The sequence below is a fragment of the Sorex fumeus genome, unplaced genomic scaffold (genome assembly GCF_029834395.1).
Source record: "Sorex fumeus unplaced genomic scaffold, SorFum_2.1 ptg000007l, whole genome shotgun sequence".
NCBI classification, from domain to species: domain Eukaryota; kingdom Metazoa; phylum Chordata; class Mammalia; order Eulipotyphla; family Soricidae; genus Sorex; species Sorex fumeus.
In genome coordinates, this window is record NW_026606064.1 from 53,989,051 (window position 1) to 54,133,229 (window position 144,179).

Here is a 144,179-nt window from a genome sequence, read left to right on the forward strand (position 1 = left end):
CGTTTCTCCCAACCCTTCCCTTGATTGATGCTACTGTGCAGTTGCTGTGTGAGGGGCTGCCCCCCTGGCTGTGTGTGTGGACCTTGCGTGTTACAGGTTATCTGTTTTGTTGCTCCAAAGGGGTTGCACATCTACTAGAGTGCTTGCTGGAGTGAGGGGCGTGTCACACTAATGAGTTGTGGTGTTGCCACCCATACTCATATTTCCTGGATGTGGCAGGAGTGCATATGATTGTGGTGCTTCCTGGGGTTGAAAGGGCCAGACCCTTTCATTGCAGTGCTCACACTTACCTGGCTGTGGTGTGCTTGGAACTCAGTTAGTGATGCTGAGGTCACAAAGAGTGGTGTGCTGGCTCCATACTCTCAGACACAGTGATCTGCTCAGGGTTTATTCCTGGAGGTCCACAGGGGACCGTGCGGATTGCCGGGGATTGAACCCTGGTCTTCTATGTGCAAGGCAAGTGCCCTACCCACTGTACTATTGCTCCAGCAAACCCTCCTAGAGAAAGTTTTAATGGGCCACAGTGCTTAATCCAGAGCAGGACCCTAAAACTCTGCTCAGTTAACAAGGCCAGTGAGTACAGAAGCTGTGAAGGAAAGCTTGAAGCAAGCAAAAGTTGAATCTTAAAGTTTAGGGAAAGAAACCCTCTCTATAGTATTGGGATGGTTGGAAACTGTATCACATTATTCAGAAGATGTAGCTAAAGGATGCAAGTGGTTACACTAAACCACAGATGTTCCCTGAAGACAAACAGAATTAGATAGTAAGAAGATGCCAGCTAGGACTTTCATAAGAAAGAGGAGACAGTGCCTGCTTGCAAGCTTTAAGGGACAAGCTGATTTTCCTAGGAGCTAGTTCTGCTATTAACTTTTTTTTTTCTTTTGAGTCACACCCGGCAATGCACAGGGGTTACTCCGGCTCTGCACTCAGGAATTGCTCCTGGGGCTACTCAGGGGACCATATGGGAGGCTGGATATTGAACCCGGGTCAGCCGTGTGCAAGGCAAACCTGGCAGTGCTCAGGGGTTACTCCTGCCTCTGTTCTCAGGAATTAATCCTGGTGGTTCTGGGGGACCATCGGAGATGCTGGGGGATTGAACCCTGGTCAGCTGTGTACAAGGCAACTGCCCTGTCCTCTGTGGGTGGCCTCTATGTGGAGTGTACCATGTTTTCCCGTCTTTATAGTATCCATTTTCTGTTGGGAATTGTGGACTCTCCTTGAATAACAAGAGCAGCAGTGGTTCAGAGTGACAGAACAGGGGTTCTCAAACTCTTTAGTTTCTGGATCACTTCACACTGTTTCTTTTTTAGGGAGTGTTGGACTTTGAGGGAGGCGGCGATACCCAGATGTGCACAGGGGTTAATCCTGGCTCTGTGGTCCAGGGTTGCTCCCAGTGGTGTCAGGGATCGAACCTAGACCTCCCACCTGCAAAGTATGAATTCAGTTCTTTGTGCTATTTCTCTGGCGCTCATAGCACACTCCTCAACATTTCTTTCTTTTTTCCTCAACATTTCTTTCTTTTTTTTAATGTAGGAGTACTGCTATATTCAACCACTGATTGAATTGGGCATGAATTCCACCTTACTTTTTTTTTTCATAATTTTATTTATTTATTTATTTATTTATTTATTCTTCTTGTATTTATTTATTGAATCACTGTGGGAAAAGTTACTAAGCTTTCAGGTTTAAGTCTTGGTCATGTAATGATCAAACACCTCTCCCTTCACCAGTACTCATTTTTCACCATTAAGAACCCCAATATACCCCCCTCCCACCCTTCCCAATGCCTGTGAGGCAGATGATTTCCACTTAACTCTTCTCTACATTGATTACATTCATTATTTCGATAAAAGATGCACCATTATTGTTTAGAATTTCCCCAACCCCCAACAATCAGAATTGCTAAAAAGGCATTGTGAAATACTTTGTTTTCTATAGCTGGTTATGAGAATCATACAATCTCGCATGGCTGCAATAGCCTTGCGATTTTGGATTTCTGCAAAGAGCCAGATAATTATGAGATTGGTTTCTGTGCATCTGGTGTTATAGCTGTGCCAGAGAGCCGCTCGTGGGGGGCAACTCATGACCTCGGTAGGGCGCGAAGGACGAGCGGTACTGCCCCCCTTCCCATGAGACTGCAGTTGCCCTGTCACCACCAGCTTATACCTGGCTTTCCAAGAAGCTCTGAGGCGGCGGACAACTTGTATGTGTTCCAGATGCATTTCTGCCAAAAGCCGCTGAGTTTGAGATTTGTTTGAGTCTCTGGGATCATGGCCGTTAATTAGCTTGATCAGGAACCAGAGAGGCTGTTTGTAGGTGGTTACTTGGGGTTTTGCTGGGATGGGGAAGAAAGGGCCGGTTCCACCCCCATCTGGTGAGGCTCCGTGTGTCTCGTCACTGCAAGCTCAAACCTGACTGTCCAGTGGCCTCTGAAGGTTGGTGGTCACCGGGCTGCCAGGGGGAACAGGCCAAGGCACGAAACCCATTCCCACCTGGAGTGGCCCAGCGCCAATAACCTACTGCAGGAACAGGATGCATTTCTGCCAAAAGCCTTTGGGTTCTGAGATTCGTTTCTGAGTCTCTGGGATCATGACTGTTAAGCAGTTTGATCAGGAACCAGAGAGGCCATGTCTCCAATTATATAGCTAAGCTGGAGGTGGTTTGTGGGCGTGTCTCCCACATACCTAACTTTTGGTTGTTTACTTTTTTGGCAAACTTTGCCCCAAGTTTTTGGGGTCTGGCCAAAGGCACAGCAGCATTTTGGGGTATCTGAAAGTCTGACGGTGCCATCAGGCTGCTGATGAACTAGCCTCACAGGTACAGATTGACCTGCTGGTGGCACTACACCCTCAACATTTCTTTTTTAATGTAGGAGTACTGCTATTTATTCAGCTATTGATTAAACTGCTTGAATTGTGCATGAACTCCACGTTACTTTTTATTTTTTTAATTGCATTAACCATGAGATACAGTTACAAAGCTTTCATGTTCAAGATTCAGTCGTATAATGGTCGAACACCCATCCTTCCACCAGTGCAAACTTTTCACCACTAGTGTCCCCAGTATATCCTCCACCCACCCACCCAATCCCAGTCCTCACCCTGCCTCCATGGCAGGCAATTTCCCCAATACTCTCTCTACTTTTGGGCATTATGTTTTGTTTGAATTTTCCCAACACCATTCAAGCAGGCCTGCCAGGGGCAGAGGCAGATGCTAGATTATTTATAGTCGATTGTTCATTTTGAATATCATGGGTGCCTCAGCCTTGCGCTTCTGGAATCCTAGATTGTACATGGTTGGGTTCCAGAGACATTTCTGTAGGGCACTAATCCATTTTGGGATTCAATTGGGCATCTCTGGACCAGAGCTGTTGATGCACTAAGATTATGCCCGGAGGCACTTTGTGGGTGTGACAGCCAGGCTGATGAACGGGTGGGAGCCAGGGAGGGCCAGCCCAGTGCCTCTGCTGCCATGTGGCATGGAAATTTAGTCTGGAACCTGCATACCTGGGCCTTACTTGTGGAAGCTCTTGGTTGCCGGGATTCCATCTAGAGTAGGCGGGAGAGTGTACCTGCTCTATCTAGGGTGCCCCGGTGAAATTGGCTTGGTATGACATCTGGAGAGATCTCTGGCTCTGTGGTGTCTTCTGGGACTTGATGCTGTGTCTCTGGCTTTGAATCTCTTTTAAATTTATTTATGGGTCTCTGAAGCAAGGTCAGTAATAGAGTTTACAGGGTGGTGCTGAAGTTGGTTCGTGGTGGTTACTGCCAGTGCTTCCACGTGTATTGGGAAATGGGGGGAGGTAGTCCACTCCATGAAAACCTGGAGATTTAAGTCACAAAATCAGCATACCTGAATTTTCAGCAGATTATATCTTTGTGAGGTCCATCCTTAGACGGTGGAGTCCGGCCAGGGGAATAGCTGTAATTTTGGATTGTGGAAGCAAGCGTCTGCTGGGGTCCTGCTTGGGCAGGTACAGACCTTCCTGCCCCCTCTGATTTACCCAAGTCTGTTCATCCATGTGTGAGTCCAAGATTAACCATGCCTTTTGATCTCTTTCGAGATTTATCTATGGGTCTCTGATATAAGGCCAATAAATGAGCTTATATAGCTGAGCAGGAGGTGGTTTGTGGACATGGCTCCCACATACTTAACTTTTGGCTCTTTAATTTCTTGGCAAACTTGGTCCCAAGTAGTTGGGGTCCACCAATTTGCTCAAGCAGCAATTTTGGGGTGTCAGGAAGCCTGAAAGCATCATCAGGCTGCTGATGCACTCACCCCACAGGTACAGTTTGACTTTTTGAGAAACTTTTTTTTTACTTTTTTTTTGTTTGTTTTTTTGGGTCATACCCATCAATGCTCAGGGATTACTCCTGGCTCTGCACTCAGGAATTACTCCTGGCAGTGCTCAGGGGACCATATAGGATGCCAGGGATCGAGACGGGGTCAACTGTGTGCAAGGCAAATGCCCTTCCCACTGTACTATCACCTTGAGAAATTTTTTATGTGTGTTATTCCTACCAATAATTAATCATATAAGGATCAGAGATATACAAAATCATTATTTTTACCTTAAAAAGTAATAAACCCAAAATACATTTTAAGATTGCATTATTTTATGCAAAATAATTTTTTTATTATTTGTTTTTTGGGCCATATCTCATGATGTTCAGGGGTTACTCCTGGCTCTGCATAGGAATTACTTACTTGGTGGGGCTCAGCCTACCTGCTCTACTAACTCTCCACCTCCCCAACTAATCTTATTTTCCCAAATAAAAGTAATTAAGCAAGAAGAATGGCATTGTTTTATATTTTTGTTTATCTCTTTAATATCTGGATTACTAGAAGACAGCAAGGTTTTCTGTGGTTGAAGTATATGACAGCACTGTAGCACTGTCCTCCCGTTGTTCATCAATTTGCTCAAGCGGGCACCAGTAATGTCTCATTATGAGACTTGTTGTTACTATTTTTGGCATATTGAATACGCAACAGGTAGCTTGCCAGGCTCTGCCATATAGGCGGGATACACTCGGTAGCATGCTGGGCTCTCTGAGATGGACAGAGAAATCAAACCTGGGTCTGCCATGTGCAAGGCAAACGCCCTACCCGCTGTGCTATCACTCCAGCCCATATGAAATAAATAGGAGGAGAAATTTATTCTGTAGACAATTATGGATATTCTATGATAATTTAGAAAAGCTGAGAAAGTGTCACATTAGAACTGAGTTGTTTCAGGTATGTGGGTTTTGTGACCAAAATATCCAGGCTTTCACTGAATCGGGGATGGGTAACCTCCCCCCATCTCCCTGTTCTTGGAGGAGCCTGATAGTCACACCCACGAACTGCATCTGGTGCCGTATAAGCTCATTAATAGCCATGATCCAGAGATTCATAAATAAATTGTGGAAGAGATCAACAAGTTGCAGAGATGCTTCTGAACCCCAAACTCACCAACTAATTAAAAATTTAATTCCAGCTGTATCACCCTATTAAAAATTTTAGACTTCTCAGAGTGCATGGCTGCAAATGCTCTATACCACTGTAGAGTAGCACACCACATTGGATGGGGTGTAAAGTAGAAGGCAAACAGATCTTGATTAAAAGAAAAAAAATTAGCACACAAGGCTCAATCTATAACAACATGGTAGTAATCTCTTATACAAGGGCTTAATGGTTCCAGGGTGAGATACAACAATCTTCACATACATGCTTCTAAGAAAACGTTTTGGGATAATTTTTAGTGGATTATTCATTAGCAATACAAAATAAATTATTTATGTCCTACTATTGGGGCAGATTTGTGTGGTGTTGGGAAAATTGGAAATAATGGTTTTGGAATTGGTGTTGAAATATTGAATCTAATAAATTATTGTGAACTACTTTATACATACATATATATATATATATATATATATATGAACCGAGTTCTAAAAAGAAATATGAAACGATACCAAGAAAGTTGTTTTCTCATGGGAAGGGGGGCGTTCCGGCCCCTCCTTCATGCCCTACCGAGGTCACCAGTTGCCCCCCACGAGCGACTCTCTGGCACGGCCACGGCCCCAGAAGCATAAGGACTTAATGCAGAAAACCAGCAGCTTGGAGCAGAAAAGCAAACGGACTATGTGTTATTCCACACCATCATGCCTGCCCAGAGAGGAAAGGGTGTTGCTCCCTTCGCCCTCTCCTCTCTGGAAAGAAAGATGGCAGCCGCACGGGAGCCTTGTGGACAGCAGGTATGAGCCGGGGGCCTGGGGGCGACGAAAACCTCATGGGAAGGGGGGCGTTCCGGCCCGTCCTTCACACCCTACCGAGGTCACCAGTTGCCCCCCACGAGCGGCTCTCCGGCACTGCCACGACTCCAGAGCACAGAAACCAATCTCTTAATTATCTGACTTTTAGTAGAAATACTTCCAGGGTTAATAACTAAAATAGCAGAAATCCAAAACTGCTCGGCTGTGACAACATTTAATTCTTGAACCCAGCTGTAGAAAGCAAATCATTTCACAACGCTTTTTCAGCATGCCTGATTTGGGGGGGGGGTAAACTCTAAATAATAATGGTGCATCTTTTATCGAAACAATGAATCTAGTCAAAGTAGATAGAGTGTTAACTAGAACTCATCTGCCTCACAGGAATTGGGAGGGGTGGGAGGTGGGGTTTTATTGGGGTTCGTGGTAAAAAATAAGTATTGGTAAAGGGAAATGTGTTTGATATTTGCATGACTGAGACCTAAACCTAAAAGCTTTGTAACTTTTCCCATAGTGATTCAATAAATAAATAAATTATAAAATTAAAAAAAAACCCTTTATCTTTTTTTTAAAAAAAGAAAGTTGTTTCTCCCCCCCCTCTCTCTCACACACACACACACACACACACATACACAACATCTCTATCCAATCATCTGTCTTGTGCTTTGAATGTATCTTTTACCCACACATGATTTCATAATGTTCTGTTTGCATTGATCATTTGAAAAGCATTGTGTCATGTAGATCTTGCATATGTTGACATATCTCATCACACAATATCAAAGGGTCATGTTCACTAATAGCATTACAGTCATTTATTGTTTGTTTTAAATTATAAAAAAACTTTAAAAATTTAGACATGATTTAAAAAGTTGTTTACAATCAAGTTTGGGGCATAAAATTGCCCATCTCCATTCTCATAATGTTCCCACCTCCATTCCCACCACCCTGCAGTACTACAGTTTTTTTTTCTTTCTTTCTGGGTCACACTGGTGATGCTCAGGGTTTACTCCTGGCAGTGCTTTGGGGACCATATGGGATGCCAGGGATCAAAGCTGAGTTGTCCCCATTCAAGGACACCCTAACCACTGTACTATTGCTCCGGCCCCGGTACTATGATGTCATCAGGGAAAAAAAGAATCTTTAAGCTTCCAGGCTCAGGGTGGTGAAAATGTTTTAAAATTTCAAATTTCACTTGAAAACAAAATTTTATCATTGGCAACAAAAACTGTCAGATTTTTTTCCTTTTGCTTGAAGTGTTAGACTCCCTTCATTTTGAAGAAATATTTATCAATTCTCAAAGCAGAACAGCATAAGTTTGTCTGTCAATTGATTTTTCAAGAAAAAGAGAAGTGTTTCAGGGACAAAAACAGTTAGATTAGCTTAGAATTCAGCCCTGATATGTTGCTCTTCAAGACAAGCCCTCGACTTTGGAATATCGCAGAACTTCTAGATTCTTTAGACAGAATGTCAGGGAGAAGAGCTCAATTTTCTAAAAGATAACACTTGCTCTGTTTCATCAAGGATGATCCTAAATCAAAACACAAACAACTACAGTGTGTGGCAGTACTTCGAGGTGTTCACTACTAGGAATATTGTGTCACTCTCTGAATTCTTAAGACCGGATGTCAACAGTGTTACTGTTGCTTTGCATCATCACTGCCATTGAGAGTCCAAAACACAAGGCAGAGGGACTGGGAAGGAAGTGGCGCCGAGTTAGATCCTCCAGAGCGCTGCATAGTTCTTAGAGCCTGCTGTGTGACCCTGGGGACCAACCCAAAGCAGTGCTGTGCCCAAGTAGCATTTGGGTCCCTGAGCATTGAGCTCCGAACTCGACTGTCAGGATTGGCACAAGAACCACTGTGCAGTGTGCCCTTACCACTTGACTTCAAAGAGCATGTTGTATTGCAGTAACAAGTATTCTGTTTTCATTTTTTAGGTCACATCCAGCAGCGCTCAGGGGCAATTCCTAGCTCTGTGCTCAGGGGACCTGGTGGTGCCAGGGATTTGAACTGGGATCACCCATACATTAGGCAAGTGCCTTAACCCCTGTACTTTCTCTCTAGCATATCCTGTTGTTCTCAAATTTGGTCTTGAAGCCACGTTTTGAGAATTGCTGAACTAGAAGAGGAAAAAAGTGAGAAAAATGTCACATAATGGAAAAAAAAACCTGTTGAATCAAGTCCCTGATAGTTCTATTAAATAAAGAGTACCCATCCAGAGATAGTACAGTATCTGGGCACATGTCTAGTATGCACCCAGTCCAACTTCTATTCTTGAGACTACAAGTTCCCCAGAGCATCTCTAGACTCAGCCCCGGAGGCCCCTAGGACTGCTGGGTGTGTCCCTGGAGAACCCCATTGCTCCTGGGTACGGTCTGGGGATGCCCAGATTTTGGCAGCACTGTATCCTAGACCCTTGCACTAATCTGCCAACCTGGGTGACCCAGCACAATTTGGGTGTCTCGTGCACCCCACTCCCCACCAAACAGAAAAACCTAAACTTTAAGCCCATTTCTTAGGCCTTATTGCACATTTACATGCTTTGGAGATTGAGTCTAAAAATTAAAGCAGTGTGACAGGTCCAGTGGCACTAATGATGAGGCTGAAGCAGAAGCACTACATAATTGTTATTAGAAGCAAATTAGAGGAGGGGAAAGACTGTAGGGATTATCAGACCAGAAGACAGGATTTTAATGGTCCTTGAAAAATGGGTACAGTTTGTCGAGGGTGGAAGCAAAGGCTTCCTCAAAACGCACCACCGAGGAGCAAGCCTGAGCTGAGAGCTTGTGGCTATGACTGGCAAAAAACGGAGTAAAGCCCGGCTTTTGTTCCATTGTCGTCCCTTGTTTACGAAGAGGCGAGGGGGACATCTGTTTGGGTCAAGCTTGTCGTTTCAAACCCTAAGAGAGGAAAACCGTTTAGACTGATGGTGGCAAGGAGCTGGGGAGTCAGTGTAGACAGAGAGTTCCTTTATCGAACATGCACATAATATCTCAGAATTTGTCTTCAGACGAAATCAACCAACCAACCGGCTCGCCAGGGGAGTGGGCTGGGGGTGTGGGATGACAGAGGGAAAGGAGTTCTGCTAATCCAACCTCCACGACGACTGAAATAATAGCCCGTGGGGGGCAAGGAGATCGCCGTCTCGGTCTGTGCATCCAGGTCCGAAACAACACCAGGGCTGGGGTGGGAGGAAAAAAGCGCTTCCGCTGAAAACGCCGCTTCGCACATTGTTCTGACGAGTCCACCCCGCCCCAGCGTGTCCACTGGCACTGCGACCGGGGAGCTCAGCGCCTCGCGACCGCCTCTGGACACCCGCCTCCGGCCCCTTCGCCCCCCTCCGCCCCGCCCCGCCCCGAGCGCGCCGGGGCTCCGAGGCGCTTCGGAAGTGGATTTCCGCGGCCTTTCGCGAGCGCAGCAAGTCGGGCTCCCCGCGCTTGCCGTACGGCGGACCGTACCACCGCGGGCGGACGGGGGCGCCGGGCAGCAGCGGAAGCGGGAGCGCGGAGGGTGTGTGTCAGGGAAAGCCGGGCACGGAGGAGGACGCCGGGTCGACGGTGCCCGCCGCCAGTCCGTCCCTCTCCCCAGCCCGCGCTGCCCCCGCGTCCCCGCCGCGTCCGGGCTCCGCGGCCGCCGGGAGCCGGGCCGCATCTCCGCGCCGTGGCAGGTGAGCGCCGGCGCGCGCGGGCTCCCCGGGCTCGCTCCCCACCCCCCGCGGGCCCGGGGCCGGTGGCGGCGGCCGGCCGGGGAGGCGGCCTCGGCGCTCAGTAATGGCAGCGCGGTGAGCCGGGGAACGCGAGCTGACAGCCGCCGCCGTCGCCGCCGCCCACCCGTCTCGCCGGGGGGCTCCGGCCTTCGCGCCTGGGGGGCTGCCTGTCCCCGTCCCTTTGTCCCCCCCTCCCGCCCCTTGTCCCGCTTCTGCCGCAGGTAACCCCGCCGGGGAGGTGGGGGCGGGGGGGCTCGGGGCTGCAGGCGCCGGGGCAACTTCCCTCCCCGGCTCCCGGGGGTCGGGCGGGGAGTTAGGGGCCGCCGCGCGGGGGAAGGGGCGAGGGATGGGAAGGGGCGGCGGGGGCTGAGGGTGCCTTCGACGGGCACCCGCTTCCCCGCCGGGCCGACCCCCGAGTCCTGCCACCTCTCGGTGCTGGATCCCGGGCCTCCCTTCCCCAGCCCGGCCTGGGCCGCCCCTCCCTCGGCCCCCGTTTTCCTCCAGCCGAGGGAAGGTGAGCCAGGCGGAGGACTCACTTCTCTGCTCGTTTACGGACACCCGGGGACCCTCAACTCTCTGTGGTTGGGGGCTTTTGTGTGTGTGTGTGTGCGTGTGTGTGTGTGTGTGTGTGTGTGCGTGTGCGTGGGGCGGGGGGGGGCGCATACAGATCTTGCATCCTTGCAGCAAGTATTTTCACTTTTGTTTCAGCAGGCAGCGAAGATCGGTAGCTCTGGGGTGGGGAGTAGCCTTGTGAGCATGCTAGCCCCTTTCTAGACACTTCGGGGCTGGTGAAATGGGATCCCTACACTCCTTAGAGCATTGACTTACACACCAGGGAGTCTGGACCTGCTCCCTGCCACCCCACAAATAGGGGCATGTAAATAAGACATCGGTGACTTGCAGACTCGGTTCTGTGGTTAAATCCTCTCTCCCTCCCTATTACCAGTTGGAAGGGGAGGACCCTCTCCCCACCCCCTCCCCCCCCACCCCAGCATAAAATTGAAGGTAATGAGATTATAAACTGATCGCATTCCCGCCACAGCATTGACCTCTCCGTACCGAAAGCTTTGCGCCGGACCTGCCCCAAGCCAGCCTTCAAACGGGCGATACTCATTTTTGTTCTGATTGCTCCCCACTCCCTAACAGTTACAGACATTCAAATGACTGTCTCGCCCTTTGGAATTTGGCATTACTTTCCAGGAGCAAAATGCTTTCCCTTCCTTTTGCAGTGTTTGGAAAGACCTTCAAAAGAGTCACAGGTGAAATGACATGTCTGGCGTTGAGAGTTACTACCCCCGCTTGGTAATGGTCCCGCAAGTTGGGCAGAGTTTCTTCAGTGAGCTACCCAGAGTGTGTGGAAAAATGCTTTTTCTGTGTATTTGAATGTTCATGAGCATCAGACGCACTTTTGCTTCATTCCTCCGCCTCTCTGGGGGGTGATAAGCTGAAGCTGGTTCATCCATGTCTTTTATCTTCACCAGTCTGTCATATGTTAGCAGTCTGTTAAATGTTGTGGACCTTGCTTAAAGTCAGTTTTGCATTTTCCCTAAGTGAAGTATGTGTTAAGCTCTCGGTTCCCATGTCAGGCATTATTGCAGGCATTGGGAGTGCACCAGACACATGACATTTCTGCCCTCTTGGACCTTTGGTTCTGGTGGGGAAGGGAAAGAGACACAATAAAAAAAAAAAAGAAAACAGCATTCAGAGTGAGTATGCCAAGAAGGAAAACAAGCTTTGGAGTTGTGGGGCTGACTGGGGCATCAGTTCAGATGCTGTGGTCAGGAATAACTTGGTCCTGAAGTGACCTTTGAACTTGATATCTGAAGAGGGAGAAGAATTTACCCTTTGGAAGTCTGAGGGAAGTGTGTGCCTGATGGAGGAAACAGCCAATGGCCATGCAGTGGTTTCTGAGAACTGGAAGGAGCTTGGTAAAGGTGGAGTCAGACAATTGAGAGATACATTGTCTGACCCCGGAGTGGCCAGGGTTGGTGAGGTCCTGATCTCTAAAGGGATTTGGCTTTTATTCTTGAAGTGTGTTGAATAGGGCTGGCAGTGTGACTGCATCGTTGAGCACCTGTGCTGCTGAGTTTGTGTGAGTTTGATTCTTAGCATGGGGAAAAAATTGTGTTTGCAAGTTTTGCAAAAGAGATGGCTAGGGTCTGATTTCTCTCTGCCTGTGGGGAAGATTGCATAATAGAAGAAAATCAGCAGGGAAACCTGTGAGAGGACCAAGGTGTATTTGAGTGGAGTGGTAGCTGCTGACTGAGAGATAAGTGAATAACTGTTGGGAAGTTAAGGATGTTTACTGAACTTGCGGTGTTCAGGCTGTGAGTGCAGTTGGATTGGGCTGGGATGACATAGGGGTTGAGTTTCTGGAGGACAGTAAAGATGTTTTGTGTTAGAGGTGGGGAAGAGGTGCGGGGCGCTGTTTCTTCTGTGGGAAATAAGGTTGAACTGGACCTGTTAAGTAAGACCAATGAAATGTGCAATGGGCAGTTGGATATGCAGCTCTGGAATTTGTGGTGCGTCAGTCAGCAAGTAACTTCCAAGCATCAGCTGTGGGCCAGGCAATGGGAATAGTAGTGGTGAAAAATTGCTGTCTTTTAAGTTAACTCTAGCCAGAGACGGGAATCATCAGCATTTACATGCTGGTTTATCATATTTCTGTTCCAAATAAAAGTCATGTGATTGAAAATTTTAAGTGTGTGATATGGTATAGAACGGAAAGCTCTCTTATTTCCTGTACCCACCATCATTTAGTTTTGAGTGGAGCCCAACAATGTTAGTGGGCTTCTTACCCTTCCAAAGATACATTTTGTACAGAAGTAAGTAAACATGTCATACAGTCCTCACTTTGCAAAAGTGATGACATGTGTTTTGCCTGGAGGTACTCAGGGCATCCAGTCAGGTGCTTGAGATGGAACTGAGGTGGGTGGCATGGAAGGCCTTGACACCTAGGCAGGTGGTCCCCTGCCTGTTTGTTTATCCCCCCCCCCCACACACTTTTTCTTTAAGGACTGTTTATTTTAATTTGATTTTTGTGGTTATTTTGTTAATACCTCTCACTCTTTCCTCCTGAGATTAAAATAAGTAGCTAGTTTTTGTTGGGTAACATCTTTGATAGAAAATATTTAATAATGCTTTACTAATTATAACATAGAAGACTCCAGATCATGGGTGGGAAGCAAGCTCAAGCTCAATATGTTTTGCAGACAGGCAGCCCAGGTTTGATCTGTGACCCCATATCTGGTCCCCGGAGCATCACCAGAAGCAGAACCCCAAGGACAGAGGCAGGAGTAACCCCTGAGAACCACTGGGTGTGGCCCGTCCCCTCCCCCCCAAAAATAAATGAGACTGCAAATCATTAAGTGATACAGCTGAAGCTAATATGTTATATTGCACTTAATAAGAATGAAAGATAACATGCCCCACTTTGATTCAGTGTAGCATTTTATCTATAAATGTGCACTTTTTAATGTACTGTTTGAAAATTTTAGTTAACCAAAGGATTATCATTTGTGCTTTAATATTATACATGATGTTGCTGCTATTATTTAAGGTAGGATTATTTGGGGCTGGAGAGATAATATAGTGGGCAGGGTGCTTGTCTTGAACGTGGTTGACTTGGGTTCGATCCCTGATTCCCCATATGATTCCCTGAGCACCACCAGGACTGATTCCTGAATGCGAGCCAGGAGAAGTCCTGAGCATTGCCAGGTGTGCCCTCCCCCCCCCCCCCCCCCCCCCCCAAGGATTATTGCTTGATTGTTTGTGTATGTCAGGATGTTTCATCAATCAGGTAAATAGTTCAGCGTTTTTTACTTTTTGAACTCAACACCCCTGGCCCTTGGTAGGGATCTGGAATTTAGTAAATACTTAATAAGTATCCATTAACTAGGTCTTCTTATTTTTGGATTTATTTTGTATAAATATTTTTTGTTTTTTTTTTTTGGGGGGGGGCCTCACCCGGCTGCACTAAGGCTTTACCTCTGGCTCTGGACTCAGGGATCGCTCATGGTGGGGTCCCAGGAGAATATATTCTGTGCTGGGGAGTGAACCCTGGTTCACCTTGTGCATAGTAAGCACTTTAACCCCTGTAGTAGCGCCTCAGCCTGGTATTTCCTCAGTATCTGAACTTTGTTGTAATTCAGTTGAAGGAAAGTACAGGATACTTTTTTTTTTTAACTTGGAAATAATTTTAAACTTACAGTGAAGTTGCAAAAGGGCCGAGAGAATCCAGATGTACCATCCAGCTTTTGTTCATTTTAATGGCAAGCGGAGCATGATGACCAGAACCAGGAAATTAGCATGTGGTCCGGTACATTCTGCAAAACTGTAATTCGGTCCAGTACTTTCTGCAAGGGGCTGGAGCAATAGCACAGCGGTAGGGCATTTGCCTTACAAGCGGCCAACATGGCCGACCCGAGTTCGATTCCTCCGCCCTTCTCGGAGAGCCCGGCAAGCTACCGAGAGTATTCGATATGCCAGACACAGTAACAACAAAGTCTCCAATGGAGACGTTACTGGGCCCGCTCGAGCAAATCGACGATCAACGGGAGGGCCTTTACCTTTACCTTACTTTCTGCAAAACTGTAGAGCATTTGCATCTCACCAGTTTTCCTCCCTGATGCCCTTTTTCTGGTTTAAGAGTTTGTCCAGAGGCTGGAGAGATAGTAGAGGGCACTTGCCTTGCATGTGGCCCGCCGGGGTTCAGCTCCTAGAACCCCATATGTTTCTCCAAGCACTGCCACAATAATTTTGAGCACAGAGCCAGGAGTAATTCCTGAGCATGGTGGGTGGGGTGTGGCCCCCAAACAAAAAGAGTCTAACCAGATCAGACCTAGTTGTTGTGTACCCTAATCTCTTCTGATCCCTGGAAGTCTTTTTTTTTTCTTCCCCCTTCTTTCATCTTTTATGATCTGCATGTTTGTGATTGTGATGAATGGGATGATGATGAATGTTACTTTGTTTGGTAACAAATTTGGTGCTCAGAGCTAATTGCTGGCCCTGCACTCAGGGATCACTTGATCACTCACAAGTGTTCTTGGGAGACCATCTGGGGTGCTTGGGCTTGAGTTTGGGCTGACTGCACTGCGAGCTCCTTACCTGCTGTACTGTCTCTCCTGAGCCCAGGTTGTTTTTTGTTTGGTAGAATGGCTGCAGTTTGGGTTTGTATGATTTTGTTGTTGTTGTTTTGGACCACACCCTGCAATGCCACTCCTGACCCCTCCCTGTGGATGTCTCTGTTCTTGCTCTGGGGACTGTGCTATGCCAGAGATCAACCCAGGGCTCCAGTAGGCAAAGCATGTGCTTCAGCCTTTTGAACTACCTCTCTCAGCTGGCCTGTGATATTTTCTCATGATTCGATTGAGATCATATTGGGTTTGGCACAAATATTACAGAAGTGATGGCAGATTCTATTTAGTGCCATTTGTCACAGGCTAAAGGCTATCTATAATTCCTGTAAGAGAAGGTAGTGACTTTTACTTGGGTAATGTTCTGTCCGTCAGAGTTTCCAGTCGTAAAGTTACAGTTTTTCTCTTTGTAATGACTCTATTTTCTTGGGGAGATTCTTCAGACTCTGCAGATGAGTCTCTTTTAAAACTTTGTCCCATTCTGTCCTGCTTTCTCTGGTAAATTTTGCCTGTTAATTTCTATAGTGGTGCTTGCCTGGTGATTTAACAAATATGTATGTATACATATTTGTTGGGCTGGAGGAATAGCACAGCGGGTAGGGCGTTTGCCTTGCACACGGCTGACCCTGGTTCTATTCCTCTGTCCCTCTCAGAGAGCCCCGCAAGCTACCAAGAGTATCTTACGGCACGACAGAGCCTGGCAAGCTCCACGTGGCGTATTTGATATGCCAAAAAAACAGTAACAAGTCTCACAATGGAGATGTTACTGGTGCCCACTCAAGCAAATCCATGAACAATAGAAAGACAGTGCTACAGTGCTACATATTTGTTTCTTTTGGGGGAACACCCTGCCACACTGGGCTAGAGGGACTAATTCTGGTGGAAGACAGTGCTACAGTGCTACATATTTGTTTCTTTTGGGGGAACACCCTGCCACACTGGGCTAGGGGGACTAATTCTGGCATAGCACAGTCCTCAGAGCTCATGAATTGAACCTGGGGCTCCTGCATGCTAAGTATGCATTCCAGCTCATTGAAGTATTTCCCTATCTTCAACTGATGCTGATTTCCATGTTTCTCATATCGTTTTCCTTTTTTGTTGTTGTTGTTGTTGTTAGTGGGTGGGAGTGGGCAACTCAGGGGTTGCCTGGACCATTTGTGATGCTGGGATTTGAACCAGAGTAATGGTTATGGCTATAGGCAAGTATCTTAACTTGTGTTCACAGAGTACTCTGTGTTTTCATTTCTCTTTTCAGTAATTCTTTTGAGTAGTTCCATAAGGAAGAATGGTTCCTTCTCCCTCTTTATTCATTCAGTAATTTTTCCTACTGGTATTGAGTCATATATATTTGCTTCTACTCTGTTCTAATTCTGCATTTACTTTGTTGCTCTGCTAGCTCTGGCTTTCCGGTTGGCTCTTTGTCTTTTCAGTGTATCCCCAAATTCTTTTCTTTAGGGAAGCACTTCCTGTTTTTCTGACACCATAAGATGTTTCAGGCTCATCTTGCATTTTCTAGAGCCAGTTACTTGTCCAAAGAACTCTGCTTCCTTAATAGGGTTTGATACCAAGATTTTTTAGTGCTGTGTATACTATTAGTGGGGTGCCGTTGCTTTCAGATCCTCTCGGTAGACAGATCTACTGATATATAGTATTAACAGTATTTATTAATACTGATCTATGAGTACTTCAAACATCTATTTACTTATCTTTTTCTGTGCGTCTTAAAAACCACAAGTTGATGCTGCTAACTCTGGTTTTAGTCAAGCACTATAGAGTATATACTAACCTTCTATTTTTTTTTTTTTTAAATGAAACAAGTTCATTCGGGAGAGAGTGATAGAGGTGCTCAGGAGAACGTGGAGGGATGGAGAGACAATACAGTGCGTAGAGAGCTTGCCCTGCACGTGGCCCACTGGGTTCAGAATCTGGCACCCCATATGGTCCCTTGGTGTTCTTCGAGGAGTGATCCTGGAGTGCAGAGACAGGAGGAAGCCCTGAGCACTGTTGGGTGTGACCCAGCCTCCTCTCTCTGCAATAAAGACTGATTTTCAGCCCTTGAGAAGAAAAAAAAAAACAACCCTTTCAAATAATTTCTTTTTAAAAGTCTGCCTGAATCAAAAAGAACAATGACATTTTGTCCTCATTTTGATTAGTAAGTATAAATTTAAGAGAGTACTTTGCATTTCGATTTAGATACTTTAGCACTGGAGACTACTAAGTACGGTCTTATTACGTATCTCTGTATACTTCTATTATTGAGGGAAATTCACATAAAAATTTACCATTTAAGCTCCCCTGAGGGGAATAATTTTGGTTAGTTTAATTATCTATATTTTTGTTTTTGTTTTTGGGCCATACCTAGTGATGTTCAGGGTTACTCCTGGCTCTGCACTCAGGAATTACTCCTGGTGGTGCTTGCGGGATCATATGGGATGCTGGGGATTGTAACCTGGTTGGGCGTGTGCAAGGTAAACCCCTGCCCTGCTGTACTGTCACTCCAGCCAGCAAGGTAGTCTTATTTTTCTTTTCCTTTCCCATCCGTTTGTTCTGATCATGGGGGTTGCAGACTTGGCCATGGCGGGGAATCACACAGTTTGTTCTGATGCTCATATATTTGGTTGGGTGATTTGTAGTCACTGAATTTTGTTGTGGCACCAAGTAGCCCAAAGCGGGGGTAGAAGTGGGGATGTTAAGGGTGGGGTTGCCGGGATCACCCCCAGGCACCTGGGGTGGTGATGGGGACTAAATGTTCATCCTGATCTTTTTTTTATTTTGGTTGTTTTGGACCACACGTAAAAGTGCTGGAGAGTTATTCCCAGCTCTGCTGCAGGTGTGGTGGGTTGCTTGGGAAGGGTAGTTCTCAAGCGTTCTGGGGCCTCCCTGTGCCAGGATAGGGAATCCCTCTGGGCTGTCTGTGTGCACTCAGCCTGCTGCTCAAACTCTCTGACCCCTAGGCCCTAATTTAACTATTTTTCATGTACAGTTTTTTGATACAGCTTACACTCAGGTTTTATTCTCAGCTATCACTATTTCTAGTTTTTTTTTCCCCTTTAAATAGAAATAGTGATCATTAAACAGCAACTCCCTATTCCTTTTCCTGCCAATTCCTGGTGACTTCCTGATCTATTTTGTGTTTGTGTGATCTGACCTGTTCTCAGGACCTCCTATAAGAAGGAGCACACAGGGCCAGAGGGGTAGCACTCAAGGTAAGGCATGTGTATCAGCCTCGATCCCGGTTCAGATCTGTAGCCAGTGGGTCTGTAAAGGGGCACATGAGAGAGTGTTCCCACCTTTCTGCTTGACCCACCTTGGCTGCCAGTGCTAGGAGAAGTGCTTGGTGTAGGTCCTAACCTCAGCTCAGACATTTGGGATCCATTGCCTTTCCATCACACAAAAGAATTTCAGGAGATAAAATGGTGAAGCAAGAACATTTTTATTGAAACTTACTTAGAAAGATGTGAGAGGACAGAGAGGGAAAAGTACGTGTTGGAGAGAGAACATGGGTTTTTCCAGAGTGAAAATAAGCAAGCAGAGAAACAGACGAACAAGTGAGATACACTTGTTCAGGGGAGAACAGGGCTTGGAGAGAAAGCCCCAAATGGCTTTTGGAAGGAGCTTTTTATTTTTTTATTTTATTTTATTTATTTTAGAATTTATTTATTTTTTTTTTGCTTTTTGGGTCACACCCAGCGATGCACAGGGGTTATTCCTGGCTCTGCACTCCGGAATCACTTCTGGTGTTGCTAGGGGGACCATATGGGATGCTGGGAATTGAACCTGGGTCGGGCGCATTGCAAGGCAAACGCCTACCTGTTGTGCTGTTGCTCCAGCCCCTGGGAGGAGCTTTTTAATCTCTTCTTCCAAATGGACTTTTCTGGAGTTTTGCATAGATGCAAGTCAGCCTGGCCATCGTGACAGGACAGTTTTGTACTTTTGGTGGTCTCCTTATAATCTTCCGGATTCTTCTGTAACTTCTCCTTTCCTGAGGTGTCCAATCTTCTCTAGAAGTGCTTTGGTTTCTTTTCTCAGAGCTCAGGATTTGTATGTGTCAAAGGTCTTCTTGCCTTTTGGGCTACTTCAGAGATAGGGAATCTCAATTGTTAAGTTTCATTATTTCCCAAAAGTACATTGCCAGGGCTGGAGTGATAGCATAGTGGGTAGGGCGTTTGCCTTGCATGTGACTGACCTGGGTTCGATTCCTCCGTCCCTTTTGGAGAGCCCGGCAAGCTATCTGAGAGTATCCTGCCCGCATGGCAGAGCCTGGCAAGCTCCCTGTGGCATATTTGATATGTCAAAAACAGTAACAACAAGCCTTACAATGGAGATGTTACTGGTGTCCGCTTGAGTAAATCGATGAACAACGGGAGGACAGTGTTACAGTGCTACATTGCCAGGGTTCCCTTACCCATCTACCTACGATAGATCCACAGCATGGGTTATAGTCCCAACCCCCTCACCTGCCAGCACTGCTAGGGTTCTCTGAGCACAGAGCCAAGAATTGCCCTTCAATACCACCAAGTATGGCACCCCTCCCTTGCCCCCCCCCCAAAGGAACATAGTATTTTTTCCTTTTCTTTGACTTATTTGACTCAATGTCTTCAAGGTTCACCTGTGTTATAATATCTACACAGCTTTATTCCCTTTGTGTGTATAATATCACATATTGTTGATCTATTTTCTGTTTTAATTATTTTGGACCACAGCAGAAGGTGCTTGGGAATTATTCCCAGCTTGATGCTCCAGGTGGAGTGTGTTGGAGGGGTTGCTCCCCAGAGTTTTGGGAGCACATTTGTACTATTGCACACCACACTTTGTTTATCTGTTCTGTTACTGGTTGCTGAGTCCTGTCCACCTATTGAATATTTTGAATAATACTGCTGTGAACATAGGGGCACAGTGTGTCTTTCAGTTTCTGCCTTCGTTATCTCTGCTATTCCTATTTTTACCTCTTCTTCCTCCTATTCCTCCTCTTCTTCCTTCCTCTTCTTCCTTTTCTTCATTCCTTCTTCTTTCCACTTGGCAGTACTGGGGAACCACGTGATACCAGGGATCAAACTCTGACTTCCTGTGTACAAAACATTCACACAGCCCATTGAGCTATCTCTTTGGCCCTCAATATTTACCCTTTTGAGTACCTGTTATACTTTTATTTAGTTTTATTTTTTTGTGTGGGAGGGGTGTTTGGCATGCTTCTGGTGGTCCTCAGTGGTTACTCCTACATCTTCACTCAGGACTTACTCCTGGCGATTCTTGGGGGGCCATATGGGATGCTGGGGATCAAAACCCAGTCTGCCATGTGCAAGTCAAACACCCTACCACTGTACTTTCTCTTTGGCCTGAGTACCTGTTAAATTTTTTCAATCATGGTTGCACCATCTTACATTCTTAGCATTGCATATTTCTTCGCATCCTTGCCAAAATTTGTTGTTTTCTATTTTGTTTGTTTGTATTAAAAAGTAGCTTATTGGGTGTGAGGTATTCTGTTATTTGGGTTGGATTTATTTTTCCCAAAAGCCTGTGATGTTGAGCATATTTTCATGTTTGCTGTAGAACTTTGTATGGCCATTTGATGGCTTTGAAGAAACTTCTAATGCAAGTCTTTTGTTATTTTAAAATTGAGTTTTGTTGGTGAAGTATATAGTTCTTTGTATATTATAGTTATGAATCTTTTGACTTTTTTGGAGGGGGTAACTGAGGATCGAACCTAGGACCTTATACATTTAGGGTACTCTTTCTCCTGAACCACATCACTGATCCTGAAAATATGTGTTAGTCTCTTAAAAGATAAGGGATTCTCTTCATTCTTTTAATAGTGAACATTCAGGGCTGGAGAGAGAATACAAGAAGAAAAGTTCTTGCCATTTTTTGTTTTGTTTTGGGGCCTCACTTGGCTGTATTCAGGGGTTATTCTTGACTCTTTGCTCAGAGATCACTCCTAGCTGGGTTTGGGGAACCATATTGGGTGCCTGGGTTGGCCACGTGCAAGGCAAATACCTTACACACTGTACTATCAGTTTGGCCTGAAGGTTTTTGCCTTGCCAACCCCATTTCAATCCCTGGTACTGCACAGGTAGGAATGACCCCTGAGCACAAAGTCAGAAAGGAGTAAGTAAGGCCTGAATAACTGCTGAAAGTGACTCCAAGCTCCACTTCCTCAGAACGTCAACTTTGATGCATGAACGATTTAAAATTTTTTGAAGACAAATTTGTTTTCTTTGTTGACTGTGCTCTTGGCGTCATATCCAATAAACCATTGTTAAGTCCAGTGGCATAGGGCTTTACCCCCATAATGTTTTTCCCCAAGAATTTTATAGTTTTAGTCCTGAAGTTTGGGTCATCCATTATAAGTTAATGTTTATATAACTTAAGCCATCTACGTAAGCTTATGTAGATGGCTTACGTTGGAACATATAACAGAAACATCTAACTTTGACCTGCTTGAATTTTAATTTTTAGGGTGCTAAAAAAGCAGTTAATGAGGAAGGGATGGCATTTTTTTCCTGCTTGAGAAGCTAAGAATGAAATGAAATGATGAAAAAAGAAAATATTTCCTTAGAAGAAAGTTAGTGAAGATTGTTGTATATCACCATAGAGCCATTATTTCTTGTATGAGAGATTACTAATTTGTTGTTACAGGTTGTGGTTTCTATGTTTGTATTTTGTTAATCGAGATTGGTTACATTCTACAATACGTCCCATGCAATCTAGTTACATTCTACAATACATCCCATACAATCTGGTGTGCTACTCCTGGTTCATCAGTGTTGGAGAGTTTGGGATGTTGTGCATGTGCATTTGTGGCTGTGCACTCCAGGATTCAAAATTTTGACAGGTGATAAAACTGGAGTTATATTTTTAACTGAGAGGTATTTTGGGGGCAGTGTGTAACTGGGCATCTTTTGAAGTACAGGAGATGGGGGGAGGTAGCTCATCCCAGACTCCATGGAAGCCTGGAGATTTTAGTCACAAGACTCAGAATTTTTTTTATAACTGAAAGTTTTGTACCTTTTGAACATTTTCACCTTTTCCTCATACCTCCAACCCTAGCTTCTGACCAATACCAATCTGTTCTCTGTGTCTGTGAGTTTGGTGTTTTATTTATGATTTTGCTTTCTGCATGTAAATGACATTGTAGGGAATTTCTCTTGTCTTTGACTTACTTTAATTAGCATAACATCCTTTACTGTTACTCCATGTTGTCACAAACGGCATATTTCTCTTACATGTTTTTATATTCTTTTTGTTTTTTTGGGGGAGTGGTGGTGGGTGGGGTGGGCCACACCTGAGGGGTGCTCAGCAGCAGGGACTACTCCCGGCTGTGCTTGAGGGTCACTCCTGGCCGTGCTCAGGGGACTGGAAGTTGTCTGGGATTGCACCTGTGTATGCAAAAGCATGCACTGCACGCTTGGAGCCATTTCTCTGGTTCATTTCTCCCTGTTTTGGGTCTTAATTACTTACATGCTCCGTGTTATACATAAAATAAAACATTAAGATTGTGTGTAACACATTTTCTTATCCATCAGTGGACACCTAGGTAGTTCCCATATAGTGGGGGTCTGTTGTAAATGATGCGACAATAAATAGGGGTGTGCACATACCTTTTTGAGTTGTTTTCTTTTTCTTTGGCTAAATACCAAGAAGCAGAATTGCTGGATCACATGGTAGTTCTAATTTTTTGAGCCATCACCATATATTTTCCAGTTACTGCATCGGTTTTCATTCCCACCTACGGTCTATCCTTTTCTCCAGACTTCACACCTTCACTTATTTCTTGTGTCCCCCCCCCCCCCCCCCAGTCATTTTTTACAGGTGTGAGTTGTTACATTTTTTAAAACTTCCTTTCCCTCCCTCCCTTCCTTGGAATTTGGATCATACTTAGTGGTGCTTAGGGTTTACTCCTGGCTCTGCACTCAGGGATCGCTCCTGACAGGCCTAGGGGACCCTATGAGGTATCAGGGATCAAACTCAGGTTGGCTGTGTGCGACGCAAGTGCCCAACCCGCTATACTATTGCTTTACTCCCTCATTGTGGTTTTGATTTTCATTTCTCTGATGACTAGCAATGTTAGTGCCTTTTGGGGTAGCTGTTGGGAAAATGTTTTCAAATCTTCTGTCCATTTAATCATTGGGTTGCTGTTTTGTCATTGTTACTGAGTTGTGTGTGCTCTTGAAGAGACTCAGTGGTAGCCCACTTGCCTTGCGTGTGTGAGACACTGGATTTCTTGTCTCTGGTTGGTACTGCAAAAAGACAAAATGGAAAAACAGAACTCTATGCACATCCTTTACTTATACCCCTTCTTAAATATGAGGCTTGGCAAATATTTTCTTCCATTCTGTTGGTTGCCATTTCATTTTCTTGATTGTGTGCTGTGCAGAAACATTTTTGCTTGATGTCATCCCACTTGTTTGTTCTTGCTGTTTTCTTTAAAAGGGGCCACACCCAGCAGTGCTGAGGGGCCTGGAGCCACTCCTGGTGATGCTTGACCCATGTGTGGGCCTGAGGATTTGGTGCTTGGGGGTGATCCAACTGCTTTGCCTATGCTAAGCATGTACTCCACCATTACAGTACCTTTTGGCCCCTGCTCTTTTTGCTTTTAGTGGTAAAACTAAAAAAAAAACTATCACCAAGATCTATGTTAAAAAGTTACTGTCTTTTTCTTTGTGGGGGATGCGGGGTTGGGTCATACCCAGTGGTGCTCAGTGGTAACTCCTGGCTCTGAACTTATGAATTATTCCTGGTGGTGCTCTGGAAACCATATAGGATGCTGGACATCAAATCAGGATTGGCCATGTGCAAGGCAAATGCCTACCTACACACTGTACTTTTGCTCTGTACCCTGTTTTGTTTTGTTTGTGGTTACAACTGGTGGTGCACAGGACATATTCCTAGCCTTGCATTCAGGGTTCACTCCTGGTGGGGCAGGGGTTGGGAGGTATATGGGATGCTGGGTATCGAACCCAGATCAGCCATGTGCAAGACAAGTGCCTTACCTGCTGGGCTATCACTCTGGCCCCAACTGCCTTGTTCTTCTAGGAGTTTTGTGGTTTCAGGTCATAGGTTCAAGGTTTTAATCTATCTTCAGTCCACTTTTGTGTATGGTCAATGATAGTGATCTAGTTTAATTCTTTTCACGTGGCTGTCCAGTTTCCCCAGCGTCATTTAAGTGACTGTGTACCCTCCCCCCGTTTGTATATTCATGACCATTTTATCTTAAATTTATTGACAGTGTGTGTGGGGGTTTTTTTTTTAGATTTTGATCAGGTTGACTAAGCTATGTGTCCTTTTTATGCCAACACCATCGTCTTTGGGAATTATTGTAACTTTGAACTACAGTTTGAAATCAGAGAGTATCATGATACCTTCAGCTTTGTTCTTTCTCAGCGTTGCTTTGGCCATTTGGGGTCTTTGTAACTCCATATACATTTCAGTACTGTTTGTCCTATTTCTGTGACATGTATTATTGGAATTTTCATGGGGGTTGTGTTGAATTTGTTGGTTGCTTTGACTAATATGAACATTTTGGCAATATTCTACTCTGAGCATGGAATATCTTTCCACTTATTTCTGTTTTCTGCTGTTTCTTTCATTAATGTGTTGTGGTTTGCAGTTTACAATCTTTCACCTTCCTAGTCAAATTTACTCCTTTAATTTTTTGTGGGGGTAATGAAGTTATAAATAGGATTGTTTTGTTTCTCATAAGTCAAAATAGGATTTCTCAAATAGAATTGATTTCTCTTTTGATAGTTCATTATGTGCATAGAAACAACTAATTTTTTGGTATAAAATTTTAAATTCTATTTTATATGGGCTGGAGCGATAGCACAGCGGCACAGCATTTGCCTTGCGTGCAGCCAGCCCGGCCGAGCTGGATTCGATTCCTCCGCCCCTCTCGGAGAGCCTGGCAAACTGCCGAGAGTATCTCGCCCGCACGGCAAAGCCTGGCAAGCTACCCGTGACATATTCAATATGCCAAACACAGTAACAAGTCTCAAAATGGTGACGTTACTGGGCCTGCTCGAGCAAATCGATGGAGGACAGTGCTACAGTGCTACATACATATTTATTCTGACAGTATTTGGAGGAGAATTTAAAGGGTTTTCTAAATGCACAATATGCCAGCTACACATAGTGATGGTTTGATGTCTTCCTTTCCAGTTTGCATGCCTTTATTGCTTAATTGTTCTGTTTAGGGCTTTCAATTTTTTTTGTGGAATAAAAATGGCAAGACTAGAACATCCTTGAACCCTTGTCTTGTTCCTGATCTTATAGGATGTGCATTTTTGTTTCGTTTTTGGACCACACCCTGATGTGCTCAGGGCTTACTCCTGGCTCAGGTTCTCAGGGGACTTTAGGAAGTGCTGAGGTTCAAATGTAGGTCATCCGCATGCAAGGCAAACTTCCTACCTGCTCGGCTCCTATAGGAAGTGCTTTAATGTTTCACTGTAGGATAAGGTGCTAACATTGGACTGCCATATGTGGTCATTATTGTGTCGTGGTGCATTCTCTCTATACCCGTTATATCCTCAGTAATTCTTTCCTTTTGTAATCAGTGGATGTACAATTTCAATTAATGTTTTTTCTAGTTAATTATTTTCTAACTTTCTTAGAATCTATTGTAATGATCATGCAATTTTTATCCTTTGTTTTTATTAGTGTGGTGTTTCACATTGATTCATAGGTATTAAACCAATTCTATATCCCTACTGCCACCTGATTGTAGAGTTGAATGATCCTTCTGTGTATCTCTTCTGTTTTCTTTTTGCAGTGCCCAGGATTGAACCTGTGGCCTGACCCATGCAAGGCAGGTGCTCTATTCCTGAGCCACTTCCTTGGCTTGCAATTTAATCCTTTTAATTTTGGATTTGTTTGGGGTACACCTAGTGATGCTTGGAGACTTCACTTGGCATATTTCTCAGGGGTTGCTTCTGGCAGTGCTCCTGGGAGTACGTGGACCGTGTGTGCAATTAACAAATATGGAACTGAAAAAAAAAGATGTAAAGTATAACATCAGAAAGATTCTGGGTGGGGCTGGAGTGTTAGTACAGTGGGTAGGGTGCTTGCCTTTCACGCAGCTGTCCCAGGTTTGATTTCTGGCACCCCATAAGGTCCCCCTGAGCATCACCAGGAGTCATTCTTGAATCTCAGAGTCAGGAGTAAGCCCTGACCACTGCCACATGTGGCCCAAAAACAAAAAGCAAAAGATTCTGGGTAGAAAAGTTAAAATGATAAGCTTTTGAGTGGAATAAAACTTAAGCTGTTGTCAACTTAAAATAGCTTTTCTATAGATCTAAGTTGTTAAATGTAAAACTCGAGATAACCAAACCCAGGGGCCAAAGAGATGGCATAGCTGGAAGGACATTTGCCTTGCATGTGGCCAACTTGGCCTCGACCTCCAGCACCCCCCCCCCATTTTTCCCCAAGCCCTTTCACAAGTGTCATCCCCGAGCACAGAACTAGGAGTAAGTCCCAAGAACTTCTGGGTGTTCCTCTCTCTCTGCTCCCCCCTCCCCTACCAATTAAAAAACCTACAGTAAAGGTGAAGAGAAAACTACACTGCCAAAGGCAAATGATCCCACATCTCCTGTGCACAGTGCGGTGGCCTCTATAGAAAAAAGAGAAAGAGGAAGAAATATAAATATCCCACTGAAAAAATTCGTCAAGCCAGGAAGTATGTGAGAGCAAGAGAAGACAACAGTAGGAACTACCAAAAAGCCAGAAAACAGTTAATAAAATGGCTGTAAGCTTGTACCTACATTATATTTTAAATGTGAATGATTAAATTCTCCAGCGTAAAAATGTAGTGCTTTGAGACTTAGACCCGAAAGCTTTGTAACTGTTCTCACGGTGATTCAATAAATAAAGTTATAAAAAATGAAAAAAAAAAAGTAGTGCTTAAATATGTGCCAAAATGGTCCATTAGACCAAGTGGACTTAATAGATATAAATGTACCATTTTATCCAAAGACATAAGAATGATTTTTTTTTGAGGTGCACATAGAAACTTACACCCAGGATAGATCATATGTGTTTGACCTCAAATACATATTTAATAATTTGTAATACATTAAAATCCTCCCCCCTCACCCCTTTTGTTTTTGTACCACACCCAGAGGTACTAAGGGCTTACTCCTGGCTCTGTGCACAGGAATTACTCCTGGCAAACTTGGGGGACCATATGGAGTATGAACCTGGGTTAGCTGCATGCAAAAGCAAAGCACTCTGTCTGTTGTACTATTACTCCTGCCCCTGAAATCCTTTCAAGTGTCTTTTCTGAACCTAATAAAAAATTGAAACAATTACATAAGAACTAGAAAATCTGCTAGTTGTGGTGATCAAAAGACAATGCTACTGAACAACCAGTGGGTCAAAGAAGACGTGTAAGAAAACAAAAGTATACCTTGAAACAAAAATGGAAAGAAAGCAAAATATGGATTTCAGCAAAAGCACTTTATTTTTAATTTTTGTTTTATTTTTTTTTTTTTAGCTTTTTGGATCATGCACGGCAATGCTCAGGGGTTACTCCTGGCTCTGTACTCAGGAATTCCTCCTGGTGGTGCTCTGGAGACCATATGGGATGCTGGGAATCGAACCCCGGTCGGCTGCTTGCAAGGCAAATGCTCTACCCGCTGTGCTATCGCTCCAGCTGCCGCAAAAGTGCTTTAGAGGGAAGTTCATAGCAATAAAGACCTATGTCAAGAAACTAGGAAAAGATGAATAAAGGCCAAAATTAGTAGGAAAAAATAGCAATGATTAGGGCAGTAAATGAAATGAAGACAAGGACTAGAAAAGATCAGTAAAGCTAGATTTCATTGTTTTATTTTTTTTTATCTTATTATTTATTTATTCTTTGCTTTTTGGGTAACACCAGCCATGCTCAGGAGTTACTCCTGACTTTGCATTCAGGAATTATTCCCTGCAGTGCTTGGGGGATGGTATGGGATGCTGGGAATTGAACCTGAGTTGACCCCGTGCAAGGAAAATGCCCTACCCGCTTTACTATCATTCGGACCCCTTCATTGTTGTTTTAAAAGTTTTAACAAGGAGCTGGAGAGATGACTGAAAGCATCAGTGTTTGTTATTTTGCATGCAGAAGACTCAGATTTTATCCCCCAAACTACATAGTCCCTTGAATACCACTGGGAGTTGCCCCAATACCATAAGATATTCCCCACCCCTCCCCCAAAGTAAAATGAAACGAACCAAACTGGCCAAAGTAGCTTAATCAATACAGTAATTCAGAAATGAAAAAAATGTTACAACTGATTCCACAGATGCACAAGTCCCTGTGAACACTTAAAAGACAGACTGGAGAGATTGCTTAATGGTCTGAGTGAGTGCTTGCTTTGCATACAGGAGGTCTGGTTTGTTTTGTATATTTTTTTCATTGAACCACTATATAATACAAAGTTACAAGGTTATTCATGATTGAGTTCTAGTTCTACAGTGTTCTACAACCAATTCTATCACCAGTGTTCCCTTTCCTCTACCAATGTCCCCAATTTCCATCCTGTCCTTCCAGCGCCCACCAACCTGTCTCTATGGCAGGCACTTATTTTTCTGCCTTTTTTTCTTTTTTTGGCTTTTTTCTTTAAGCACTGTGCGGTTTACAGAACAGTTGCTGATAGGGTATCGTGCATATCGCTTTACCTCCTTTGAGCTTCCAGTTCTCCTCTCGGCCGACCATTTCCCTCCTCCATGTAGTAGTGTTTCCTTTCCTGGCTGAGCCCCCCACCCAGGGGGCAAACTTCTTACTGAGGACCAGTTCTCATGAGGAGGCCTGGGTTTGATCCCTGACACTGTGTCATACCTCAAGCACTGCTTACAGTGACCCCTGAGCACTGAGCCGCCAGGAGGAGTGCCTGAGCACTGCCATGTGTCACAAAAAAAAAACAAACCCCTAAACAAAAACAAACCAGAAAAACAAAACATTTAAAAACTTGGTAACCCAGAATAGCGAAGTTCCTAGAAACATACCAGTCTACCAAGAGTGAATAGTGCCAAAATCATAATGAAATGAAAAGCTGAATAGATTGATTAGGGGTAAGAAGATTGAAATAGTAATCAAAATCCTCACAACAAAATTCAAGATCAGATGGCTTTCCTAATGAACTCTACCCAACATTCAAAGGAAGATTAGTTTCTGTCCTTTACAAATTCTTCCAAAACATTGAGGAGGATGGAATTCTTCCAAACTTATTTTACAAAGCCATTTTTACCCTGATATAAAATTAAGAAATTATAAAAGTCATTTTCACTCACTATTTTTAGTCACTTCACTAGCTTCATAGCTTCATTTCACTAGCCCATACTTTTACTATATATTTATCTTTCAGTAAAAATTTAGTAGTTATTTTTCTTTACTAATTAACACCCTTTATTTTCAGCATGAAAATAATCCTTCTACCATTTCATGTAACGCCAGTTTAGTGGAAATAAACTCATTAGCTTTTTCTTGTCTAGAAAGCAATCCCTCCATTAACAGTCCCTCTGAGATAACAGCTGGGTAAAGTATTTCTGGTTGGTTTTTTTTTTTCCTTAAAGCAGTTTGAATATATTATGCCATTTCTTTCTGGACTGAAAGTTTTAACTGAAAATCTGTTGTTAGTATCATGGAATTTCCCATGTATGTAACAGGTTGTTTTTCTCTTATGTTCTTATATATCCTTCTTTTTGGGGGGAGAGGAGGTTGGGCCACACCCAGCAGTACTTAGGGACTAGTCCTGGCTCTGTGCTCAGGAGTGACCCCTGGCCATGCTCAGGGAATCTTATGCAATGACGGAGATTTAAACCCAGCATGCTGCAGCCATAGCCGCATGTGAGGCAAGCTCCTTACCTCCCCAACTGTCTCTGCAGCCCCTAAGTGGCTTTCTTCTTAAAAATAACTATTGTGCCAGAGAAACAATACACTTGACTTGCATGTGGCTGACCTGGAATTCGATCCCCAGCACCTCATATGTATGGTTTCCTGAGCATTACCAGGAGTGATCTCTGAGCAGAAATACGATTAAACCGAGTACAGCCAGGTGTGGCCCCCAAACCAACAAACAAACCAATCAGCCACAAACCAAAAACCTATAGTATTGTACTAAGCACTTTCATTAGTTTCATTTTAGTGTGAGAGTGTGTGTGCGGTGCTGGGAACTGAAAGCATGGTCTCATATGTGCAAAACATACATCATACATGCAAATCATGTTCTCCGTTTCTAAGATCGATATCCAGCCCTGTTTTTCCTTTTCCTTTTGACATTTTAATCCCGATATTCCTTGTAGTTTTGGGGTCAGACCTGGCAGTGTTCCGGGGCTGCTGTGGTTCTGTGCTGGGAGGTTGTCCCTGCTAGTGCTGTGGGTTGGTTGAATGGGGCTTGGTGGCATGTTAAACAAATATAACTCCTGTACTATCTCTCCAGCCCTAGACATTTTAATTATAATTTTTTGGTATGGATCTCTTTGGGTTTCTCTTAATGTGCACTCTCAATGCGTACTCAATCTGGATATTTGTTTCCTTCCCCAGGTTAGGGAAGTTATCAGACATTATTTCTTCAATGATTTATGCCCCTTTGTCTCTTTTCCTTTGGGATTTCTACAACATGAATGTAAGTTCATTTGATGTTGTTTCATAAGTTCTTTATGCTGTCTTCAATTCTTTTTATTCTGTTTTCTGTTTCCTTCTCCGGTTGACGTGTCCTCCGTCTGGTCTTCAAGGTGATGGATTCTTCTGCTTCACTTAGTTTCCTTTTTTAAGTTTTCTAGTTTTCTCTTAACTGCTCCCCCCTCATGAAAGTACTAATGTTGATGATTTTTAAAACCCCCCTTTTAAAGTTGCAATTATACACAAGAGAAGATTAGTATATTAAAACATTATGTGTCTTTAACATTCATGTAGTCTCAGATATAATCAGTTCATTGAAAATTACTTTTTAAAGCACATTTCAAGTAGTGATACACTGTATCTAAAAGTGTTTTAAAATGTGTGTCTCAAATAAAAACCTGTACTTAAAAACAATTTAAAATCTCATTTTAATATTGTATATTGATATAAAGCTTATTATAAAATAACAGTTACCCCTTATCAGATTTTTGGAAGTGTCATAACTATATTTTTAAGATATTCTTGTTGATCAGGACTGTAGCTCAGTTTCTCAGATAGAGCACTTCCCTTGCGTGTGGTATTCTATGGGTTCAATCCTCAGAGCCAAAACGTGTGTTAGCTGAGGATGTGACTTGTTGGCATTGCCTGTGCAATGGGTTTGATCCTTGCACTCGCATGGTGACCCGCCACTCTGGCCAGGCTATAGCACATGCTTTGCGTTTACTGGGATTTATCCCCTGTTACCCCCGCCCCCCTATTATCCCTCACACAAGCATGCCTATGTGGAAAGACACTTTAATTTATAAGTCCAATTAAATTCAAATTGATGGATAAATAAGCCATTTTAAAGTATTTTAGTTCAATTTTACTTCCGTGTATCACTCTCCCTCATTTTGATATGCTCCTGTGTTTTTGTCATTTATTTATAACTTATTACTATAAAAATCTTGTTATCCAGAAGTTTTCTATATTTGGGAATTTGCTGACTTCACGATTAAGTGGCTGTAGCTCTAATAATAAAGATGCATTTTTAATAAGTGGTATTTTAACAAGTGGTAACTAAAGATAACACTGCAATTTATTTCCCTTACTAATAAGTATATTAATTTTAACTTAAGCTGTGTTAGTAAAGCCTGTAGAAGAAAATCTTTTAAATATTCATAATTTACTGTTTAAAATAGAATTTTCAGTTTTAATTTTAAAACTACTGATAATTTAATTTCAGTTAATTAAGTTTTAAAATTACTGATAATAAATTAGACTTTTTAATTGTGGAGGACTCATTAGAAGGTATCAAATATATAAGAATGGATTCACATACAAAGAATGGATTACTATTCCAAATTAAGGAATATTTTTTTTCCAAGTGTAGTTACATAGTTTGTACTGTTACGTGATTAGCACAACACTTATGAAAATAGGTGTATAAGGCCAAATCTCTAATGTTTAAAATATCGTTAAAATCATTAAAATATGCTTAGGGTTGTTCATATTTCTTCAAATAATGGGAGCTGTTAACTAGAACACAGGAGTGAGAATGGTACTTAGATTTCAGAATTTGTAACTTTGTAAGAAACTCCCTTCCCCATTATATGAATCTAAATTTTTGATAGCATTTTTATAACTGCCCTTTTAATGTTTAAGTTTTATTTATATACCTCATGCTATTCATTATGTGTGTCCATTTGGTGTGTGTAGCTTAGTGAATTTTAGAACACTTAGGAAATTGTACAGTCTTCATGTGCATATGAATGCAGTGTAGTTCAGGTGAACTTAATGTCATCCCGTTGGCTGACAAGCTAAACTGGTGGGATGCTAGAGCCCAGCCATGTGGGTGCTTGAGGCCCACTTTCCCAGTCCTCCCAGGCGTTTCTCTCGAGACTGAAGTGGGCGAATAGGAATGCGCCCACCTCTCTCCCCACTTTACATAAGTCACCCACATCACTTAGCAAAATGGTGTTTAAGCAAAGTTGAGCCAGAATGTAACACCAAAACAGAGTCAGTAATCCATTCACTTTGTTTTTTTAAATGATAATCCACTATATTGCATTTAAAAAATCTGTTAACTGCTTGGTAAACATTTGAGTTAACATCACCTTTTGGCTTTTATGATTAATCAGTGCTGCTATAAACATTTGTGTATCAGCATTCTGGTTATTAATATATATTTTTTATTTTGGGACCACACCTGGCAGTGCTTAGGACTGACTGCTCACTTTATGCTCAAAGATCACTCCTGAGGGGTGTAGGAGACCATAAAGAGAGCTGGGAATCAAACATGGGTTAGCCTTAGAGAAGGCAAGTGCTCTGTCCTCTGTACTATCACTCCAGTCCCATGTATGAGCATTTTTATGGACATTTCTTCTTGGATATCTATCTAGGTTTGAAGTTACTTGGCCATCGTTTATATAACTTAACTTTTGTAATGTAAATTACTTAATGTACTGTAATCATGGTATGTAGAAAAATAAAATATGGTAGGTGCTCTGAGAAACTCCTGCAATTTGTTACAAATATAATGCAAAATTTGCCAATGTTACAATATTAATGTAATGTATGTTAACCTTCAATTTTATTTCTCAGTTTTTAGTTGAGTAAGATTCGTTGTTAGGGCCCATAATGCTGTTGACCTTAGGTGTCAAACGTATGTACCCCCATATCATTGTGGAATTCATAAGCGAGATGGTGGAAATGCAGATGAACTTTGATGACCCCAGTAGGAATTGACATAAACAGTGGGAGTAGAAGAGGCCGGGCTCAGGGCCATGTTGTCGGATCGCGATACCATCCCAGGAAGGCACTGGAGTAAAGGCTCTGTCTTTGTAGTTTAATGAATGTCTGAGAGCTTGGGAGGGAATGGTCTGTCTGTTTTTTTGACCAGAGTATCCTCTGGACTTAGAGAGGCCCCTGGTATTAATTACTTATGTATTTCCTAAAAAAGTTAGGGCAGTGTATTTGCACGGACAGGAGTCCAGGGGAGGTTTGATCATGGGACTGGAACTTCCTGAGGATGTCATTAAATGGCACCCTGATCTTCAAGAGAACAGCAGGACCTGCATAATCAGATTTTTGTAAGAATTAATTGAGTGGATATGCAACACTTGGAATAGTGCTCGACGCATGACAAGTAAAATATATCATTGCTAGAGTAAACTATTAGTATAAACTAGGGCTGCTAAGGACCTCCAGAGTAAATATAGTGTTGCACAGGAATGATGGACACAGTTGGATAGGATTTAGAGAATAAGGGTGGAAAGAGGTTAAGGATAACTCCTGATGTAAAAGGTGGGCCGGGAGGGAGGGTGGCGCAGAGCAACAGTACAGCCATATGGTACTTGCCTTGTACTAGGCCAACCTGGGTTCAATCCTGGCATATCATATGAGCATTGCCAAGAGTAATTCCTGAGTACATAGGCAGGAGTAACCCCTCAGTGTGCCCCCTCATCCCTCCCCAGGCTAGAACCGAGAGGGCCAGAGAGATAGTATAGCTTGTAGGGCACTTGCCTTTTACGAGGCCAACGTGGATTGGATCCCGGCATCCCATATGTTCCTCTGAACATTGTCAGGAATAATTCCTGAGTACATAGCTGGGAGTAACCCCTGAGCCTTGTCAGGTGTGCCCCCCTCCACTTTACTTCTGCCCCCAGTTTAGGACCTGGGGGCCAGAGATAAGAGTACAGTGGGTAGAGCACTGGCTTGCTCATGTCTGGCTCTGGTTTGATCCCTGGCACCTCAGAGTGTTCCTGAACCTGCAGGAGTGATTCCTGATCCCCGCCAGGAGTAAGCCCAGACACAGCTGCTGTGCCCGCCCTGCCCTCAACAAACAACAACAACAAAAAAACCAAAAACAAAAGCTGGAACTTGAGTTCTCTAGCTGCTCTTTCTCCTTTCTCCAGGGCTTACCCAGACGCTAAGTCACTGCTAATCCTTTCAAGTCAGTACAGGAAACTTAAGGCCTGGAGGGGAAGCCTTGGTACACTTTGAACTCAGTGTGCCACACCCTCCTGCATTTATACTTGGCCTTTCTGATTTCTCTCCTTTGTCTTCGTAGAAGTCTGCCTAGGGTGCTTCTTGAGCTCTTTCTTGGTGGGGCCGAAAGGTAAGAGTGGTGGAAGGCCACCTCTGCTCTGTGGGCTGGGAGAAGGGAGCAGTGTTCTCCCAGGTGTCTGCTTCCTGTCTGTCAGCATCTCCTCGCTCCCGGTGTTTCCCTGCCGCCTTCCCCCGACCAGAGGAAGGAGCTTTCCTCCATAGCTACACAGACCAGAGTGCTGCTCCACTCGCCCAGTAATAAGGGAGGACATTTGGGTCGTTGCTAAAAACGTACGCTTGACAGCCTTCCCCTGGACTCTCCTGTTAAGTGGTGATATTGAACCGTAAATATGTTCTCTTCATTCTGTTCTTACATGGCCCTGGGAAGTCTGGAATTTAGCTCTAAGCACATTTCTGTAACTCTGGGACTCTTGCTCCAGAAACCAGTGAACTTGTAGACTCTACCAAGATCTGGTAGGCGGAGGAGTGCAGATTCACTGCCTGGGAGCCAGGCTAGCGCAAGCCCGGTGTTGCTCCCTGGAGGAATGGCCAGGACACGCGGGAATCTAAGACCCCCTGCGCGTGGCTGCACCTTTCCCACATTTCTTTGAAGTCTTTTTACACTTTTAATCTTGAAGTCACATGAGGTTGGCATTCTCATATGTAGTTCATATGTACTTCACCATTATACATGTAAATTTTCTTTCCAAAGTGTTAGTTATAGGATCCAGGATGATAAGCCTTTTGAATGATTTTGTGCCTTCTTGTTTCCCTGCATGCTGTCTCATTCCTTCATGGAAGTAGTGCAGAACCACGAGGATTTGTGGCCAAACCTTCTGTTCTGGCCTACTCCTAGAGTTCGTGCTGGTGGTGCCCCGGATCACACCTCTGTTCTCGTACGCAGAGCTTGCCCCCCCCCCCCCCCCCGCCCCCAACCCAGCTCAGGAGTGAGTTAAATCCCAGGCTTTTTGTTTTGAGTTTTGAAACGCCTTTGCTTTGGGTCTGTTCTGTTTCGTTTTTGTGCTCAGAGATCATCCTGGTCAGTTTGGTGGGCACATATGGGATGCTGGGGATGGAACCTGGGTCAACTGTGTGCAAGGCAAAAGCCCTACCCACTGTTCTATGACTCCGCCTTCTACTTGACTTTGTGTTCAGGGAACCATATGTGATGCCCAGGATTGAAACCAGTGTTACAGCCAACCAGCCATGCAAGGCACATGCCGTGTCTCTCCTGCGTTGGGGCCAACATTTCTAATTGCTTGTCTCTTGCATATTTCTCATTTTAGGAGTTGACTTTTTTGGCCAACAGGATTCCGTCTTGTTTCCCTCAGTACATTAAATGACACTTGAAGAGCTTTGGAATAATGACTTTGATTATAAATAATTTGTACTACAACTTTTTATTTCCTAGTATTTTTAATGAATGCAAATATTTATGGAAATTTTTGTCTGCATAGTTATGAAAAGATAGTAACAAGTGTTTATCGTGTTCTTATTATGTGCCAGGCTCTGGTCCCTTGATCCCATTATGCTATTTGGTTTTACAGTATACTTTTGAATAAAACCTATCTTGAAGAATTTGGGTTAACACTGCTATTGTTTTTAATTAACAGATTTCAACACTAAACTTGCACAATGTCTTTGAAACCAAGAGTAGTAGATTTTGATGAAACATGGAACAAACTTTTAACGACAATCAAAGCTGTTGTCATGTTGGAATACGTCGAAAGAGCAACGTGGAACGATCGCTTCTCGTATCCTTTGGGTATTGCTGAGAAGTGTTCTTGGGTTGGTGTGGATGAATATTTTGATGAATGTGAGGAACAAAGAGTGGGGGCACGTCCTGCAAAAATGCAGGGCAAGGGCAACGTGGGCTGTGTTTGAGCAAGTTCTGTGAAGGAGATAGAAGGTTTCAAAATTGGATTGTCATGATTTGTGAATCATGAATTTTATGTGACAGTGAAAATTTGTGCTCTCCCTCAGGTAACTTGAGTGTCCTGCCTTGCTTTTTGTTTGTTTTTTGCTTTTTGTTTTGGTCACTCCCAGCAGTGCTCAGGGCTTACTCCTGCTTCAGTGCTTCGGGCTTATTCCTGGCGAGCCTGGGGAGTCCCTGGGATTTGAACCTGGGCAAGTATCCACAGTGACTCTCTGGCCCTGCAGTGTCCCACCTTTGACATGACCTGATGCCACGTCTGTCAGTTTGCTAGAGTGAGTTAGAGGTTGACTGCCTGCCATCATTTTGTGGTGCATCTGTACTTTAGGAAAGCTTGGGTTTCTGAAGATTCAGTTTGTTCTCTTTCACTTGTTAATATTAAGCTAAATGTTGATACCAAAACTTTCAGATCAGAGGTTCCCAAATTTATTTGAAAGTAAGTTATTTGAAAAGTACTCCCTTTTCAGGAAAAACAAACACTTAACCATGTCTCTCAGCCATCTGTCTTCTCTGACCAGCAGAAAGCACAACAATTGCACCCGAGGCTGTTATCACCCTACCCCCTCCATTATTCTAGTGCCCCTTGGGGGATACTGGAACCTGTTCTAGACCAGTGATTTTCAACTACCAGATCTCAGCCAGTCAACAGAAATTTTCTGCTTTGGATTGCACTTAATACAGTGTTGTTGTTGTTGTTGTTGTTGGTTTTTTCCTGTGAAGGAGAACAGATTTATTGAAAAATTGAAAGAAGTGAGGGGAGACCAAGAGGGGGAGAGAGATAAGTGTTTAAGAGAGAATATGGGCTTCTTCAGAGGGAAAAAGAGCTTCAAATGGCATTTAGGAAAGGTCATTGACAGGTTCTTCAAACTGTGTTGGCCTGGAATTCTTTGCACACAAATTAATCCAGGCATTGTGATAGGGAAAGTCTTGGACTCTCCATGGTCTTTATATATATACACACATATATATATATTTATATATGTTTTGGGGCCACAACTGGTGATGAATTACTCCTGACTCTTTACTCAGGAATCACTCCTGGCTGTGCCTAGGGGACCATATGCAATGCTGGGGATTGGCTGCTTGCATAGCAAATGCCCTACCTGCTGTACTGGCTGGAGTGATAGCACAGTGGTAGGGCGTTCGCCTTACACGCGGCCAACATGGCCGACCCGAGTTTGATTCCTCCGCCCCTCTCGGAGAGCTCGGCAAGCTACCGAGAGTATCTCGCCCGCACGGCAGAGCCTGGCAAGCTTCCCGTGACGTATTCGATTTGCCAAACACAGTAACAACAGAAGTCTCCAATGGAGACGTTACTGGGCCCGCTCGAGCAAATCGACGATCAACGGGAGGGCCTTTACCTTACCTTATCCTTTCACAGTTTTATCAAAACTTTTATAGTCTTCTGTTGCTTCACTTTTCTGAAGGGGGGGAGCAACAGGGATTTTCAAATATTAATCAAATGTTAAAAGAGATAGCAGGTATAAAAATGGCGAAAATGGCTTGACACTAAAGATATGTAAAATGATGTTTTGGGAAGACTATTAAATTAAAAAATATTACCGGCAAATTTGAAGATATATCTGGTGGGCTTTGTCAAACCATTTGTGATCTCACTCAACCAGTGTCATCCCATCCAGTAAGTAGACAAAAGAAAAGTGCTTGATGCTAGCCACCTTCCTGTAGGGGATGTAGGGTATTCTCTGCAGGTTACCACTCTAGGGAGCTCCAGATCGATTAAAAATTTCACTTTGGAGGAGACTAACTGCAATTAGTTAGGTATTAGTCCTGGTGGGGTTGACATAATTTTATTTGAGGTCCTGTTTAACAGGTGCCTACAAAGATCTCCTAACTTTTCGTTTCCTTTGGTACATTAAGCATGCCTGTAGATTAATGTGGCAGATGCAATTCTTGGTGGGGGAGCACATTGCTCTGCATGTACAAGGTTCTGGATTCAATCATGGCATCAGACACACACACACACACACACACACACACACACACACACTCACATGAAAAATATAGGAACTTTCCCAGGACTATTCAGGTAGAGTATGGAACACAGATTTGATTTGATTTGTTTTTGGGACACTCCCAGCAGTGCTCAGGGCTTATTTCTGTCTTTGTGGCACTTAGGAATCCCTCTAGGCCCCATGTATGGTTCGTGGGACTTAACCCAGACCTCCTTCCTCATAGGGCTCAGGGACCTGAACAATGGGGTGGGGAGGGGGTGCGGGCATTGAATTCAGGTTGTCTGCATGCTAGCGCCCTACCCACTTTACTATTTCTTCAGTCTCCAAAATGCTTACTTTTGTTTATCTCAGAATTTTCTGTGGAATCTCATGACTTATTTTTTTGAGGAGGAAAAAAATAAAGACAAAAAATAGTTAAAGATACTGGACTAGGCAAGTACATAGTTGGTTTTAAGGCTATTATTTTAAGAAATAAATACAAAAATCAGAAGACCAGGTTATAAGAGAGGGGAAATGAGCATGAGGTTAAGAGTGATGGTATTCTTCAATAAGAGGTGTGTGTGTGTGTGTGTGTGCGTGTGTGTGTACACTTTTTTTTTGCTTTTTTTTTTGTTTGTTTGTTTTTGGGTCACCTCCAGCAATGCTCAGGGGTAACTCCTGGCTTTGTACTCAGGAATTACTCATGGAAGTGATCAAGGAGACCATATGGGATGCCAGGGATTGAACCTGTATTAGCTATGTGCAAGACAAGTGCCCTTCCCTCTATACTCCATCCCCAACCCTGTTAAGAGAGTTTATTAAATTAATTGGCTGGGTATAAATGGTTTTGAAAGAGCTGACTTCTCTGGAAAATGCCCCTTCTGTTATTACTGTTCAGTTATTTGTTTGATTCACCTAAGATATGAGTCTTCTTTATCTTCCTCCTCTTTTTTGGTGTTGGAGGCCCCACACTTGGTCCCGTTACTTACGTGTACTTTGTTGATAAATGCCAGGGGTCACATAGAATCTCATCCCCCTCATTTGGGGTTTGAACTTTGGCATCATGCATGAAAGGTTCCCAGTTCCCAGGCTCAGCCCCCCTATTCTCAATCTGATCATGAATTTTCCCTTCCCCTAAAGAAAAAATTTCTCTGAAGACAGTAAACTTAAGAATGAAATCTCTCACTGCAAATTTTATTTGGGAAGATAAAGGGCCCTGTTAATACTAGTATTTAGAATAGAATTTCCTCCTTTGTACTATTCACATACCCCGCCGAGAACTACTAATCCTAAAATAGTTTTGGTAGACATATTCAAGGCCATAAAACACTACTTTGAAAGTGAAAAAAAGGAACAGTTACTCTCCAAAGTGTGTATCGCTGTATGTGTTAGTACATTTATTTTATTTTTGAGCCATATGTGGCAGTGCTCAGAGATCACTCCTGCTGTCGGAGCTCGGGGGACCATATCAGGTGCCAAGGATTGAACCCAGGTCAGTTGTGTGCAAGGCAGTTGCCCACCCTGGGTAATGTTGCTCCAGCCCCAGTACATTATTTTTTCTTTTTGGGGTGCTAGGGGTGCGATAAACCCATTGGCTCATATATGTGATGCATGTAGTCTCATGGAACTACATCTTTGGTCCCCAACACTTGATTTTTGTTGTTGTTTGTTTTGGGGCCACACCCGGCAATGCTCAGGGCTGCTACTGGCTTTACACTCAAGGATCACTCTTGGTGGGCTCAGGGGACCGTATGTGGTGCTGGGGGTTGAGCCCAGATTTACTATGCAAGGCAGCACACTACACACTGTCCTATTGTTCTGGCCCTCCACAACTTATTTTTATAACTTTTTCCTTTTTTTTTCTTTTTGGGTCACACCCAGTGATGCACAGGGGTTACTCCTGGCTCATGCACCCAGAAACTACTGACAGTGCTGAGGGGATGCTGGGAATTGAACCTGGGTCTGCCGCGTGCAAGGCAAGCACCCTACCCGCTGTGCTATCACTCCAGCCCTCACAGATAGCATCATTTAAAAAATAATAATATGGGGCTGGAGCGATAGCACAGTGGGTAGGGTGTTTGCCTTACATGAGCCCCACGCGGCCGACCTGAGTTCAATTCCTCCGCCCCTCTTGGAGAGGCCAGCAAGCTATCGAGAGTATTTTGCCCGCACGGCAAAGCCTGGCAAGCTACCCTTGATGTATTCGATACGACAAACACAGTAACAAGTCTCACGATGGAGATGTTACTGGGCCCGCTCAAGAAAATCGATGAACAAGGGGAGGACAGTGCCACAGTGCTACAGTGCTATCTGTGAAATATACATATCTGGAAAAGTTTTTAATTTATATGTATATTTATAAAATATTTACAGAACATTGAACAGACTTGTTTATTTTTCATGTGTGCTTTGGGCCTGGCAGTGCCTGGAGCTCTGTGCTTAGGAATTACTCCTGGCGAGTCTTGAGTTGCTGCTGAAAATCTTACCTGGGCTGACCATGTGAATGGAAGGACCCTTATTTGCTGTACACATTGACTTTGCTCTGGTGCAGAACTGTAACTGTCACTGCCCTCCCGTTGTTCATTGATTTGCTCGAGCGGGCCCAGTAACATTGTGAGACTTGTTACTGTATTTGGCATATCGAATACATCACAGGAAGCTTGCCAGGCTTTGCCGTGTGGGCGAGATACTCTAGGTAGCTTGCCAGGCTCTCTGAGAGGGGCAGAGGAATCGAACTTGGGTCGGCCATGTTGGCTGCGTGCAAGACAAACGCCCCACCCGCTGTGCTATCGCTCAAATAATTTTAAATCAAACACATGTATGGCCACCAGACAAGTTAAGAAATAGAACCCTGGGCCAGAGAGATTAGTCATCTGGCTGAGCACATGATTTGCCCAAAAGGCCCAGGTTCAGTCCTCCAGCTCTTGCATGATTCCCTGACCACAAACTGGTGTGGCCCCAAAACTTAGAGCAAAAAGAGGCTGGAGTGGTAATACAGCTGTTTGCCTTGCATGTGACCGAGCCGGGTTCAATTCCCGGTACCACATATGGTCCCCTGAGCCCCCGGAAAGTGATTCCTGAGCATTGAGTGTGCAAAGCAAGCACCCTACTTGAATATCTTGCAAGCCAGGAGAGGCAGGTGCTTGGCCAGAGTCAGAGGTGCTTAGCTTTCTGGCCAGGGCCTAGGATTTCCCTTCAGCAGGCAGCTGGGGTACGGGTGGGAGAGAGGGGGGGCGAGGGGGTTGAGGAGTGTTGAGATCTGTTTTGGAGGGCTTAATCAGTTAGGTACGGCCCCCCAGGAAGTTCATGAAGTGTCACCTCTAATTTTGAGTAGACTGAGTAGTAATCTTAATCGTTGCCACTGAGTGTCTTTGACATGGAATGTTAACACATTTGTGAATCTGATCGAGCTGACATTTTAACAGCCCCAGCTTGAGCTGAGAGATCTTGAGGCCATTTTTAGAATTCTAACAAAAATGATGATGCTTTTTCATCCCCAAAGCAGTTGAAGGTGCTTTGGAATTTACCCTTAATTATGTTTCTCAAGGACTTTCCTGTGATGAGATATAAGAGTCTAGGTAGATATGCATTTAAATGTTCCTCTGGCCTGAGTATTTTGGTTTTTGTAGGTTACTTCAGTTTACTACGCTTTTTGGTAGCTGTTAGAGTTCCCAACTCCCCTTCTGTAGTGTTACAGAAAGTCTCCTACTTCAGGACTCGATTGTGAAACACTTTGATAAGACTAAAAGGATTAAAGGGTAAAAGATTGAAGATTACCTTCCCTGCATCTGTCACTGTCACTGTCCTGTTGTTCATCGATTTGCTCGAGCAGGCCCAGTAACATCTCCATTTTGAGACTTGTTACTGTGTTTGGCATATTGAATACTTCACCAGTTGCTTGCCAGGCTTTGCTGTGGGGGGCGAGATACTCTCAGTAGCTTGCCCGGCTCTCCGAGAGGGGCGGAGGAATTGAACTCGGGTCAGCCGTGTTGGCTGCGTGCAAGGCAAACGCCCTACCGCTGTGCTATCGCTCCAGCCCTATTTTAGGGAAATCAGACCTTAAAACCCAGATTCACTGATGTCCACATTTCTCATACATTCTGCCATCTTTTTGAAATATACCAGTTTTCAATATATTAAAAAATATTGACGCAGGTAATTTCTGTCCTTGCTAGTCTTTACCAGTGTTAGAAGTACCTAATTGACATCTACAGTCAGTGTTCTAGATTGAGTGGAATGGAAATGTTTTTCTGTCGTAGTTGACTGATCATAAGCAAAAATTTCCTCTATTCTAAATTAAATCAGACTAATAGATGTTGTTGCTGATTCTTTAGTCATATCCTTAAAATGTTTATTTAGGGATCAGAGCAATAGTACAGTGGGTAAGGCGCTTGCCTTGTACGTGGTCGACCTGGGTTCTATCCTGGCATCCCTGAGCATCGTCAGGAGTAACCTCTGAGCTATATCAAGTGTTGGACCCCCCCCCCAAAGCAAACAAAAATTAAAAGATTTATTTAAATTTTCATCTAATCAACCATTTTTTTTTAATTCTTGCATACCGTTTATTTCATAGATACTGAATTTTTTACATTTGGCATTTTCATTCTTGGTCTTCAGAAACATCAAAATCTTTTGTTACAAGATCCGTTTTAAAAAATATATTTTGGTGATTTTCTTGCCATTTTCAGTTTTAAAATAATATTTTTATTTCTATTGCAAACCTGTTTTTGGCCCACAATAAAAGTAATTTTAAAAATCAAAATTAATCCCAGTCCAGAAAGAAAGAACTTTTTTTTTTTTTTCTTTTTGGGTCACACCTGGCAATGCACAGGGGTTACTCCTGGCTCTGCACTCAGGAGTTACTCCTGGCGGTGCTCAGGGGACCATATGGGATGCTGGGAATCGAACTCGGGTCGGCCGTATGCAGAGCAAGCATCCTACCCGCTATGCTATCTCTCCAGCCCCCAGAAAGAAAGAACTTTTAAATTTTAAAAATTTAAAATGTTTTTTATTTAAGAAAGCACCTTAATTTAAAAAGAATTTTTTTTTGTTTTTTTGTTTTTGCTTTTTTTGGGTCACACCTGGCAATGCACAGGGGTTACTCCTGGCTCTTCACTCAGGAATTACCCCTGGAGGTGCTCAGGGTACCATATGAGATGTTGGGAATCAACCCTGGGTTGGCCGTGTGCAAGGCAAATGCCCTACCCGCTGTGCTATTGCTCCAGCCTCTAAAAAATATTTAAAAAATTTTTTCCCCTCATTTCTTTTTAGAAAGTACCTTTCAATAGTGAAAGCAAGCTATTTGGTGGAGGTTAGCACTATTCTTTTGTGAGAAGTCAAAAGTTTTACTCTGGGAAAGAGAAATTCTTGTTTCTGTGATAATTTGTAATTGGAAAGTTATAAGGGAATTCTGTATTTTCTGACTCAAGAGTAATTATAAGAATTTTTTTAAGTAAAAGTTGACATTCTACAGAGCTTTAAAAAAAAGTGTCTTATCATTAAGCCATCCCCACAGAAGGCTGAAAACTTCTTAATTCTTTTTTCTAAGATCTAAGCATTTCCAGAGTGCTTGACTGTTTGAACAGGTTAGAGATATTAAAAATACAAAATAAGAAAACAGCCCTACTTAGAAGTCTTTCTTGCCCAGTTTTTCCAGAAGTATTTCCTACCTAATTGTACTTTCAGTCTCTCCCAAAATTCTAATCTTAAAAAAAAAAAACGATCCTGAGGTTTCCTGACCTAGTGGCATAATCTGCATGATCAGAATTGCCCAGGCCTCTCTTTGAAGGTGGTTTTGCCTGAAGCCATCTCTTTGCTAATAATCTTGTCACCATTTTTTGTGATGATACAAATCTTCCCATATTGTGTCAGCCTCTTGGAAAAGTAATTCTCTGAGCCCTGGAGCCCCCCAGTTCATGACTAGCTATTTAATAAAGCCAAGTGGAAAAATTTGATGCATTTTTGTATTAACCGAAAAATAATATTTGATAATATCTTTTCAAGCAATAAAGAAAAATTATATAGTGGTTATCTGTGATTGGTTAGTTAAAGTATTTGTGATAAAAAATGAAGTATGAGACTAATACCCACGGACAGTAGGATTGGTTCACAGCCTACTTCAAGTGCTATGGGAGAAGGCAGTTGGGATAGGGAAGGAACTATTATGGCAGTGACAGTTGGAAATGATCACTCTGGATAGGAACTGTCTGCTGAAAATAGGTAAAGAAACAAACATGATAACCTCTCAGTATCTGTATTGCAAACTAATGCCCAAAAGGGGGGAGGGAGAGCGAGAGAAGGAGGAGGGGAGGGAGGACAAGTGCCATAGAGGCAGGCATGGCAGGAGAGAAACAGGGGTCATTGGTGGTAGTGGAAAATGTATACTGGTGGAGGGATGGGTATTGGACCATTATATGACTGAAAGCTGATTATGAACGGCTTTGTAAATGTATCTCATGGTGACTCAATTTAAAAAAAAATTGTGAGTATGATCTCACTGAGGAAGAGACAGACTAGTGCCCCAGCCCGTGCATGAACTGGAATGGCAGCGTATTTCACGAACCTTTCCCCCATGTAGAGAACAGAAGGTGAACCCTTCTAGCCAGTGCTGTTTGTATACACTCTGTAGTTCTTGTGATACCTCGCAGAGTATTCAGATGTTCAGAGACACCTTTGAATTTCTTTTGATACTTTAATATATAGGGCTGGAGTGATAGCACAGTGGTAGGTTGTTTGCCTTGCACACAGCCAACATGGCCGACCCGAGTTTGATTCCTCTGCCCCTCTCGGAGAGCCCGGCAAGCTATCGAGAGTATCTCGCCCGCATGGCAGAGCCTGGCAAGCTACCCGTGATGTATTCAATATGCCAAACACAGTAACAACAAAGTCTCCAATGGAGACCTTACTGGGCCTGCTCAAGCAAATTGATGAACAAAGGGAGGACAGTGACAGTGACAGTGACTATAATATACAGGGGCTGGAGTGATAGTACAGTTGGTAGGGCGTTTGCCTTGCATCAGCCTTTCCGGGTTCTATTCCCAGCATCCCATATGGTCCCCCTAGCACCTCCAGGATTAATTCCTGAGTGCATGAGCCAGGAGTAACCCTTGTGCACCGCCAGGTGTGACCCAAAAACAAAACAAAACAAAAAATACAGTAAGTCTGAAAGTGGTAGGTTGTGTAATAGTCTGATGAATACTTTGTATCTGTTGAGTAAGTTTTGTTGCTTTTGTTTCTTAGAATCGATGAAACATATTTGCCACTTTGGATACTCCCTAACCCTTTCTTGATAGGATGCATATGTCCATTCTGTCCTAACTTGTATTTTGTAGTTTTCAGAAACTTAGATTTCCTAGACTTTCCCCTTGAATTTTAACCTGAGAGGATAATTTTCATATTTATTGAGTGAATAAAGGAAAAATTCAGTGCTTTTAAAAATAGTAATGGCTGTGTTGTTAACACTTTCTCTATCTTAATGTAACCTGGATTCTAGGAATTCACTTTTTAAGTGCCAAGCAAATTATACCTTATTTGTTCTAAAGTGGTATCTCCAATGACTATGAAAACCTTAACAATTTAACTAGAGATATCTATGCTTTATGTGTGGCCTATCCTGAACCCCTGGGAGAAAGACTTTATGCAGAAACTAAGATTTTTTTGGAAAATCACGTACGGCATTTGCACAAGGTAAGAACTGATGGGTACATGATAAAGTTATGCTTATAGCTGCATAATTATTTGACTAAGTCACTTTTTCAGTATATTTCAGTTATTAAGATTTTCTTTCCTAAATAACACTTAAATATATATTTAAGATCTGTAAGTAAAGTGCTATGTTTTTGGGTTCCCCAATGTAAATCTATTTAAATTGTTTTGATCATGTATCTAGTAAGTGAAAGATAGAATTTTAATCAGTTTGTTCTACTTTAAAATAATGCTATGTCTTGGGTAATGTTTATAGAACTCAATTTCCTCTTACTATTGTGCTCACATTTTGGCAAATTTTTATCATTATTACATATTATAACTTTTTAAGCTACTTTTTCTAAGATATACTAGATAAAGTCTTAAAAAAACTAAAAAAAGAAACTTAAATCATCATAGAGCATGTATTAATAGATACATAAGCTAAAGAAAATATTAAACCTTTATGATGTATAGGTGTGAGAGAATTGTTAATCTTAACCTATAAAGGAAAATGGTAAGCTAAAAAACACGGTCAGTTATTTTGGTTAATATGCCATTGATTTTATTTATTTATTTATTTATTTATTTTTTTGTGGGGATGGGGGCATGTTTTGGGCCCTCTCAGTGGTACTTGGGCTGGACCTGTGCTCAGGTATCATTCCTTGTGGGCCTGGGGGTATGGTATATGGGGTTATGGGGATTTAATCTTGGCTGGACACACGCAGAGCAAGCCCCTTACCTACTGTACTCTGACTCTGGCCCCTTGTATGCCATTTATAGGATCAGCAACTTGATCTGTCTGTGTATGCGTGAATGAGTGAATACTGCAGTGATTTGCTTTAAAAAGTAAAGTAATTTGCTATACGCTTATTTGGGTCTAATCAGAGACCGATTGAAATTACTTACTGTTTGGACTAAAAGAACCCATCCTCCTTTTATATCTGTGTGACCGTGGGCAGCTCACTTAACTTACCTGCCTCATGCATTTGTTCTTTAGGTTTTTTCACAAAATTCATAAAAAAACAAGTCTTTATGTTTGTGTAAGCTGCTTATGGCAAGGAGCAAATACTTTTTTAAATGGTCCTAACCTGTAAGTAGAGCAGTTGATCACTGCCATTTCTCTTATAGCACTTGAAGGCAATGCTCTACTTATATATAGTGCACACGTTTGTTAATTTATTTTGTTTATGTTGTCTTTGGACTATACCCAGCAGCACCCAACAGAGGCTATGCCCACCTCTGCTTGTGGGTGGCTACTCTTGGTATTTGGGAAGCCCTGAGGTACTGGGAATCAAACCAGGGCCTCCTGAATGCAAAACTTATGCTCAGCTCAGCCCATTGACCTAGTTTTTTGGCTTCAAAAAATTCTATTATTATTATTGTTATTATGTCTCTCCCATGGTGGTGCTTAAGGGATACTTCTGGCTTTATTATTATTATGATGGTGATGATGATGATGGTGTCTCTCTCTTGGTGGTGCTTAAGAGATACTCCTGGCTTCATTGTTCAGGTCTCACTCCCAGTGGTTCTTTGGGGACCAGGGGCTACTGGATTGCACATTTTTACCTAGTTTCTTCTCCACCTCCCCCATTTTTATTGAGGCACTGTGATTTACAGTACTATGAATGATAGTTCATGCAGATGTTCTAACACAACACCCTCCACCAGAGAGCCTGCTTCCCTCCAGTAATGTCCCAAGGATCCCTCCCATCCATCCCTGTCCCCAGTTCTATAGACGAGTTCTCAGGTCTGTTGCCTTTGGCCACCTGTATCTTACTATGTTTCTTTATACCCTGCTTAAAAGTGCAGTCCCTTTGTACCTGTTCCTCTCCTGACTGACTTCATGCATACTGTTGCCTGTTAGTCCCTTCACATAATGCCAGATTGCATGTGTCTCTGTTTTCTTGTAGTGAGTAGTATTTCATTGTGTCTATACCACAGTTTCTTTATCCAGTCATCTATTATTGGGCATTTGTTATCCAGTTTCTCGATATTAACCTCTTGTATATTAATAGGTGATGCAACAATTAAGTCTTGGAAATTAACATTGGTAAAATTCTGTGATTTAAAATGATAGTGTGTTGGGGTCCAGAGCAATAGAACAGCAGGTAGGGTGATTGCCTTGCATGTGGCCAACCCGGGTTCGATCCCCAGCATTCCATATGATCTACTGAGCAACACCAGGAGTAATTCCTGAGTGCAGAGCCAGAAGTAACCCTAAGCAAAGATTGTGAAGTCATCTCACAAATCTTTGAATACTTAAATTATCATATACGTTTTCTACCTACAAGTTGGCTAATATGTAGATAAAAAATTTTGTTAGCATCACTAACAGATTTGAAGTATATTCATCTATGGGAAGAAAATCTATGGGAGGAAAGTTACTAAATTACTGAAGTGTTACATTACCATTACATAAATTAGGACATATAGGACAAGGAAAGAGAAGAAAATAATTATCAGTCATAAAATAACTCTGGAGTTAAGGACTTGATTTTTTTTAAAATTTTTATTTAGTGAAACGCCATGAGGTAAGGACTTGGTATTTAAATGTATCTATACTTTTCTATCAATTTTGGCTTATATAGTAATTTGATGTTTATCTTCTGCATATTTTATGCAGTTTGAATTTTATTAGAATTAAATGATTATGAAATTTATATACTTTGTAATCTGGGTTTTTAAATCTTTTCATTATTAAAATTCAGTGACGTGTGTAAATATTCTTGTTGCTGGACATTTATGATTTTTAATTCATATAATTTGTTTCTATAAACACTTACATGAACAGTCTTGTAGCTAAATTACTTTTGTTAACATGATTTTGTTTCCTGGACCCAACCTGGCTGTACTCAAGACTTACGTCTAGCTCTGCGCTCAGGGATCACATGTGGCTGGGCTTGGGGGACCATATCGGGTACAAGGGATTGAACCGCACAGAAGGCAAATGCCTACCCACTCTACTATTGCTCCAGCCTTGAGTATTACCAAGTTTTTTATAGACTAAATTTCCTAGCTATGGAATTATTTGATCATAGGTCACACATGTATTTTATTGTTTTATGGCATAGTTTATTGTTCTCTACATTTATATTCTATCCAACCAAGTATTGGATTTAGCTAGCAGTTTCTAAGAGTGTCCTGTTCTCCATGTTACACATAGTGACAATCGCTGTTTTTAATTTGCTTGTCAGTGACATGAAGAAACATGGGCATACAGCAATAGAATTACATTTTCTTTTAACCTGTTCATAATACTCTGACTAAAAAGTGACATCAAACTGTCCCATTTTGTCTGTTAGTTCCAGATTTACTCGCCAGTATAAATACTTCACTTTCATATCTAAAAATCACATTTCCAGCACATCTTCATCTTTTGAAGCTAATTAAATTAGAAAATAACTTGAAAATTTGTGAATTGTGTGAACTATTTTAGGGTACAATTGTAAATAAATTTTATGTTTATAATTGAAAATGACTAGTGCTATCTAAGTAAAAGTATTTTTCTTCTTTGTTTAGAGAGTTCTGGAGTCTGAAGAGCAAGTACTTGTTATGTATCATAGGTATTGGGAAGAATATAGCAAGGGTGCAGACTACATGGACTGCTTGTATCGGTAAGCATGGCTTTAAATTCTTGAGAATCTTAAAACAAAATTGCTTGTATTCATTACTGACATTTGAAAGAAATGATCTGTTACTCGTTTAAATGCACAGAACGAAAGCATACCCAGCTATATGGATCTCTCTGTGGGCATAGTGGGCACTTGGCAATAGTCAATTTTGTGGAAAATTGTGCAGTGTCTGGGACTTTAGGACCTGTGTTAATTCTGCAGTGACCCAGCAGAGTAAATCTAAACCCATTGTCTCTCTCTCTCTCTAGTAGGATATTATTGGAGCCTCGGTGTTATATTTTACGTTTTACGAAAACACCACTGTTCCTCAAAATACCTCAGCCTCGTGGCCTCATGTTTTCCTGCCTGTCTTTCTGCTGTACTCTCCAAAATGTTTCTTTCTCCAAATGACGGATTTGTTCTCTACTTCCACACCACCCTCTCCGTCTCTCATCAGTCTCCCACATTCCCTTCCCACCCCCATTTTTCAGGCTCTTTCTTATGTCTCTTAACACCTGGCATTAGCATGGCACATTTTATCCTTGGCTGAAGGATGTCTTATTTTGTGAGGGTGGTGAGGGAGGCCTGTGAGGGACACAGTCATAATTTTGTTTGTTGTTAGTTTGTTGTGAGATGAGCCACGGGATGACCCAGCTAAGTTTCTTGTTGGGAAGACATTGAGAAGTGGATGTGTGTCATTTTGAATGTCACCAGAGTACCACATTGGGGCCAGACCTTGGTTTTGTTGGTTTATTTGTCCTCTCTTGCTTTCCTGGTTCTGATTCACTTAATGGTTTTATAGCAATCCTGGAGATTATTCACTACAACTTGCGTATGTTAGAAACTGGAGCTTCTAAGTGGTCAGTACCATACATCTCTTGAGAAGCATAAAATACAGTAAAACCAGGAAATTATAATTGTTGGCAAGCACAAGGTTGAGACTCTCTTTAACTCATACAAAACACTGTTTGTTGTAGATTAACAGTTGTCTGGCATGGTTAATTTGGAAAACTGACTTTGAGGGATTAAAGGATATTGCTGAAGGGTGCTCAACTAAAATATTCCAAGGGCAGAATTTAAACCCAGATCAGTCTCATTAAACCTGTATAACTTAAGCACTTAGATGGATTTGTATGCCCATCCCCTTTCTTTTTTGGTGTCATACCTGGCAATGCACAGGGATTACTCTTAGCTCTGCATTCAGGAATTACTCCTGGCAGTACTCAGGGACCATATGGGATGCTGGGAAACGAACCTGGGTCAGCTGCATGCAAGGCAAACGCTCTACCTGCTGTACTATCTGTACATCCCCTTCTTACACCATTTTCTTTCTGGGTTATCTTAGTTCCAGCCGCCAAAGCATGTGGCTTTTCTATATTGTCTAGATTTAAGAGTATTGTTATGCAGCTGCCTGTACCTCCAGGATGTTCCATCAGTTCACTGTGTGATTATAGATATTCTGAACTTGCTTTTTATATTCATATTTGTCTTCAGTATTTTGATAATACAGTGCTGCACAGCCAGAATTATAGATGTTTCAGTTATCCTTCTAGGATTATCTTCTTTATCTAACCCTCTTCAGGTTCCTCTTAAATTCATCATCTTCGCACTATTACAGTTGAAGCTTGTTTTCTCTCTCGCTCTCTCTGGCTCTCTCTGGCTCTCTCTCACTCTATCTGGCTCTCTCTGGCTCTCTCTCACTCTCTTTGGTTTTAGGCCACACTCAGCTATGCTCAGGGTTTATTTCTGGCTCTGCACTCAGGAATTACTCCTGGTGGTGCTTGTGCACCATATGGGATGCCAGGAATCGAACCTGAGTTGACCACCTGCAAAGCAGCTACCCTATCTGCTGCATTATCCAGGCCCTAGGATTCTAATTTCAAAGAAAAATAGTACCACTCCTGCCTCACTTCACCTGTACTCTTACCTGTTCAGACCCCACTGGACCTTGAAGTGGAGTACTTAACAATTTTAGCGTTTGAACAAACAACTCTTGAAATCCAGTACATAGTAAGCATGATAACCATTCTTGTAATGGAATTTTGGATGAGTGCAGTGTCTGATTTCTTCAGCTTCAGAGTTAACTTAAGTTGTTTCTTGTACTTCTTTACTAATCACTTGATCACTTAACATTCCGTTACTCATCAACCCGCTCGAGCGGGTGCCAGTAACGTCTCATTCGTCCCTGTCACGTGCTAATGTAGAGCAAAGGCATCTGCTCGTTCTAGGAACATGAACATTCTCAAACCAATTGTTCAGGGTCTTGACGAAAAGTCTGACCATCTCATAGGTGGGCAGCCACGCTATCTTTTGATGTCCCGTGGAATCCAGCCGGTAATGACTCTAGTCCAGCAGTCGTCTCCAAATCTCATTACATATTCAGCCCATCTGATTTTCGATGCCTTGACAAACGAGACAGCGTCCCTGATTCTTGACCGTCGACGGAGGTCGGATCTCCAGATTCTTTCTCTCATTTGAGTGAAGCATGATACGCCAAGCATAGCTCTTTCGATTCCTCTTTGGGAGACCCAAATAGTGTTCTCATCCTGTGTTTGTAGGGCCCAGGTCTCTGAGGCATATGTTAATGCAGGAAGAACAGTGGAATCGAAGAGATGTGCTCTGAGCCAGAGGTATTTCATCCTTTTAGCTATTTCTTCAATGCTCTTGTAGGCGTTCCAAGCTGCTCTCTTCCTCTTGAGCAACTCAGGTGCCAGGTCATTCGTCATGTTGACTTCTCGACCTAGGTACACATAATTATTGCATTCAGAGATGGTCATCCCGCTGAGAGTGAATGGAACGTCAGGAATGAGACTGTTTCTCATAAACTTTGTCTTCGTGAGATTTAGCTATAGTTCGACCTTTCCACACTCACGGTCGAAGTCGGCCAGCATTTGTGCCGATGTTTGGTGTTATAAGAACAATGTCCTCAGCGAAGCGGAGGTTGTGTAGTTGCCGACCGTCTATCTTCACTCTCATTCCTTCCCATTCCAGTTGTTGCATGACGTTCTCGAGGGTGGCACTGAAGAGTTTTGGTGAAATGGTATCACCCTGCTGAACCCCTCTCTTGTTGTCGATGATCACTTCCTTGTAGAATGGTGAGATCCTGGTAGTGAATCCGTAATACAGCTCACGGAGGATCCTGATGTATTGAGTTTGAATGCCCTGTTTGGCTAGGGCTTCGATGACCTCTTCAGTCTCAACAGGATCAAAGGCCTCCTTTAAATCAATGAACGTTAGACAGAGCGGCATCTTGAACTCCCGAGAAACCGCAGTGAGCTTGGTTATCGTGTGGATATGGTCAATCGTGCTGAATCCTTTTTGAAAACTGGCTTGCTTGCATGGTTGTCCTTCATCTAGTGTTCTGCTAATCCTATTCAAGATGACTCGAGTGAACAGCTTGTAGATGACAGACAATAGGAAGATCAGCCGATAGTTGCCAATGTCGTGGATGTCTCCCTTCTTGTATAGTAATACAGTCCTGCTGGTTTTCCATTGGGACGGAACCTTGCATTCAGACAGGTAGCGTGTGAAGAGCCGAGCCAGTGTATTGATGAGTACTGACGGCAGGTTCTTCAGGTGTTCAGGTCTGACCTTGTCTGGGCCAGGTGCTGTTCGCTTCTTTACCGATGAAATGGTGTGTTGGATTTCAGAAGGGAGAACTTTGGGAATGACATATTCATCCTGCAGAATTTGGCATGTGGGCAGGTTGATGTGGCTATCAAAGAGATCCGAGTAGAAGTCATGGATGATCTTCTCCATTGCCCTTCTGGAAGATGTGATAGATCCATCAGGGTGTTGAATGGCAGTCATCTTGGTCTTATAGTTGGCAAGGGACAGGCCGGCGTTGCGAATGCTTATCCCGGCTTCTGCCACATCTGCCAGCACTGCTGCTCTTCTCTCTTTGACCTCGGACTCCAGGGTCAACAGACCCGGGAACAGAGATCCTCTGCCTGCTCCCAGCAGCCCTGCAGACCTTCATTACTTCTACCACCTCCACTACCCAGCCACAGACACACTCCAGGACGCTTTCCGGACACATCATAAAACACTTAATACAAGATTACCCCACCATATTTGATTGCGTTGAAATATGGTTTGAACCATGGGAACACCATCTTTACTAATATGTATCGATATTCCAGATAAAAAGAGGATACTTACACTAACTGCTTTGTAAACAGAATGAATGTTAAGAAGAGACACTACTGCACTATACTTGAGCAGGACAATATCAAGTACTGCCTGTGTGGCAGAGTATAATGTTTTGTTTATTTTGGAGGGGGAACGTTTGGGCCATCCCTGGCAAGTACTTAAGGGCTATTCCTGACTCTGTGCCTGAGAGTGACCCTTGGAGGTGTTTAGGGATCTAATGAACCAAGCTCTTCCTGTGCTCTCTCCCATCCAGGAGTGTGAAGTATTTTGGTGGCTATTCAGGCTCTTGCTCAAATGTAGCTGACCCTGCTCTGATCCCCAGCACTGTTTATGGCCCATGAGCATCACCAGGAGGTAACACCTGAGCCCTGAGCCAGAAAGACCCCTGTGTATTGCTGGGTATGGCCCAAACCACAACCTCATGCACCCCAGAAAAGAAATGATTGGAAGCTGCTCATTTTTTTTTTTTTTTAATGATTTCCTAGAAGATCTGTATTAGTTCAAAACCCATGTATGGCTACCACTTTGATTGCAAAGCACTTTGGTGACTTAGAAACTAAAAATGGTGTCCATCAAAACTTATTTATTTTGCTTTTTGGGTCACACCCAGCGATGCTCAGGGGTTACTCCTGGCTCTGTGTGTTCAGAAATTACTCCTGGCGGTGCTTGGAGGACCATATGGGATGCCAGGGATCTAACCTGAGTTGGCCGCATGCAAGGCAAATGCACTACCCACTGAACTATTGCTCTGACCCTGTTGAAACTTAATTTTAAATGACATCTTTCAATCTTTAAAAAAATTGTATACTGAGAATAGAAATCTAAAATTAGATACAGTTGGTGAAGAAGAGCGTACAGTAAATTTTGAGACAGTATCATATTGTCAGATATAAATCACGTAAAGACCAGCAATTCATTGAACAAGTATTTTAAAAGATTTTGTGTTAGCCTGCTGTTGGTTTTGTATGCTGGCTAGATCTTAACTTTTAAGTAAGCCTTAAAGAGAGAAAAGAGAAGAGAGTTGTCTAAAAGAAGCAGACAGGCATATGTACTATAGTAGCAAATACTGTAAAAAAAAAAAAAAAGGGCACAGATCACAGAATAATTTCTGCATTGCAAATGGGAAGTTAAGATTAAGTGATGCTTTAAGATAATGTTTGAGCTTACATCTGAATGATACATTTCTGACTCTAGCTCAGGTAGTCTGTCTTTCTAGTTTGTCCTTTTTCTTCAGCTGGACATCAATGGTTGAAAACTCAGTATAAAATTGTGAGGAGTAGAATGAGCATGGAAGGTAAGGTTAAAAACATTTTATAGGGAGTTCATTACCAAAGGCATACAAGACAAAATGTCTCATGGAGCACCATGTTTATAAACTTTGGAGTCTTGAAGTTAGTGAAGCTGGGAGTGGAATTTGTGTAGTAAATGATTATGGACATACTGCCACCTTGAGTTAATTTCAGGAATTACATCTTTCATTGTTTGCTGAGAATGTCCATAGTTGCACAGTTTAATTTGTCATTGACTTTGCTTTCAGTTTTGATTCATATTGTGAGAAACATTCTGAAAGTATGTGTCAATATAGAAATTTTGTGGATGTTTCCTGAATGCTTGAATTATCAATAACTGTACAATTGACAGAAACTTTCAGATTGTTTTGGTTGGTGAATAATAAAGGCATTTTAGTGAAATCTGGGATGGTAAAAATGGGTATTTGAACATCAGAAATTACCTCTGTGTATGTAAGAGTCTCACACTGTATTTATCACAATTATTGGAATATGTGAAAACATTTTTTTTAATTCTTTCATTTTTGGAGTGGTTACCTCCCTGATGGTGTTGGTGGGATCTGGCTGTTGGGGCTTGCACTCAGAATCTCGTGCATCCCAGACACACACTCCTGCCCTTCCTGCTGTCTCTCCACCCCTGGCTTCTTTGTAAAGCTTTATCCTTGATGTGCAAAGTACACACGTTTTATTGCCTTTATAGTGTACTCTTGTCTCTGCCTCTAATTATGATCTTTGTTCTTTAAAAATAGTTAAAATAGAGGCTTGATTTGCTATAGTGTCTTCTTCATTTTCTGTTTACTTCTTCACAGTGTGAATGTGTGGTGCACAGTTCAACAGTATGGTTCTTAGGCTTGAGATTTTTCTTTGGGGGGGGGGGGTTCAGAGGTTTAACCACAGCTGCCTGTGTACAGGGCTCTTCTGGCTCTGTGCTCAGGGGATTACGTGGATGCTGGGATTGAAGGCAGATTGCCCATGTACAAGGCCATCACCTTACTTGCATACCAGCCTGTTTTCAGCTGACTCTGTGCTCAGGGAACTATATGGGATGCTGGGGATTGAACTAAGCCGGCTGTGTGGAGGCAAGCACCTTAACACTGTACTGGCTCTCCAGCCCAAATTTGAGTTTTTTAAAGTGAAACTAGAGTAGTAAGGGTGAGTTGTGCTATTGTAAGAGGTTTTAATCCTTGTCTCAAACAACCTTGAAGAGAGAGTTGAGCTGGTAATTAAATTGTATTTCTTATTTCTACATCAGTTTTTCATATTTATTTTGACATATTGCCCAGTAATGCATTTGTTTTTCAGGTATCTCAATACCCAGTTTATTAAGAAGAATAAATTGACAGAAGCTGATCTTCAGTATGGCTATGGTGGTGTAGACATGAATGAACCACTCATGGAAATAGGAGAGGTAGGAACATCCGTAAACAACTGGTAAACCTGAGACTATATATTGAGATTATTGGATTCATTTTTTTTTAATTGTCAAGATTTAAAATATCCTAAATATCCCAAACCTTGCAGGTACCCAACCCAGGCTCAATTCCAAACACTCCATATGGTCCCCTAATTCCACCAGGAGTGATCCTTGAGCTCAGAGCCAGGAGAGACCACCAAGCACTGCTGGGTGTGGCCCAGGCCCTCCTCTACCACCCCTCAAAGAAAAGAAATCAGACATTTACTGTTAATGAATCAAAGACATTTCCAGATTCCTCCATTCAGCTACATCGAAGTTGCGGCCCAAAGTTTGAGCAGCGAGGCTTAGGGTATGGCGGTGTTCACAGGGAAGTAGTACCAAATGTTGAAAGAACTAATGTCAGTTCTAAGGGTGTTAATGATGGAAATAAACAGCGAAGATACAGCATTAGTAGGAATGTAAAGGGAAAGTACTTTTAGAAAGAAACTTACAGAGCCAGAGCATGTGACTGACCTGGATTTCATCCACAGAATTCCATGTGGTCCCCCGAGCACTGCCAGGAGTAATTCCTGAGTGCAGAGACAGAAGTAACTCCTGTGCATCGCCAGGTGTGACCTAAGAAAGTAAAATGAGACTTAGACTTTACAGTATTAATTTCTGTTGACCAATTTACTGTGAAAATAATAAAATCAAATATAAGTCATACTAAATAACTAAATATTAGTAGAGAAATCAATGAATAATCAAATAATTAAGATGGAAACAAAAAGTGTAAATGTTTAAAAATTTTGAAATCAATGCTAAATAAAGGTGACAAAATAAAGGTTTTTATTGGCATAGGAGAATATGATTTTTTAAAATAAATGTAGGTAAATAAAATAATAGAAAATGGTGCATGAAAACTTTAATAAAGGTGACAATGGTTTGTAAAAATATCTTTTTATAGGAGGTTTTTTTTTTTTTTTTTTTGCGTGGGGGGAACCAAGGGGAGGTAGAGTTACTTTTAGCTGGTCACTTTGGAGGTGCCAGCAACCAAACTCAGATCTTCAGCATGCAGGGCACGCATCCATTATGAAACTCTTTGGGCACATGTGTTTTAATAGGAATGAAACAGCAGGGAAAGCATCTACAACTTTTCTCGCACAAGGAGGTCTTTTCACTTAAAGATTTTTTGACAGGCACTTAAAAATAATATACTAAGAATTTTTGTTCATTATGTATAGAATTTTTTTTTTTTTTCAGTTTTTCTGTTACACACTGCAATGAATACATGTAGTGTTTTTTACTTTTCTGCCAAGCACTGTTCTGTATTCTGGGAGTACAATACTAAACAAAGTAGACAAAAAATTTGCACTTATGAAATTACTTTTGTGTGTACATCTCTGTCCCTGAACAGAAAGTTTTATAGACATGGATGACTGAAAGTGGGTTTGTGGATCTTGGTATAAACTGAATTTTAGTGACCGCATACTTTTCTTTCAAAAGGCTTGATTATTTTACCCTCATAGCTATAAGATCTTGTTCTTTTACACATTACCCTTTCCCAAGCTCTCCGTCTGTGCTATTCAAAAGAGAACGAAAAGAAGGTAAAACTGGAAGGGTGTTCCCTGTGGGGTGATAGATGCTTTTATTTGAAATGGAACTGCCAGTGTGTCAAATAAAGTTGCCCCAGAGAAATGGCATAGAGTAGAGGCTCTTTTCATTTGGAGAGACTTAGACCTGTATAAATGTTCTATTGTAAAAAGAGGAACAATCAGTTTTGGTACTAGAATAATCTTTATGGAAAATGTAGTTGAGTTGAAAGCTAACCGTAAAAGACAAAATATTGAAAACTTTTGGAAAGCATTATAAAAATATACATCTCTAGCGTTAGGTAAGGAAGAGAGTTCTTGAAAGACAGGGGCTGGAGAAATAGCTGCAGAGAAATCCAGCCCTTGCTCAGGTTTCTAAGCACTATGCCAGGCATCTTCCCTGAGCACTGAAGGGTTTGGCTCAAAAACCAAACAAAAAAGATGAAAAGATTGGTAAATTTTAATAAAAATTTAATTTTTAATTATTAAAAATTAATTATTAAAATTAATTTTTGGGCTGGAGCAATAGCACAGCGGGTAGGGCATGTAGCCAACATGGCCGACCCTGGTTCGATTCCCAGCATCCCATATGGTCCCCCGAGCACCGCCAGGAGTAATTCCTGAGTGCATGAGCCAGGAGTAATCCCTGAGCATCGCTGGGTGTGACCCCAAAAGCAAACAAAAAAATTAATAATTTTTAATAATTAAAAATCAGAGAAGCTCATCACAAGTCACAAATTGCAACAAACCTCAATATGTTTGGATGTCAAGGTATGTGTAGAACCATAGATGCAGCTTACATTATCAACAAGACAGATGGACATTACTTAGCGTAAAACATGAGATACAAAACAAGTATAAAAAGGATGTCTGCTTCATCTGTTTGAAATGGAATTAGCAGTGCACCAAATGAAAAATCTCATCAGGGTTTTCATCAAAGCCAACATATCATGGCTTTATGAAAATGCTGGTTAAAACTCCTAGGAGATCCAGTTCTACACCTGACAGACAACCAAATTGTGGAGGGCCAGCTGTCTCCAAGGATGTTGACTAATGGTAACTCACACATTGCTTGTGTGAGCATTGCTTTGTAAAGCTGCGTTGTAGGCCTAACCCTATAGAGCATCTTCACTTGTAGCTGTGTGTATTTCAGGGACCTTTTTGTTTTGTGTCTTAGAAGGCATATGCAAGAAAATCATTTTCCTCAGTTCTAAAAACACTGTCATCACAAACACATTATCATTAATAGAATGGGAAAATAAATCAAGAAGGTTAATTCGTATATTCAGATGAAGGAGGATACCGTATAGCAATGTCACTGCTTTGTTGTTGCATTTGGATTTTAATAACATCTAAAAGTTAAAACATGTGAGTGTACAATGTGATTTTGTCAACTTCAAAAATATTTACACGGGGACACTTACATAGCTGGTAGAGTAGTAAGCCATAGAATTCAGTGTAGTAATGATCTCTAGGGTAAAAATATTGATCATTTGGGCATTGTGATGGTGAAGTTATCTCTTGAGCTGGCTGGTGAATGCACAGATGGTTTATTACTCTTTTTTTTTTGCTTTTTGGGTCGCACCCGGCAATGCACAGGGGTTACTCCTGGCTCTTCACTCAGGAGTTACTCCTGGCGTGCTCAGGGGACCATCTGGGATGCTGGGAATCGAACCCGGGTTGGCCACATGCAAGGCAAACACCCTACCTGCCGTGCTATCTCTCCAGCCCCTATTACTCTTTAAATTGGCTTAGCTTTTATATTGATAGATTTCTAATTCAAGAAAAGTCAGTTGAATTACTAGAACTTACCAACATTTTTGTTTATTTTTCTTTTTTGCTTTTGGGGTCACACCTGGCGATACTCAGGGGCTACTCCTCCTCCTGCACTCAGGAATTACTTCCGGTGGTGCTTGGAAATCATATGGGATGCCGGGGATTGAACCCGGGTCAGCCCTGTGCAAGGCAAACACCCTACCCGCTCTACTATTACTCCGGCCCCACCAACACTTTCTTCTGTTACAGTCTTGGGTGATAGTTGCCCCTTCCTACTAATAGAGATTTAACAATAAAGTTAGGTTTTATAAAAATGAAATTCTTTGAGGTTTTCTTTCAGTTAATGATAAAACCTTAGCTTTGTGCTAGTACAAGTCTAAAATAATGGTCTTTGTCGTTTTAAATGGGAAACTCATATTCCATATGTGTCTTCAAATTTTATTTGAAATGTTTGTTATGTACCACCCTTTTTTTTTGTTTTGTTCTGGGGCCATACCCAGTTGTGTTCAGGCTCAACTCCTGGCTCTGTGTTCAGGGATCACACCTGGTGGTGTTTAGGGGACCAGCTGGGGCGTTGGGGATGGAAGCAGCTGCGTTATACAAGCGCCTTGCCCGCTCTTCTCTGTCTGTGGCTCTCTTGAATACCACTTAGGATAGGTGTTTTCACTTTAAGTCTTAAACATTCTAATTCAGTCTTGATGGTTTTTTTTTTTTCCTTTGTTTTTTTCCTGGCAGCTAGCATTGGATATGTGGAGGAAGTTGATGGTTGAGCCACTTCAGAACATTCTTATCCGAATGCTGCTTCGGGAAATAAAAAAGTGAGTACAGACTTTTCTCTCAATTCCGGTTTGCTGTCTGAAATGGCTTAAAATCAAGTACAGTTTCATAATTGGTAACTAGACCAGGCCTCATTTCATCTCAATGGAGCCGCTTATTTCTTGTTAGTTGTGTGCTTCCTCAGTGGTCCAGGGGGCTGCCAGGCAGAGCTCAGGAGGCCAGGTGGTGCTGGGGATTAGGCCCTGTGCAAACCCTTACAGCTAGCTCCTGCGGCCCGAGTCAGCTATATTTACTTGTATTTTATAGCTTAATGCCAGTATTTTATTTAATTTTTTATTTTGTATCTTATTTATTTCAGATTTTTCTTTCTTTATTTTGCTTTTTGGGTCACACCCGGCGATGCTCAGGGATTTCTCCTGGCTCTGCACTCACGAATCCCTCCTGGCGGTGCTCAGGGGACCATATGGGATGCTGGGGGTCGAACCCGGGTCGGTTGCATGCAAGGCAAACGCCCTACCCTCTGTGCTATTGCTCCAGCCCCTTATTTCAGCTTTTTAAAATTGAATCACCGTGAATTAACAAAGTCATAACGTTATTCATGATTGAGTTTCAGGCATGAAGTGTTCCAACACTAATCCCTTCACCAGTGTCCACTTCCCTCCCCCAGTGTCTCCAGTTTCCCTCCTGCCCTCCAGCCTGCCTCTGTGGCAGGCACTTTTTATCTTTTTCTTTTTCCATTCTCCCTCCCTCCCTCCCTTTCTTCCTTCCTATTGAACTACCATGACAAACACAGTTACAAAGTTGTTCCTGATTGGGTTCCATTCATACAATGTTCCAACACCCATCCCTGCACCTGTGTACATTTCCCACCACCAATATCCCCAGTTTCCCTCCTGCCCCCCCATTTCCTCCCCTACCTGCCTCTGCTACAGAAACGTTTCTGTCCTTTCCTCTATTGTTCTCTTTCGCTCTCTCTTTCCTTTGGTTTACCCTCCTCCCCGGCAGCGTGGTTCACAGTAATGTTACTGATAGAATATTGCGCATATTGCTTTCCCTCCTTTCAACATCCTGTCTCTGTCCAGACTGACCACTTCCTTCTATCATTGTCATAGTGGTCCCTTCTCTGACATCCCTCTGCCTCTCCCCGCATCCCAGGACAAGCTTCCTGTTTCTACTAAGGATCAATTCTCTTGCTCTTTGTTTCTCTGTTTGCCTTTTAATATCAATATCTTAATATTTTAGAATTGTTTTTTTTAAAGCATCGGTTTGATCTCTGTAACCTAATGTGTTTAGTGAATAGAGTCCGTGAAGGAAGTAACTTTTTCAGTCCATAGACCACTTGAACCATCTAGGCAGTTCTGAGTTGTTGGAGAGGGTCCTCAGCTTCCTGCTGGAGAGGACCTGTTTAAGAAAATGGACTCTTCTAGTTAGCCGGTTACCTCTTAGCCCTAGTGTTAAATCAATACTTGCCTATTATGTGAAGTAACTCCTGCTAATAGTCTGGAATGGCTGACTCTTTAACTGATTTGTGAATTGAATTTGGGACAAAGCCATTTTCCTGTCAGTTCCTGAGTAACAGCTTTGGGTGAACTCTTGTCTAAAAGATTTATACTAGACATCAGTACTGGAGAATGAAAACCACCAAAAGTCAGTCACACTGATGCAATTAATTGATTTCAGGTTATTAGAACTGATATAAACATTATCTAGAGCGGAGAATTGGAGTGTGATCATAGCTACTTCCCCTGAATCTGATTTGTCTATTTTAAAGACCTAAATACAGTCTTTTAAAGGAGTGAAACAGCAAAAAATTATACTGTGACTCCTTGTAGGAAGTAAGGGATAGAGAGGTGGGAGAAACTGCAAAATAGAATACTTTTGGTTTTGGGCCACACCTGGTGTTGCTCAGATGAGACTCTTGGCTCTGTGCTTGGGGCCACACCTGGATGTCATGTGGTAAATGACCTTGTGCCATGTGGTAAATCTGGAGCCCCTCTTCACACACACACCCCATCCCGCTGCATGCCAAGCATGCGCTCTGCCCGAAGAGCTTTATCTTGTGCTCCTTATTCATTCTAATATCAAATAAAAAGTTGATGGTACAATGGATAATTTGGTTCTTATAAAAAATTGGTTATAAGGGGAAGGGAAATTACTGTACAATTGGCCTTTAAATTACTCATTTCAAAAGAACATAGAAACAAAACAAAAAGGTATAATAACAAGAAACATTTTTTTCCTTGTTTCTTTGTATGATTAAATGGAAGACTACTTTTTGGGTCCAGGGAACATAGACTAGGGGGATCTAGGAAGTATTAACATTTTTCTTGATTTGGATCAGTTAGTTATTTTCTCTTAGCTAAAAATTTTATATAATTTTCTAATTCTGCTTTTTTTGAGATGTCTGTTAATGTGATTTGGTTTTAACCCAGTACATTTTTCTTCATGTGATTATTAGCTTGCTAAAAGTTAATTTGATGATGAATCAAGATCTGACTGTAAGGAAAATTATGTACCTAGAGTCTCTGTCTCCCTCTCTCTTTCTCTCTCTCTCTCTCTCTCTCTCTCTCTCTATATATATATATATATATATATATAAAATACACACGTATATGTTTGGGATTTTTTTTCTAGAAAATATAGAGACTGATCAGAAATATTAGGTCAACTTGTTTGAGTTGTTTTTAGAATCCATTAAAGTATTATTTGTCATGATTTACTGATAGTTAATTTTTACGTCTATTAGGTATTTTCCCACATTTTACAGTAAAGGAGTGAAGATTTAATATAAACATTAAACAAGAAAACGATTTGCCATACATTATTTTGAAAAACTTTGTGTATATTGCTGTTTAATTCTTTTTACACTTAGGAGATTGGTACTATTTATTATTTTTCAAATGGAGATGTCAGTAGTGGTGTTTTAGTAAAAAAATTTGACCTAATAACTTTAATAATAGTAATAATCATGATAGTATAACAATAACTCTACCTTCCTAATTTTGTATCATTATAAAGTTTAAATCTGGGATTTTTTAATTCTAATCCACATGTCATTATTTTAATCCACAGGATAATTTTTCTGTTCCTACTGTCAATACATTTCACATATAATCAGTGTACTTTTTACAGTACTGGGGCTCACACCCAGGTCCTTTCACACTCACAGTGCCAGCACATAAGGTGATGAACAGTTTCCCATTGTCTATGCCTTCTTCCATTTGGGTTTTTTTTTTTCCTTTGCATTGCTTTAACATGTCTGATGTGACCAGATATTATATAACTTGCATTACTTGGTTGAGTAACTGTGGTAGGTTCTTCCCATTTGTAATATTATCTGATTCTTATAATGAAATACAGTTGAATAAAAATACAGGATCATTTTACAAATGGGGAAAATGAGGCTTCCGAGAGGGATCTACTTACATCAGATGGCTAGTATATGGTAGAGTGAGAATTGATACTTAGAAGATTTTTTGATTATTAAGTCTATGTTCATATATATATATATCATATAGTCTTAAAAATATTTTGCTCAAGCCAGAGATGTGGCTCAGGCATTGAATACTTGCCTTGCATGCATGAAGCTCTGAGTTAGATCCCCAGCACTTCAAGAAAAAAAAATCTTTAGTTGAGGGCCTGGAGCAATAGCACAGTGGGTAGGGCATTTTCCTTGCACGTGGCCAACCTGGGTTTGATTCCCAGCATTCCATATGGTCCCCTGAGCATCGCCAGGGGTGATTCCTGAGTGCAGAACCAGGAGTAACCCCTGTGTATCACCAGGTGTGACCCAAAAAGCCCCCCCCCCCCCAAATCTTTAGTTGAGACACACCACGCTTGTGCTTAAATAAATATTTTATTGTGTGAATATATACAGCATCTTTGTCAACGATCAGAATAGGGGCTGGAATGATATTATAGTGGGCATGGCACTTGCCTTGCACACAGCTGACCCAGGTTTGATCCCCGCCATCCAATATGGTCACCCGAGCTTTCCAGGTGTAATTTCTGAGTGCAGAGCCAGGAGTTACCTCAGAGCACTGCTGGAGGTGGCCAACAAACAAAAATCAGTCCCAGCATGTTGCAGATTTTACTTCCTGTCGCTTATTTGTAGTTCTCTTTCCCCATAGACTTCCCTGGGTTCTTAGCTAGTCTCTGAAAGCTTCTAAAGAGCAGTACTAGTGGTTTCTCAAATCTGGCCATTCATTTCAGGCTTACACAACTAATGTTTGGAAGCATTGCTTTTCAAATAAAGAAAAATTATAATGGTAATATATGACAGTTGGAGAAAAGTTTAAATGTACATAAAGTTAAAAAGAGATAAAAGGCCTTTTGTTATTTCTTTAATACCTTTTGCCTTTGTTCGTTAGAGAAAGTTTCTGTGCATTTAAGATCATATGTACACAAAAACATGCAAAAATATACATACATTTATGTGGATCTGTTTTATGCACACCTACATTACACACACACATTACATGTAAAATTATTACATGTCAGCATACGTTTGTGGAGCTTTTTGAAGCCATAACTTGCTGAATTCCCATCTTTTATCCACTGAAGCATATTCAAGAGAGAATAGGAAATTCTGTTTTTATAAATTTTTCTGGGTGGCATTTATACTGCTAGTTCAGACTATCACTGTTAAAATACTGTTCTCTATTAGGTAATTTCCTCACCACCTTGTGTATACATCTTTTACTTTTTGCTTTCCTATGTTGCATAAAAATAAGGAAACAAAATTATTTTTATGTTAGACCGTATGAGTGGTTGGTATGTGTGTCTGTCTTGATCAGTTTTATTAGATGTTTGTGCTTTTTGTTGGGTTCCCCCCACCCCCCAGCCAAAGCTTAACTTGAATTTTTTGCATTCTCTATTACAGCTTTTATTTATTATTTAACAGGAACATTTTTTTAGAGTGGGTTAGAATGTGTATAGAATCCTGGGAGAGGTTGTTTTAAAACTCCTGTAATATTTTGTTGTTGTTTTTGGGCCACAGTCCCCAGGACTCAGGGTTACTCCTGACTCTGTGCTTGGGTACTGCTCCTGGAGGCGCACAGGGGTCCAGAAGGTGCTGGGGGCCTCCTGCTTGGAAAGTATACTCTCAGCCCTTTGAGCTTCCCCTTGGCCCCAAACTTGTTATTTTTTAATTCTAAATTTAAACAAATTATTTTTATTTTGATCTAACATTTATTTGCAGAATTGACATTTATTTGCATAGTGAGAAGTTTTAGGCATTATTTCTCAGTGTGAGACCGTGCCTTTTACAATGGATAGAATTCCTGATGTTGAGAAATTGCTTTTTGTTTTGTCCTTAAAATTCTTGGTTCTTTCAGTTAAAGGAAATATGTTAATAATTTTCCTGGCTTCTTCTTGAGCCATGTTAGAGCTCTAACAACAACAGAAAAATAAGAAAGCATTAGTTGAATAGTTCTGTCTATATTTCCCACATTGTAAAGTTGATCGGATAATTTTGGAAGGTGGTATCAGTTGAATAGCTTCCAAATGCTGCAGGGGCCTGTTCCTGGTGGTGTTGGAGGGCTGAATGTGAGGGCTGGATGTGGTGTTGTGAACCCTGTGGAGCCAGGGACCCTGAGGACTACACAGGGGCTCTGCAGGGCTGGGGCTTGAACCAGGGCTGGCCACGTGGAAAGCATGTGTTCCAACCCCATGCAGTCTTCCTGGCCATCATGACTTTCTGGGCTGTAGAGGCCTCATACCAGGAAGGCACCACAAAGCTCTGCAGATGAGGCCATAAGAGCTAGACCTGGTGGTGCTGGAGGTGTGGGGGCAGTTGGTGTTGGGATCAAACTCAGAGTCTCCTGCATGCCAGGAGATCCTTCATGGTGACCTATCTCCTCAGCCCTTGGAATGGCATTTCCCCCTCATTTTTTAATAATTTTATTTATTGAATCACTGTGAGAGCAGTTACTAAGCTTTCGGGTTTAAGTCTCAGTCATACAGTGAAACACCCGTACCTTCACCAGTGCCCGTTCTCCACCTCCTAAAACCCCAGTATACCCCCATTCCACACCTTCCCCCTACCTGTGGGGCAGATGATTTCCACATTACTCTCTACTTTGATCACATTCAATATTTTGGTACTGGACCCACCATTATTATTTGGGATTTTACCCCAACACTCAGATCTGCTGAAAAGGCAACAGTAGACAATTTGTTTTCTATTGCTGATTATGAGTAACGTATGATGTTGTGCAGCCACGGGTGCGCGATTTTGGAATTCCAAAATCTGGAGGGATTTCTGCCAAAACCTGCTGGGTTCTGAGATTTGTTCCTGAGTCTCTGGGATCACGGCTGTTAAGCAGCTTGATCAGGAGCCAGGGAGGCCGTTTGTGGGCAGTGACTCGGGGGTCCTGTTGGGGAAGGGAGGAAAGGGCCGCTCCACCCCCATCCCGTGAGGCCCCGCATGTCTCATCACTGTGGGCCCAATCCTGACTGTCCAATGACCTCTAGAGTATGTTGGCCACTAAGCCGCCAAGGGGGAGCAGGCGGAGGGACAGCACCCTTTCCCTCCTGGGGTGGCCCAGCGACAGTAACCTACTGCGTGGTCTGGATGCATTTCTGCCAAAAGTCGCTGGGTTCTGAGATTTGTTTCTGAGTCTCTGGGATCATTGCCATTAAGCAGCTTGATCAGGTGCCAGAGAGGCCGTTTGTGGGCGGCGACTCGGGGTCTTGTTGGGATGGGGAGGAAATGGCCGGCTCCACCCACATCCCCTGAGGCCCTACGTGTCTCATCACTGCGGGTCCAAACCTGACCGTCCAGTGGCCTTTGGAGGATGGTGGCAACTGAGCCATCAAGGGGAAAAGGCCAAGGCACGAAACTGATTCTCACCTTGGGTGGCCCAGCACCTGTAACCTATTGTGGGAACTGGACACATTTCTGCCAAAACCTGCTGGGTTCCAAGATTTGTTTCTGAGTCTCTGGGATCATGGCCGTTATGCAGCTTGATCAGGAACCAGAGAGGCTGTTCACGGGCGGCGACTAGAGGTCTAGTTGGGGCGGGGAGGTCCAGCTCCACTCCCATCCCGTGAGGCCACGTGTCTCGTCACTTTGGGCCCAAACCTGACTGTCCAATGGCCTCTGGAAGATGGTGGCCACTGAGTCGGGGGAGCAGGCGGAGGGACAACATCCTTTCCCCCCTGGGGTGGTCCAACACCACTAACCCATTGCACGGACTGGACGCATCTCTGCCAAAAGCCTCTGGCTTCCGAAATTTGTCTCTGAGTCTCTGGGATCATGGCTCTTGAGCAGTTCGATCAGGAACCAGAGAGGCCTTGCCTCCAGTTATATAGCTGAGCTGGAGGTGGTTTGTGGGTTTGTCTCCCACATACCTAACTTTTGGCTGTCTATTTTCTTGTTAGACTTTGCCCAAGTTTTTAGGGTCTGGCCAAAGGCACAGCAGCAATTTTGGGGTATCTGAATGTCTGAAGGCGCCATCAGGCTGCTGATGCCCTCGTTGCACAGGTACAGATTGACCTGCTGACGGCACCATACCCCCCGGAATGGCATTTTTAATGAGCAGTTTGAAGTAAGGAGTAATATGAAGTTAAGATTGATAGAAAATTTACAGGTTTTTTTCAATTAAGGTGTAATTTGTTTTTCTGAGATTGCCTACTTAAATCTCAGCATACATCTGTGATTTGGTTGTCAATTTTTTGATGCCAAAAGCCTTTTTCAAACAGATTTTGTTCTTATAAGTGAAAGTTGGTTATGAATAGTTAGCTAGCTTACATTATTCATATGAAATGAATTGCTCTTACAAGGCTATTAGTGATAAATAACTGTCCCAAAATGAAATACAGTGAGTAAAAGTGCTCAAAGCATTTGGTGGCATTAGCTGTATCCAAGTGGAAAATTTCCACAACTTTGTAGAGCAGTTCAACTTGTGTGGGTATTATTTTATAACAGATTCTTATATAAAACTTGCCAACCCAACCTAATACTTGCTATTGGTGAGGTTCGCTCTTGTTGACTATTCTTCAAATCTGCCATGTGTTGTTTAAATCTGCTTTTCTGTGAGGGTTGTTTTTTTGTTTTGTTTTGTATTGTTTGTTTTCTTTAACCCTAGAGGCTATGTTATTTGGTTGGACCATTGACACCAACAGTATTCAGTTGATCTGTTCAGAAATTTTCAGTTTCAGAAGCTTTCTTTACTCTTCTTGATTCCTGACTAACGACTCTTTAAAAATAACAAGCAGTTTTTTAAAAATTATTTGTATGAATGACAGAGTGGAAGTTAGAGGATTCTAATCCTTTAACACATTTCGTTTTCTGAGCAAATTACTTCTTTGGATTTTTAGCTGTGAACTAAGAAAAAGTTGGATTGTTGAGCTCTGACGTTTTATTTTATAGTATATGATAGATGAGTGCTAAAGAAGCCTGCATAAAAGGAAAGATATAAATGAGGCTGAAGACAAAAGCATGGTATTATATATATGTGTATATATACACATATATATATACATTTTGTAAGTTGTATAAGGTACTAGGAAGAGTAGATTGAAAGAGGTGGGAGGAGGAAGACTTTGGCAGTGTTGGCATGCCTCCCCTCCCACACTCTCTCTGGCCCTCCAGTTCTTTGTTCTTTATGGTTGGCCCTTGACTACTCTCGCACAGCTTGGATTATGTAGACCCACTTGTACCCACCTTATTGTTGCTGTTGATTTGCCTGGCAAGCTTTTGGGAGCCCTGTGTGGTATAGGGGATTGAATCCGGGTTGGCTTCCTGCAAGGCAAGTGTGCCCTGCCCACTGTGCGGTCTTTCTGGCCCAGGTTCTGAGTTTTTCCCACCTGTGGATCCCACATTTATGAATTATGCCATCCATAGCTGTTGTCTGGCTGACTCCACCACAGATGTGCTCACATCAACTGAGTGTGCATTTCTAAATATAGGAAAAAATACCAGTGTCTCCCATGGTGGGCAGGGGCACCAATGCTCTCTGAAGGAGCGGGAGGCCTCTGGAACAATGGTGGGGGGGCGATAGTATCCTTGTGTGCAGTTTTGTTTTACTTAGATTTTTAGGGGTGCTCAGCATTTTCTGAAATGAAAGTTGCAGGCTAAGTCTGGGAGCACAGGTAATTTGCGAGTTGTTTCCCACCCCACCCTTTACTTTTGGGACCACACCCGGTGGTATCTTGACTTTACTCCTGGCTCTGAGCTCAGGGATCATTCCTGACAGGCTTAGGGGACCATATAGGTGCTGGGGATGGAACCCCAGTTGGCTATATGCAAGGCAATAGGGCCTATCCCTCTGGCCCCAATTTGTTAACCTTCTTTGAAGATTCAGAAAATTGAGTGCCATCTTAATTCCCCCCCCCCCCCCACTGATCTCTAAGGAAATGGGGAGGGGGGCTCATACTTATTTATTTTTTTTAGCAGTTCTTGGGGGTTTGAGTGGCAGAAATACTTATTCTTCCACCTGTCATACTTGGCATTGTCAGAAGTTATCAGTATGAGTTGAAAACATTTTCTTGCCTTTCGTTTGCCTTTGGGTTTTTGTTTGTATTTTTGTTTTGCCATACCAGCTCTGCTCAGGGATCACTGCTGGTGGGCTCAGGGTGATGGGGATTGAACTCAGATCTGTGTGTGTGTGGTTAGCACCCTACCTGCTGTACTCTCTAGGCCTTCCTGTGCTTTTTGAGATGGCCATGGGCCACTGAGGACTAAGTACAGCACCAGTTTTCTTAGTATTTCCTTCTCACCTTCTCTGTATATATTCTGTGTATTTTCTGCTATAATAGAACTTTTCTGGGTTATCTGCCTTTCAGAATTTCTCCAGGTCTAGACTTAACTATCAAAGCATCCTTCTATTGTTCATAGGTGAGTGCCTGTGGAGGTCTGAGGAAGTTTGGCTGAACTTCCACCTGGTGCAGGTGCTGAGGTCCTGTCAGTCCCACCGAACAGCTGTCAAGCTGCCCGAGTTCCACTTCATCATCTTGGGAGCTAATCCCCGCCACCTGGTTTCAGGGATCTGTAGTCCTCAGGCTGGGGCAAGGTTATACTATTTGCAGGAATAAGGAAATAGCTCCATACTCTACTCTGAGTCCAGGTCTTTACCTTCATTACAGAAAAGAATTTAAAGAGAAGACCTATTTAGAAAAGTGAGGCGAAGTGTTGTGAAAGATTTAGTACAGACAAGGGAGATGTCGGGCACTGGCAGAGACAGGGAGCCTGGGGGTGAGGGGGCTTTTAAAGTGCTGCTCTCTGCAGGCTGGAGAGGCCTGAGGAAGAAGAAAACTGACCGCGTGGGAGGAGTTTTCCCGACCTTGGGACCACCCCTTCCCCAATTTGGTACGGTGTATGGTATTTTCAGAAACTGCATAGCATGGAGTGCTCTAGGGAAGGGAAGGGTTCGCTTTGGTGCCATCGCAGTGCTATTACAGGGGAGCGGTGGGCAAGCTTTCCACCACCATGAGTTGGTTCCAGATCCAGCTAATATATCCGTGACTTTGCCAGTTCCGGATATAGAGAGTTGTGTTGGAGAGTTGTGTTCCTGGAATGGTTATTGAATGCAGGTGGACGTGTTCTAACCTGGAGAGAAGGCTGCATTTACTTTCGTTGACTGTACCGGGTTTTTATTTTAAACAAGGGTTTCTCTAGGAGGATTTGCCAGCTGTCACAAAGCAGTATTAAGAGTCCCAGCCTCACTCTTGTGATTTATTTTTTGGTTCTTGGGCCAAACCCAGTGATGCTCAGGGGTTACATCTGGCTCTGCACTCGACAATTATTTCTGGCAGTACACGGGGGAGCATGTGGGATGCCGGGGATTGAACCTGGGTTGGCTGTGTGCAGGGCAAGCGTCCTACTCGCTGTACTAGCACTCTGGCTTCAACCAGCCTCAAATATGATCGTGACAAACCTGGTTTGCTGAGTGAGCGCCAGCCCAAGTAATCGCCGCCCCTCACCAACAGATCTGTTCCTGCTTGGTGCCCTCCCCCCCACCCAAACCGTGACCCCAAAAGCCAGCCTTCACCAGGACCTCAGCCAGGGGCACCTGTCTTGACTTCCGCAGCAAGCGCCAGCCCAACTAGTCGCCACCCCTCACCAATAGCATCTGGACTGACTGGGGGCGTGGCCACCACTGTAGTGGCGTGGCCTCCTCAAAGTGGGCGTGGCCTCAAAGTGGGTGTGGCCTTCTTTGGGACAGACCCGCCGCTGACGCGGCTGCAGTTATATTCCCCACTCCCAGCATTCTGGACTTTCATCACAGCCTTTATCACCTAATTCTGTGGAAAAATTCCTGGCCTCCTGAACTACAACAATTATCCACTGCCTACTCCAATTCTAGCAAAAGACCAGTATGTAAGAAGCTAAGCCCAATATTAAAAGAGTACCTCCTACAACACTTCACTAGATGTCCATCATAAGCCAAAGAATAATGTCTGAGAGGAAGGTCAGACTCTAGAAAGGGAAAAGCATGACCACCATCGACCTACCCTATCCAGAATCCTTTCCCACGATAGGAGGGAACTGTGATAGCGAATTCCAGTGTTTCACTACTAGACAACCAAAACAACATGAAAACAACAAAAACAGCGAAGTTCTCCACTACAAGGAGAGGACGAAGAAAAGAGTTCCGAATCCTCAACCAGGGTTATCCACAAATATGCTCTCTTCGATAAAGAATTCCAAGATGAGATGCAGAGGATGGTCAAGGAGCTACTCAAAGAATCAATGGAGGAGATATCCAGAAAACTAAAGGAAGAAATGAAAGAAACAATAGAATGAATAGTTTAGAAAATACAGGAAGAAATGAGAGCAGAAATAAAAAAACTGCAAAAAGAAGTGTCACAAATAAAGGATTCGGTGGACGAAACTAAAAACTCAGTAGGTGCCCTCTGCAGCAGGATGAATACAGCTGAAGACAGGATCAGTGAACTTGAAGATGAGCAACAGAAATCGCATAGGGAACAACATACAATGGGAAAAGACCTCAAAATAGCTCTAAAGAGAATCAGAGACCTAGGGAATGATGCCAAGAGGAACAGCATTAGAATCATTGGAGTGCCAGAAGGACAGGGAGGCAACCTCAATAAAAAAAAAAGCCACAGTCAAATCATTGCTGAAAAGTTCCCAGAGTTAATGCAGATATACAGATCCAAGGAGCCAGAAGGGTGCCAGCTAAAAGAGACCCAAATAAAAACACTTCAAGGCATATCATAGAATGATGGATGCTGTGGACAGAGACACAATACTGCACGCAGCAAGGTCAAAGAAGGAAATTGCATACAAAGGAGCACCCCTTAGATTCACAGCCGACCTATCAGAAGAAACCCTCCAAGCCCGAAGACAATTGTGGGATATAGTGAAAAAACTCAATGAATGCCTCACCAAGAATACTTTATCCAGCTAAACTCTCACTTAAACTTGATGGAACTATACACCATTTTGTAGATAAACAACAGCTCAGGAACTTCATAGACTCAAAACCAAATCTAAAAGAAGGATTAAAGGGGCTCCTGTAAGATAAGAAGGAAAACACTTAGAAACATAACCAACCCCTACAGAAAGATGGCACAAAACCCCATGACAGTAATCTCTTTCAATGTCAATGGTTTAACTGCACCAATCAAGAGACACAGAGTGGCAAAATGGATCCAGAAACTGAAACCAACATTCTGCTGTCTACAAGAAACTCATCTGAACAATCAGAGCAAACACACTCAAAGTTAAAGGATGGAAAACAATCCTGTAAGCAAACAGCTCCCTCAAAAAAGCTGGGGTGGCCATACTAGTATCTGACAACATTAACTTCAGGTTGAAAAAGATTAGAAGGGACAGTGAAGGCTATTTTCTCTTCATCAAGGGATACGTACAACAGGAAGAAATCACACTCTTAAATGTATATGCACCTAATGAGGGACCAGCTAAGTACCTAAAACAACTGCTAACAGATCTTAAGGAGGACATTGCTAGCAACACAATAGTAGTTGGTGACTTCAACACCACCTTATCACCTCTGGATAGATCAACAAGAACAAAACTCAACAAAGAAACATTGGCTTTGAAGGAAGAACTAGGAGAGGGCTAATAGAACTATACAGGGCTGTATACCCCAAAAAGAAAGAATACACATTTTCCAGTGCACACGGAACATTCTCCAAAATAGACCACGTGCTAGGCCACAAAACATACCTCAATAGAATCAGGAAGATAGAAGTAGTATCAACAATCTTTTCAGACCACGATGTGCTCAAGATAGAAGTAAATCACACAAAGACATTGAGAAACAAACACCTGGAAATTAAACAACTAAATGTTGTACAATGAGTGGGTCAGGAAGGAAGTCAAAGACAAAATCAAAAGATACCTGGAAACAAACAAGAATAAGGACACGAGCTACCAGAATCTATGAGACGCAGCTAAAGCTGTGCCAAGAGGAAAATTTATAGCGTTGCAAGCATTCCTAAGGAAGGAAGAAAGGGCCTACATACATAACCTAACCACACAGCTCAAGATTTTAGAAAAAGACCAACAAAAGGAACCCAAAATTAGCCGAAGGAAAGAAATAATAAAACTTAGACCAGAAATTAACGACATGGAAACTAAAACAATCTGAAACGTCAATGAAATCAAGAGCTGGTTCTTTGAGAAAATAAGATTGATAAGCCACTAGCAACACTCACTAAGAAAGATAGAGCGAGAACCCTAATAAACCAAATCAGAAATGAAAAAGGGGAAATCACAACAGAAATCAATGAAATTTGAAAGATCATCAGAGACTACCTTGAGAGTCTGTATGCCACAAAACAAGAGAAACTAGAAGAAATGGATAAATTCTTGGATTCCTATAATCTCCCAAGATTGAACCAGGAAGACTTGGGATACCTGAATAGACCCATTCATATCAAGAAAATTGGAGTGGTAATCAAAGTCTTCCCAAAAACAAGAGCCCAGGACCAGACGGATTCACTAGTGAATTTTTCCAAACATTTAATGAAGACTTTTTGCCAATTCTCCTTAAGCTTTTCCAGGAAATTGAAAAAACAGGCACTCTCCCAAATAGCTTCTATGAGGCACATATCTCCCTAATAGCAACAGCAAACAAAGACAGCACCAACAAAAAAAACTTTAGACCAATATCCCAGATGAACACGGATGTGAAGATCCTCAACAAAATATTAGCAAATAGAATCAAACAACTCATCAAAAAGATCATACACCACGAGCAAGTGGGATTCATTCCGGGGATGCAAGGATGGTTTAAAATTCGGAAATCAATCAACATAATCCATTATATCACGATCACGATCATCCTGTTGTTCGTTGATTGCCTTGACAGGAACCAGTAACATCTCCTTCGTCCTAGCCCCGAGACATTCTAAAATAATGCCACATTCAAGGCTCTTTCAGGGTTAGGAGAATGAGAACCATCATTGTTACTGGTATTTGGCATATTGGGTACACCAGACTCTGCCGTGTGGGCAGGTTACATTTGGAAGCCTGCCAGGTTGTTCAAAGCAAGAATGAGATAATAAGATGTTGCGCAGCCACACGCTTCTGGGAGCTGGGTTTTATAGTCTCTAGGTCTTGGCCGTTGATGGGATTACACAGTGCTGGGAGGCAGTTGGTGGGTGTGACAGCTCTCACACTCGATGAGCAGGCCCCGATCCAAGCAGGCTTGGAGATCTCAGCCCCGGGACCCGCATGCCTTTGTTCCTCTGCCGGTACCTTCATGCGTATGGAGAGTGGTCTCAGCATGGTTGTGGTTGTTTCTGAAGGTCTTTGGCTGCTGGGGCTTTGCTCGTGGCGGGGAGGGAAACTCAACCCGTCCCCCTCCAAGGGGCCCCAGCAAGGACAGCCAGGCGCAGAGGCAGGAGACTCTCCATTATATCAACAAAAGTAAAGATAAAAACCATATGATCATATCAGTCACATCACATATCACATATCATCCTGTTATTCGTCGATTGCCTCGAGCAGGCCCCAGTAACGTCTCCTTCATCCTAGCCCTGAGATTATATTCAAGGCTCTTTAGGAGAATGAGACCCATCATTGTTACTGGTATTTGGCATATTGGGTGCGCCACGGGGAGTTTGCCAGACTCTGCCGTGTGGGCAGGCTACATTCGGTAGCCTGCCAGTTTGTCAAAGTAGGAATGAGATGTCATAGTAAGATGTCGCGTATCGATTCCAATCTGAGTAGGCTTGGAGATCTCGGCCCCGGAACCCACGTGGCTTTGTCCCTCTGCCGGTACCTTCAGGTGTGCGGAGAGTGGTCTCAGCATGGTGGTGGCTGGTCCTGGAGGTCTTCGGCTGCTGGGGCCCTGGTCAGGGCGGGGAGGAAAGCTCAACCCGCTCCCCTCCAAGGGTCATATCAGTAGACACAGAGAAAGCCTTTGACAAGATTCAGCACCCGTTTATGATGAAAACTCTCACCAAAATGGGTTTTGAAGGAACCTTCCTCAAGATAGTCAAAGCCATCTATGACAAACTCATGGCAAGCATTATCCTCAATGGGAAAAAACTAAGGGCATTTCCTCTAAGATCAGGGTCAAGACAAGGATGCCCACTATCACCACTTCTGTTTAACAGAGTGCTGGAAGTACTTGCAATAGCGATTAGGCAAGAAAAAGACATTAAAGGCATCCAGATAGGAAAGGAAGAAATCAAGCTCTCACTATTTGTAGATGATATGGTACTATATCTCGAGAATCCTAAATCCTCTACCAAGAAACTCCTAGAAACAATGGACATGTACTGGAAAGTCACAGGTTATAAAATCAGTTCCCAAAAATCCATGGCCTTCCTATATGCAAATAATGAGAGAGAGGAAAGTGACATGAAAAAAATAATCCTGTTCACAGTTGTGCCCCAGAAAATCAAATACCTTGGAATTAGCCTAACTAAAGAGGTAAAGGACCTTTATAATGAAAACTGCAAAACGCTACTCCCTGAAATAAAAGAGGACACAAGGAAATGGAAACATATCTCCTGCTCATGGATAGAAATGGCAGTACTCCCAAAAGCATTATACAGATTCAACGTGATCCCTGCCTGTAAGGATACCCATGAAATTCTTAAAAGAAATAGATCATGCACTCCTGAAATTCATATGGAGCAACAAACGCCACGAATAGCTAAAGCAATTCTTGGGAAAAAGACGTGGGGAGGCATCACCCTCCCCAACCTCAAACTCTACTACAAAGCGGTAATAATTAAAACAGCATGGTGCTAGAACAAAGGTAGGGCCGCAGACCAGTGGAACAGAGTGGAATATCCGTACACACAACCCCAAATTTATGAATATCTAATCTTTGATAAGGGAGCAAGAAATGTGAAATGTAGCAAGGAAAGCCTCTTTAACAAATGGTGCTGGCATAACTGGACAACCACATGCAAAAAAATGGGCTTAGACCTCGACTTGACACCATGCACAAAAGTCAGATCAAAATGGATTAAAGATCTCAACATCAAATCCATAAGGTACATTGAAGACAAGGTCGGCAAAACCCTCCACAATATTGAAGCTAACAGTATCTTCAAAGACAACACTCCACTGACCAATCAAGTGGAAACAGGGGTAAACAAATGGGACTATCTTAAATTAAGAAGCGTCTGCACCTCAAAAGATAAAATAACCAGAATACAAAGACAATCTACAGAATGGGAAAGAATATTTACCTAATACCCATATGATAAAGGGTTGATATCAAGGATATACAAACTACTGGTTGACATCTACAAGAAGAAAACATCCCATCAAAAAAATGGGGTGATGAAATGAACAGAAACTTTCCCAAAGAAGAAATCTGAATGGCTAAAAGGCACATGAGAAAATGCTCTACATCACTAATCATTAGGGAGATGCAGATCAAAACAACAATGAGATATCGTCTCACACCACAGAGACTGGCCCACATCTAAAAGAACAAAAGCAACCGGTGATGGCATGAATGTGGTGAGAAAGGGACCCTCCTTCATTGCTGGTGGGAATGCCGACTGGTTCAGGCCTTTTGGCAAACAGTATGGACGAGTCTCAGAAAATTAGAAATTGAGCTTCCATTCGACCCAGCAATACCACTCCTTGGAATATATCCTGGACAGGCAAAAATGTACTGTCGAAATGGCATCTGCACTTCTAAGTTCGTTGCTGCACTATTCAAAATAGCCAAAATCTGGAAAAAACCCGAGTGTCCGAGAACAGATGACTGGTTAAAGAAACTTTGGTACATCTACACAATGGAGTACTATGCAGCTGTTAGAAAAGATGAAGTCATGAAATTTACATACAAGTGGTACTCAGAGATCACTCCTGGTGGGCTCGAGACATATGGGATGCCAAGGATTTAACCTGGGTTCAATGGGTGGACCACATGCAAGGCAAGTACCCTGCCCACTGTACTGTATCTTCTGCTCCTAAAATGAGGTGTAGTATTTTCATTAGAGATGTAAACCTTTCCTTAATGGTTTGATCTAAACATCATCATTGGGATGAGAAATCCCAAACTTAATGCTAGACTTTGCTAGTTCATCTTGCTGTAATGTAACGTAGTAATAAAAGCCTGTTCTTTACTAAGATCGCTTTGACAGTGGTGTACTTGACATTGTAGGAAATTGCCAAGCGTCACCTGAGGACTTGGATTGGTTGTACTTACTTTTTGTTTTTGTTTTGCGGGGCTACACTTGGCAGTGTGACAGTTCTTGGCTCTCTGCCCAGCAGCGACCCCTGTGGTTCTCAGGACCATATATGGCGCTGGAGATTGAAAGGGCAGGTGGGGAGAGGGGTGGCATGGAAAGCCAGTGCCTCACTTCCTGCGCTCTTTCTCTGGCCTCAAGATGATCTTAGAGGCTTGCTCTTCAAACCCACGCTTTCCCTTGAACCCATTTCTTGCTTGCTTGTTTCTCAGCTGCTTTTCACTCCGGAGAAGCCTGTGCTCTCTCTTGAAAACATTTCTCTTTCTCTCTTCTCACATCTTTCTAATCAAGTTTCATTTAATAAAACTTTATTGCTTCATTAAAAAAAAGGAAACAAACCAAAAAAAAGGTAAATTTTATATGAAAAATTCACCAAGAATTATAGCACTGTCCTCCTGTTGTTCATTGATTTGCTTGAGCCGGCACTAGTAACATCTCCATTGTGAGACTTGTTACTATTTTTGGCATATCAGCTAACCACAGGGAGCTTGCCAGACTCTGCTGTGTAGACGGGATGCTCAGTAGCTTGCCAGGTTCTCCAAGAGGGGCGGAGGAATCGAACCCAGATCGGCCGTGTGCAGGGAGGTATAGCACAGCGGGTAGGGTGTTTGCTTAGAGTTATAGAAATGTAGAAATGCTAACAGACAGCTTTGTGCTTGAAAACAGGCCAGGAGGTTTCCTAGAGAGAAACAGCCATAGGTGATTTCATCAAATGATACACTCCAGGATCTCAACTATACTTATGAGAAATGCATGCCATCAGATTTCTGTATCTGGGATTGTCAGACCACTAATTCTCAAACTTTGGCTCTGATAGTTTTCTTCAGCTGCGAGTATTAATTAAATTATTAAATAGTCTTACTGTGAGCTTTGAATTCATGGGCTTTTCAGCAGTAAAGAAGTGTCATCTTGTTATCACCATAGTACTTTTAGTTTTACAATCAAAAGCTTTTATTTATATTAACATTTAAGGTGTGTATTGACTATCTGTTATCAGAGGGCTGAAAAGTGCTCTCTTTGCACACAGCTGACATGGGTTTGATTTCCACACCACATATGCCCCCCCCCCACAAGACCTGCCAGGGGTAGTTCCTGAGCACAGAGCCAGGAGCACTACTGGGTGTACCCAAAACAAACACCAGTTCTCCAGATCTGACATTAAAATGTTTATATATAAACATATATGTATGTTTATATATATGTATGTATGATCAAGTACAAACATACGACAAAAGAGGCATCGGTGGTGTTGATGTCCTTGTCAGCACGAACTTGGCCATGAGTATTGATTCATTCGAATGCCTAACAACCTGAATTGGACGATTACACTTGAATAGATGTGGCTCACTGCTGTCAGTTTCTATCTTTGTTGTCTATGTACCAACATCCAATTATGATGATGAAGAAATCGAGAAGTTCTATTAAGAAGACCACACCTTCTACAAGATCATTGTTGGTGATTTTAATGCCAGCATAGGACCCAGAAGATCAGCCAAAGAACTTCACATCGGGACCCATGGCCTAGAATGGAACAAACAGAGTGAGACACTATCTGAGTTCATCATGTTGACCAAGACCATCCATGGTAACTCACAGTTCCAGAAGGCTGAATCTAAACATTGGACATGGGAGTCTCCCGGTGAATGGTTCCACAACAAAATTGACCACATCATATTCAATCGGTGGTTTTACCTGAGTGATGTCGCTGTTGTCCCAAAATTCCAAACTGGATTGGACCACTGTCTCCTTCATGCAAAATTCTACTTCGCAGAGTGGGGAGAAAGGGCTGCAAGTTCAAGAAGAGAACTCCCAGAACGATCACCAGCTGGGAGCTCTTTGGCACTATTGCTGCAACATGGGAAGATGCCGTCATTGACAATATTGATGAAGAATACGATGTCTGGTTCAGCACCTCCATGATTGTGGGAGGAACACTGAGAGAGATAAAGTCACAAAAAGACTCCTGTCTTCGAAAACTTTCGAGCTCATTCACCAATGTGGCTTGGCGCAAGCCTCAGGCAACCACAAGCGAATGTCCAAGCTCGCAAGGCAGTGCAGAGAAGCAATAAAGAAAGACACCTCAAAGAGAAAAGAGCAGAAGTGCTGGCAGATGTGGCAGAAGCTGGGAAAAGCATTTACAACGCCCGCCTATCCTTCACCAACTACAAGACCAAGATGACTGCCCTCCAACACCCTTATGGATCTGTCACATATTCCAGAAGGGCAATGGAGATTATCCATGACTTCTACTCGGATCTCTTTGATAGCCACATCCACCTGCCCACATACCAAATTCCGCAGGATGTATGTGTCGTTCCCAAAGTTCTCCCTTCTGAAATCTGACACGCCATTTTGTCAGTAATGAAGCGAACAGCACCCGGCCCAGACAAGGTCAGACCCGAACACCTGAAGAACCTGCTATCAGTACTCATCAATACACTGGCTCAGCTCTTCACACGCTACCTGTCTGAATGCAAGGTTTTGTCCCAATGGAAAACCAGCAGGACTGTACTACTGTACAAAAAGGGAGACTTCCACAACATTGGCAACTACTGCCCAATCTGCTTGTTGTCTGTCATCTACAAACTGTTCACTCGAGTCATCCTGAATAGTATTGGCAGAACACTAAATGAAGGACAACTCTGCGAGCAAGCCAGGTTCCGAAAAGGATTAAGCACGATCAACCATATCCACACGATAACCAAGCTCATTGAGGTTTCTCGGGAGTTCAAAATGCTTCTCTGTCTAACGTTCATTGATTTAAAGAAGGCCTTTGATTCTGTTGAGACTGAAGCGGTCATCAAAGCCCTAGCCAAACAGGGCATTCAAACTCAATACATCAGAATTCTCCGTGAGCTGTATTACGGATTCACTACCAGGATCTCACCATTCTACAAGGAAGTGATCATCAACATCAAGAGAGGGGTTCGGCAGGCTGATACCATTTCACCAAAACTTTTCAGTGCCACCCTCAAGAATGTCATACGACAACTGGGATGGAAAGGAATGGGAGTGAAGATAGACGACAACTGCACCACCTCTATTTTGCTGATGACATTGTTTTAATAATACCAAACATTAGCCAATGGCACAAATACTGGCTGACTTCGACCATGAGGGTGGAAAGGTTGGACTACAGCTGAATCTCACGAAGACAATGTTTATGAGAAACAGTCTTGTTCCTGATGTTCTATTCGTTCTCAATGAAATGGACATCTTCGAATGCAAGAGTTATGTGTACCTAGGATGAGAAGTCAACATGACGAATGACCTGGCACCTGAGTTAAGCAGGGGGAAGAGAGCGGCTTGGAACACCTCCAAGAGCATCAAAGAAATAGCTAAGAGGATGAAGAACCTCCGGCTCCAGACACATCTCTTCCATTCCATTGTTCTTTCTGCATTAGCATATGCCTCAGAGACCTGGGCCCTACAAAAACAGTATGAGAACGCTTTTCGGGTCTCCCAAAGAGGAATCGAAAGAGCTATGCTTAGAGTATCATGCTTCATTCAAATGAGAGAAAGAATCTGGAATTCAGACCTCCATCGACGATCTAGAGTCAGGGACGCTGTCTCGTAGCCAGGGTGTCGAAAATCAGATCGGCTGGACACGAAATGAGATTTGGAGACGACTGCTTGACTAGAGCTGTTACTGACTGGATTCCACAGGAATCAAGATCGCGTGGCAGCCCACCTATGAGATGGTCAGACTTCTTTGTCAAGACCCTGAACTATCGGCTTGAGGCTCTTTGTGTTCCTGGAGCAAGCAGATGTGATTGGGCTACACTAGCACATGACAGGGATGAATGGAGATGTTACTGGCGCCCACTCGAGCAAATCTATGAGTAATGGGATGTCAAGTGGTCAAGTGATAGGTTGTGCACATATGTATGTATACATATATTAGTATATGTATATTTATATGTGCATGCATATATAATATGAAATATCATATTTCCATAGTCCATTGAAATGCTGTCTTATGGAGCTGGAGAGATAGTTCAGGGTTAAGGTACACGTTGCGTGCAGTGTCCCTTGGTTTGATCTCCCATATCACATGTTCCTCTGAGCATTGCCAGCTGCAGCCCGAAGCCCCTAAGCATCACTAGGATCACGTGGGGAATCTCTGCACTGTAGAACTAGAGTGGCATCACATCACTGGACCCTCACACTGAACCACAGACCCGGTTGACCAGCTATTGCTCGGTATGGCCCCAGACTTCCTAAGCACTGCTTGGGAGGCCTGAAATGAAACACCTGCTCCAATGCAATATAACTACATTAGAATAAGCAGCTGTATTGTGGCATACTTGATACCTTCCACAGACACTTTGTATTCTAAAGACTATTTTGTGGTTGTGTCTTGTTTTAGTGATCGTGGTGGAGAAGACCCAAACCAGAAAGTAATCCATGGGGTTATTAACTCCTTTGTTCATGTTGAACAGTATAAGAAAAAATTCCCCTTAAAGGTAAGAAAACCTCTTTTGAGAACATAATTAGATTTCTTAATTAGATTTTTAAAGTGTTTGTTCTAATTTCTAAAACTGATGTTAATTGATTTAGTTTTATCAAGAAATCTTCGAGTCTCCCTTTCTGACTGAAACAGGAGAGTATTACAAACAAGAAGCTTCAAATTTATTACAAGAATCAAACTGCTCACAGTATATGGAAAAGGTAAGAAGGAAAACACATTAAGTGTATTTATTATTCATCAGGCTTTAAAAATATTTTATTTTTTTGTTAATATATTTTGGTGGGGAGAGTTCTTTGGTCGTTGTTCTTTGTGTAACTATACACCTATTGGTAAAATATGTCCTTGCTAAAATAGCATTTTGGGGTGGTAGTAGGAACACATTTAGCCGAACTTGAGTTGATTATCTTTAAAATTAACTCATATTCACATTCCTCAAAAATAATAAAATATTTTGTGTCTTATAGGTTTGATTGGTGAATAGCACTGTAGCACTGTCCTCCCGTTGTTTGGTGATTTGCTTGAGCAGGCACCAGTAACGTCTCCATTGTGAGACTTATTACTGTTTTTGGCATATCAAATACGTCATGGGTAACTTGCCAGGCTTTGCCGTGCAGATGGAATACTCTCGGTAGCTCGCCGGGCTCTCTAAGAGGGGTGGAGGAATCGAACTCACGTCGGCCATGTGCAAGGCAAACACCATACCCGCTATTAGAATAAATCTTAATTTTAGTTCTTTTATGGAGAAAAAACCCAAATATTATAATACTACTTGTATAGGACTTGGATTTGTCACTCTTTTGGTCTGTTGAAATCTTTTGGAAGGCTGAAACAGAGGCTCCATAAACTATTTTATTATTAAAACAATACTTAGTGATAATCATGTTTAACATCCAGTATGTACTTTCTCATTAAATTATCATTATAAATTTAGTCATCATACAAGATATGTTAGAACAGCGGGTAGGGCGTTTGCCTTGCACACGATGACCAGGGTTTGATTCCTCCGTCCCTCTCAGAGAGCCTGGCAAGCTACCGAGAGTGTCCCGCCCACACAGCAAAGCCTGGCAAGCTCCCCATGGTGTATTCGATATGCCAAAAACAGTAACAACAAGTCTCACGATGAAGACGTTACTAGTGTCTGCTCGAGCAAATCAATGAACAATGGGCAACAGTACTACAGTGCTACAAGATATGTTAGAAATTTTAACCAGACTTCTTCATTGGCAGTGTTGGATTTAAGCATCTTGTCATGGGGTAAATTTTGTTTAGCCCAGGAAGATTAAGTATTCTAAGTGGAATACTATTCCACAGCTTGTAATGGGCCTCGTAGAACATAGGTCAAAAGATAGCAGTATTTACTGATAACTCATAATTTCTGCAAAGCCAGGTCTGGTAGACTGCCTTGTTTAATTTTCTTCTTACTTTTGTCACTGATTAACTTTGAGACCTTGAATAAATCCCTTTTTTCTCCATTTGTTAAATGAAGGTTATGCTTAATCTGTGTTTCTCAGTTTTGAGCCCTTTTCACATGTGACTCTTTGGGGTAGGGGAGAGGGATAGGGTGCAGGCAGACACACTCAGCAATGCTCAGGACTTACTCTTGGCTCTGCACTCAGAGATCACACCTGGCAGGCTCAGGAACCATATGAGATGCTGGGAAATCGAACCTGGGTCATCAACATGCAAGGCAGATGCCCTACCCACTGTACTATCTCTCTGGCCCCTGCATGAAAAAGTAACAGTGAACACCTACTGTAATCTAGATACCTTCTTGCCTCCCTTTAGTTTTTTATGATTTTGCCCTAACCTGCTTCCACAGAGTAAGCACCCCATAAGGAAAATAGGTTCTTTCCTCAATCTTGAACCTCATGTATACAAAGATCTTAGTAGTATGCAGGACTGATGCAGTTTGTTCTCTCAACATTATCTTTCTTCCCAACATCATCTTATACCCAGGTAAATTTAGCAGCATCCTCAAAGGTTTAAAGATACATAGTTCACTGGGCTGGGGTATATAGTCAGGTGGTAGAACTCATGTTTCATAACCGGAGTGAGGCCCTGAGTATGATCCCTGGCACAACTTTGCCTAAGTGAACACCACTGGGTTTGTACTAAATGGAGAATAGTAAAGTTCAGAAATTTGTTAGGTAATGTAGTGTCATAGTACAGAGTGTTTCCAGGTGTTAATATTTAATGTATGTATTATGCTTAGCAGGATTTTCATTTCCGTTGTTTTATTTGAAATAGAAATTAGCCAATTTCTGTGGTAGCTGGTTAGTGGAATTGTTTGTAACTCAGTGTATTTTATGTAGAATACGTTTTCCTAATGGTCTTGAATATCATAATTCTGAGTAAATACATTTTGACCTTTAAAAATTTAAATGAAATTCTTAATGTGATAGCTGTAATGTACATGCCTTCATGTCTGTACTTTTTCTGTTTTGTGTTAGCCTATCTATACAATAAGATGGTTTGGGTCAGTGAATAGGACAAGTGTAGACTAAATTTAGTCCTTCTTCATAAAATTCATGAAATGTAAGTGATAGCTAAATAGCTTAAATAAGAATTTAATGTGAATTATGAAAGGTGGGTTGGAATTATTAGTTATGTAATCTTTGCTATCTGGTCATAGTTAATCAATCCATTAAAATTAGTCTAGGTTGCTTACTGATATTATAGGATTTTCCACATAGTAGCTCTTGACTGTAATAATATACTTTCAAGGTTCTAGGTAGATTAAAAGATGAAGAAATTCGATGTCGAAAATATGTAAATCCAAGTTCATATACTAAAGTAATTCATGAATGTCAACAACGAATGGTAGCAGACCACTTACAGTTCTTACATGCAGAATGTCATAATATCATCCGACAAGAGAAAAAAAATGGTAAGTTTATTCCAAACATAACTGTGAGTAGAAATTAAATTATAAGTCCACTTTGACATCATCTCTTAGCTTCTTTAGATTACAAACATTTTAGTAAGAGTTTCCAAAAATACTCAATATGTTTTAACACGAATTGTTGAGAATCACTTAAAGACTGTTTTGGTTAAGTAAGTATATTTTCAAAATGTATTCTGAAGTTGAAAGGAAAACTGGGAAAATGTATTCACACATTTTTATATGTCACAATAGCTACTTTCTTTAATATGTTTATAGCTAATAAAATATAGAAGGAAAAAGGCAAAATATGAAAAAATATAAATAGATCATATGCTTAGTCTAACTCAGAAAATAGGAGAAATACAAAATAACATATAAATGCTCAAATAAGCAATGAAAATGAAACTTTTTATATTATGTATATAGTTTGTTTTGTTCTATTTGTTTTGGAGTCCCACCCTGTGCTACACAGGGCTTACTTCTGACTGTGCTCAAGGATCATTCCTGGCAGTGGTCAGGGGACCATATGGGGTGTACCAAGGGATTGAATGTTGAACCCAGGTCAGTACATGGAAGGCAAGCACTCTACCCACTATACTATCACTCTGTCCTGATAACAGAAATTTTTTTTTTTAAAGAAATAGTTTTCAAGTAGCAGGGAATTACATGTACCAGACAAAAAATTAATGTTTTCAAAAGGTATATTGATTTATAATCAAGAGCAATTTATTAGGTTTGTTTTGACACCCTCCCTCTTCCCCAAATGCTTGATAGTGTTTAAATTCACAGAGTTATAAACATAGCCTAAGAACACTGAGACAGTTGTGAAGAACAATAAGGGAAGACTTTGGCAGATAACATGACACCCCATCAAACCATGGTAATTAAGACAACAGACATTATGTAGCAATGGACAGGTAGGCCGATGAAATGAAATGAAATGAAACAAAAGCCTCGAAATACCCATGCATATGTTGGTAATTGATTTAAGATCAAGGTAGCATTGCAGAGTAATGAGCAAAGATAGTCTTTTTTAAAACATTGTGTTGGTTTTGGATAACTTTTTGGGATAGCTGTTAGGGAAAAAAGTGTAATACCATATATCATGCTCATATATCATAAAATCAGTTCAGTTTTTGATATAAATTTATTTATTTTTAAAAAATTTTTATTAGTGAAACACCGTGAGGTACAGTTGTAGACTTACAAATTTTTGTGCCTGGGTTTCAGTTATACAATGATCGAGTAACCATCCCTCCATCAGTGCCCATTTTCCACCACCACTGATCCCAGTATCCCTCCTATCCCCCATCCCCTTCTGATCCCGCCTCTGTGGCAGGGCATTCCCTTTTGTTCTCTCTCTCCTTTTGGGTGCTGTGGTTTGCAAAAGAGGCATTGAGTGGCAATCATGTTTGGTCTATAGTCTACTTTCAGCATGCATCTCCCATCCTGGGAGGATTTGATCTAAATTTAAAGCCTAGACACTTCTAGAAGACATTATACAAGAATAACTTCAAGATTTTGAAATAAAGATATTTAAGACACAAAGCACTATACACAGGGGGCCAGAGAGAGAATATAGCGGAGAGAGCACTTGCCTTGTGCACAGCTGACCTGGGATCAATCCCAGCATCCCATGTGGTTCCCCAAGCATCGCCAGGAGTGATTCCTGAGTGCAGAGCCAGGAGTAATCCTTGAGAATTATTGGGTGTGTCCTAAAAACAAAAGCAGTATACACAAAGGAAGGATTAGGTACAAAAAAATAGAGTTTTAAACTTTGAATGATTCAGTGATTTTTTGACCATAGGATCATCAAATTAACTTAGAAAGATTGTCATGTTTATAATGACTACAGAAAGTTTATGTATAAAATGGTCAAAAAATTTCAATAGCCATTGTAAACTAGAGGATTCACAAATGCCAATTACACAAAAAGATACTTGGTCTCATTAAAATAGATTGATGGAAATAAAAAATACACTAAAAGGCATTATACACCCTCAGCACCACAAACATGTAACTTTGGAAATTTACCTGGTGGTGAGGGTAGTAGGAATGGTAAAGCACATTCCTTGCATGTGTGAAGCCCTGAGTTCCACTGGAAATATTACAAGCTAGTCCCTCCTACTCCTCAGCACTGTGACAGCAACAATAGCAAAACGTTAAGACATCAGTGTATGTATATTTGTTTTTGTTTATCGGTCACACCGGTGATGTTCAGGGGTTACTCCTGGCTCTCTAGTTGGGAATTACTCCTGGCAGGCTCAGGGGACCATATGCAGTGCCAGGGATTGAACCTTAGACTGCAATGCAAGGCAAGTGCCCTAACTGCTATACTATCTCTCCAGCCTTAGCACCAGTATTTATATATATTTTTTCTTTGTTTTTCCTTCGGGGGCCACACCCAGTGATACTCCTGGCTCCCTCCTGGATCTGTGCTGAGGAATCATTTCTGGCGGGTTTAGGGAATCATATGGGGTGCCAGGGATTGAACCCAGATTGACTGTGTGCAAGGCAAATGGCATACCTGCTGTACTATTGCTCCAGCTTCTCCAGGGTTTATATTTCGATATAAAATTAAGACTCCCATTTGTGGGAAGCCAGTGGAGTAATGCTTATTGTACACTGTGCCTGGTATGGCCATTTGAAAAACTCAAGTGACTAAATCTGAATCTATGCATGTCTTATGATCTGGCCATTCCTCTCCATAGGTGTGCATATATGTACAAAAGACACATACGAGAGTTTTTTCTTAGCAACATTATATGAACACAAAGCCAGTGTCCAGTATAGTGGAACAGAGTCTATTCATACAGTGGAATATTAGAATTTTTCAAAAAGTTACAGCCAACAGCATATATATAAACATATAAATATAAATTTCTTTGTATCAAAGAAATTAAGCATGAGCTGAGAGACAGCCCAAAAGACTGAGTGCATGCGTTATGGTGTCCAGGATTTGGTATCTAGCACGTCCGGCTGAGAGCAGTCCCCAAGCACTGACCATTGTGATCCAAACACAAAAAAAGAAAAAGAGATAAAGAAAAAAACCCAAGAAACCAAATATGTAAAAGACTTGCCTGTACTCGAAGTTCAGAAACAGGCATCACTTATCTGTGATTTAGAACAGTGGTCTTTGACCATTGACTGGTGGTAGTTCTACAAGTAAAAAAAGGTTGAAACCCACTGGTTTACTGCCTAGATTCCAACTATTGCTCTGTGGGCTGGTGTGCAGGAGAGGTGCTGGTTGGCAGATATCAAAAGGTTGAGGAACTCTGGGTTAGAGAAAGAGGAGCTGGGAAGAAGCATGAAGGACCCTTCTGCATGTGGGTGATATCTGTGTCCCACCTGGGTGTGTCTGCTTTGCTGTGTAATGGCACTTGGGATATTTCAGTAAGAGCTGCACTTTGATTTGGGGTACTTTGCCATGTGTATTGTTATACTTGAATAAGAAAGTTAAAAAAAATACATTGAAGCATTGTTTCAGTATAGTCAAATGTAGAGACAAAGATTTAATGTTGTTGCAGTTGGCAAGGGAGTTCCTTGCTATTAAAGAAGGACTCTAGGAAATTAAGCTTTGCCACATTAATCCGAGATTTAGGGACATTCACTACAGATACTCTTGCTTATATACAGGATTACTAATTGTAGTTAGTATCAGAACTTCAAAACAGATTTTCATGTGTTAAGTAAATTGTCCTCAGATCCAGTAATAGAGATTTAGTTGTAAAATGAGGAACATATATTAATATAAAAGAATCTTTAAGTTAAATTGTTGTGTGTAGTTGCATATACTATGTAAAATACACTATGACTTGTATAAAATGGACAATAGGTGGAATATTTGTTTTGTTTGAAAACGCATGAAATAATTTTCTTTGAAAAGATAATAAACAGCCATAATGCTGTTTTCCACGCAGAAGAGGAGTTGGTGGTCAGGAGAGAGGTATGGATGGTTTTCTCTGTATACTTGTGTCATTCTACATGTTGACCATAATGTATTAAAATATATTCTGATCTATTTGGAAATTGATAACTGAATTTCTTTTTTTCTCAGACATGGCAAATATGTATGTCTTACTTCGTGCTGTGTCCACTGGTTTATCTCATATGATTCAGGAGTTGCAAAATCATATCCATGATGAGGGCCTTAGAGCAACCAGTAATCTTACTCAGGAAAATGTAAGTTGTGGAAAGAACTGGGAATTTTTCCCTCTTGTTATAATTATCTTGGTTTTGTTGTTTGTTTTTATTTTACTGTATTATGGGATGAATGAAAAGTCCTATAGTGCCAACAAATGAAACATCTGTATTACAATATTTCAAACCTGGAGTTTACTCTACTCATTTTGGAATTAGTAAGTTATTACAAAAATTGCAGAATCAGAGCCTGGCTTGTTAATTTTATTAGTTATTTATTTTCCCTGAACTGTGTTCAAAAGACCCCTCCCCATGATTCTTGGCTAACCAGGAGTGTGTAAAGATTTCCCACGCCACCCTGGCCATGCATGGGGACCTCTCAGGCTCTTCCTGGTGATATTCGGGAGAGCTTGTAGTGCCAGGGATGGAACCAGGTTGGCTGCATGCAAGTTGTGCCTCTCTCTGGCCTGAGAGGCTGCTTCTTAACCCCACCAGTTTAATCGCCTAGCAGTTGTTCATTATTTTCTCACAGGAAAAATGTTTGTATTCCCAGACAATTGTGTTCTTGTGTAATTAGCATTAATATTTATGGGAGTACAAATAGTATCAATTGCTAATAATATATAGCTTACAAATTGCTTTTTTAATGTTTGCTTTCAATTTGGTAGCCCAGGAAGTAAATTCATTCTTTTTTTTAATTAAGAAAACGGGGAAAGAGGTGTGCAGTTTACCCTGCTGTACATAGGGGTCTCCTGGCAAAGCTCAAGAGTGCCAGGGATCAATCCTGGGCCTTGCGCTCACGAGAAAAGCTCTTCAGCCTGTTGAGCAATCTCTACAGCCTACCAGAATCGAAAAGAGATTGAAACAGTCCAGCTTAAATCCGCCTCTAACCCAGAGCATGTAACAGTGGCCTCATGTCCGTAATACCATCTTTCCTGCTAATCAAATGACTAACTTGCTACAAAGTGTTTTTCCCCATGAAAATGTATGTCTATCATCAGACCTCATTGAATCACTTTTCTATTACTAGTGATGCTTCAGATAAGGTATGCTCAGAACAATACTTACGAAGTTTGGTGATTTTGCTCATCATTCTAATGCAGCAATCTGTGTATGTCTATTCTTATTCAGAAGCATTAATACTATGCTGAACACTTAATTGTAGCTTTGTTAAGACAATGAGGTCTTACATTTTATGTCCTGCCACAGTTGTTTATAAACTTTCCACTTTTGGAGAACTGTATTACTTAGGGTTATGGTCAATTATTATTATTTATTATTATTATTATTTTTATTCAGGATTTTGAATAACACTGAACAGCAAAATTTTGAACATAGATGTTGTTAAGCTATAGGTAGGTAGAAATACAAGAGTGTTTCTGTAGTCAACACGAATAATTCTGATTGACTTAGTTGTATGTACTGTTTCTATCATCTCCTTGATGAGTGAGAACTCACTTTGCCCTATGGAGGTATTTTTTCCCTTTGAGTTGGGGGGAATTGTACTGCTTCGTTGACTCCAAGACCTCGTGTTTTCACATGTCTTCTTGAAACTGTCTCTCACTCCACCTTCACTCAGTGGTGCGGGATTAAACCTAGGCCTCATGCCTGTAGGACATGCACTGTACCCCTGAGACACATCCCCTGGGCCTGTAACTGCTTTTTCAACTCAACTTTTTATGACTTGAAGGCAGTTTTGATCTATAAAACTGTATGGGGTGATTGACTTTGTAGTTCAGACATTGTGTCTTGGTTACACTTAAGGGTATATTCCTAGAGTGTTTTAGCCAGTTCTTTTTGCAAAGCAATGACAGTCTGCGTTTCTGGTGTTGCTAATTCCAACAGCAAAATTTCAATGTTTTTTAAGATCTTAGCTACTGTTGTGTGTATGTGATGAATTATCTTGGGGAAAACTTTACTTTTAATTAAAAAACTCTTTAGTAAGCCAAATTTTACCGTTGGTTTTTTTTTTTTTCAAATTTTACCTTTGAATGTCTTAAAATATGATTTTATGCCTTGTATTTCATGTTTGTAGATGCCAACACTATTTGTGGAGTCGGTTTTGGAAGTCCACGGTAAATTTGTTCAGCTTATCAACACTGTTTTGAATAGTGACCAGCACTTTATGAGTGCGTTAGATAAGGTAACTTTTCAATGCGTATGTAATAAGCATATCTAGTAATCATTCTTTAGGCATTTTCAGAATTAGGACTTCTAATATAACCAACTAAAGGGTTAAATTAAATACTTGAATTGGGTGTTGGATTTCTTATAAATGTGTTGTATAAAGGAAATTGTTAGAACTAGTATCTTCTGAAAAAAACATGGAAAATAGTGATATACTTGAGTATTGTTTTTTTTTCCTCAGAATAAAACACATTGTTGTGTGTCTGAAAGGGAAGTACATATACCTTACAAACTGGAATTTTGGCATACTGTGAAGCAAAGGTCCCTAAACTTTGTCTGCTGCCCACTCTTCAGGGAAAAAAATTACTCAGGACTGGAATGATAGTACAGTGGGTAGGATGCTTGCCTTGCGTGCAGCCAACCCAGGTTCTATCTCCAGCACCTTGTATGGTCCCCTGAGCCCATTAAAAATAATTCCTGAGCATAGAGCCAGGAGTAAGCTCTGAGCACCTGGGCCTGGCTCCAAAAATAACCTCCCTCCCTCCCCCCCCCAAAATGAAAAAATCACTTCAGCATTCCCTCAGAAGTCTACCTTTTTAAAGCAAACAGTGCTGCCTCCAGTTGCACCCACATCTACCACAGCTCTGCCTCCCCGGCCCACACTGCCCTCTCCCCGCCCCAAATGTTCCAGGCTCCCTCATCACCCATACTTTTATTTTGGGAAAGACTGCTCTGAAATACTTGCTTTCATTACTATCCTAAGATGAAAGAAATGCACTCTTTATCTGTGTTTGGGTATTAGCAGTGAATCTTTTAGTTGAAATAGGATTTATAACTATTACATAATTATGAGGAATTAGAGACATTTGCTACATTAGCAAAGTGCACACCATGTTTTGTGTAGGGGCATTATATTTTGACTCGCAGATCATATTATATATTGAACCAGCTTCACTTTGACTTTATTCCTGGTGTTTGCTTACTGACTTGTTTTCTGTTTAGGCCCTTACATCAGTCGTAAATTACAGAGAACCCAAGTCTGTTTGCAAAGCACCTGAATTGGTAAGTTATAATGTTGAAAATAATCTTATGAAAAATTGAAATGTTTGATTTGTTTTATAGCTTTTAAATTTTTTCCAAAAAAAATGGCTGAAATAGTAAAAATGACTAACTATATTTTATACACTGTCACTTAAGGAATGCAGTAAACCGTATGCTATATAATTTTCTTTGGAAATAAGAAAGTCTGGAAAGGTTGCTCAGCTTCCTTTACTTACATTGCATTAGACTATCAATGCTTTATTTGTCCCAAAGTGTAAAATTTTTGACTTGTTTTATAGGTGTTCCCCCTCCCCCAAGCTCCCATTTGACACTAATTAGAGATCTATTTGGGGGCCACACCCAGGAGAGCTCAAGCTGGTCCTGGCGGTGCTTGGGGACTCTTTTGGTGCTGGATCAGACCCCAGCCTCCCGCTTCAAACTCTGGCCCCCTGACAAGTTTTTTGAGTTCTTCTTGAATGTTTGATTTTTAAAACATAAGCTTTATGAGCCATGGATCTCAGTGGCATAGCACTTCTCTTGCCTGTATGAGGCCCTTGTTTTAATCCCCAACACTGGGTGCGGGGGGAGGGGAGAAAGAAAGCAACAAGCACTAGACATGCTGTAGGATGACAAAGCTTTGAACACTTAATTTCAAAGTGTAGCTTTGTTAAGACAGTGAGGTCTTACATTTTTTGTCCCAGCACAGTTGTTTATAAACTTTCTACTTTTGGAGAAACTAGTATTTCTTGTATTTCACTCTTGTATTTCCATCTACGTGTACAGTAATGTTTGTGTCCAATGTTAATCAAAATCCTGAATAAAATTAATAATAATAAATAATACTGGGCATAACCATCTAAATAATAGTTCTCCAAAGTTCTGATCTCACTTTGTATTGTTGTCACCTTCCTTTAAGGAAGGTATGGTCATATAGAGAATGGGTTTTTTCATAAGATTTACTGTTGATTTCTATTTGAGCTTGCTAAGTACTGTGACAACTTGCTAAAGAAATCAGCAAAAGGTATGACCGAGAATGAAGTAGAAGACAAACTCACGAGCTTCATTACTGTATTCAAATATATCGACGATAAGGATGTTTTTCAAAAGGTAAGTAATGAATAAAATATTTTCTTTTATTCATCTTGTGATTTTTTTTAAGTCATTGGAAAGTCGTTTTAAACTTGTAAGTCATTTTAAACCTTAAAAATATTTTTTAATGCAGTTCTACGCAAGAATGCTGGCAAAACGTTTAATTCATGGGTTATCTATGTCTATGGATTCTGAAGAAGCCATGATCAATAAATTAAAGGTAACTCAAATCTTTAGTCCCATTTATACCCAATTTAGTCCCAATATTTAATAATATTGTCTAATTAAATAAATTATTAAATATTTAGCACACGTAATGATTTTTGTGCTAAATCACTCATTTTTGGTATGCAATAGACAATTTATTTCACATCATTTTTTGTTTACATGCTTATGAGATGAGCAGTAGCCAATTCATATTTATCCTGATTTGTTCAATAGCTTGAGGGCTGGAGTGATAGCACAGCGGTAGGGCATTTACCTTGCACGCATCTGGCCTGGCTGAACCAGGTTCAATTCTCCACCCCTCTCGGAGAGCCCCCGCAAGCTACCAAGAGTATCTCGTCCGCACGGCAAAGCCTGGCAAGCTACCCATGACGTATTCAATATGCCAAACACAGTAACAACAAAGTCTCCAGTGGAGACGTTACTGGGCCTGCTCGAGCAAATCGATGAACAATGGGAGGACAGTGCTACAGTGCAGTTCAATAGCTTATAATTTTCCTTTGAGGTAGTTACTGGTTATATGTGATTCCTTTTTAAAATACAAAAAAAAGAGAAAACCATTTAGTTCTTAGAAGTGCTGTTGACATAAAGCTTTTTCTATACCTGAGTCAGAGACCTACATTTTTTAAAAAATTTTTATTAGTGAAACACCATGAGGTACAGTTGTAGACTTACAAATTTTTGTGCTTAGGTTTCAGTTATACAATGATTAAGTACCCATCCCTCCACTGGTGCCCATTCCCCACCTCCAATGCTCCCAGCATCCCTCCCACCCACCCCCCATCCCACCCCACCCCTATGGCAGGGCATTCCCTTTTGTTCTCTCTCCTTTTGGGTGCTGTGGTTTGCAAAAGAGGCATTGAGTGGCTATCATGTTCGGTCTATAGTCTTATTTTCCGTATGCATCTCTCATCCTGGGAGGGTCCTCCCAACACCCTTTACTTGGTGCTCTCCTCTCTATCTGAGCTGCCTTCTCCCTCAGCATATGCAGCTGGCCTCCAAGCCATGGAGTGAACCTCCTGGAGACCTGCATTTTTTCACCGAAGATGATAGGGCTTTAAATAATTTCAAAGTAATAACTCTCTTTTTGCTACACAAAGGTAGCATTAAGAAATGTACTGAAATACCCTTTAAAAAGTTGACTACTGGCTCAAATATTTCCCGTTATCTTTCAGGGATATTTATTTGTATATCTTACCAGATATATATTATAGAGTGTTCTGTAATTTTGGCTTATTAAAAGGCTTATTTGTTAAAGGGACATTAGTTTCATAAACCAGAATTTTAGCAAATAATTTAGCTTACATTTAGAACAAAGTGTTTGAAAAGTTTTGAATATCAGCTTCTTTGCATTATGAATAATATAGAACTTTGGTGTAAGTATGCATTATACAAGCAGGGATTTTTTACTATATAGTTAGCAATAGCAACATGTTCTTATTAATCAATATTGTCTTATTTCTATTTCAACCATTTATTTCTGAAACTCTTTTCCAGCAAGCCTGTGGCTATGAGTTTACCAGCAAGCTACACCGGATGTATACAGATATGAGTGTCAGTGCTGATCTCAACAATAAATTCAACAATTTTATCAAAAACCAAGACACAGTAATAGATTTGGGAATTAGTTTTCAGATATATGTTCTACAGGTAAGATAGTACTTTGTTTTGGGCAAGTGCTACCCATTTTAGGTACTCTGGGTTTTGTTTGTTTGGGGGTTACAGCCAGCTGTGCTCAGGACTTACTCCTGACAGTGCTCAGGGGATCAGATAGGATGCTGGGAATTGAACCAGGTTTGACCATGTGCAAGGCAAGTGCCTCCTTACTTACTATACAATCTCTCTGGATAGAATATCTGAAATGAGGAGCCAAAGAAATATATTTCAGATATTCTGAAATGAGGAATTTATAAATGAATACCTGATTGAAATTATTTCAATCAGTAAATTTAGGTAGGTTCTAAAGTTTCTTTTTATGTTGGTTTGGAATGAAATGAGCTGTGGTGGATTTTATAAACTTCTTGAGGCTGCAAAAACAAGTGCTTTAGTTGTTCAGATTATTTGACATATAGACCTTCAAGTTCGACATTTGCTTAACTTTTTCATTTTGCTTTTTCCCTTTTAGGCTGGTGCATGGCCTCTTACCCAGGCTCCCTCATCGACATTTGCTATTCCCCAGGAATTGGAAAAAAGTGTACAGATGGTAAGTTTGCAGGAAATGTGGATCTAGGTATTGTCTAATTATTAAAACTTTTAAATTATGTTATGTCACTTTAAATGTTTTTTTTTTAATTTAAGTGCTCATGACCTTAAATTACGGCCTTAAATATTTAAAAATTATTGTTAGTCTGCCTTGTCAAAGAATGTAAATGATTGCAGTTAAGGATGTCATACAGTTCTTTACCAAAGAAGTTTTCTTTGGGGTACAGGGGTAGGGCATTTGCCTTGCACACTGCTAACCTGGATCAATCCCCATCACCAGTTATGGTCACCCAAGTCTGCCAAGAATGATCCCTGAGTGCAGAGCCAGGAGTAAACCCTGAATACCACTGGGTGTGGCCCCCAAACAAAAAAATAACAACCAGAAGGAAAAGGTGATATAAAAAGTGATTTTTTTTTTTTCTCCTTTTTGGGTCCACCTGGCAATGCTCAGTGGTTACTTCTGGCTCTGCACTCAGAAATAACCTCTGGCAGTGCTCTGGGGACCATATGGTATGTGGAGGATCAAACCTGGGTCAGCAGCATGCAAGGCAAATGCCTTACCCACTGTACTATCACTCTAGCCCTGAAGAGGTTTTCTTACTCTTAGTATTTCAATTATTGTTCTGTTTTTGTTGGTGATGGGGGGGGGGGGGCGGGGCGGCGGTCACATTTGTTCTGTTGCCATTGGTTATACTTGTCATTTGCAAACAAGAATCAGGTTTCTTTCTGACTTGATTTACAGCGGTAGGGCATTTGCCATGCACACGGCCGACTCGGCCAACCCGGGTTGGATTCCTCCGCCCCCTCAGAGAGCCCCACAAGCTACCGAGAGTATCTCGCCCACGCGGCAATGCCAAACACAGTAACAGCAAGGCTCAAAATGGAGACCTTACTGGGCCTGCTCGAGCAAATCGATGAACACTGGGAGGACAATGTTTGTTTTGTTTGTTTGTTATTATTAAGATTCCAGTAATATTGCTCCCTCCATTTGGATTTTCACTAGTGACCAGTAGAGGGAGTTTGACGTTATTTTTTTCCTTGTTAATCCAGCTTTCAATTTTATGAGAATGAACATCCATCTGTGTCCTTAATGTGTATATATATATCTTGTGTAAATTAGTTTATCTTGCCTTAGTGATTATATATTTTAGTCTTAGTCTTAAGTGTAGTTATTTATCAAAAATTGCTTGTATCTTACACATAATGTATGGAAATTATACTTTAGTGAAAAGTAAATGTTTAAGGGACCAAAGAGATAGTACAGAGGATTGCTTGCCTTTTAAATGTCTGACCCAGTCAGTCCCCGGTACCCCAGGTGGTCCCCTGAGCCCTGCTAGGAGTGATCCCCAGGCCTAGAACCAGGTATAAGCCCTGAGTGCCACAAGGTGCAGCACCCCAAACAGCAACAACAGCAGCAAAAGTTTACATTACAGTCCTTTTGTGCCTGGTTTACAAACTTGCTTAATAGTGAAGAAATGGCTAATACTGAAGAAATGTGGAGTGGTATGTGTGTGGATTATTTATCTATATAAACTTCTGTTGTTGTTGCTTTGGTCCTGGTTTTTGGACCACACCCAGCCATGCTCATGGACGGCTCCTGGCTTTGTGCTGGTAGAAGGTCACTCTTTCTTTTTTTTTTTTTTTTGCTTTTTGGGTCACACCTGGCGATGCACAGGGGTTACTCCTGGCTCTGCACTCAGGAGTCACTCCTGGCGGTGCTCAGGGGACCATATGGGATGCTGGGAATCGAACCTGGGTCGGCCGCGTGCAAGGCAAACGCCCTACCCGCTGTGCTATCTCTCCAGCCCCGAAGGTCACTCTTGATGGTGGTTGGGGAACTACGCAACGCCGGAGGGCAAACCTGAGCCTCCCACTGAGGTGTCGCTAAGTTCTCTCTCTGGCCTATCAGTGTATTCGTTGTGTTTGTTTTTGGTGTTGGGCCATACCTTGGCAATCTCAGGGGCTGTACCATCTCAGTGCTCGGAGTCTCTCCTGGTGGTGCTCTGGAGTGTCGGGGATCTGTTCTGGGGCTCCTGCATTCAAAGCTGGCAGCAGGCCTTTGGGCCATCTCCCAGGCCCTTAAATAGTGTATATTAATGCAGCTGGCTGTTAGAAGCAGATACGTTCATTAAATATTAATGTAAAATTTTTAAATTTTTGAGACATTTTGAATTCTAGTTAATGTTCAGATAGTGTTTGGAAGGTGCTATCCTTGAGCCGATATGACTGCTAAGCCTGACCTTTTTATCTGGGGAGTAGGGATGCATTCATACCCAGCAATGTTCAGGGGTTAGTCTTGGCTCTGCTCTGCACTCCTGGCAGTGCTCGGGTACCATATGGGATGCCAGGGATCAAACTCAGTTGGCCGTGTGCAAGGCAAACACCCTACCTGCTATAGTATCTCTCCAGCCCTGAGTGAAAAGTTGAACTAGATACATTTCTTACTAATGAACATTGATAGCACGATTATTAATTATACTGAAGGTTTTATATCTTGTCTTCTATTTATTTATTTTTGACTTTTTGGGTTATACCCGGCATTGCACAGGGGTTACTCCTGGCTCATGCACTCACGGCAGTGCTTGGGGAACAATATGGGATGCTGGGAATCGAACCCAGGTTGGCCGTGTACAAGGCAAACACCCTACCCACTGTGCTTTTGCTCCAGCCCCATAACTTGTCTTTTAATTCCAAATGAATTTATAGTACTTCATTTGGAGTTGAATCTTTGTCTTAATGACCTACTTTACTTAATGTGACTTATAATGGTGATATATTTTCTCTATAAAGATTACTAATTTGGTGGATTTTCTCAGAGAGGAGAAAGTTAAATCTCAGGAGAGGAAAACAATGCTTGAATTTCAGCTTCCAGGATAGGCAAAGTTGGAAAAGATGCTGAGAGAATTCACCGATTCTCTTAGCTGGCGAGTGTAAAACTTTTTGTTGTAAGGAGTGGGCATAGTTGGCTTAAAGATCAAATATTTTAAAAGGCTGCTGATTGCTTTTATTTAAATTCCTTTTGACTTTCCCCCTCTGAAGGAGCCCTTGTTCTCTCTTGAAAACATCTCTCTCTCTCTCTTTCTCTCCCCTGACACTTCTCTAAGTATATTTCTTTTAATAAAGCTCATTTGAATCACTAAAAAATTTTTTTTCTTTTCAAGTACAACGGTAAGGAAGGATTTTTTATTATTTGAGCCATATTAATAGAACGTTAAAATTAATTTTTATCATAATATAAAAAATATGAAGACAAATCTAAAGCCTTATATTATTGTTGGATTTAGAAGGGCTTTTTGGTTTTGGGCCACACCTGACTGTGCTCAGGGCTTACTCATGCCTCCAGTCTCAGGGATCACACTTGGTGGGCTCAGGAAACCGTATGTGGTGCTGAGGATAGAACCTGGGGTGGTCATGTATGAAGCAAGCTCTCTACCCATTGTACTATTGCTTTGGCTCCTGATTTTTTTCCCAGCCTTTTTTAATGTAATGTTAGATCAGTACATTGTGTTACAGTAGTTAAAAATAATTTGATTTATTTTTCTCTTTTTCCAGTTTGAATTATTTTACAGCCAACATTTCAGTGGAAGGAAACTTACATGGTTACATTATCTTTGTACAGGTAAATTGCATTTAATTATATCTAGTATAATGAAATTTATTGATACTATTTTAATTTAGGAGATCTGTGTATCAGCTTTTTTCATATCTACCATTTTGGTTACTTTATTATTTTTTTCATTTTTTATAATTCTATTTATTGAATAACCATGAGAGCAGTTACAAAGCTTTTGGATTTAAGTCTTGATCATACAATGAAACACCCGTACCTTCACCAGTGCCCATTGTCCACCCCCCAAAACCCCAGTATAACCCCATTTCACACCCTCCCCTTACCTGTGGGGCAGATGATTGCCGCATTACTCTCTTTCTACTTTGATCACATTCAATATTTTGACACCAGACCCACCATTATTATTTGTGATTTTACACTAGCACTCATATCTGCTGAAAAAGCAACATTAGACAATTTGTTTTCTATTGCTGGATAAAAATAACATGTGATGTCTCGTGGCTGCAGTAATGGCCGTGCAATTTTGAAATTCCAAAATGTTAACAGTTAAATTTGGAGGGATTTCTGCCAAAACCTGCTGGGTTCCAAGATTTGTTCCTGAGCCTCTGGGATCCTGGTCATTAAGCAGCTTGATTAGGAGCCAGAAAGACCATTCATGGGTGGCGACTCAGGGTTTCGTTGGGACAGGGAGGAAAGGGCGGCTCCACTCTCATCCTGTGAGGCCCCGCGTGTCTTGTCACTGAGGGCACAAATCTGACTGTCCAGTAACCTCTGGAAGATGGTAGCCACCAAGCCGCCTAGAGGGAGCAGGTGGAGGGATAGCACCCTTTCCCCCCTGGGGTGGCGTAGCAGCAGCAACCCAGTGTGAGGTCCAGACGCATTTTTGCCAAAAGCCGCTGGGTTTCAAGATTTGTTTCTGAGTCTCTGGGATCATGGCCGTTAAAGCAGCTTAATCAGGAGCGAGAGACACGTTCATGGGTGGCGACTCAGTGTCTTGTTGGGTTGGGGAGGAAAGGGTCAGCTCCACCCCATCCTGGGGTGTGTCTCATCGCTGCGGGCCCAAACCTGACTGTCCAGTGGCCCCTGGAAGATGGCAGCCCAGCAGGGGGAACAGGCCAAGGCACAAAACCTATTCCCACCTGGGGTGGCCCAGCGCCATTAACCTACTGCAGGGACTGGATGCATTTCTGCCAAAAAGCCACTGGGTTTTGCGATTTGTTTCTGAGTCTCTGGGATCATGGCCATTAAACGGCTTGATCAGGAGCCAGAGAGGCTGTTTGTGGGCGGCGACTAGGGGTCTCATTGGGATGGGGGGGAGGACCGGCTCCACACCCATCCCATGAGGCCCCACATGTCTTGTCACTGAGGGTTCAAACCTGGCTGTCCAGTGGCCTCTGGTGGATGGTGGCCACCGAGCCGCCAAGGGGGAACAGGCGGAGAGACAGCACCCTTTCCCTCCTGGGGTTTCCCAGCGACAGTAACCTACTGCGTGGTCCAGATGCATTTCTGCCAGAAGCCACTGGGTTTCGAGATTTGTTTCTGAGTCTCTGGAATCATGGCTGTTAAGCAGCTTGATCAGGAGCCATAGAGGCCATTTGTGGGCGGCAACTCGCTGTCTTGTTGGGATGGCAAGGAAAGGGCCGGCTCCACCCCCATCTTGTGAGGCCCTGCGTGTCTTGTCACTGCGGGCCCAAACCTGACAGTCCAGTGGCCTCTGGAGAATGGTGGCTACCGGGCCGCCAGGGGGAACAGGCCAAGGCACAAAACTGATTCCTACCTTGGGTGGCCCAGCGCCGGTAACCCACTGCAGGGACTGGACACATTTCTGCCAAAGGCTGTTGTGTTTCAAGATTTGTTTCTGAGTCTCTGGGATCATGACCATTAAGCAGTTCGATCAGGAACCAGAGAGGCCATACTTCTAATTATATAGCTGAGCCGGAGGTAGTTGTGGGTGTGTCTCCCACATACTTAATTTTTGGCCGTTTGCTTTCTTGGTAAACTTTGCCCCAAGTTTTTGGGATCTGGCCAAAGGCACAGCAGCAATTTTGGGGTATCTGGAATTCTCAAGGCGCCATCAGGCTGCTGATGCATTTGCCTTACCAAGTACAGATTGACCTGCTGGCGGCACCATACCCCTGACCATTTTGGTTACTTTAAAAGCAATAAAATTTCTTTTTTCTCTTTCATTCCCCCTTTGTTTAAACATCATGGTTTACAAAGTTGTCCATGATACATTTGTTATAGGCATTCAATATTCCAACACCAATCCCACCGCCAGTGTGACCTTCCCTTCACCATTGTTCATTTTCCCAACCACCCCAAGCCTGCCCCCTTAGCAGTCACAAAAAAATTATTTCATATTGCTTGTTACAAGTAAATGGCTGGTGAAATTATCAAAAAATCCTATTTCTGAAGTAAATCAGTAAAAATTGTTAGGAAATAAGAATATCAATGAAAGTTGTTACATCTTATCATGGATTATTAAGTCCTTTTCTGAGGGTTTGCTAAGCTCTTTGTTGCCAGTTGAACCTTCTGTGTTATTGGTTTGATGTGACAGTGATCCTGAGAAAGAAAAAGGTAAAACACCCATTGGAGTGATGACGCCAACCTTAGGTAGGATTACTCTAAGACAGGAAATTGATGAAAAGATGTAAGTACAGAACCGGGAAATTGTTACCCTGCTGTATATTAAAGTGTATTTATTGCAAGCAACAAGTTACAGGAATGCAGCCTCTGGGAAATACAGCTTTCTTAAGTAAAAATAATAAAGCTTAAAAGCAAATCTCATGGTGACTTAGTTTATGATCCATTAACTCTTCAGTATGCTGTGTATGTTTACATTTCTTTAAATTGGTCTACAGGTTGCTTTTATGCTGCAGCTACCTGTGGTTTTGGTTTGGGGAGGGCATAGTGGGAAGGAAGAGAAAGAAAATAACACTAAACTCGAATGCTTTACAAGTTTTGGTGACTTGCACTAACTTTTTGAGGGTTTGTTAATGCAAACGATTGGCCTTTTTTTTTTTTTTAAGTGAAGCAAGATCGGTTTTATTGAACAGAAACTTCCTTAGAAAGATGTGAGAGGGGCGAAAAGGAATACTTGTTTGAGAGATCACGAGCTCGAAGAGCAAGCAGAGACGTCGAGACACGCAAGGGCGGTGCTGTGTTGGAGAGAGCAGGGACTTGAGGGGGCAAGCCTGATTATACTTGTGCTACACGTTTCTCTCTGGACTCTCTCCCAGGGATGTTTCAGCACTGTAGTATGCGGACATGGGCTGTACCATAATAGCTCTGATGATGTCTTGAACATTTTTCTTTTTTCTATCAGCTATTTTTAAAAAATGGGAGTGTCTCTTTTTTGATCCATTTGTTTGTGAAGATTAGTGGGCTGAGGTATTGTTCACATACTGTTCAGTTTTGGCAGAGACTACAGTGAAGCCACGGAGAAGTATTTTCTGTGTACTTAGAGATGCTCGTTGTGCTCAAACTCTCATAGGACAGACCAGATCCCCGTAGATCCAGTTGCACTATAGCTAGCCACATTCTTCTGGTGCTTTGGTCCTCCTGATGCTCCCTTTGCCTTTATGTTTTACTTTCCTCTGCTTAAATTTTAGCCTTCATATGGATATTTAGAGATATTGTTTAAACCTGCTTGTCAAGATAGAGTTGCTTAACTGTGATTTTATGTTATATGCTCAACTGAAAATTTTCTCCCTGGCTCCTAACAAAATGATAACATTTGTAACAAGAATGTAGCAAGGCTTCACTTGCTACAATTATTACTTACTTGGTTTACTCTTTCAGGAGAAAAAAATAATACCTGAAATAATTATTCCTCAAGAATTTGATTTGATGTTTCTTTAACTGATGAATTCGAAGTTACAATTTTGTTTTTATTGCAGGTGAAGTTAAAATGAATTATTTGGGCAAACCATATGTAGCCATGGTTACAACGTACCAAATGGCAGTTCTCCTTGCCTTTAACAACAGTGAAACTGTCAGTTATAAAGAGCTTCAAGACAGCACTCAGATGAATGAAAAGGAGCTGACAAAAACGATCAAATCATTACTTGATGTGAAAATGATTAACCATGATTCAGAAAAGGTAACGTTTTTTCAAGAAATTTAAGCATAAAAGTTAAACCTTTGGATCAGGAATATTTAGCTCAGTGGTAGGGCACTTGCATATGAGTGGCATAGCCCATCCCCCCCAAAAAATCAAGACTTTTTCACAGAATATTTGCACTTTTAAAAGGCTGTGATTGTTCATGCCCTTTGTATTTGGTAAAGCTCTAGAATAAATTACATTACTACACACTGAGAATATCTATGAGCTTGAGTCTGAGAATGCTGTGTATACTTGTCTGTAATGAGAATTGCAAGCCAAGTGTATATTCCTCTTAGTCATTGTAACTTTGTTGTTGTATATTCTATATTAGAAAATATCAAATGTGGGCAAATCTGTTGGAAATTATTATGTTTGTAAGTAAAACTAATGATTAATAGGGCTTTGTTTTTATTTTGATTAAATGTCCGAAACTTATTTTTCTCACCATTTAATTTTGGCATCTCTAAATTTGCATTTCATTATCTATTATTGAACAGCATAACTGGCATTTTTATGCTGAAATCAGACTTTTTTCAGTTTTAAGAAAAGAGAAATTACTAGTTTTGGGGACTTCTGGATTGTAAGAAGTATTACATTTTAAATAATAGTTAATCTTAAGTTTGTTTTTAAGCTTAGCCAAGTGCTTTGAAAGTTATATTTATAAAATGTTTTATTTTTATTGTCCGTAAGTATTAGAAATAAACTGTTTGCATGTTTGAGTTTATTCATGAATTTGAAAATAGATTTCTTAGGTTATTATTAAGAGGGAACCCTCATGACATACGTGTTTTAATCCTGCTGTTGTAGAAATTTCATTATATGATTAACCTGATAGAAAAACCATTAATCTAAAAAATGGCTTATTTCTGGCAGTGAATAAAGCTTGTTTCTGGCAAGTGTAAATCGCTTGTTTCTGGCAGTGAATAAAGCATGAATTCAGAAGCGAGCTGTCAGAATCACCCCAGCTTCAAGGAGCAGTGACACTTGGTGCCATTGGAAGCAACTTCTTGCTTATTAGGCTGTCTTCCCTCCCCTCCCCTCCTCTCCTTGTTTTTGGGCCACACCCGCAGAGCTTAGCACTTATTCCTGATTCTGAGTCAGGGGTCACTCCTGGCAGGCTTGGAGGTTCCTGTCACCATCTGGGGTACCTGGGGTTGAACCTCGGTTAGCCACATTCAGGCAGGTGCCCTGCTAGCCGTACTATCTCTCTGGACCCTACCTATTTCTTACTGCTGTTTTGTCATTGCAGTATTATGCAGAACAATTTGGAGTTGACATTTTCAAAATACGGTATTGAAAAACTGTGAACTTTGTTTTTTTTTTCCACCAAGATTAGCATGTAGAATTTTTTTGAAGCCAATAAGCCTGACTCCTTTGTTTTATGCAAGAGTTGGGCAAAAATATATACATATATAATAATTTTAAAGGTGGATACAAAGTTGATGTTTTTAAAATAATTCTACAGGAATATTTGCTGAAATTCTATCAAAAGTAAAACTAGGAAACTGTTGGGTTTTTTTGCCTCTTTACCAGAAGGCACGTTTTTTCCCCCCTTAAGTTAAATACTTCTTACAGTCTAAAGATTGCAAGAATCCTAATCATGTGCTTGCTAATTTAGTTTATTGCAGATTTATTTAATGATTTATTTCTTCTGAATGCAAATGAATTATTTTCTCATAGGAAGACATCGATGGAGAATCTTCATTTTCATTAAATATGAACTTCAGCAGTAAAAGAACAAAATTCAAAATTACCACATCAATGCAGAAAGATACACCACAGGTAAGTGCTTTTTCTTTCTTTCTTTGTTCTCTTTGTTCTGGGGATGGCCAGGGCGCCTCTCTCTTGGCTGGAAAGACGCCCTTTGTTGTGGTATCGAGGACTGAACTTGCAGCCTTGTGCCTGCCAGGCAGGCCTTCTGCCAGCTAGCTCCAGACCCAGTGAATGCTTTTTGTTTTTCAAGATTTACTTATTTTTAATCTTTTTTTGCTTGAGCAGGCCCAGTAATGTCTCCATTGTGAGATTTGTTGTTACTGTATTTGGCATGTCGAATATGTCATAGGTAGCTTGCCAGGCTTTGCAGTGCGGGCGAGATACTCTTGGTAGCTTGCCGGGCTCTCTGAGAGGGGCAGAGGAACCGAACTCCGTTTGGCCGGGTGCAAGGTAAACGTCCTACCTGCTGTGCTGAGCAGTAGCACAGTGGGTAGGGTGTTTGCCTTGCATGAAGCTGACCTGGTTGACCAGAGTTCGATATCTCTGCCCTCTCAGAGAGCCTCGCAAGCTACCGAGAGTATCTCGCCCGCACCACAAAGCCTGGCAAGCTACCCATGATGTATTCAATATGCCAAACATAGTAACAACAAGTGTCACAATGTTACTGGGCCTGCTCCAGAAAAAATCGATGAACAACACGGAGGACAGTGACAGTGACAGTTTTAATCTTTTGGTTTGGGGCTACACTCAGCGATGCTCAAGGCTTAACTCCTGGCTCTCTGGTGAGGGATCACTCTAAGAACAAACCCATATTGCCCCGTGTGGCAAGCGCCCTATCTGCGATACCATCACCGCAGCCCAGTATGTGCTTTTCAATGGCATTTCTTTGGGAAATATTTAAGTGTTAGACTTTGCAGTTGATAGTATTGAGATAATGTAAAATCACTGTATGTTAAAATTAATATTATAGTTTATTATTTTTAGCTTCATTTGCATTTCATGTGTTTTTACTGAATTTCTGACATCTGGCAGCATTTAATTGTACCTACATAGTAACTATATAGTTTGATGTTCATCGTTGATTGGAAATTATTACCTACTAATAAATGAATTCAGATTAAGTGCAATGGTTTCATGTTACTTTTGTTCTATTTCTACCTGACCCCTGGTAAAACAGGAAATGGAACAAACTCGAAGTGCTGTAGATGAGGACCGGAAAATGTATCTTCAAGCTGCTATAGTTCGTATCATGAAAGCACGGAAAGTACTTCGGCATAATGCCCTTATTCAAGAGGTAAAGCAGGGGAAGTAGCCTCAAAATTTCTTGGGTAGCAGACATTATTAGGGTGTGGTTCATTGTAAAAGATAGCACAAAAATAATGAATTCTCAAATAGCAGCAAGAATATTCATTCCCTGAATCCAAGTGTGCCCCATCTGGTGAGTCTGTGCCGATTTTTGGAGATGTTAGACAGAGAAGCACCAGGTGTGCTTCCTGCCCTCGAGGATTTCACAGACTAACTGGGAAGAAGTCCTTGATTGAAACACTGTGCAGGTGAATGTTAGATTGTATTACATGCATTGAAAAAGAGAATGTGAAACTGTGAGAGTGGTATGAAAGACTTGACCTTAGACATGTTAGGGAAAGATTTCTCAAAGTATTACCTCAGATAATATGAACTCAAAGTTGAGTGAGGATTAAATGGAAACTTGGGGATGTTTATGAGAATTTATATGGATTAATTTGTTGGTAGTCTTTAGTTATTGGTGAATGTTGACTTTTAACGTGCCCAGGTCCTTCATGTTAATCAATTACAATGAAAATAATAGGCTTTTTATTTATTTTGCATAGAAGTTAATTATTGTTGATCTTGCCAGTTGATGCAGTTGTTCCCTCTCTTCTTGTACACAGTCCCTTGAGTTAAAAAAAATTCATATTCTTTATGGCAATACCTTGATATATTTGTCTCCCTATCTATGATTTAATTCAGTTCAAGTTCATTTCCTATGTGAATGTAGTTTATGAAACTGCAATAAGTGAGACTCTTTGTGGTGCTCACAGTTGAAGGGAAGTACCGTGGCTGGCCGATTTGCCGTGGTCTGATATTCGTGTCTCATTCACAGGTGATCAGCCAGTCCCGAGCTCGGTTTAACCCTAGTATCAGCATGATTAAGAAGTGTATTGAAGTTCTGATAGACAAACAGTACATTGAACGCAGCCAAGCATCAGCAGATGAATACAGTTACGTAGCGTGATGTTGCTCTCCTCCAGTATGGGTATGAGAAGATCATTGCCATCACCATTTGGTGTGTTCCTGTGGGAAAAAGCAGGCCTGTGCCTCCATAATTTGGTCATTTGGCAGCCCCTGTTTTTCTGCTGTTTACAACATCACCAGTGCCACGTCATGAGCGTCAGAGAAAATGCCTAGAGATATTTCAAGCTCATGTCATTATGACATTTCTCAAAACTTTATTAAAAGAATGAGTGAAGTATTGCTGAAATGTGGAAATTTGGTTGGGTACCATGCTTTTTCTCCCCTTCACGTTTGCAGTTGATGTGTTTTTTTTTTTTAAATGTATCTTAAAGGACATAAAAATCTTAAATATTGTAATATGACAGATAACCTAATAATTGTATCTACATTAAAATGACAAACATGATATTGCTGCTTGTCAAATAAAAAAAAATAAAGAAATAGAATGCCGTTTTTATGTGGACGATCACACAAAATAATATATATCTATATATATAAATGTTCATCAAAGCAGTTAATGCAGTTCTGGTTGCATTTTTATCTGGTTGAATTTACTTGTACTCCTGTTTCAATTCTACATGAAAAAGTCTTATTCTTGGATGCATAAAATACATTTAGCATAATGAATTTTTATAGATTAGTACTACTGAATTGGATATGAGTGCTTTAAAAATTCAAGATTTCAATTCTATCAAATTTCTGGCCAGGTGCTGTTCTACAGGAAGAATGAGACTGTGGTGTTCATAAAGCATAATTGCATAATTTCTTGTGTTTTTTTTTTTTTCCTGAGTGCGGGGATTGAACCCAGTTTTATGCATGCAAGAAAGGCATGCATTTTACTATTGAGCCACATCCCTGGCCTCTTAATATATAACTCCAATAGAAAAAGGTATCTCAGGGCTATTGCCTTTGTTTTTTTCTTTGAGTTTCAGATCTTATGATACCAGTACATTCCTTATACCCCTCTCATATTTCAATACAAAATTCACTCAGAGGTCGAAGATGAGATTAATAATGCATAGACTAAATATCTTTTTAAGAATCTGAGTAGTACATTACACCAGGTGCCACTCATGAAACATGAAATTCCATTATTTTGCGTTCTACATAGTACAACAGCAGTATTATAAATACATCTATTGCATAATTATCTTTATATAACCACAGCATGTACATAAACACATAAGTTTGGGGGGGGGTTGGGGTTTTGGACAAACACAGCAGTGTTCAGAGGGTACTCCTGACTCTGTATTCAGGGGTCACTCCTGGCAGTGCTTGGGGACCAAATGTGGTGCTGGGAATTCAAACCAGGGTCAGTGGCATGCAAGCCTCACCACCTCCTGTAGTATCTCTCTGACCCACAGTTTTTTTAAGCTGGAATAGCATGCACCACACAAAACATTTCACTTAAAAACTTCAGTTTTTATCTGATAGACATTTTTTTAAAGGAAAAGACAACATAACACAACATTGTTACACCTGCCAAAAAACTTCTAAATAAGGTCCATTCTCAAATTTCTCTTGTGCTTGCAAAAATGTCTTTTATGAGATTGAGGTACTCCCTACTATGCTGAGGCACTTGTAAAATTGGCTTTTAAAGTAGACGTGGTTACACTTTTTCCTAACTCATGTTGCTCCTGTGTTAAAAATTATCACCCTTATAATGACTGATAAATTGTTCTTATCATTTTTCTTTCTAAAGTAAATATTGGCAAGCCATCTACAATTGTACATTCATTGTCAAAAAAGAAAAAAAACCAAGCGTTTGTTTCAATGATTTGATAAAGTTCTCTAAATTGATTACTTTTTTCTTAAATATTTATAACTGTAAAATTAAGTTTTATCCTGCTATTTAATTGTCAAAATATATTGGGAAAAAATTGGACAAAATATTTGTGCTGAGGTCTACGGAAGTGACTGACGAGTTTTCTTTGCATCATTTTCCCATTTTACTTGAAAGGAAACATATGCTTTTGATTGAGGGCAAGTGGTCAGATACATTCAAACACATCATCCTAGAAAGGAGCAAAGTTTAGAATGAAATTTGCCTCAGCTTATGAGGATAATGAATGGAAAGAGTTGGGATCTTATCAAAATAAATCAAGCAGTTGAAGTCACTATGGCAGAAAACCTTAGAACAACAGAGTACTATCCTGTGGTCCCTGTTGTGCGATTTCTAGTGGGCAAAAAAGGTCCAGCATTTCATAGAGGGAAGAATAGGAGCTGGGGAGAATAGTTGAACAGCTGAGTGTATCTTTGCATACAAGACGCCCCAGGTTCTATTCTCAACATTATACGCTCCTCAGAGCAGTCAGGAATAGCCCCTGTAAAGATTCAAAAAAAAAGTAAAAGAGTTTTCAATGCTTTATCTTGGGAAACGAGTAATTTGAAAAAACTATTAAGAGATGTCATAGGTTCTTGTCAACACTCCATTGCTTCCCCTTCGACCATGTGTTTTAATGACTGCTATAGGTATGGATTTATCTTGTTTTACTAACACATTTTACGACAGTTTGCCTTGAACAGGATAGATACACTGACATAACTTTTTGTCTCACTTTATAACTTAGTATATAGGATTTCATAGCCCTGTAGACTGCAGTGCTGTTATGTTGGTTAATACTTTAAACCTTTATTGAGTGCAGAACAAAAGGTGCTTCCACTTACTTTGTTAACTTTTCAGATAATCCCTTTAACTAAGCATGTTCCCTTCTCTCATAGATGAGTTTTCCAGGAGTCACTGCCAAGAAATTGCCGAGCCTGAATCTAAATTCCACCAAAGCTGTAGACTTAAATATAGTCTGTGTAAACGTGAGTTTTCAGTTAAAAATAAGGTTTGAGGTTAGACTCCAGCTGTTGGAATGTTTGGAGCTATATAGCAGTAGGTATGGAATTTACTGAACTGCTAGGTTTTGGTTTCTAGGACAAGTAATTGAACAAGTTAGAGTAAAGATGGGAACCTTTAAATATGCTAATTCTTGGTGCCGAAACAAGTATGGAAAGGCGCACTGGTATGTCGTGAGTCATATCAAGTCTGAGGCCATTATCAGAGGCAAAATCCTTCCATGCTCTTACCACATGCTAGGAGTGTTAAGAGTTAGGAGTCACAGGGAGAAATGATCTCATATGCTGTGATATACTAGGGAGTGTCAAGGTTATTTTCCTTCCTTCTCTTACTCTCCTTCCAAAGCTTAGGCCATTCACCTTCCTTTCATCATCTAACATTTACTGGTAGTCAGGGTACAGTTGCTGCAGTGATAAGCAGAAAGGATGTGGTTTGCTCAAATGAAACTTTTAGATTTGTAACATTTAGTCCTAAACGCATCATTCCAATTGTGCCAAGTGCTTTTAAACTACACTGAGGAGGGTTATGTAAGAGAAGCTAGAAGGGCAGAAAGTGAAGGTGGGAGAGCATATTCTAAACAGGGTTAACACGGAGATCCTAGAGGTGAGAAGTGGCCAGAACCTAAGAACAGGAAGGCCTGTACAGTTAACTGACATGGGTGGTCAAGAGGGGAGTTTTCTTTTTCATGGAAAAAAAAGGCAAAAAAGATGGTAGGAATGTTAACTCGGGTACTAGTAAGTGGCTGTTTATCTTTATTTGCATTATGTACATATTTATGTTTTCCTGTTTATAAACTGTTATATAATATTTACACGATTTAGTGGAAAATGGGCAACCTGCCTAAGTGTGAAGAATGGATGTTCTAGAAGGACTGGATGATGATCACTGGGATTAGTTAGAAAGCCCAGAAAGAGGTGAGTACTTACTGTGGGGGCAGCAGCAGGCTCCGGGGAGAACCAGATAATGTTGCCATGATTTAATAATGGCATGGGACTGCGGGAATGATCAGAGGGCTAAGGGAGATCTTTTGGTGTTCCCAAACCTGTCCACAAGGAAGGATTAAGTTGGAGAAGGAACCATGTGCTTGCCTTTAGACTTCCTGTGTCTGAGGTGCTTCTGAGATTAACCTAATGAAGCAGGCAGTCAGTTCACACATCTCAAACTATTACTTAACAGTTGAGAGTTTTTTTGGTTGTTTTTTTTAAAAATCTCCCTTTTCATTTCTCTGTCATCCAGTGTTTCCAAAGTGTGGGATATCATTTTGGGGCCACTGAAATTGTGGATAGGACGGAGGAGGGCACACAGCAGCCTCAGGTGCCATTAGGGTACCTTCTGTTTGCTTAGACCCAGATTTCCAGGAGTTGCTGGGGAATTCTCTTCCTGAAAAGGAGGCGGTGAATCTCCTTTTAGGTTTGCGAGCCTCTACTCTAGCCCATGAATTAGCAATGTCCAGGTTGAATGTGCCTGAAGAAAGAATAACATGCTTAGAGTCACATGGGTGTGTCTATTTTAGATCAAAAACAGGAGTGGAAAGCGGAGAACATTCTGTCATTTTTACACATTTTAAGATATGCCTCCCTGAACTTTCATGGGTGTTCTGTGTCTCCCCTACGTTGAGGTAAGGATATGTTTATAGAAATAGGGTAAAAAGATGAAAGTAAGCCCCCCACGTGATTCTTACATTCACAGGTATTTGTCAACTACTCGTTAAGCTTGGATGGCCCCTGAGGGAAAACTATCACTGTTTGATGGATCTTTTCCCCCACAAGTTTAGCAGTGTCATTTTTGCAGCAAAGGGAGGGAAATTTAGAAAGCCAACCTGTTTGAATAAGAAAAGAAATATTTTGTGGAGTTCATGCCCAATTTAATCAACTAAAAAATCAGTGGCTGAATAAATAGCAGTACTCCTACATTTAAAAAAAAAAAGGAAATATTTTCATTAAAAATGTTTTTTGTTCTTTCTTTTTCTTTTGCCCTTAATTTTGGAAGGGGACAGGGCCACACCCAGCGGTGATTGGGGAATCATATATGATGGCAGGGACTGAACCTGGCTTGACCACCTGCAGGGCAAGCACCCCAGCTGCTGTATTTGCATGTCTGTCCCTGTTCCTTTGTTTTTTGTTTTTTGTTTTCTTTTCTCTCCACTGTTAGTTTTCAGAGGCATTGCAGCTTGTATCAAAGTTAGTAATCCTAAGGAGGGGGAAACTGGCTCAATAATTTTATGTTGTATGGCCAGATCGATTTTTATCCTTGGAAGAACTTTGATGTTGCAAAAAAAATGATAAACATGGGGCCAGAGTGATAGTGCAGTGAGTATAGTGCTTGCCTTGCATGTGGGCGAACTGGATTCAATCCCCAGAATCCCATAAGGTCCCCCAAGCACTTCGAGGAATAATCCGTGAGCATCACTGGGGGTGGCCCAAAAAACAGGAAAACCTTTTTTTTTTTTTAAATAAGCATCTGTGTTTAGGTAGTATCTCAGGAGGTTGGCATTGTAACAAATCCCATGCTGAAAGATTAACTTTCTTTGTTTATAGGCCACACATGCTATGCTCACGACCTACTTTTGGCTTTGCGCTCAAGAATCACTTCTGGTGGTGCTCAGGGGACCATTTGGGGTGCCAGGGATAGAGCCTGGGTTGCCTGCATGCAAGGCAAGTACCTCACCGACTATTTCCAGTCCCAATTCTCAACTCATAATTAGCTTAAGTAATATGTTCGGAGTATTGTTAAAATTCATGCTAAAAGCACTCTACAGTGACCACACCTTAGCAACACCAAAATGCCCAAGACCCCTTACCAGCATCCTCATATTCTAGCTCACCTCTTCCTGCCCACTTTGGCAATCTCAGTTGTGAAATCCCAAGGCTAAGGGTTTGTCATTGTTGGATGTTGTCTTAAAGATATTTTATAAGTGTGTCTTCTACAGGGCTGGAGCAATAGCATAGCAGGTAGGGTGTTTATCTTGCATGCGACCAACCTGGGTTGAATTCCTCCGCCCCTCTCGGAGAACCTGGCAAGCTACTGAGTGTCCCGCCTGCATGGCAAAGCTTGGCAAGATACCCGAGACATATTCAATATGCCAAAAACAGTAACAGGTCTCACAATGGAGACATTACCCGTGCCCACTCGAGCAAATCAATGAACAATGGGAGGACAGTGCTACAGTCTTCTACAAGGAAAGAAGGATAGACATAATCTATCAAAAAGAATCTTGTTTAATGTAAACATACCTCATATTTGATCTGGGGTTTACCAATGTAGCAGAACTATTGAGACATTAAAGAAAAAGATGGAATTTTTAACATTTAAATTTTTATACCACTGAAGTGACTAACTTTAAATGAGTGCTCTGTGCTGAAATAAATATTTGAGATGCTTTGTTTGTACTGTACACTTAAAACAGTCGTTTCTAGGGCTGGAGCGATAGTACAGCAGTTAGGGCGTTTGCTTTACACATGGTTGACCTGGATTCTATCTCCAGCACCCTCTATGGTCACCTGAGACTAGCAGAAGTGATCCCTGAGCATAGATCCTGGAGTAGGCCCTGAGCACTGCCAGTGTGGCCCCAAAACAGCAACAACAAAATAAAAGATAATTTCTTAATGTCCATGGTTAAGAAAGAGGAAGATTTCTAGCCACTTGGTAAATTAGAATATGTAAAGGAAGGTGCTTGCCCTCTGCTCTTGTAGATGACTTGCTTGGCCCTGGCTAAGCCCTCCATTTTCACTGCCCCATAAATCATGGAAGAAAGGCACCAAGCTGAAGGGGGAGGGCTCCATACCATGGTCTCCTATCTTTTTTGTTTGCATGACACTGGCGCAGACCCATTTCTAATGGCCAATTTGTGTTCCTTAGGAGGTCACACACTGAGGAAGCCAGAGTGAGCTGGAGGAAGAGCAGGCTCACTGCAGAACTCGTGCTCTTGGCCCCATCTGACGAAATCCCAAAGTTCGTGACCAAAGGGAAGGTCATGAAGCTACCAAGCCCAAAGTCTTGGCAAGCAGAGAAAAAAGGAAAGGAAGAAGCAGGTAGCTGATATTTTGCCCTTGTTAGTCCATCGAACCTGCAGGCGGTGACTCAAAACATGCAACTCCTCCCACCTAAAAGAGCCAACCCTTCAGGCAGACAAGGGGCTACTCCCTGCTCAATCTATCCTGAGTTCACATCCCACTTTACTGAGGTTCAGAAACCACAACTCCAGGCCTTGTTGCATAAACTCCTGACCTGCCCCACACCTGGCTGAAGGGTTGGCTCCTGGTGGTACCTATGTCCAAAATGGGCAATATATCATCTTCTGTTGCTAAGTTGTATCCTGTTTTGAAGGTAAAGGTAAAGGCCCTTCCCTTGTTCGATTTGCTCGAGCGGGCCCAGTAACGTCTCCATTGGAGACTTTGTTGTCACTGTGTCTGACATATCGAATACGTCACGAGGAGCTTGCCAGGCTCTGCCGTGTGGGCGAGATACTCTTGGTAGCTTGCCGGGCTCTCCGAGAGGGGCGGAGGAATCGAACTCGGGTCGGCCATGTTGGCTGCGTGCAAGGCAAACGCCCTACCGCTGTGTTATCACTGCAGCCTATATATATACACATATATGTATATATAAGTGTGTATGTATGTATATATATGTATGTGTATATATATATGTGTGTATATATATATATATATATATATATATATATATATCACATTTTCAGCCCGTCTTCTATTGTTGGACCCTTAATACATTACTGTAGATTGGCTATTGGGAGTAAATGCTGCAGTGAACTTAGAAGTGCACATCTTTTTGTACTCAGATTCTGTCTTCCTTAACTACCAGAAGAGAATTACTGGGTCCTTTGTAGTTCTTCTTTTTGTTTTTTGAAGAACCTCATGGTCTTCCCATATTGACCACATCAGTTGCTTTCTCATCTACGTTGGATGTGGCTTCTTTTTCTCCACATACTCACCCACATTTACAGTGTGGGTTTTTGAAAATAACCTAAGCAATGTGAGGAGGTTCCTCATTGTGGTCTTGATTTGTTTCCCTACTGATAAGTAGTCTAGAATTTGGTTTCGTGTGTTCATTGACTTTGTATGTCTTTGGTGAGGTGCCTGATTTTTAAAAATTGGGTTGTGTGATTTATTTTTGAGTTGTGTGTGTGTGTGTGTGTGTGTGTGTGTGTGTGTGTGTGTGTGTTATATTAACCCCTTTTTGATAGGTGGTTTAAAATGTCTTCTCCCATTTGGTGATTTAATGATGTCTTCAGTTTAATGATGTTTCCTTTCACTGAGAAAAAACTTTCCTAGTTTTATGCAGTGTACTCTTTGTTTCCATATATTTGTTCTTCTTGTGCTTGGAGACTAATCCGAAAAGACCTCAGAAAGGTTAGTGTCAAAGAGCTTATTGTCTGTGTTATCTTCTGTATGTTTCATGGGTTGGGATCTAACATTCCAGTCATTAATTAATTTTGAAATTTATTTGTTCTTTTTCCTATGACGATCAGTTTTTCCAGAACCATTTTTTAAAACAGACTTTTCTTTCTCCATTATATGCCATTGGCTCCATGGTAACAAATTTGTTTTCTGTATACTTATGGTTTTTATTTCTAGATCTCACTTCTCTTTTATTGATCTTTGTACCTAGTTTTATTCCAGTACTCAAGGGCCTGACACATATAAAGCAGCATCTGACTTCCACAAAGCCACTTTCCCAGCCTTTTTGAGAGATTTTATTATAAATGGAAATTGGATAATATCAAATTCTCTTTCTGCATCTATTGAGATAGTCTTATGATGTTTAGCTTTCATTTTGTTCCTTCGATGTAGCACATTGGTGAATTTGTGTATGTTAAACCATTCTTGCATCCGTGGAATAAATTTCACTTGATTGTGCTGTATGATGTTTGTAACGTACTTTTGGATTCGGTTCAATAGTATTTTGTTGACAAGTTTTCCATCTATGTTCTAAGATACTGACATAAATAATTTCATTTTTTGTGTATGCATCCTTGGTCTTTGTTTTGGTGTTCGTATTATGTTTATCTCCTAAAAATTGTAGGAAACATCCTTTTCATTTTAAGAGTTTGAGGAGGATGGGTTTTAAGTATGCTTTGAATGTTCAATAGAATTTACCAATTAAGCATTTGATATTAGACTTTTATGGGAAAGGCAGGGTATTGATTACCCTTTCAGTTTTTTAACTTGTGACTTTACGTTTTTCTTTAACTTAAGCTTGTTTGTTTTCTGGCTGCACCTGGCAATGTTGTGTAAGGGCTTACTCTTGGCTCAGAGCTCAGGGATCACTCTTGGGGAACTCGAGGGATAATATAGTATATAGGGTGCTGGGGTTCAAACCAGTTTCTCTTTTTTGAGTCAAAGATTTATCAGTTTTGTTGATTTTTCTTCAACAGTTCTAAATTTTATTAATGCTTTTCTTTTTCTCTATATTATTTATTTCTACTGTGATTTTTTAAAATTTCCTTCCTTCTACTGTCTTTAATTTTTTTGTTGTTGTCCAAAAAAAAATAAATAAAATTTGTTCTTTTTCTCTTCTTCCTTTAGAAATAATTTTAGGTCTTTTGAAATTTGAAATTTTTTTCTTGTTTCCTGAGATCAGTCTGTATTGTGTAAACTTCCTTTCAGTATTGCTTTTTCTTCAGTCCAAAGATTCTGGTGTGCAGTGTTTTTATTTTCATTTGTCTCAGTATTTGGGGTGGGGACCCCTAAGAGGTAACCAGGCCAGTTGGTGCTCACACGCACTTGCTGTGTACTAGGAATCCCACTTTCTGACCCCAAACCTCAGTTCCTGTAAGCTCACTCTTGGAGTGGGAGGTGGTGCTGCGGATGGAGGTCCTACCTCATCCCACGGAGCAATGCCTGGATCCCTTTGCTTTGCTGATTATTGGCAGCTATTCTCTGTCTCCTCATTTTGCCTAGTTCTCTGTGTTTACTTATGTGCTGTAGATAACTTTGCTACCTGTTCTGTGACTGAGAGTTTAGCCATGCTGGCACATGGAGCCCAGGAGCACCGACCAGCCTGGCTCCCAAGCTAGTCGCTTGGGTGTATTCCTTGGGTGGGCTGCATCTGTGTCAAGGCAGCCTGTAGGTAGGACTGCAGCCTGTGCTGCTCAGATAAGGCATCGGCCCTGCACTGTGATGTGCGCCCAGCCTTGGCCTGTGACTTGCCATGAGCTGTTGCAGGGTGTGTGCTGGGGAGTTTAGGCCTCCTGAACAGTGGTCCCTGATTTGCTGGCAGTAATTTGCAGTTGTGACAGTAGGCCATGGGTTTCTGGGTGACGGCTCACCCTTGAAGGCATAACCTTCAGCTAGCTAGCAAGGCCCCAGGCTGCTGGCGGGAGCAGTGGTGGTACACATGGCTCCTGGTGGTAGCAGGAAGCTATGGGGTGTTTGGCAGCTGATTGGCAAGGCCCTAGTTTGGAGAGACCCGGGGTGTGGGCTGGCGGTGGTGTTTGTCAAGTATAGGCTGTGACGTGTTTGCTCAAAATCAGAAGGCTGGCCCAGGCCAGGCCTGTGTGTTTCCTAGGAATGGACAGACCCTCTTGATTGTGGTTAATATACTCTTATCCTGCTACTTCTCACACTGAGGGTGGAGATTCATCCTTGGTGTCTAGTATGGAGGCCAGTTTCCAAAGTGGATTCCATCAGTTTGCAGAGCCAGCGACCTCATCCCGGAGGCAGTGCCTGAAGTTTCTTGTGTCTCACTCCAGTGCTGCACGGTCACTCCCTAGATTCCCTCCCTAGGGCCAGGCGTTATTCTGACGTGGTGCTGTGCCATGGCCCAGGGGATGTGATTCTGTGCAGGTGCTCATTCAAGCCTGGTTTTTAGTTTTCTTGGCTTTTCTCTGAGAATTTTCCTCTGTCCCTCAGGGTTTCTGTTTTTAGACACAGCCCTCTCTCTCTCCTTTGCAGGGAAAAGTTCTCCACCTGAGCCGTCTCTTCGTCGGCTGCCTCTGCCTCTGTAAGTGGACCCTTCCCTGGTGAGTCACGTCTGTCTCTCTTTACCCCTCATTGTGAAGTTTCTCTTTGTCCAAGTTCACATCTATGTTTTTGATAATTTCATATTAATTGTAGATTTGTTTTGTCTGTGGGCGGAGTGGGCCCAAGTTCTCCATGTTAGGCTATCCTAAGCCTACCCGGTCCTAAGATTTTTTGGTTTTTAAGCCACCAAGTTTATGGAAGTTTGTTGTGGTCATCCTCGAAAGTGAATACAGTTCACTGTGTACGCTTTCAAAAGGGGAGTATCTAAAACTGTGGAGGACTTTTTACATGAGCTATCGCTCCATGGGTAGGTTGTTTGCCTTGTACAAGGCCAACCCGGGTTCGATCCTTGGCATCCCTTATGATTCCCTGAACATTTCCAGCAGTGATTCATGAGTGCAGAACCAGGCAGAGCCAGGAATAACCCTTGAGCATTGTCAGGTGTGGGTCCAAAATAAAAAAAAAAAAAAAAGCCAGAGGAAATAGTTTCTAAGGTATAATAACTATTTACCAGATGAAGAATTCATTCACTAACAAAAGCCCCATTGCCAGCCACAGGTATACCTGTTTGGAGAAGATCAGTTTCAGACTGGACTCAATCCAGCGCACGCCCAGGGACTTCATCGCTTCCCAGCCAGGCTTCACCTCTGCCTTTGCTGCATCTTGCAGCACATGCGTACCATCCATCCCACACAAGCCAGGAGGAAATGAGGAAGACTTGGAGCAAAAACTCCTGAAAAGGTTTCTGCCAGAGCAAGTCTGGAGCCTCCTGTGTGCGCGTAAAGTGAAGCACAACTGGCACAGAGACCCACACAGAGTTCTGCCAGGAGTGCCATGTATCACACAGACCACTTGTTCTCTGAGGGCTCCTGGCAAAGAAAAAGGTTGATCTTTGTCACTGTTGTTGCAGCCAGAGGACCCACAAGCCAGGGGATCCTGTGGTGCCAGGTGTTGAACTAGGGCCGGCTCTCTGCATGGCGTATACCTCAATACCCCAACACTCTCTGGCCCTAAGCCAGAGTTCTTTGAAAGAAAGATTGACTTTTTAAATTTTTTTGAATCACTGTGAGACAGAGCATTTACAAAGCTGTTCATGATTGGGTTTCAGTGATTCAGTGTACCAACACCCATCCCTCCACCAGTGTAATTTCCCAGCACCAGCATCCCCAGTTTCCTTCCCACCCTCCCAATTCTCTCCTCCATCCCAGCCTACTTCTATGGCAAGCACCCCCCCCCCCCCCATTTTATGCATTATGGTTTGCATTACACATGCTGGAAGGTTATCACGTATATTTCTTTACTTTCAAGACTCAATTGTTGACTAGCCTTTTTGGAAAACAATATGAACATTCGTCAAAAAACTAGAAATAGAACTCCCGTTTGACCCAGCAATACCACTTCTGGAAATGTACCCGGGGGGGGGGGGGGGTCCAAAAATACACAGTAGAAACACCATCTGCATTTTCTATGTTCAGTACAACACTATTCGCGATAGACAGAATTTTGAAACATGCTGAGTGCCCGAGAACAGATGACAGAATAAAGAAACTATGGTACACCTACACAATGTAATACTATACAACTGTTAGCAAAAGTGAAGTTATGAAATTCACCTGTGTATGGATGGGAAGGTTTGCTTTTGATTCCAGTCTCTGGTTATGCTTTTTGCTGAAATAAAATGTTTTTTCTTTTCGCTGTGCAGGGGAAGTGTCCAAGGAGACACCCCCATTCTCTGGGCTCAGGTCTATACACGTTCTTTTTTTTTTTTGCTTTTTGGGTCACACCCGGCAATGCACAGGGGTTCCTCCTGGCTCTGCACTCAGGAATTACCCCTGGAGATGCTCAGGGGACCATATGGGATGCTGGGAATTGAACCCGGGTTGGCCGCATGCAAGGCAAACGCCCTACCCGCTGTGCTATTGCTCCAGCCCCTCTATACACGTTCTAGGTGATCCCTCTGTGAGCTGAGGGAAAGGAATGTTGAGACGCTAGAGAAATTGGATGTGTGAGATTGTCTGCTTTTTTGTGATTAGCCAGAACAAAAGCAAGAGCATCTTCTGCTCTAATAGGAGCCTAACCTGCTGGGCTGGCTAGAATGGGCTCTCTGGGCTGGAAGCAGGTCTCATGCCTGTGAGCTGCTGTGTGGGGAAATCTCAGCCCAGAATCAGGGAATTGGAACATTGCCTTTGCCTCGGGGACTGAAATTTCTCCGGGCAAAATGTTTTTGGGTTTAGGGAGGCAAAATTCCTGGTTTTATGGGGCAGCTTTTTTTGTAATGTCTCTGCTTTTCCACCAGGCAAACCAGCTGGCCGCCTTCCTGTTGGCCGAAAGGAAACTGAGCCCAGATCTGACTGTGTGCAAGGAGATGGGCTGAAGGACTCTTGGAGTGGAAGGATGGGCCCGCAGGACTGGAGAAGGCAGGGATGCTGGGGGAAAGCAGGACCTGAGAAATCAGTGTTTCCCCCTTGGCACCACTCAGGTGGTCTGAGTTTGGGCACACTTTATAAGTAACTGATACATACACGTATGGGGGGGGAGCTTTGACTCTGCATACTTGAACTAAGTAGCACCAGCTAAAGTGGCCACAGTGTATCATGGTGTTATGGCAATGTGTGCATATGTACATGAGAGAGACAGAGACAGACACATAGAGGGAGAGGAAGTGGGAGAGGGAGGGAGGGAGGGAGCGAGGGAGGGAGGGAGGGAGGGGGGGAGCAGGGGGAGGCAGAGGACACATACATACACTGCAGAACTGTCGCTGTTGGGGCAGCTCCTCAGGAATGCCACACTTGCCACTTCCACCTTGACTTGGGGTGAACCACAGACACACTGCTGCAATTCTGAGCAAGTTTCTCATATCTCCCAAAGAACAAAAACGGCAGTGTTGTCAGGAGTGTTCACTGCAATTGTTTATCTGGAAATACTTAAGGGCCAGCCCCGACACACCATTTTAAGTACTTGCTAAATAATGTTTGCCTGGCCACAGATTGCACAGAGTCTTTCTCTCTTCCCAGCCAGAGAAGAAGGCTTTTCTTTCATGGAAATCCTCAGTGGCTTGTTCCAAGGTTACGGCTTTTGGGCCAGGAGCAAACTTCCCTCCCAAACCCCTTTCCAGCCACTGGTTCCTCTCCTCTGTGTACCTGAGGCCTGGAGGGGTCCTGCTCTTGTCTGGGGGACAGGCGGAGGACCCCGCGTTACTGGGGAGGATGGGATCCAGACTGACGGTGGGGAGACTGAGGTCTGGAGGGAACTGGGCTGGAGGAAAATGCGTGTGTGCACTGTCTCAGCCAGCGGCCACTTGCCGTGGGTCTGCCAAAGACACGCTTTGTAGCTGGAAGACCTGCCCCAGGCTAGTGGGCTGCACTTCTCAGCTCTAGACCCCAGCAGTGCATAGAGCCATGGGTAGATAGGGGCTAATGCAACAGAAGGGATTTGACCTGTGGCAAAGCAAAACCCCAAGAAGACGTTCAACTGCTTGAACCAAAACATTCTGAAAAAATAAGGAAGTCAGTAAGGAGAGACCATTATAGCATAAAGATGCTGGTCATAAACATGATTTACACACTTCAAGTCTCAGCAAATGCACTGAAGTAGAGGCAGATTGAGGTCTGAGAGAGGAACACAAAAGAGCCAGCAAAAGAAAAAAATCTCAGAAAGTTGGAAAAATTGCAGACAAATAGAAATATTGACAACATTGTTCAAGTAGTTGAAAGATCCAGAAGACCTTACATGTGAATAGTAAGATTTCTAGAATAGCTGTCACTGTCATTGTCCTCCTGTTGTTCATCGATTTGCTCGAGTGGGCCCAGTAACATTGTGAGACTTGTTACTGTGTTTGGCATATCGAATATGTCACGGGGAGCTTGCCGGGCTCTCCGAGAGGGGCGGAGGAATCGAACTCGGGACGGCCATGTTGGCTGCGTGCAAGGCAAACGCCCTACCCGCTGTGCTATCGCTCCAGTGATTTCTAGAATAGTCAAGTTAAATGATCCTGATCCAGGTGGCCTGTGTGTGCCCTGCAGGCTGGGAGCTAGTAGGGTAGAGTGTAATGTTCTCAAAAGTTCATCTGGTGGGGAACACGATGCCCAGTGGTACTCAGGGCACCATATGCAGTGCTGGACCATATGCAGAGTTTGAAGCATGGTTGTTTACATCCAAGGCAACACCTAACTTTCCTGTACTATCTCTCCAGTCCCAAGAGTTCAACTTTTTAAATGAGGGAATGGATTGCCTTGGTGGAACAAAATAGTTCATTCTATTTTTGTTTCTGTTTCGATACATGGTAGAGAAAAGCTGGTTTATGTGCTTTGCATGCAGGACAGTGAGTAATTATAAAAGGAATAGAAAGTTACAGTGGTACTTTGCTTCCTTCCTCAACTCTGTTGAGGAAGAAGAGAAAGACACCTGGGGGCAAAAGGGATAGTACAGCAGGTAGGAGGGATGCTTGCCCTTGCACACAGCCAACCCAGGTCTGATTCCTGGCACCTTGTATGGTCCTCTGAAGCCTGCCAGGAGTGGTCCCTGAGCACAGAGCCAAGAGTTAAGTCCCACGCACCATCACGTGTAGCCCCCCAAACCAGAAGAAAAAATACTCCTGCTCCTTGCCCATCCTCACTCCCACCCCCACCCCACATGTCAGAATTTGTCCACATCATTGGCCAAGGATAGAAACTGAATGAATTTAAGAGACCATGAAGAACAGAGAAGTGGATTTCAGTGCTGCTAGACTTTTCCTTGACCCTAAAGGCTTTATTTTATGATGCTTCACAGCCCTTTTTAAAACTTGGAACACTTCAGAATTTATAGCAACACCCCCTAATAGCTTCAACTTCACAAGCTCAAACCTCAGGGAAGTTGTGCTGGTTCTTGAGCCAGATTCATTCACATCTCATCCTAGGAGCCAGAGTTAGACTTGGCCCATGCCCAGGAGGCCTCGAGGGGTTCTCAGCACCCATGTCTCCAGCGAACTGTAAGCCTGCTGGAAAATCAGCAAGTTAAAAATAAAAGAGGGATGAGGGAGGGAGAGGCAATGACATCAGCAAAGTTAAGGGGAAAAAAAGAAAGCAATAATATAAAATAAGCAGCAAACCAAGTAGTATGAAAGGATTAAAATCAAGTATTCTGCGTTGTCACATTAAATGTGAACAGGTAGAATTCCTTATTTTCAAAGGCAAGAAATGGTCATCTGTAGGTTGTTTATAAGAGACACATTTTAACCAATAAAGATGAAGATAATGAAATTAGTTATGAGATCCAGGGAAATACAAATATGCACATTGTAATACAAATTAATGTACAAGGATATGATTATAGGTAGAGAATAGACTTTAGTGGAAATTTCTGGCAAACATAAAAGTAAAAAGTTATGTAATGACTCATATTTTCATCATCTAACTTCAAAGATCAACTTGTGGCCAACTATGATATTTTCTCATATGTATCTGCCAGGACGGCCAGTTTGTTAGACTAAAGGAACAAGTAAAAACAAATTCAAAAAGACAACCAATGGGTATAACTTAGTAGGTTGCAGACTTTTGTTTGTTTTTTGGGCCACACCTGGGGATGTTCTGGTTTACTCGTGCCTCTGTGCTCAGGAATCACTGTTGCTGGTGCTCCAGAGACCGTATGGGATGCCCGGGATCAAACCATATGCAAGGCAAATGCCCTCCCTGCTGTACTGTCATTCCGGCTTCCGCTCTTGGGGTTCAGTTTTAGAGAGAGAGAACTTCCCTTCATCAGAGAATTAGGTGAAATGGAACTTTAGGTGATTGTGCTACAATGAAGTGAGATGAAAAAAAAGTGAAAGGCAGTGCTGGATGGTTTCACTCACATGTGAAATAGTCTGATTGGTGTGTTTTTTGGAGTTTGGGCCACACCTGGTGATTCTCAGGGCTCACTGGCAGGCATATATGGTGCTGGGGATCAAACCCAAATAAGCTGCATGCAAAGCAAACACCCAACCTGCTGTACTATTCTCTCTGCCCCTGTGACACATTTTGATTGTTTGAAGTATAAATATAAATTAAATTTAATTATATAAGTATAAATTAGGCATAGTAATTCCAGTAGTACTGATAACAGAATAATTATAACACTATGCTAATATTTTTATAATTATATATTAAATTTGGGCCGGAGTGATAGCATGGTGGGTAGGGCATTTTGCACGCAGCCAATCCGGGTTCGATTCCTCCACCCCTCTTGGAGAGCCCAGCAAGCTACCGAGAGTATTTCTCCTGCACGACAAAGCCTGACAAGCTCCCCATGATGTATTCAATATGCCAAAAATAGTAACAACAGTCTCACAATAGAGATGTTACTGGTGCGAACAACAGGAGGATAGTGCTACAGTGCTATATATTAAGTTATGTTCATGTCGTCTCTCAGAATACCTTATTGTACGTGACATTTTCCAACCAACACGTTGTAACTGCAGTCTCCAAAAACGATGCCATGGATTAAGGGGCAACCTTACTCAAGCCATGTCCATTTATTCTTATTACACTCTTTTGCCCCAAAGTTCTTCTGCATATTCTCTTATATAACCACAGCACAGTAATTAGAAATGGCTTTTGTGTTTTTTTTTCTTCTTTTTGGTAATAAAAGAGATGATGATGTGATGAAGAAGATGTCCGGTGATGGACAGGGGTTAACTCCTGGCTCATGCACTCAGGAATAACTTCTGGCGGTGCTCAGGGGACCATATAGGATGCTGGGAATTGAACCCAGGTTGACCGTGTGCAAGGCAAACACCCTACCTGCTGTGCTATCACTCCAGCCCCAGAAATGGGAGATTTGACACTTATACCATACTACCATTTCTCCCATCTTTTCACAGTCTATTTTCACATTTAGTATTTTTGTCATCAGAGTTAAGTCCCAGATCATACAGAAGTAGGTCTCTTCTGTCTGTTTTATTCTGGAAACGTTTCTCCATATTTCTGGATCTCTTGTGTCTTTCTTTTTAAAGAAGAGCCAGTTTGGGAGAGTGAGTCTCAGGAAGTCACCCCTGACGCCAGGGGCTGTCTGGCAACTGTCCATTCAGACCATCGTGGTCCTCCATGGTCTCCTGTTGAGCACAAATAATTTCACAGAACACTGTACACAAGGCCACTCGGATCATAATCATACTAGGTCATAGCAAAAGCAAAATGAACTAATCTATAATTATTTCTGAATTATGATAAAACATAGCCATAGCTGGAACTACAAAATAATAGATACTACCATCTCTGGCTAGTAGGAGTGACTGCTCCCTTGCCAGTTACATTTTTAGCCTGACCTCCTATAGATAAGATTTAATAAGATTCCTTAATTATAACTTCCCTTTGCTGCTTGGCAGTATCCAATGGAGAGGAAAGTCCTGCTTCTTTCAACCCTTCTCCAAACCCGTCCTGTCAAAGCCTGCAAGTTCATTCCCCCATCCTCCTAGAAGCTCATACACCCAATGTTTGCATCTCTCCCATCTTGTGGAATAAACTCAGCTTGTTAACCACAGGAAATTCCTTCTGTGTCTTGAGTTTAAGGCATATGTGGGGACCCTATCTTTTTTCCCAAAAATAGTTCTGACATTTAAAAACGAAAAATGAAAGAAAACGGTCTTCCTTTGCTTCCACCGTTCTGCTCTTCTTGTATTAACCTCAGTTTTGTGCTGTATGTCCACTGGTTACATTTTATTTCTCTTGTTTACCTGCTCCATTTCTTCATATTGCTCATGTAAGTGGAATTGTCTCCAACTTGTCTTTCTCTTCCTTGCATTTCATAGTCACCTCAAAGTGCTGCAACTGAAAAAAAAAAATTTTAATAGCAGAGTAGTATTTCATTGTCTATGCCATATATATCCAGTCAACAATAGATAGGTATTCTAGTTGTTTCTACATGCTGAAATAAATGTTGCGGTGGGTATACTTTTTTGAGCTGATGATTTTTTTTGAGGGGGGGGTCCCACCCAGCACTGCTCAGGGGTTACTCCTGGTTGTGCACTCAGGAATTACTCCTGACGGTGCTCAGGGGACCGTGTGAGATGCCTGGGATTGAATCCAGGTCAGCCGCATGCAAGGCAAACACCTCCCCGTTGTGCTATTGCTCTGGCCTCTGAGTTAATGATTTTATATTCTTCAGTTAGATAACCAGAATTGGGTTTACTGGATTATAGTTTTGGAGTTTTGGTGGTTTTTTTGGTTTGTTTTTTTTTTTTTTTTTTTTTTTTTTTTGGTGGGGTAGGTTAGTGTTGGGCCAAGCCTGGCAGTACTCACAGGATGCACCTGGTTCTGTGCTCAGGAATGATGCCTGTAGTGCTGTGGACAGCCACATGCAAGGCAAGCTCCCTACTTGCTGTACTACCTCCCTAGCCTGTTTTTATTTTTAGGAGGCTCCATATTGGTGCCCACATGGGTATATCCTTTTACTTTTCTACCAACATTGTGTGAAAGTTCCTTTTTCTTCACACCCCTGTCTACATACGTTGATATCATTTGGTGAAAGCCATTCTTATAGGTGTGAGATAGTATCTCATTGTGGTTACGGTTTGCATTTCCCTAATGATAATGATTGTAGCCTGTTACTGTATGATAAATTATGAGGAACATTTTAATGTGCCTACTGGCTATCTGTATATATAACTGCTTTCTAAAAGTGCTGATTCTTTAGAATTCTTAATAATGTGTTTAGAGTTTCATATAAAATATAGCACTGTAGCACTGTCCTCCCGTTGTTCATCAATTTGCTCGAGCGGGCACCAGTAACGTCTCCATTTGTGAGACTTGTTACTGTTTTTGGCATATCAAATACACCACGGGGAGCTTGCCAGGCTTTGCCGTGCAGACAAGATACTCTCGGTAGCTTGCCAGGCTCTCCGAGAGAGGCAGAGGAATTGAATCCAGGTCAGCCGCGTGCAAGGCAAATGCCTTATCTGCTGTGCTAAAGCTCCAGCCCATATAAAATATAAACATAAAAAATATATCCATACCACCAACAAAGTTTTTAAAATTTTATTATTATTTTGGAAGGGTCACATCTGGCGATGCACAGTGGTTACTTCTGGCTCATACACTCAGGAATTACTTCTAGCGGTGCTCGGGGGACCATATGGAATGCTGGGAATCAAACCCCGGTCAGCCACGTGCAAAGCAAACGACCTACCCACTGTGCTATCGCTCCAGTCCCCAACCAACGAAGTTTGAGAAAAATAGTTGTAAGTTCTTGAAGACTAGTAGAATTTGTTAGTAAAGTCAACTTCTCATCTTATTTTTTTGAGATTTGGCGGGGAGCTGTGTGTTTGTTTTTTGCTCATTGCTTACCCCTGACTGTACTTGGGAATCACTCCTGATGGAGCTTGGGGCACCATATAGGGAACTGTGGATTGAACCCCGGTCAGCCATGTGCAAGGCAAGCGACCTACCTGCTGTACAATCTTCACAGCCCCTTCAGCTTGATTTATAATAGGCACGTTTAGTTTTGTTTATGGATTGTAGCCTGTTACTATAATTATTTTGCTGCTAAACTGTACAAAACTTGACCAGTGCAGAAGCCACAGCTGGCTGCTGTGCCTTTTAGTCATTTCCATGATCAACAAAATGATCGAGGCTTGTCTGTTCTTGGCCTGTTCTACACCCAACTCAATCATTTCTCCAAACATCATCAATTTCTTTCAGTGGACCTAGTATTTACAAAGCAAAGCCAAGGACTTACTTGGATTCTGTGCATCTAGAAAGACTTTCTCTTAATCATAACAGCAAAACTAAAGGAAAAAAGTGTTTGTTTGTGTGGTGCCAGGCATCATAAAAGCAACTTTTAACAGGTCTGATGAAATATTTCAAAGCAAAACAAATTACAGTAGGAGAATTAACACCTTCTTCTCTCACCATTAGATAGATCAGCCAGACCAAAAAAAATCAGTAAAGGAATGAAAGGTTTAAAAGAGGAATGTCAGGGCTGGAGTGATATCACAATAGGTAGGGCATTTGCCTTGCACGCAGCCGACCTGGGTTCGATTCCCAGCATCCCATATGGTCCCCAAGCCTGGAGTAATTCCTGAGTTCATGAGCCAGGAGGAACCCCTGAGCATCACCAGGTGTGAACCAAAAAGCAAGTAAAAAGAAAATAAGAAATGTGTGCTTCTTTCATTTTCCTTCCTCCTCCTTTTTCTTTATTCTAAAAATAGGCAGAGATTTTACTTTAAAAAATGATAGGATTATATCTCTGATGAGTACAGATGCAAATATTCCTAACAAAAATCTAAGTAAACCAAATTTAGTTCAATTTGCTAGTATTTTGAATTTTTCTCCTTGTATTTCTTGATCCAACCATGACAAAGTGGAACTTATTCCAGGGATACATGAATGGTTCATTATATACAAAAATAACATGATATACTACATTTACAAAAGGAACAAATGCCATGATAATACCAATGACTGCAGAGAAAATTTTTGATACAATTTAATTCCTATTTATGGTAAAAAAGGGGAAAAAATTAACAAAAATGGACGTAGAACTTACCTGAGTATAGTAAAGATCATAGCAACAAAGCCCCAGGTAGCCTCTTAATCAAAGGCAAAAAAAAAAGCCTTTCCTCTAAGATTAGACACAAGACCAGTATGCCCACTCTCCATTCATTATTCAACATTATTCAAAGTAGTTATGGAGATCCTAGGCACAACAAGTAGGCAATAAAAAGAAGTTGAAGGGTTGGAGCAATTGTCTAGCAGGTAGGACGTTTACCTGGCATGCAGCCGACCCAGGTTTCATGCCTAGCATCCCATAGCGATCACTAAGCCAGGGGTGACTCCTGAGCACAGAGGCAAGAGTCAGCTCTGAGCTCTGCCAGATGTGACCCCAAAAACCAAGAAGGAAAAAAGGGAAGAAGGAAGGAAATTGAGGGCATTTAAATTGGAGTTTAAATTGCATTTAAACTTGCACGTGGAATAGATAAGCCCCAGGATGTGGATGGAGGCTTTTGGCCACTTTGATGGTGGGTGATGTGACTACACCACCAGGGTAAGCATATAGTGTTTACTGTAATTGTATTTTTATTTCAGAAAAAAAAATTATGATTGTTTGTGGAATTTGAGAAGCAATAAGATAGTGTTACCATCGGTCTTCTAGAGAGTTAACCCAAAATGTCATTGAAAAACACAGAATTTCTTTTTCATTATAAAATACGAATGCATTGTAAATTCAAGCTTCCGATATTATTATTTTGATTTATAAAAAAAGAGCTTCTTTCAAATGTAAGCTCATCACAATTTCTGACAAGTGCATTACAATTTTGAAATTGACTAAATATACTAAAAATAGTGAAATTCATTTGTAGATGACACGGCATTGTGTGTAGAAATCCATTAAAAAAAATCCCTTAGAAATAATAAGTGTCATAAAGTGACAGACTATATAAAATAGGCACACAAAGACATGTTGTATTTTTCTGTGCAAAAGATGATGTAGAAGAGAAAGAAAAAGGTAAATTGCATTTGTGATTGTATCCAAAAATATCATTCCTGGGAATCAACTTAGGTAGTAACTAGTGGAGGGATGGGCACTTGATCATTGTATAACTGAAACCCAAGCACAAAACTTGTAAGCCTATAACTGTACCTCATGGTTTTTCACTAATAAAAATAAATAAATAAATAAATAAACCCTGTAAGGGGACAGAGTGGCACCTCAGTGGGCTCGTGTGCATGCTTTGCATTTGACACTGCATGACACTGCATGGTCCCCCGAGTGCTGTGGGGGGTGACGCCAAGCTCTGTGTGGAGTAGCTCCTGGCACTCCATGTGTAACCAACACAACAGCAAAGCATGAACCATAGATTAGAAATCTGTACATCACTGTTGAAAGAAATAGAAGTTAAAGTTAGAAAAGGTAAGGAGAAATGTGTTTTTTTTTAATTTTAAAATTTCTTTTTTAAATTTTATTTCCATAAGATTGTTCACATTAATTGATGATATTCAATATTTCAACACCAATCCCACCACCATTTAAGCCTGCCTGCTACGGACAAATGCTAGATAATTTATTTTCTAGCACAGTGGGTAGGGCGTTTGCCTTGCACAGATCTGACCCAGGTTTGATTCCTCTGCCCCTCTCGGAGAGCCCGGCAAGCTACCAAAAGTATCCCACCCACACGACAAAGCCTGGCAAGCTCCCCATGGCATATTCGAAATGCCAAAAACAGTAACAAGTCTCACAATGGAGACGTTACTGGTGCCTGCTCGAGCAAATTGATGAACAACAGGAGGACAGTGCTGCAGTGCTTATTATAAATATCATGAGAGGTTGTGCTGCCTGGAATTCTAAAATTGTAAATAATTGGAGTGTATTTTTAAATAATTAAAAGAAAATTAAAAAAACTGGGTTTTTTGGTGAGTTTTGGGGAAGGTGTAGGACCACATACAGCAGTGCTCAAGAATCACTCTGGAGGTACTCAGGGACCGTATCTGGTGCTGGAGATGAAACGAGGGTCAATTGCATTTAAGACCCTGTCCTCTGGGTTATTGCTCCAGCCCCACATTGTTCAAATGATCATTGTATGGGCTGGAGAGATAGTATCATGGATACGGTGTTTGCTTGACATGCAGCCAGCCAGGGTTTCATCCCTGGAACCCTATATCTTCCTTTTGAGTCCTGTCCTGCCAGGGGGTGACCCCTAAGCCCAGTAGAGCCTGGCAGAAAACCCAAACATAATAAAACAACAACAGCAAAAACCAAACATCTAAAATGACCATTCTGTTCAAAGAATTATTCAGATTTAATGCAGCTCATCAAAATTCCAATGATAATCTTATAGATACTACCAAAATTTGTATGGAACCATAAATCTACCTGAACTATCAAACCAGTTCTGAGAAAAAAGAACATGGAAGGTTTGAAAACCTAGAAGTAAATCCTCAGAGAGGTGGAGAGTTAATTTATGACAAAGTAGACCAGTGTCATAAAGTGGAGGGAAAAGCCTCTAAAGCAAATAATATTGGGAAAACATTAACCAGGTGTAAAGGGGAAAAAGGGCAAAATTGGGCACAATTTCATGCCATTTACAAAATAAAAAAATAGATTACAGATCTCTATATTAGACAAGAATCCACAAAAAAAAAATCAAGATAAACAGGTAGAACACCCATACTGGCTATAGAAATGTCTTTCTTAATCTGACACCATTGGGAAAGAAAACAAGAGCAAACAAACAAATGAAACTATATCAAACTAAAAAGTTTCTGCACTGCAAAAAATAAAAAACCCCAAAACTATCCTAAAATAAAAAGACATCCTACTGAATGGGAGAAAATACTCAGGCACCGCATACATCTGACAAAGGGTTAACATCCAAGATATATAAATTACTCATACTGCTCAACAACATGAAAACACAAAATTTTAAAAGTGAGAAGTGCCGGAGGGTCGGAGAAAGTATGAGGTTTAAGGTACTTCCCTTGCATATGGCTAACCATGAACACTGCCAAGAGTGATCCCAGAGCACAGAGCCAGGAGTAATCCCCAAGCACCACTTAGATGTGGCCCCCAAACAAGAGAGAATATAACAATAGGCATTTCTTCAAAGAGCCTGAACAGGACAGAAATTTAAATTTTGGCCAAATGTGTCACATCTCTGCTGTGTTGATTTGTTTTGGCATAACCATTAATTGTGAATAATGTTGGGACTTAAAGGTATCGCCTGATTTCTTTCTTTTTAAATATTTTTATAAGGTAGTTCACAATATTTGATTATAATTTAACATTCAAACACCAGTCCCACCACCATTACATCTTCCCACCAACAAATTCGGGATGTTTCCATCCCAAACCCTAATTCCTGTCCCAAAACACAACTGAAAGAGTATATTTTGTATTGTCTGTTATGAAAAACCTCTGAAAATGCTACAAAAAAGTATCCATAGAGGAAACAGTGTGAAGATTGTTCTATTTTGGCAGGGGCCATTAAGACATGCTTTAGGATATCACTACCATGTTGTTAAAAGTTGAGTGATGTGAGCTTTCATATATATATATATATATATATATATATATATATTTCCCTCTGTGATTGGTTATTGGCCTGATTTCTAAAGGGATCTGTACTCTATGATTCAGTAATACGAGGCTACTTTATATAGTCCATTTTTAATAAGATCAAACGGACTCTTAGCATAGTGCTTCATGGGCTGTGAGTTTTCAGGCCTCCGAGGGTCAAAGACGACTCTCCTTTCGTCTTTTCTTTAGACAAAGAAAGCAAGATGTGTTGCCCACAAGTGTTTGGTTCTTAGGGACACTGGTGACCTGGCCTAACTAAGAAGTTTCTTCTAACCAGTCGGGCTAGGAATTACAGACTTGGGGCTGAAGGTGATGAAATCTCCACCCAAATCAGGAGCCCTGGCTGTCAAATGTCTGGTACTTTCCACTCAGCCATGCCAACCTTTGTTTGGCCTGCGTAAATCCCTCCAAATTGGCTTGTGTTTTTGACTTTGTTTTTGGATGTGGCGCTATCATTTGGGAGAAAGGACTTCCCGACTTTCTGAAACAATAACGTATTCCAAGCATATTTGTGCTTTCTGAACTCCAGCCTTGGAATTGGCCATGGATGCAAGGTCTGTTACCTGGCGTTTCCACCTATACCCACCCCCCCCACCCCACCCCCACCGTCTGTTTCTTACACTGGGATTTAAATTCTTTTGTTCATTTATAGGGTTTCTGTTATATTTTGTTATTATATCCCGCTGTGCCCAGGGCATACTCTTGGCAGTGCCCAGGGGATTGACCTAGGTCAGTGGCATGCAAGGAAGGCTCTTGTATCTTCAGCCCTTAAAATAGTAGATCTTTGCCTTTGGGAATCACAGCTCCTTCCAGGCTGTGTGCTCAGGAGTCACTCCTGGCAGGGCTCAGAGACCATATGCAGTGCTGGGGATGAACTGGGGTTGGCTATGTGTAAGGCAAGTGCCTTAACCTGTGGGTTCATTTGTTTTGAAAACAAGAAAAGTCAAGGGTGAAACCCAGGTGGTGAAGCTATTACAAGGCCCAGGTGTGGCATCAGAGCCCCAGTGTGATCCTGAGTCACCCAGCTGGCGCTCTCCTGATTGGTGGGCTACACCCCCAGCAGGTGGCGGTGCATGGGAATTTAATTTTAGGTCATTAATTTGGTTTGGGGTGCTTTTTTTCAACAAGCAGTTGACTATTATCTCTCTGAAATGTGGTCCAAGAGATTCCATGAGCCTCAGGTGTGGGCTAGGGGGACCCAGTAGGAAGTTTGATCATTGGAGTCTCCTCCTGCTGAGAAATGTGCCTGCTCTGGAGATGCAGAGACAGGTAATGAGTGAGCTGAGGCTGGCTGCTGGCTACAGAGGCCGTGCCAGGAAGCCCAGAGCCTCGGGCTGCAGCATCTTGGCAGCAGCACCAAATGAGGCTTTTCCTGTCTCCTGGCCGTCACTGGGAACTCGGTCCCTACTGGCAGGGCCAGCACAGCAAGTTTCCCTCCCTCAATAGATGTGTCTGTTTCTGTATGGCTGGGAAGTGTGCTTAAGTCAGTGGCCTGTTCCAAACAAGGGAATCAGTTTCATTCAGCAAAGGAAACTCTTTCCCTCAGGGTGTCAGAATGTTTCCTCAGGCACATGTTGGGGGTGGCATTCCTGGGTCAGAATTGTCATTTGTGCATTTTCTTCCTGAAGTGCCTGATTTTACCCTCTGCCTAGATTCGACTGGGCTCTTTCCTCCCCGGCGATAACCAGGGCTTCCTGTGCCTCCCCACTCAGAGATCGCTCCTAGCTGTGCCTCAGAGCCCGTGCGTGAGGCCAGGGATTGAACCTGTGTCGGCTGTGTGCAAGACAAGTGCTTCCTCCCTGCACTATCTGACCCAAGTTGCGTTTTCTTACGTTATGAGTCTTAGGATACGTTGATGCATGTGTAGTAGGGAATTGTAGTTTTTGTGTGCTGAGCACTGGCCCTCGGGCCTCACACGGGCAGGGCCAGGGCCCTGCTGCTGAGCTGCGCCCCTGACCTTTAGTCAGTGACATGTGCAACAAATACCTTTTCCAAATTTTTAGTTTGCCTCTTGACTTTTTTTTTTTAAAAGAATATCTTGGCTTCTTTAATTCTGAGATTTTTATTTTTTACTTTTTACTCTGGAAAATTTCAAAAACAGGAAAGTTGAATGTTACCATGAACCTCCAGATTCCTAGTTTTTAATAATATATCCCATTGTTCAATAACAATTAGTGAGTTATTTTAGGTATCTTTTATTTTTAAAAGTTATTCATTTAATTTATTTATTTACTTTGGACAAACTGGCAAGCTACCAAATGTAACCTGCCCACATGGCAGAGTCTGGCAAACTCCCTGTGGCGTACCCAATATGCCAAATACCAGTAACAATGATGGGTCTCCTCCTAAAGAGCCTTGAATATAGCACTTTCTTAAAAATCTCAGGGCTAGGATGAAGGAGACGTTACTGGGGCCTGCTCGAGGCAATCGACGAATAACAAGATGGTCGTGATTTGTGATTCATGATTTATTTATTTATTTGCTTTTTGGGTCACACCCGGCAATGCGCAGGGGTTAGTCCTGGCTCTGGCTCTGCACTCAGGAATTACTCCTGCCAATGCTCAGGGGACCATATGGGATGCTGGGAATTGAGCCTGGGTCAGCCATGTGCAAGGCAAACACCCTACCCGCTGTGCTATTGCTCCAGCCCCATCAAAGTTATTCATTTTAGAGTAGTAAACTTTACCAATATCCTATCTTGTTTTCTATGAAAAGTTTTGAGGTCTTATTATTGTATTGGCTTTTGGGCCACACCCAGCAGTGCTCAGGGCTTCCTTCTGACTGTGCTCAGGAGACCATATATGGTTCCAGGGATAGAACCGAGGTCTGCTGTGTGCACAGCAAACACCTTACCCCCTGTGCATGAACCTGAGTCCCCTGAGCACTTGTTTAGGAGCCCACTTTCCCCGCCTCCCTAGTTAAAAAATGCCTTGCTAAAAAATGCTAAAATTCTGCAACACAATTTGCAGAAATTGCATTGACTGTGTAGCTCATATATATAAATTATGATTCAAGTTAAACCTTCCTGTTTATAAATATATACCATCTTTCTCTTTATGTAAATCATCTCTGATGTTCATAAGGTTATACAGCTTTCTATTTATTGGGTTTGCATACCTTTGATTAGATGTCTTTCTCATTTTGTTAAGCTTCCTGTCACTTTTACATGGTGTCTTTTTAAAAACTGAAATAGTCTGATTGGCTGATGCTAGTGATTAGATTGCAACTGCCATTCATGTTTGTATATACCATCTTGCCAAATTATCCCCATTTATTGATTTGTCACTAGTTTGCATTATTACAGAATATCAAGCTCTAACCTAACATCCCAATGTGCATGTAGGATCCCCCACACCTGCCCTCAGAGGCTGGGTGCCATCCCACCCCCGAGAGAGATCCTGCAGGGCCTGGAGACAAAGCACATGGGTTAAGGTGCTTGTTCATTTTACTTTGTCTCCTTTACATCCTTAGACTTCAATTTATTTTTCTTGTCTCTACTGGCTGGGACACACTGATTGGATGCGGTGATGTGCCTCTTCTCTTCTTTGTGCCCTGAAGATTATAGTCCTTCTTCCCTGTGAACTTAGTGGGGGAGTCATCTCTTTGCCTTTTTCTGTAGGAAAGAAGACTATAAAATTAGAATGGCCCATTCTTCAAATAGGTAGAGTTGCCTGTAAAACAAACAGAACTTGGTGTTTTCTTTGTGGGGAGAGAGCTGTCTCTGTCTCTGTCTGTCTGTCTGTCTCTCTCTCTCTCTGTTTAGCAAACCACTAGCTTCATAAGTGAAACACTATAGCATTTATTTGATAACAGGAAGATTCTCCTATCAATCAAATATTTCTTCAGAGCAGCTCAGTAGTAGCTGACTGTGCTGTGTCTCTTAGGCTGAAGTTGACTGACCACTCTTGAAAGAACAAGTTCCCAATTAAAACAATGAATAAACCAATTTCTGTTGAAACCCATCATACACAATCTCTTTCTCTCTTATATCACACACACAGACTCACAAACCCACCCACCATATTGTCCTAATCAAAAATGCCTTAGATGAAATTACAGATGTTATTTCAATAAAAGCAAATTAATTTTTATATTGAATTAAAATTTCTGTTAAAGCACTGTGATTTACAAAATTGTGCATAGTTGAGTTTTAGACATACTATTGCAGGACCAACCCCACCACCAGTGTCAACTTCCCTCCACCAATGTTCTCAGGTTCCCTCCCAAAACCAGCCTCCCCCTGCCACCACCATCTGCCTCCAGCCCACTCCTTGACAGGTACCTTTCTAAGTTCCGTTGTTAAAGTTTGGGTTTCTTGATTTCAGTGTTGTTGACTCTGTGGTTTGGATACTTGGCTCTATTATTTCTTAACACCGCCTTTGTACCTTATAACCCTGATTTGGCCCCCATTGCTTTTCATCGTTCTTTTCCCCACGTCCCCTCCACTCTTTCTTTCCTTCTCCTCCCTATATTCTGGATTGATTCAAGGTTGATCTGAGCATCCCCCTTTAAAACATTGCATTTTAAAAATATCTATTTTAGGTTCCCAGGCTGACTTCTTTCTGACACCAAGCGAGAATCTAATCGTTTGCTTCTTGACATGCTGCAACATGAATACCTGGAAAGAAAAGCTCCCAGAGAAGCAGAGATTAGCTCTATGGGAAAGAGGAAGAGAGAAGTCGAGAGCAAGCCCAAGCAAGTGTGTTAGTCTTCTTTAAGCATCCGCCCTTAAAGAACACATTGAACTCTTGCTCCTAAAGATACTATCAACTTTTGGGAGGAAATGTCAAAAACTTAAGAAATCAGAGTAAAGCCTTTATTAATCATCCCTTCTTTCATGCAGCTCCCAGTGTCTCCCATGTATGGAACCCCGTGACAGACACTGAGGGTGGGAAGAGTAAACATGGAAAGGTGCTTGCTAGGAATAAGCCTCAGAGAGACGAGCACAGATAATACAGCCTGCATAGGTGGCTGTGGGAGATGGGCTTCTGGGACAACCCCCAGCAGGAAAAGACACTCAGCAGTCTGAGCTCAACTCGTAGATGGTTCATAGTGTGCAATCCAGAGTTTTGTTTTCAGCCAAGAATAAAACTGATTCCACTTATACCCCTTGCTTTCAGTGGAACTGCCTCTATCCCAATCCTCTTGCTGAAGCTGGCAAAAAAATTAGATGACTTATTTTTAAAAAATAATAAATCTTAAAAACATAAAATAATAAAAAGAAGAAAATCCTATGCCCACATCACGCATCAGTAGACATCTATAGATCACGATCACGATCACCCTGTTGTTTGTCAATTGCCTCGAGCAGGCACCAGTAACGTCTCCTTCATCCTAGCCCTGAGATTCTAAAAAGTGTCACATTCAAGGATCTTTCAGGTTAGGAGAATGAGACCCATCATTGCTACTGGTGTTTGGCATATTGGGTACGCCACGGGAAACTTGCCAGACTCTGCCATGCGGGCAGACTGCACTTGGTAGCCTGCCAGGTTGTGGAAAGCAGGAATGAGATAATAAGGTGTCGTGCTTCCGGGAGCTGGGTTTTATAGTCTCTGGGTCTTGGCCGTTGATGGGATTACACGGCGCTGGGGGGTGAGGGGGCAGTTGGTGGGTGTGACCCCCGCCTACTGGAAGATGGAGGATCTGGGTGGAGGATGCTCAGCCCCGATCTAAGCAGGCTTGGAGATCTCAGCCCTGGGACCCGCTGCCTTTGTTCCTCTGCTGGTACCTTCATGCATGTTGAGAGTGGTCTCAGCATGGTTGTGGCTGGTTCTGGAGGTCTTCAGCTGCTGAGGCTCTGGTCTGGGCGGGGAAGGAAACTCAACGTGCCCCCCTCCAAGGGGTCCCCGCGGGGACAGCCAGGTGTGGATAGTAGATATAATCAAAATTAGTTTCCTATTAGAAAGCCGTATGCACAGTTTGCGGGGATGTGAAATATGTCTCCCCTGAGTCCTGGAGATGCTCCTTGTCCATCGAGGCTTTGTTGCCATGGCTCCCGAAGACTGCTTCGAGTGTTCAAATTCCGGCTTTCACCCTTCTGGAAAAACTAAGCCCAAACTCCCGCCTCCTGAGAAGAGAGTTTGTTAGGGCAACAATCCTGCTGGCAGGTGCTCTGAATCAATTTACTTACATTTGACCTCAAGTGATTTTGCAGTTATAACGTCTGTTGGTTGATTTCTAAGAAACCAAGGACTTAGTCCATCAATTCGGCTGCTGTGGAACCAACAATAGTAGGTTTCTCCCTTCATATTTTGGAGCATATGGCATTTCAATGGCCCCATCCTCTCCACCTCAAGATGGATTGATTTTGGAGGGAGCGTGTGTTCTGTCAAAGAAAGCACCATGTTGTCTTGACTCAGCAATTCTCAGCTGCAAACAATGTCTTACCTACCATTACCAGTTTACAGATGAAAAGGAGAAAATATTAGTGTGATACATTTCCAAACTCTCTTAGTGTTTCCAGGCAAGCCTACTCCTAGAAAATATTAGATTCCAAAGTCCAGGAGATGGTGCAAAGTTCTGGAGCACATATTCACATGCAGGAGCCTCAGTTTGATCCCTGGTACCAAATGGTCCACCAAGCACCCCCAAGAGTGCTCCTCACATACACAAATGGCCAAAATATGAGGTACAGAATCAGCTTCTCTGGACTTGACCTTGCTTTTTCTTGACACTCCAAGAAGATGTAAGGGGCTTCTGGTAGATCCTCAGATATTCGAGTTCCTGGCCATCTTCCACGATGGCCAGGAACTTTTCCTTTGCTTTTTTTCTTGACCAGCATGTTCTCAGCTCAGGATTGCTGCTTCTGAGAGATGTTCCAATCCCCTGTAGAAAGAGATCTCCACTTCATCCTGACAATAGTAGTGAACATTTCACCATATTTTGTGGTATCTAAATCCATTATACTATTTGAGATCAAAGTCACAGTCTATTTTGTATGCCTATTTTGATGTTTCCCATTTGGAACACGAGGCCCGTGAGAACAAGAACGCGGCTTTGGACTCATTTTCCACCTGAACGCGTTTCTGGAAGAGATTGTGAGACTTCCTAGGTGCAAAGGCACTTGACATGAGGTCAGGTGTTTGGGGTGGCTTCTAGTTTGGTGTGACCTTAACTCGTTTACCTGCCTGAGTGGACCTCATGCCTTCAACTGTAAAAGGGGAATATTAAAACCTCGTTCTCAGAGTACTGATTCTACGATCAATGAAGATCGTTGAAATAATGTTTCTGAAACTTATTTTTGTTTGTTTTTGGTACTTGGGACACATCTAGCAATGCTTAAGTCTTACTTCTGGGTCTTTGCTCAAGGAGCACTCCTAGCGGGGCTTTGGGGACCATTTGTGATGTCTGAAATTGAACCTGGATGGTTAATTGCCAGGCAAGTGCCTTAACCCCTGTACAATCTCTCTGGACCTAATCCTGAAAACACATTTTTAATTATAAAAATATTTACGATGATACAATATGGAAATTAGTCATATCATTTTCTCCATGATGTTTGAAATTTTTTATATTGAATCTCTCAGTGGCACACAGTTAGAAAGTTGTTCATGATTGGATTTCAATCGTAAAATGTTCCAACACCTATATCTTCACCAGTGTACACTTTTCTGCCACCTAGGCCTGAAAATATGTTTATATCTTTTATTGGCAGTTAAATGAGAAGGATTCCTTGGGTCTACACAAGCGTTCAACAGCGAAGGAAATCTCATGGTACAGAGAAAGCTGTTAACACTTTTCGAAATTATATATTTTGGACTTTTTACCTGTATTCTACCCTCCTCTCCTCCTTTCTCCCCAAACTCACCCAGTCCTCAAACTCACATGCCTGTCTATACAGTACAAAGATTACCTCTCTCCCAAATAATCTATCCTCTCAACTGCTCTGTTTTTCCAGTTAAATTTTCCAGATTTCCAGTTAAATCCGTCTACTTCAATTCAATCCAACAAGTGCCTTGTTTACCATCTTACACTGTCTTTCCTTTTCTTATTTCTTTTTTTCTTGTTTGGTAACTCTGGTGCAAAGTGCTGTAATTTGGTTGATGGTAATAGTTAACAATTACCAAATATGTTATGAATTTATATCTACATATACAACAAGACTCACAATGGAGACTTTACTTGTGCCCACTCGAGCAAATCAATGAAGAATGGGAGGAGAATGCTACAGTGATATATATATACACATAGAATACTTTAAGATGAGTCACCACTAGTCAACTACCATCCATCAGTATATAGTTACAAATTTTCTTCTTTAGGTGAGAACTTTTTTTTTCCTTTTTGCGTCACACCCAGTGATGCTCAGTGCTTGGGGACATATGGCATGCTGGGAATTGAACCTGGGTCAGCCACATGCAAGGCGAACGCCCTACCCACTGTGCTATCGCTTCAGCTCCTAGGTGAGAACTTTTTGAGATGTTTACATGTTTCTTTGTTTTTTTTTTTTTCCAATTTAGCTTCACGGATTTCTAAGCCATGCAATGCAACGTTGTTAACAATAGTCAAGTTGTGAGTGGGGCGAGAAGAGAGGTTAAGTTGCTGGCCTTGAGTGCAACTAACCAAGGTTTGATTCCTGACACTGCATATAGTTCCCTGATCACCGTCAAGCGTAATTCGTGAGGGACTGGAGCAATAGCCCAGTGGGTAGGGCATTTGCCTTGCACATGGTCAACCCGGGTTCAATTCCCAGCATCCCATATGGAACACTGAGCACCACTGCCAGGGGTGATTCCTGAGTACAGCAGAGCCAGGAGTAAGCCCTGTGCATTGCCGGGTGTGATCCAAAAAGCAAAGAACAAAAAGAAAAGAGAAAAACGATTCAAAAGAGTAATTCATGAGCACAGAGCCAGGAGTAACCCCTGAGCACCATCAGATGCGGCCCATTCCTACCCCCAAATTCAAATAGTTAATTAATAATCTGAGGGGATGACTTATTTTGGGGGGAGTTCCAAGGCAGACTCCCCTCACCATCCTCATGACCACATGATTCCCATCAACACCCAGCCCTGTGCATGAACACTGAGCACTAATGTGACCAATCAATTGCAAGATTAACTTGACCCCATGGCACCTGCTTTTCTAGAAGTTTCCATCCAAACACACCCTTCAGCGGTTTCAGGAGCCCCGTCTGATATCTCTGATATCTGTGCTACTAAATGGGGTCTCAGTGGGGGAGTGTTCTCAAGCAGCACCAACAGGGAACTTGAAAAAGATTTTTCAGCAAAATGGGGGATGTGGCTCAGTGTTAGAGCCCATAATTCCTATAATGAAGGCCTAGGTTTGATCCACAGAAGCAGACATACACACAGGAAGGGCCAGGAAAAGGACGAAAAAAGCTAGAATCCCGGCTTTACTCGCAGGAGCCCTGAACTTAGTCATGGTCCCCTGAGCACTATAGAGCGATCTTAAGCATCACAGAGAGAGGAGCCCAGGAGTAACACAGGGTGTGGGAAGCTGGCCCTTTAACTAACCAAGGGCCTACGTGCCTGTGCTATGTATGGTTATCTTGGCCTACATGACCCTGAACAAGCGGGTCCTGACTTGCACAAATCTGGTACTGCGTCTGCTCTGACCGCAGTCTATGCATATCCTGAGCTATGTATGGTTATCTAAAAGAAAACATTTGTCACAGCTAGCCCAAGAATAAGAAGTAACTGACACTGACTAATCAAGCATATGAAACATGTAGACTTTGTAACTCTCCTAACCATATATGATATGACCTAGTGAAGTAATTGCCTTCTGTGATGTAAGCATAGTTTCCTGTGTCACAAAGTATATAATACCCCTGCTTCCCTGAATAAAGTCCTGTCCTGTCCTATCCTGTCTGCTGTCTTGTCTGCTCTCTCCTGTCCCTTTTTCTCTCTGCTTCTAAACTGCATTATGTCTCTTGTGTCTTGTGTTCATTCGGTTGGTCTCTCCTTGCACCTATGGACCCTAGAGCCACCTCCGCAGGCTGGAGGAGTGGTCTGGCGGGGGCCCGCCGCAACAGGGCATGGCCAAGAACAATCACGGTCACGGTCACAGTCCTCCCGTTGTTCATCGATTTGCTCGAGCGGGCCCAGTAACGTCTCCATTGTGAGACTTGTCGTTACTGTTTCTGGCATATCGAATACATCACGGGAGCTTGCCAGGCTCTGCCATGTGGGCGAGATACTCTCGGTAGCTTGCCGGGCTCTCAGAGAGGGGCGGAGGAGCCCGGCAAGCTACTGAGAGATCTCACCTGCACGCAGAGCCTGGCAAGCTCCCTGTGTTGTATTCGATGTGCAAAACAGTGACAAGTCTCACAATGGAGACGTTACTGGTGCCTGCTTAAGCAAATCGATGAACAATGGGAGGACAGTGCTACAGTGCTAGTAAGGTGATAACAAATGTCCCATGGCAACAAGCCCTGAGTATCAGCCTATAGAACTAGTTTGCTGGGGAGTGGTGGGTGAGGGGTGGTAGGAGCCGACCTGAGGGTTTGGGTATACTGACACTCTGATAGTGGGTGTAATGTTGAAACGTTGTATGCCTGAAATTCCATCATTAACAGTGTTGTCAGTCACAGTGCCTAAAGAAAGACCAAAAGAAAAACTTTGAGGCAGAAGATCAATGAACTGTATCAAGTGCAAACTAACAGCGTAAAGCGTTAATGAAATAAAAAGCAGAAAGCAGAGCAGAGGGAATTCTTCACCACAGAGACTAAAGCAATAAAAATATTTAGGGGTAAAATTAAAATATGCAAGGAATAAAACAAAGAGTCTCAATCAAGTGGAAGAGGAAAAGAACTGAAAATGGAGTTCTAGTAATGACTCAGTTGGAAGAGAAGAATTAGGAAGAATAAAGACACTGCGAGAAAGATAAGACTGTCAGCAGAGGGAATTATTTCCCAGTGCTGGAACAGTTGTGACGGGGAGGGGGCGGATGGTAACCTTGAATGCAGGGGGGCGGTGTGGAGGGGGCGCTGCTTTCTGCTTTCTTTTCTCTTAAGTAG

At 42.0% G+C, this 144,179-nt stretch overlaps 1 protein-coding gene across 4 annotated transcripts; it reads left to right on the plus strand.

The window, feature by feature from the left end:
- The first annotated feature begins 9,714 nt into the window (after positions 1–9,714).
- CUL2 (cullin 2) lies at positions 9,715–108,802 on the plus strand. Of its 4 annotated transcripts, none has more exons than XM_056134735.1 (22): positions 9,715–9,917; positions 30,603–30,684; positions 36,323–36,463; positions 46,178–46,280; positions 49,800–49,894; positions 56,635–56,740; positions 60,829–60,911; positions 82,898–82,994; positions 83,089–83,199; positions 85,724–85,886; positions 89,941–90,065; positions 92,059–92,166; positions 93,153–93,212; positions 94,170–94,298; positions 94,414–94,500; positions 96,003–96,155; positions 96,631–96,708; positions 100,260–100,326; positions 104,178–104,380; positions 106,064–106,165; positions 107,274–107,390; positions 108,219–108,802. In XM_056134735.1, exons 3-22 carry the CDS (start codon positions 36,345–36,347, stop codon positions 108,348–108,350), a joined length of 2,238 nt encoding a protein of 745 aa, XP_055990710.1. In that variant the 5' UTR covers positions 9,715–9,917; positions 30,603–30,684; positions 36,323–36,344; the 3' UTR covers positions 108,351–108,802. The 4 variants fall into 4 exon arrangements, with proteins under 4 accessions (XP_055990710.1, XP_055990707.1, XP_055990717.1 ...); XM_056134742.1 differs by lacking the exon at positions 9,715–9,917 and adding an exon at positions 9,972–10,177; XM_056134732.1 differs by lacking the exon at positions 30,603–30,684.
- The last annotated feature ends 35,377 nt before the right edge of the window (positions 108,803–144,179 follow it).

Coding starts and splice junctions, on each gene's coding strand:
- CUL2 (XM_056134735.1), top strand. CDS start 36,345: ATGTCTTTGAAACCAAGAGTAGTAGATTTTGATGAAACATGGAACAAA. Junction 92,167..93,152: donor TTATGAGTGCGTTAGATAAG/GTAACTTTTCAA, acceptor TTTTCTGTTTAG/GCCCTTACATCAGTCGTAAA. Junction 93,213..94,169: donor TTTGCAAAGCACCTGAATTG/GTAAGTTATAAT, acceptor TTTCTATTTGAG/CTTGCTAAGTACTGTGACAA.